The 144,179-nt window shown below is 39.8% G+C and overlaps 1 protein-coding gene across 3 annotated transcripts; it reads right to left on the reverse strand.

Moving 5' to 3' along the window:
- Nucleotides 1-8,193: 8,193 nt before the first annotated feature.
- phf14 (PHD finger protein 14) lies at nucleotides 8,194-92,237 on the reverse strand. 3 transcript variants are annotated; one of them, XM_037092654.1, is made up of 18 exons: nucleotides 92,127-92,237; nucleotides 90,223-90,333; nucleotides 85,191-85,942; nucleotides 83,717-83,849; nucleotides 73,766-73,925; nucleotides 72,863-72,974; nucleotides 71,797-71,934; nucleotides 69,023-69,169; nucleotides 68,429-68,699; nucleotides 66,380-66,486; nucleotides 64,133-64,228; nucleotides 58,300-58,406; nucleotides 57,919-58,050; nucleotides 53,008-53,158; nucleotides 46,557-46,619; nucleotides 43,239-43,360; nucleotides 27,938-28,055; nucleotides 8,194-9,660 (listed from the first exon to the last, which is right to left on the reverse strand). In XM_037092654.1, coding segments are annotated over exons 1-18 (2,796 nt in total). In that variant the 5' UTR covers nucleotides 92,128-92,237; the 3' UTR covers nucleotides 8,194-9,585. The 3 variants fall into 3 exon arrangements, with proteins under 3 accessions (XP_036948549.1, XP_036948548.1, XP_036948550.1); XM_037092653.1 differs by having other exon boundaries at nucleotides 52,996-53,158; XM_037092655.1 differs by lacking the exons at nucleotides 8,194-9,660; nucleotides 27,938-28,055 and adding an exon at nucleotides 38,971-41,243 and having other exon boundaries at nucleotides 52,996-53,158.
- Nucleotides 92,238-144,179: the final 51,942 nt, after the last annotated feature.

Genomic DNA, 144,179 nt, shown 5'->3' on the forward strand with positions numbered 1-144,179 from the left:
ACTGTATATGGGCTGATAATTTTCAGAAGGTAGACAATTCTCGGTTAAGGCTCACTGGTGGGTGATGTCTGTATGAATTACACCTTCCATAAAGCTGTAATAGGAAGGACAATCAGCAGCTTGTATCTGTGCAGCCTTGCAGGGTATTTACCTTTTTATGTGGGCGTAAATTTGACTTGTGTCAAGGACAAGCCTTGTTCCAGATGTCTTTCCTTTTTGTACCGGCTCATAGGGCCACATATAGTACAAACACAGAACAATGCCACAATAACCACAAAAATGTGGGTCAGTCAGGGTCATTCGTGATGGTCAACATCTTAAATACAACAGTTGAATTTAAGGATTTGGATCGGAAGCAGAATCTGCCTTTAAAGCCCAGATGGTATTTATGTTATTACACCATCAGATGCACACAATTAAAAACAGAATAAGAGCACCATAAAGAACCTTTAACTGGTTTTGAAACAATCTCAATTGAATACTGGTGCCCCTTTATGACCTACATGAACAAGACAAGACCATCAGTGAGAAGATTGGCTATTACTATATAACTATTATAGGCCTCAATTGCGCCCCAGTTGCATATGTATCGGGAAAAGAGTGAGTTAAGGGATGGTCAGGGTGGTTGCATTAGTCATACAATAGACGTTTTGTTTGTGCGTCAAGGGAATTTCTTTTTAAAGTTATGTTACCTACATAAGTTAACATACATAAAAAACACCCTGAGGTCACTAAATCACTAAGTGATACGAGTGTCGCTTCACATAACTGGTAGTAGTTTTGATGCCCAAACCACACCACACTGTGCGTTTTTACAATGTAGATAACAATCCAAAAGTTATTTACTTACGCTTATTTTCAAAGTGTAACCAGGCATTGTATATGACGTATTGTTGCAATAGAGGGGTAGGTAGAGTGTTTTATTTTGATTCTGAAGGCCAGTGACAAAACAGCTGTATAGTGTCTTTATGTCTGTCAGTCAGTCAGATTCTGAAAAAAGTAACTATTCTTTATGGTGTAGTGCTGAAGATGAACTGAGGAGTCTTACAGCCCTGGGAAAGAAGCTGTTCTGTAGTCTGGTGGTACAGCAGCTGATACTTCTGTATTTCCAGACAGCAGCAAAATAAATTGTATCAATGATTGACAGCATGTCAATTTTGAAATGGAGTTTCTGGCTTGAATGATAAGAGCTAAATATAGTTAAAGGTTGGAAAATATAAGATATTATAGTATGATAGTATAGTATAACATTTGTATTTGTGTAAACTCATGCACACGTAGGTGTTTTTTGTACAATTTCTGTGTGTGTTTATTGTCAAAAATGTGGAGCAGTTCAGAAAAGTGGATGTTGACTTGCCTCCAGATATTTTTCCCCGCAGTTAGACGTGTCTGACTTAATGCAGCAGTTGGTCGGTGTTGCTGTCATTGAAAAGCCCACCAAACTTAAAGTGTTGGTCCGATTGCTTCCGGAGGCACATTGTTAATACTTGTGTACTTGTTTTTCAAAATGTGTGAAATAGTGTGAAAATGTGGGATTTTTTAACATTCCATGCACATTCCAAAAAATGGCCTAAAAACTTGGACTGGAATTTATGAGCGATATCAGTGAGAAAAATAGAAGCAACCATCTCCCCACTCAGACAAAATTGTTGATGCTGGAATGGAGTGAACATGTTGGAAAATGTGGAGGGTGTTAGAGGATGAAAACTATGTAATGTAATTTGGTTAACTTTCAAAATACAAATTGTGCACAAACAGTTAACATGTTATGACTTTTTGCTCCAAATGTACTTGGTTAGGTGGAAGTAAAGTTCATAATTATACTACCACACAGCACGCAATGTAATGACAGAAGCTACGTGATTAATGTACACTAACTTACTTTCATAACATAAAAACCTCTTTCATCACAAACAGTATGCAAACCTCTGGAGAGAAAGTCAGACTTGGACTCTCTTTATACCACTGTATAGAGGGCCACTTCAAGTCCTGATGCACTATAGTGTCAGACTTATTAGTATATGGCCACTGACCAGGCTGCTCTAGACACGTGTAGATGACAATGGGCTGGTGAGGAAAGTGTTGAGGGATCATGTCCTTCAATTGAGAAACTGCCACATTAGTGACTCCTACTGGTTGGTTGGAGTGCCTGTGCAAAGGCGAGTGGGATATGGTGGTTGTTTGAACTTGTATCAGACCTTGAACACATGTTAGTATGAGCAGGTGAGGCAAGACTTTAAACATTTGAAAAGAAAAAAAAAGGAGCAAATTAAGCCCCATTTTGTGAATTGGTATTTCAGCAGTAAAAACAGCATCAAAAGCATTTGATTCCAATGGAACTAACACTACAGGCTCCTTTTAAAACGCATGATAGTAAGGACAATATACATGATGATATACAGCATAGATACATGGCTGGGTTCTGTGGGGTTACACTCTATGAACACACTGACATCCATGCACACACAGAAGAAGAAGAAGATACTGAAATCTCTTTGTAAATGTCACCATGAAATTAAATCTTACTGCACTGCTGATGTAACTGGCTGATGTCCCCTGGCACACGGTACACTGGCCTGACCTGTGGACGTCGGACTACACGCATGTGATGAGATGTAGCGGTGTGATCAGGCTGCAACATTCTCAGTTTTTTTTTACTGGTTAAACAAACTACCTCAAATTGGTCTCCATCATCAAAGCACTCGTTGATGTGGCGTTTGTGTGCTGCTCCAGTGTGTCAGTTCATACAGAACCCCAGCGTTGTGGAACCAAAAGATGCGTGGTTCTACACATCTTGATGCTGACACATAATCACTGCCATTCAACTGTGGGAGCGGCCTGGCTCTGAACCGGGGATAGACGCTGTTTTTCCAGCAAAAATGGGATGACAGACAGGATGACAGACAGGGTGACAGAGGCTTTACCAAGAACTGTGGTATTTCTTTCCACATGTAACTTGTCAAAGACACTATCACTTTCCACATAACTGTTTGGTATGATGACATCGCTTTGTGGGTTTAAGTGTGAGGCATTTTTCTTTAATTTGATGAGTGAAGGATCTGTTTATCTGTCAGATTGTGAACACCATCAGACCAACAGACCCCTGATCCGAGCCTCTGGCTTTTTCATTCACACAGACACCGTCTGTCCTCTGCTGCTGCTCTAATACTACCTCGGGAGGCGGATCAGAGCAGCAGCAACACTTTCCTCCTCTCTCCGCATTTGTAACTTTTCACACAGATGGCCAGGCGGAGTATCAGCACACAATTCCCGCACTGAAAGGGGCAGTGTGAATGGGGCCATTGTGAAGAAACAAATCTGTGTTGAAGTAAGCAGGAGGAGAGCCAGTTAGCTGTTAGCAGCTGGTCGGAGTCCTGCTGTGTGTTTAGCTAACAGAGCTAAACACACAGCATGACTGAATGTTTCTGAATTGCAGTTACATGTGACAACTGTTAACCCATATTAATTTGTTCGACAAAATGACAAATTACTTTGTAATGTTTCCTCAAATATATATATGTATATATATATATATATATATATATATATATATATATATATATATATATATATATATATATATATATATATATATATATATATCTATATATATATATATATATATCTATATATATATATTTATATAGTTGCGGAAATGGAATGGACTATAATGGACTAATCTTGGCAGATGTGGCATGAAGGACAAGTGTGAAAGTGGGCAGACGTTGTTGACGGAGCAGAGGAAAAGTTAAGCAGGGACTTTTTCTTGTACAGTCATAAATGTACAGTAAACCTTAGTTTCCCCATGAAGAAAGTCTGCAACTCCTCAAAATCCAAAAAGGATGTACATTTGAATGACCGCCATCACTATCCAGCCAACATCCATGCTAGTTAAATACATGCTAATGATGTTGATCTTGGCAGAACTGCAGTCTGGTTGCATCAGTAATGGATCGTGTCCAACCACCAGCTACACCTCTGTCTCTTTTTGAGACAGAATGTTATCTGTTGGACGGGAAGGAACACAGCAGCTGGAGCAGGACTTAGTTCAGTAAGCTAAGCAACACTTTGCCATCTGCCTCCATCATGTTTACAAAGCTACTGTGGAACGTGACGGGAACATGTTCAGTGAGAAGGGGCATCATAGAGCACAATCAATCATTGTTGCTTTTTTTAACATATCTTTTCTCTTATTAATTAATCGAAATGAATGCATTGTTTTGACAGCCCTAGTTTTATATCATTGAGTTCTGACATTTCCTTTCTTCATCAGACCTGCTGCAATCTATAAGTTCATGATGGACATTTTCAGTTTGTCACAGTGAGTGCGGAGTCCAGTAGGATGCACTGCACTGGAAGCATCAGAACCATGAGTGATTTCTGTGATGGGGAGGATGTAATGTGGACGTGAAGACACAATAAAGCAAGCAGCGTTTCCTCCGTTGCTGTGAGAGCTGGTTGTTAAGCACCGTTCCTGCTCTGTGTATTATTCTCAGGAGCTGTTTAGTATGCTACGGGTGTAAATGGGAGATCGACGGGGCACTGGGTGGCAGAGCGGGCCACTCTGTCATTAATGTGCCCATCGCTGTTATCATACGCCTAATGACATCGCGCTCAGATGGCATGCTGGGAGCTCGACCGCAGGGAGCCCGGCTCAAACGTCTGCGGGCGCTGACGCCTCCCTTCATCAATTCTACATGTCTCTTCACCAAAATCTGAGGCCTCCAGATAATGTCTTTCACGGTTCAGCAGTCTTACAGGGCTTCCCTCCTGCCTGGCCTTGAAATGGGCAAATTAATAGTTCCTTTGAAACAAATTGGAATTACACCCCTCGATGCCTTAATGTCAGAATGCTAGTGCGTTGATGTCCCGGATCTGACTGCTGATGGAATATGAAGATCTGAGAAACACACTGGAAGGGAGGATAGTGTTGGGGGGAGGCGTGTAAAAATATGCAGGACCCCCCTCACACACACATATTCCTCCCTCCCCGCTCAGCATGGACCTGTACAGTACTGTGTGGTCCGTGTGAATGGGACATCTGAAGTGTTTAATCCTCGGCACTGAGCGAGAAACTCCTCTGCCGTGTGAAACATTGTGAGACTGAATTATCACATCACATTACCGAGCACCGTCTGACTTTATATCATTTTCTTTTTTTATCGAGCTGTTTACATAGCAACAAACTAATTTAAATAATGTGGCATTACCTCTCAATCTCTTATTTTTATGTCTTAAACAGTGTTTTCATGCTTGTTTAATATGGACATCTTTGACACTCCTGTTGGGTTAAGGATTAATACCATTCAGCAAACTGTTGTTGCTGTTCTGTGTCTTCAATATGCATGTATGGTCTTGGTTGCTGTTGTCAGTTGTCATTGTAGCTGTTAAATTCTTACATATAGTGCATATATGTGTGTGTGTCTATATATATATATATATATATATATATATATATATATATATATATATATATATATATATATATATATATATATATATATATATATATATATATATGCACTATGCACATCCCTCTAAATAGTCCTTAAAACAAGAATTATGTAATAATGTAATAATACATAATACTATGGTTACACCTATCTCTGGCAGAAGTTATGATGTAAATAACCTTATATTAAATTAGAATTAAAACAAATCAAATGGCAAAAGTTCATATACAGCTCACATTATTCCAAAGCCTCCCCCAATCATGGTCCACTCTTATGACTCTTAAGAAGTTGGTTTCTCATGAAAAATTATCTCCTTATTTCAATAAAACAATATTTGTTATTCCATGATCATGACATGAACAAAGTGTTTTTTTCTCGAGATCTCAAAAAAATGATCCTATTATCTTTCGATAACAACATTAGCTCATTTGCGACAATGACAGTTACTCATAAATTTAACTTTATACCATGGGAAAACATAAGAGTTTATATTTCTTTCTCACATGACTGTTTCTTGCTTCATATGAAAAACAGAAGACATTAAACAGCTGTTTCAACAGGCACAATAGAACATGACGAGTAACTACATTTTTATGTGTCTAATCAGTGGAGCTCACCTTGAAAGCCCCGTCAGAGCAGTAGAAATTAGAACCATAATCAGCTGACTTTCATGCAGAGCTTTGTCTTCGAATTCTCTGTATCTAACTGAAAAACATCTTAGCAGTGCTGAACTTTGAAGCAATGGAGAGCTGGCAAGTTTCAAACATACAGGAGATATTATACTGGTCTACCTGTTCCCACCCAGGGTCTAAGATGTTCCGCCAAAAGCAAAAAAAATATTCAAAGTGATATTTTGAGTCTTTTGATGGGGGGTTGTATGAGGTACTTAGTACTTACTTACTTAGTACTTAGTACTTACCTAGAATGTGTGTTACCTGCAGTAACTGACCATCAGCTCTCCCCCAAGTGAGGAAGCAGTAAGTAGAACCAGCAGAGCATTGTAGTGCTGTAAACTGTACCAGCAGCAAGACGGATTTTAGCCACCTAAAAGAGGGCACCCCTAAAAACATATACATCAGTTTAAGTGTACGCTATGTTTTGAACATGGCTTAAATAGGCCTTGCTGCTGGTCCAGTCCTGCCGGCGCTACTCGCTACTTCTTCATTGAGTTGGAGAGCTGACGGTCATTACTGCAGGTAAAACACTGACTAGGGTTAAGTATCTGACTCCTGCATAAAAGGACCCGGACCATCCCTTTAAAAAAAAAAAAAAGCTGTGTTTGCTCGCTAGCTTTGAAACTGACACTTAGCAGGATTGGTGGGTGCCCTTGCGCCTAGCATGATACTAATTAGCTTTGCCGGTTGCAGTAGCTTACTAGTGAGAACTGCATTGGTCAGTAGTGGCCCATTCTGACAGGAATGATTAATATCAATTCAATCAAAGATGAGTGGTATATTACAGGAGCTAGATCTGTAATGAAAAATGGAAGGACCTTTTGTTAGTGGGCTATCAGATTGCATACTCCTCCCTCGTTTTCAAAATCTCTGTTTCTACAGGAAAAGACAACCTCAGAGCCAGCAGCCCACCAAGGATGTTACAATAAAATCCAGACACAGCGTTGGGAGTGGAGCCCCATTTGTTTCTATGAAAGCTGCTCAGAGACGTCTGACAACCGAGCCGGCGAACATCTGTTTTGGTGATGGCCATCTTGAATAGAAATAAAATTGTATAATTTTGTTGTTCCTCTAGACCCAATGGCTTATCTTGTGCATTCTGCGGGGTTTGTCACACACACACACTTATCCGTAGTTTCACAGATCCTTCAGTCAGGCAAAAGACCTCTGCACACTGTTCACTTAGAGTACTTAGACCTTCATCAGGTTATCTTACAAGACAATGGGGGAGGCTGTTGTGGACTTGTGTGGCCCAATCAGGTCACACTGCAGACAGATGTCCCTTAAAAAAGCAATCAAACACACCTGGACTAACAAATCTGCGACACTGAATGAAAAAAAAAACCTCCAAAAAAACCAACATAATAACATATAACAGTCAATGTGCATATATACAAAATAGATATAGTATAAGTGTATTACAAAAGTAGGTTGGAGCCTCAAAGAAATGCACCATGGGAACTGGCTAGAAAAACAGGCACACCTCAAAGGTTACGCGATAAGCCAGCTCATGATGCCACACTGCGAAATAACTCATGCAGACCACTAGAAAGCATGGTCTAATATTTCAAAAAAGGTACATTTCACAATAAAATTCACACAAAACAATAGCAATTGGATTCAGTTCTGCAAATTGATGATTGGGCCATTATCTTAACTGCAAGTGAAGTGGGCAGTGTGCAGGAGTCCCTTTCCTGATTTTGTCAGCCTTCGGTCTTCTCCTCATGCATCTGTCGACCCCAAGGTGTGCAAAAGCTGCACTCTACAGACCCCTCTGTCACAATGTTTGCCTATCAAAAAAAGTCTTTTTGGGCCACAGTTCATCCTGTGATGGTGTAATTACACCGTTTGGCCACTACAAACGTTGGCTTCAAAGCCCTGCAAACTTCCTGGGGGCTTGCAACCTACATGCCGAAAATGGAAACTGGTCTCATAAAATGTATCTTACTTTTGCCTTTATTGTAGGAGGACCAGCAAGTTCACTGAAAAGCAGCAGGTAACCAGGGCTGTAATGATTACTGAGGTCTGGGCTCACAAAACCACAAACATACATGCTCCGGACAGGATTCAAATCAGTCACAAGCATACATTTATTAATGGTGTTTATATAAAATACATAAATCAAACTTTGTGGCTGGATATAACAATTACTTAGTGTTAATGTGTCACTACAGTCAGACACAAAACAGGCCAAGAACTGCACTGATCAAGAGATTTCATACATTTAATGTGCACTGACTATCACTGATAGAGAGGCAAACATTTTTTTTTTTTGCAGTTCAGATTTATTGGCACTTGAAGGGATAATTTCCAGATTTGTTGTGAAAGTCCGATGTGCTTTGGCCTGACAGTAGTCTCTGGTCCAATCTAACGATCTGTTAGCTCTCTGGTAACGGTCACATAACATTAATGTAACCATTATTTCAAATCCACTTTACATTATTCCTAATTTGCAGTGAAGTCAGTCATATTTAATATCAAATTACATGTGAAAGTTGATTTTTGATAGTTAGACTACAAAGACTTGCGGCCTCTGTGCCTTCAATTAATTTTCATTTGCTAAACTTAACTGACAAGCGAGTGATGATTCCCAGGGAGCTTAGAGACCCAGTGTGGACCACATAGTACTAGCAGATCATAGAACCATCTGGCTTAAAAAAAATAATGAGAAATTAACAAAACTACAGTAATTCTACTTTACAAAGTATGCAAATAGAATCTAAGAGTAGCCACAACATGGAAGATTTTCATTACAAATCAGAGGACACTATCGATTGGTGTGTAGCGCTAAGAGATACTGTAAATCAAAGACGCAAAGTGTGAATAAGTAAGTGAGACAAATAGGTCAACGTAAGTAAATATGCATGACATATAAAAATAAAATCCTCCAGTCGAATGTCAAGTGAAATGCACTCAAAGATGGCGGAAAGCACTTCACAGCTGACATCGAACCGGTGTGAGCGTGCCCGGCGGGGGAAGAAGCGGTGGACTCACACCCACTCTGCTCGCTTCGTCTTGTAAACAGGACACTGAGGATACTCTGTGTGGACACTGTCTGATGATCGTTAGTGTATGAAAATAGATTACATGGAAAGTGTCATAAATTCATCAGGTGGCTGGGTGTTGACAAGTCAGACAGGATTCTCTGCTGTAGAGCAAGCACAGCGGCTTGTGCTGCCGTGTCTGAATGCTCTGACGCGCTGCTTCGTGAACATCCATCTGTCCGGCACCGTCCATTAAAAAGTACAAACTCTAACCCTTGAGGAGATATCATCGTTTAAATTTTTTCTAAAATACACCTCTGGTTGCTAAACTGTTTGGATTAGAAGCTAACTGCTGGCTGTCTAGAAACTTTGGGGAGGCTGGTAGAAAGTTATGTATGCTAGAGTCCGAACAGAAATGCTAAGACTGGAGGTGAAGCCGTGGAGCAGTCGTGTGTTCGCGTCCGGCCGTCAGGCTCAGTTCGGAATCTCCTGCTCTGCTGTTTCGTCTTTCACGGAGTCGCCTTCCTCCACCTGCTGCTCCTCTTCCTCCTGCAAACACATGACACATCATACCACAAGTTCAGAGTAGGGCTGCAGCTATCAATTATTTTGGTAATCGTGTATTCTACCGATAATTTACTAAGTCCCTGGATAAGGACTATTGTGTCATAGTAGCTCTGCATATTTTTTTTAGAAATAACTTTTACTTTGTTTAAGAGCAATAGTAAAATACTAAAGACTATGAATCACGGTAAGTTGCTTTGGACAAAAACTTTGCTAAATGTAGATGTAAGACAGCCACTCTGCTCTATGTGCATGTATGCAAAGGAGCTCAGCAGAAGAGAGGTGGTAAAAAAATATCAAAGACAAGCGTCAACATCGGAGTTTATGCTATTCAGTCATTTTGGAATCATTCCGTTCTCAGGCCTGTTTAACACCACAGGCGCAACAGAAATAATCATCCATGCCCAACAGAGTGCACTGTAAAGTTAACTTGGATTTAAAGAATGCATGAGGCAAATTATTTGCATCGATGGCTACTGAGGGTAATGTTTCAGAATGCAAGGCCAAGTTGTATAAACGTAAAGTAGTTTGTTTTCAGTAGAGCTTCTCGTAACTATCTAGATAACCTTCTACTAGCTTGTTTCTTTTTCACTACCAACGTTACAACTCAACGTTAATGGTTGTGAAAAGCTTAAGATATAGCCCTGGTTTTCAAGAAGAACCCCAAGCTAAATGGGTATCTAAAGCTGTAGGATTGTACAATTCAAACAGCTCGTTATTTTAGCCTTAGTTTGTTTTTAGCATGCAACAAAACATTTCCTGAGTCTTGACCCCCTCATGAAGCTTTGTGGAAGCTTGGATGAGAAACAGATTTAAGCTTTTCAGAAGGAAAAAAGAAACGGACTGTCAATGGGAAAAAAAAACAAAACAAAAAATGCTAGGTTACAAAAGCCAGCTAGCATGACTTCTGCTCTCTATGTGGCCTTCCATATGTTGTGATGTTAGACAGTCACATGTGTCAAAGTGTAAGGTGGAGCTGACAGAGGCTGCGACTGCAAGTCTGCTGGTGCTGTAAATTTACTGGGTGGCATTTAACGTCACTCCATATAATGTCAAGTTTCTCTGTTCACTTCCTGTTAATTTGTATGTATAGATGTTTAATGAACTGTGTCTGCTGAATGAACTGGTGTTACTTTAAAACTGTTGGGCCACACTATCGCGATGTGTTCCTTTTCATTCAAATTCCTCAAATGTATGTGCAAGTCTCAGAGCCAACAAAAAGGAGGTGACATGCAGAGAGCAGGAGTCACAGTGGGCCGACCAGGGAGCCAGCTGATTTAGTAAAGTGGACAAAGTGAAAGTGACAGTGGTGAGAGCTGCGGTGGTGATTAAACGACTTTGACAGATACAATTATCGCCCCTCCAGAGGTTAATGAACACATCTACACGGCAGAATGTGTGATCACCGGTCAGGATCTGCAGCCCATAACAGCACATTCCCTCCAGCGAGCTGAGAGCAGACATTAACTAGCTTCTTATTCTCTGTAGGCAGAGCATGTTTTCAATGGTGTGTCCTCACATCAATGTAAGTATGTTATGTTCTAACATATTGTGAGCCTCATCTGATACACAATCTGGTCCACGACAACATAACAATGTTGGTGCTTTAAAAGTACTTCCAAAAAAACGATACAGTGCTGTATGTGAACGTTGCTCCAAAGCAGCAAATCCCCATGGAGGCTGTTTTTTTAATACTCCAGCATGTCCTGACTGTGTGTAAAGAAAAAAAAGAAGAAGAAAAATGGGCTTTAAAAAGACACGCTTGGTTGTTTTAGTAACAGATTGTGATGAAGAGTTTTATCTGCAGATTCACTTAATAATCAGAATCAGAATTCCTTTACTTGTCCCACAAATGGGGACATTTCTTCATCACAGCAGCCAAAGGACAGTGGTATTATAATAAACAATAACAATATTAAAAGTAAAAAGTAAGAAATAGAAATACTCATATAAATTGTATATGAATAATGTTTTAGACTGTTAACATTTCCCATTAGGTTTTTTTTAGGGCAGATTTCATTTCATTGAAGCTGTTTGGGGAGTGCATATGTTTTTCTTAAGTTTGGCTCAATAATGCATTTATTATAGGTATTCTAAAAAAGTGACAATATCTAATCAAATTGAATGACCAACTCTGGCGATGTAGAAAAGTTGTTTGAATAAAATTTGCTTCGTAGCATGGCCTCTGAACTTCTTCTGAGTGATTCTGATTCATAACATCTGTTGGGTTTTCTGGGTGCATTTCAATAGGGCTTGTCTGACACAGCCATTAGACTCAGCCACAAACATTTAGTCACTCAAAGCCATGTCAAAGCAGTTACAGGATGATGTTGATCCCAAACAGCTGCCTGTAAGTAAAAAGTGCATGGCACAGTTGTGTCACTGCCACAATCAGGAAGAAAACACAAACAAACCACCAAAAAGCAGGTCTGTAATGAATCAGAAGCTACTGGAAGACAGGAGTCAGGAGTCTACAGTCAAGTGTGTTTTACACCAACATGAGCTGAGAAGCTGCTGTGTTAAAAATAAGCTCTTGATACAGACGGGGCACCTTAAAGCTGGACTGAAGTTTGCTGCTGATCACATGGACAAAGAAAAAACCTGGAGGAAAACTCTGCGGTCACATGAAACAAACTGAGCTGTTTGACCACAATGAGCATCGATATGTTTGGAGGAGGGAAGGTGAGGCCTTTAACCCCGAGAACACCAGACCTACTGTCCAGCATGGAGCTGCTAGTATTATGCTGTGGGGCTGCTTTGCTTCCAGTGGATCTGCTGCTCTAAAGTGAGTAAAATGAATAATGAAGAAGGACGATTATTTCCAAATTCTTTAGGAAAATCTAAAATCACTGACAGAAGATTGACGCTTGGGTGCAGTTGTTGGGTGCAGGTGTTCCAACAAGACAATGTTCCCAAACACACATCAGAAGCGGTAAAGGAATGGGTCTATCAGGCTAGAGGCCAACAAAATTTAGTTGAACTTCACCGATTTGGTCACAGTTTCAGAAGACCTATAAAACCTAATGAATGTTTTTGTGACAAAGTAGTTTGTGTTCCACTAACCCCCATCACAGAAACATGAGAGCTGGAACTGAAGACTGTCATGATGTACATGTTCTTTATGAGTGGATGGAAACTTTTGACTGTATTCAGTCAAAACAGTATGAAGACAAACTGAAGACAAAGAAAGTATTTAGACGATCTGAGGAGAGGCAGTGAGAGGACAGTAAATTTCACCAACCGGATCTGTTTGAAGGAGGGCCATGCTTCCACACACCTACAAAATATGTCCCAAAAAAGCTACTCTTGCCTTTTCCTGCCATTCACCTTTTCATGTTACGGATCAGGACTATGTAGATTAACAGCTGATGATATCTCCTTAGTTTTGTTTACATTTGTATAAAGTACATTTCTTACAGTCAGAGTAAAACTTTGGCATACCTGTGTACCTGTGTACCGACGTGTGTGGGGGAAGGCTCAACAAGATAGTATTTTTGTTTTCATGATTGCAAGTGACCAGGACAGAGGGGTGGACATTTTTCTCCTAACATTTCTGACGGAAAATTTTCGAAAGGTGCAATTCTTACGATTTATTAAATGAGCAACAGCAATATAAGGACTTATCCTCCTCAGTTAAGTTGTATGTAAAAATTTAAATAAACATAAACCCTGTTGCCTCACAGAAGGTCCTGATTTTCATTCCCTGTATGTATGAGGATATTTATTCTGTCATGGTTGGAGCTGTTCCCAAGGCGCCCATAGTGACTGCCTGCTGCTCCCTAGTGATGGGCTCAATGCAAAAGGTCAAATTTCACTACATTGCACCATGTGTATGAATGTTTGTGACAGTGAAAGCTGATTTTACATGATTTTTGAAAATATATCAAAGGAATGGTGTTGCTTTCTGTAATGAATAAAGACTGTTGTGGTTGCCATAGCACCGTCATGCCAGTTCACTGCCTGCTCTGATGTCCGAGCTTGCCCGATGTCACTAACTGATTGTAGCTAATCAAAGATACACTACTGGTGGTCATCATGAGAAGACATAACAACACTATCTACCCACTCTGTTTACAGAAGCAACGTGAGGTTTGAGTAACTGTGAGAAATATTTAAACTTGTCTGTCTCTCTCCTGTGTGGATGACATTTAGTAGAAAATCACTTGATAGTCTTGACTAGTGAAACCCCAAACTGCTCCTGATGTGCTGGTCAGCGCCTTGCATGGCAGCCCCCGCCATCCATGTACGAATGTATGAATTACTTTGGACAAAAGCGTCTGCTAAATGCACTAAATGTAAATCAAATGAAGATTCTTGGCAGCACCTTATTCTGAAGTTAAGTAAAAATACATGTTGGCTTTGTAATTTAATAACGAGATCGAAATTTAAAGTGTCGGATAACCTGGGATGAAGATGTACTGAACTCATGTATGGCCTCGATCTAAGTGTTAATAAATTAGAGAGGAAGAAGCGCGGAGCTATTTGCTGCAGTTGTTAAGGCACGTGTAGAAACAGTAAATTAAGGTGAGGGTTAATGCAGAGGATGGCTCATTTATCATCCCTTTACTAACAGGAGCTTTGTCGGCGCCGCTGTAGCGGTCTTGATATGCAGCCTCCCCCGGAGAAAAATGTGCTACTTTTTTCCTGAACTCTGGGTACTTTTCTGGTGCTGGTCCATAGGGCTGATATAAATCTAGCTGTGGGGCGACACCTCATGAACCCCACCATCGTATACATTCGTGCCATCCACCAAATCTCCCTGACAAGCCTGCCAATTTTCCAATTACCTGTGGCGCCATCCGTTATCGGAGGGCCAGTCAGCTCTTAAATGGGAAACAAGAGGGGAGGAGGGGCCAGCGCATGCTAACTATCTCATAAAGTAAGAGATGTGCCTTCCTCCGCTGATTTAGTGTGTGTCCCTGGGGAGAGGGGTGACACCAGTCCTCCTGGCCTCTCAGGACCTTCACAGGATTTCTTGTGTGCTCTTTATCCTCCCCACTCCAACCCCTCAGCCGCCTATCACTCATGTCTCTGCCCAAGGGAAGCAGATGGGTGTCGGTGCTCCACGGCTTCACTGTTGCTGGTATTATCCTGCTGTCTGCCTGCCTGCAGAGCCTCCTCCTCCAGTATGGGTAGGAGGGCGGCAGCAGCAGCAGGGAGGGACAAGGCCCAATCTTCATCTGTTTTCATGTTTCTTTTGAATTTCAGCTAAATGCCGACCTGCAAGTGATACTACAGCTGTAAATTGCCTTCTGCTGGGGCCCCACTCCTCATTTATCTGCCCTTATAGTCAGGCTTACGGAGAGAGTCTACAGAAATTGCCTGTGCAGCGTGCAATTTAAAGCGTCAGGGAGACGAAGAAGACGAGCTGTTAATCATATTTGAAATGCACAAATCGCCGGGGAGTATCCGACAAGTTGTTTGGGTGAGAGGTGTAAGTCCTGTTAAGAGTGCATACTGTATCACACAGCGGAGAGAAAGTCAGTCATTATAACTCTGTAAACCAGCGTCTTTATGTGTCATAGCATTATGAGCCGCAGTGAAAGATCTGTCCTGCAATTAGATGATCAGAACCTATTGGATTTGAAGTTGATTCATTGGCCACTTATGGCGTCAGAACAAGCTGTAAACACAACATATGGCGTTAACTCACCTTTATCAATCTGTGTGACAGGTATGTTACACACCCAACACACACAGAGTCACTTTGGAACTGTGTTTGCATCAACCTGCTTAATGTTACTCTGATATTCACTCTCTTTAAGCTCTGGTTTGGTGCGCACCGAGCTTCTGATGACGACTGCAGAGTTGATAGCTGGGTTTGTCACAATAAGTCAACCATTTCATCACACAGGTAATTATTTGATTCATTGTTACCATAAAAATATCTATCAGCAGATGCAAGAGACACATCAGTATAAAAGCTTGATGCTGATTTGAGTAATACCAAATTTGAAACACACTGCAACCAGAGAAGGTGCTGATCCAAACTGTTTTTTTTACACCCCTTGCCGCTACCAATCTCCATTTTGCACATTCAGGTCCCTAGACTCCCTGCAGAGTGTCCTGATTCTTGTTGGGATAGACGGGTAGGCTACATCGCCCTCCAAACACGTTTCTTCAGAGGCACACTTAAAACTGAGTGTTATGAGAACTCTGTTGTTTCAATGTATGATGGCACTTTAACTATAACAAGCATATACAACACAATCTGTACTATCTACCTAGCGAGCGCTATATTATTATTGATGAATCGTGCATGACAGTCCCGTATTTGGACGTATTTAAATGTTGCATTCCCCACTGATGCCACATGAAGCCTGAAAGTCCAGCAGAAAAGTTATGTCACTCGGTACCGCTCCTCTAATAACAGCGTAGATTGGCAGGTCAGCAGCCCTGGTTGCTAATGTTAGCCTATAAAGCACTGCTAGTAGCTGGGTAATGAAGCAGTATTTAAATGATTGATAGAGTGAAACTCTGAATAAATTGCGAGCGTCTATGCTTTCTGTCTCCATCAGACAAATGGCATTGCACGAATCAGAGTCTTGAAGGGTTATGCCGTGTCAGCAGGGGACAGCATACTAGTTTTTTTAACTGGGTACCTCAGATATAAGACACAAAGTGCATTGTACTTGAATTGCTATAAGGAAATGTATATTCAATAACATATGTTGAATTCAGAACTGTGTATTTCTGAATATTAAGAGTCAAATACGTAATCAACCAAACTGCTCTGTATCCATCACGTCAGTGGTGGATAACAAGACCCTAAACTACATTAAGCCATACGCTTAACTCCAAACTTGATATTATCTGTGTTTAAAAGACATCTGGGTCTCTTCTTGCTGTATTGAAATTTGTGCAGCTCTAGCCCCTGATCCAGAGAGAGGGGGAAGGAGAGGAGGCAGCGACTTTCTCTGCCTCCTGCCTGTCCTCTCACTGTGGACTACAGAGGTATGGAGCGTGTGTTATGCATCAGCGGCCCCTGCTAGAGACGTTTGCTTTGTGGAGAGTGGCGAGGCAGACGCTCTCCCCGCGACAAGCTCGCAGGGGCTGATGGGCTCTGGCATTGTGGGATGTCTCCATCAATTTCCTCTGGGGACGCGAGGGAAAGAGAGAGAGGGGAGGAGGCCGGGTTTGTTTCCGCCACTTGCTTCCCGCAGGCTGGCAGGCCCTATGGCACTAACATATACATATATGATAATCAAATGCCACATTTTTCACTCGAAGTTGAGGTCGTCGCTTTTAAAGGGCAGGAGCAGAGCGTCGTCTCTGTCGTGTGATGCAGAGAGAAGATGAGAGCTCCGACTGAGCCCTAGGTGGCAACAAAGACCAGTGGAGCTCTCGCAGTGCTCAGCCTCACATCTACTGCTGGCACCCCTAATTGCACCTCCTGAATGCACACATGCATACACACACACACACACACACAAAGAGATCTGCCGACCACACACCCCACACAATCGCCCTCATAAACTGGGATTAAATTTACACTATGAAGGAGTCATAATGTACAACACAGCATCCTTTTATCGAGCCTATACAGTCCTCAAAAGAATTAGCAGTTAATTAGCGTGACCTATTCTCCTATCATGTTTTCCGTGTTCACCCTATTTACTTATGAGTGTGTCTTACACTGCACTTTTTGCGTATGCAATCCATAGACGCCAGAGCCGCACAGAATATAGCACAGTCAGGCACATCTCTGCGTCCTGCTAAAAACATGAGGGGGCATCAAGCTTTCATGTAACTTAAAGTTCATTCAACAATGAGGCTATCGTAGGAAAAACTAAATCTAAAATAATCATTTCCAATACGACCTGAAAGTGCCATTACATCCTAATTTGTACATTTTTAAAACATTTCATTAATTTGTAATGCTAAAGTTTAAGATAGGCGTTTATGTTATTTGCCAGAATAATAACCCCAGGGCTAATACTGGTAACATGCTCAAGCAGTTACATCTGAGCTTATAATACAAGGAGTGCACAAAAAAAAGTTCACTCTTGTACACCTTTTGCCTCATTCTAAGAAGTAACTGTGTGAGAAAAATGATTTTGAATCCATTTACTAGTAATTTTCAACCACCTATAATGGTGTCTTAGTGTTAACAGCTGCCATGCTCCATGTCAAAACTATAAATTATTTCAAAGGTAGTTTTTGAAGGAATGCCACACTGTTTCCAAATGGGCCACCACAGAAAAATGTAAAAATAGTGAAACAAATAAAATATCATTAAATAATAAACTCTGTAGAGCGCACAACCATCACTTTAATTCATCCAGCCTAATCACCCATGCTACCTTTCTAAATCTCCATTATTTCGGCACATTGGTGATAGTTGTAGGTTTATATCCCTGTTTTTTTTTTTTTTTAATTGTATAACTGTTAAAAAGATAACCCTCTATGAAAACATATTTAATATGGTATATTTATTTGTATCAGCATCAAATTGCACTCACTCACAGATACCAGACACTTAAACAAGCTTGATTTATGCCATCAAGATCAATGAATTATTCTGAGGAATTAACAAAGATGTGGAAAAATGCCCCGTCTGCACCAATGGTTAATGTGGTCTACTCTTGGCTGGGACCCATCCTCCATCCAAGTTTCATGAAAATCCCCACAGTGTAATCCCTCTGACAAACCAACCAACCAACCAACTAAAAGACATGGTAATAAAGTAATAAAAAAAAAACAAAAGCAAATACTAGAATAAAACAGAAAAAAAACCCAACCACAAATCAACAACAAATAAACAAACAAAAAAATCGTAATAAATCGTAAATAAAATATTAACTGATCTCAAAGCTTTCCAAAGGGCAACACTATGTAACATGCTTTGTATAATGTACATATTTGACATGCTTTTTTCGCTTATTTTTTTCTGTTCTTGAACATTCTTTCAGTCATTATTCTGAATTGTTGTTGTCAGTCTGTTTTATTGTATTAGACTGTTGCATTGTGTGTTTTACTCTTCAAAAGCCTAGCTGGGAATGAGGTATGCAAATAAGCCACAGCTAGAAGCCCTACATACAAAGCATTGGCTGCACTTTAATTAGCTGTAACAATGCCTACATGTATCGATCATGTCAAATGAACTGATTAATAAATAAGTGTTCTTCTTTTTCTTATTAACAGACTTTTACAAACTGGATTCATATTTCTAAATGCTCAGTATTGTACTGATCAACACTCCCTCCCAATGCATCCATAACGTCAGCAAATACACTGAGGTCAATTGGTTTTCATATGAATATAAATTCCTTTAACAGTCATGCCTGTTAACAGGAAAGGTATCAGAACTCACACACACTTTTTTTCAGTAAATTCTTTGATCTAATACAGGCCATTTTGGTGATCTCTTGGTGATTTGATGAAAACTGGGAAGCCTGCATATATCTATAGGGACTACAACTGCAATTACACTGTTTTATGTGCCATTGTATTTGTTTATATTCCATTTTGTTCCTATTGGTTTGATTTATGTTTTTCCTTTGACTGATATTGTATAGTTATCTTAACTGACTATTACAACTTGACTGGTTGTTCTGTTGTACTTTAGATACTGTATGTGGCCTGAATTTTGGTTTGGCACATTCTTCCCTTTTTCACAAAAACATAAATTGACTAAAGATAATACCGTTTGTAAAGAAGAGCATATTCTGGACTGAGTGTGTATGTGTGTGTGTGAGTACGTGTGTAGGCGCTGCTCATTCGGTGTGTTTGAGTGGCTGTATGTGTGCGCTGGCATCTTGTTGCCATTCAAGAGATGACACAATTGTAGTGGGTCATAAACGGCGGCTTCATTAGCCTGTTCAGGCAGTGCGCTATGCGCTACATTTAACCACCTCTGCCCCCAGCACTTCTCCTGCGCCTCTGCTCCTCAGCACCCACAAACCAGTCACCAGAGAGCACAATTAAATTTCATGACTGCGCATATTTGAAATTCCCATTTCATTTATTACAAAGGGCATTCTTTAATGTCCATTTTTTTTCCCGAAGAAACGTATTTCCATTTTAGTGAGGCATATCTGATACTGAGGTGAAGTTACCAGGCAACACCTAATTTAATCAGAGGTAAAATTCACAAGCAGGTTTTTCTTTTTATTGCCTTGTCAGATAACTGCAGATGCTTCCTGGAAGAGAATATACAGTCGGGAAAAGGGGAGCTGCTTTCTCTCTGTTGCCAATTTAAAGCATTTAGAATAAAGCAGAGAAAATTAAATAGGTCTGAGCTCTTAGGCACTGTGGGAAAACTGGCTGTGTATCTGTGGTTTCTTTTTGAACAAGGCTGGGAACACGTCAAAGCAAAAATGTCTTGTAAAATGAAAACAAGGAGGAAAAGATTTCTCACTAAGTGGGGAATGTGTTTTACATGACATAATGAGTTCTACGCAGAATATTTGAGGCAGGTTCCCTTGAAACTTTAAAATACAAAAATGAAAATGACAGGGCCTCACATACAACAAACTTGTGGCATAGTTACAGTATGCTTACTGAACAACAGCCGCAGCAGCAGCAGTGGTTGCAACAATAACAGATTATATCAGCTGTAGACAATTAACTTCATTTTGCGAGAGAGAAGAAAAACAATTTTTGGCAGTCGCTGGTTAATGTGCTCGGTAAGTTTGTGTCTGTACTTGTCCAAGGTCATCAAGGAAAAAGAAATTGGTCTCACTGAAAATAAAAATTTGAAATTTGAAAAAAGAAAGCACCAACATATGACTGCATTGATCTAGTCTCACATCTGTTTATGCAAGGCATATGCTCATTGGTTGTCCTGGTATATCCATAGATCTTTACGTGCATCGTCAGCCTGTCCGCATCAGTAAAAATACCTTATAGGTTGCATTTAATTGCAGCTAATAGTTGCAAATAACAACACAGGACAAACCGGAGTTTTTTCAATCATTTAGCAACTCATTTAGAACTCCAATAAACCTTCATTTTCCAGGGTGACTTAATGTCCATCAGTAGACAAACTTTTATAGTGATTGCCGGGTTTATAGGGAACCATAAGTGTCTCTATGCTTGTTAAGTGGACCATGCAGGCCAGCTGTCTGCAGGGCAGCAGACCTCCGCCGGGCTGCCCTGCCGGTGCTGTGCCACAGGGCCTGTCTGCTTCACCTAACGAGCCCAGAGACACTGCAGCTGCGACATTGAAAGTGACGGTATGTTTCCCGAAATCTACGGCTCACAATCCACAGATGGCCACTGAACATACAGTTAGGAATTATATATTAGGTTAGTTTTGTTGACAAACATTTTTTTTGGCCCTGGTTGCCTACTGGAAAACAAGAGGGAGGGAGATTGGTGCGACGGTTGTCCAATGCCACGGCTCCCCTGGGTGCCCTGGTAGTCTTGCTGTACAACCACAGGGAGGGAAGGACTGCCACTAGCTATTGACTGCAGATCTGATATCAGTTGTACATAGTCCAGTCATTCATTGCCAAACACAATCCATGGTTACTTTTTGCACATGCAGGTCATGTCTGGCGACTTTTATTTAACTATAGAAAAAAGGCATAAGTATCTCAAGTATAAAGTAAAAAAAATGTATACGAATAATAAATGATGTGGAAATCAGATTTATTATTACGGACTATTTATGGTGAGGATATCATACTGTGAGTATCTTTACATCCCTATTCTATGTCAATACATCGTGCAATCAACATTTATGCCATAACGAGACGGCGAAGCAGAATACTACTACAGTCGAAATCAAAACAAGCTAATATGTATCCATGTACAGTGTTCTCTTCCTTAACACAAGTTTAGGCCAGATATCTATCTGAAGTTATAGTCAAATCTGGCGTGTTCACAAAGAGAAATGTTAAACTAAAGTTTAGTTTGTATGTTTATTGGAGGAAACTGTTGTGTCTCCATCCAGAATGCCATTAGAATACAGCATGCTTTCTGCCCACGCAGCAGGAGCCAGGGACTTGTGGGACTGTTATCTTAACGAAGGCTGGTGCTGCTGCTGCTCAGTGTCTGCTACACTATTTATGGCCATAAAATACTAAGGGGGGTCCGAAAAGTGGCCTCATGTACGCTCTCCACTAAGAGGGTTATTAGAATGAGCCAGGTCCAGAGAAATGGACTGTTAGGGCCACTGGGGATCCCGACAGCAATCACACACTCCTGTTTACTCCACAAATTGGCCCCTGAGAGGGGCATGGGCGTCTATAGCGTCTAGTTAAAGTGATTGAGGTGACTCCTAGCCATTGATTTTCTCTTCGTCTTTGGCGTCCCGCCTGGCCACCCTTGACCATGTCCTGTGCTCCCTGCAGGCTACTTTAGCTAGCTGCCCTTGTTTAGCTGCCACTGCCTGCCTCTAAATCGCATTAAACTGTGGTTAAACTTCAGCCACGTCTAAAAGACAACCATCATTGATGAGGTTATCATGCTTTAAGCACCTCATACGCCTGAGTAAAAGCCTCGACAGTAGGGCTTATTGATCGCACAGTCCTTATGGCATTAGGATTAAACTTGAATACAGATAAGACAATGAGAGCGACAAAAATTCAAATCACACTTAGGGATTTATATTCGTTCCATAAATGCACTAATGATATTGATTAACTCTAATGAAAAATAGCTCATTGAGAGAATAAAAACAGGCAAAGGTTACATTTTTCCACTGAGATAGAATGCCTCACTTGAAATAGCAGAGCATCAGCCTATTTTTCTTTCAATTTACTCACCACAGTTAAGTCAGCCAAGTGTGACACATCATTAAGTTAATTAGCTAACTTAATTAGAATATTTCACAGGTCAAGCGATGTAGCTTCTGATTGATGGCACAGCTTGTAAAGGTAATCTTCCTCGGAATTGGGAATGACATCAAAACGAACATTAACTGCTACAAGCCACCACAAATTACAAACACCTAACATACATTCAAACACCCCGATGTAGAAACGGGCGAACACTATCCTCAAACACATAACTGTAAAATATACACGGACAGAGCTGTATACTCTGAGGTCATAAAAGAACTTCAAATACAAACTGTTTGTTGAGTAGGAGTAGGCCTATGGCGGTGGAGGAAGTGAAGAAAATTAAACTTTTACGCACAGTAATTTCAACAGTTGCAATCCTTTTGATGACAACACGTCTGAGTGCAGCTAAAGTAGTGCATCCCACACAAGTTCACAGTTGAGTACTTTAAACACTGCCTGAGCAACTTTAAGAGCTTTTGGCATTTCAAACCTTTTATCCAAATCTTCTGGTCTGATTCACTGTGGAGCTCAGCATGCTAGGCAGAGCTGCAAGGGTGTAAATAAAGCATTAAACAAGCACTTCTTGGCACGGTAACAGGCTTGAATTAAAGGCCATCCGTATATTACGGCAAGACTGTCACTTTATTACTGAAATCAATTCAGAGAGGGCCTGGGGCAACAGCGGGAGGAATGTGGCCTTGGTCGTAGCGAGGTTTATCTAAGCCAAGCAGGCTGAGAGAAACACAGCATCTATAATGAACTCAAGCCTGTCTAATAAAGCCTTTTATTGGCCCTTTGCGCTACAGAAACATGTCGGAAATGGCATTTTCCTGCCACACTGTAAACCAGCTGCTCCTCTGTAATGACAACCTGTCTACAAACATCTCAATAATACAAGCAAATCACAGGGACAAATCATCATCAAAAAGATATTTGGTTTGTAATCAGGACCGCACACACAGAATCCCAGACAATAAGAGACACACAGGCGTAAACAAAAGAACTTGTGTCATTGGGCTTGGTAGAAACTATTGCAAGAAAACGTACTTTGTTGAACAGTTATATCTGGTTTGGTCAGACAATCAAAATACAATGGATCTGAAGGTCACAAACAAGATTCATAATGTTTTATTTAATGTTAATCCTTCTAAGGTAGGCCAAGAACTAATTTAATGACAGAACAAGTCTTACAATGTGTATGGCCAGACAGCAGAGCCAAAGCTGAGTGTTATTACATATTTTCTACATTTGATATTTTCCATACTTTGTCATGTTACTTATGATATAGCCTCCTTTCTCTAAAAATGCACTAGGTTGGGGTATATTTATAACTTTAAAATGTGATTAATGTTCTCTTGTGGGAACATGCCGCTAGACCCCCTAGAGTGAGGTCACCCCTCAAAGTCTCACAAAATCCTGTGGGAAACACTGTAATCTTACTGCATATGTTGTCACTGTTGTCACTCAAGTTGCTTATTTGATAATGTAGGCGCCAGGTTTTGAAAAGGAGAAAGACTAACTTCTTTAGAGGAGAGACTGTCCAAAAATGTGCAGAACTGTGCCTAAGTACAGCCTCACAAAGCTGTTAGCATCAACATCCTCATACCTCAAACACTCAATAGATCAGAATTTTGAGATGTTGGTGACAGCTCCCATTTCAATGTCACTAAGGCAAGACGGCCCTAGATGGTTCTTGATCCTGTTGTTGGGCTCAAAGCTAAGCTAATCACCCCTCGGAGCTACCAGGCCTGAGGAATTTCGGACAGCAGACTTTCAGTTGATGAGAAAATATTTTGACTATGGTCAGAAGTAAATTAACTTTGATGGCGGTGTGTCACTTTTTCCTGTGATATCAAACATGGCATTGAACCATGATATTTTTCAGGGTATTGTATTAAAGTTAGAAATTTCCGGTATTCCAACCCTAATTCTAACTCTAATCACGTGATGGTGACCTCAATCTTGGAAACCCTACCAGCAAAAACAGTATCCTGTTGGTGTTTTACTTATTCCAACCCCTGGAATCGTTTGCAATTAACAAACAGGCTGGCTTTCAAACAAGTTACTAAACCAAAGCTGAGGTCTGCATCACATACTGTAAGATACTTCCTGCGTACTTCTTCCTTCAGATGTCATACATCCTCCTCTCAGATAAGAGCAGTGGCTGTAGGGTGCTTTGACAAATCACTTCCTGTACCATTCTTCTGACTGTCAGGCAGAGGAGTTGACTGCAAGCTATCTCTGCCAGCAGCTGATTCTCAGTCGCAACGATCAGGTAATATTCTGCACTTAATGTTGGCATTTAAGAAACATTCTCCCCCCACAGGCAAAAATGGTGCATGGCTTGGCATTTAAAAGCAGATAATAAAACTTTCCTTAAATACAGCTCTCATCTCAGAGTGCTTTTTAGATGCCCTTAGTGGAGTCAATTATCTCCCCACACTTGCTATTACTGAGACACTCTGAGCACCTTGCGCCTTAAGAGGTCTGTACACCATGCTTTTTAAAAAATGTCACATTCTTAACTGCCTCTTAAAATGTAGACCCTGCAATATTGTAAATGGCATACACGTGTTAGTTTCTTTCATCCATTTGTTGCTTAAACATGCCTCTTCAATATGGCAGATTAACTCAGATCGAATAGTCAAAAATGCTTCAGAATCGGAAACCTTGGAGCACTCATGTATATCCATGAGGTACTTTATGAAGTACCACATAAACAGATTGTTGTAACCAAGGCTTTGAACAGCCTCCCAGTTACTGAACACAAGTGATCTTTGCTCGAAGAAGGAATGGAGAGAAAAATGTTCATACTCATTTGTCACATCAGTGCTGCCAATGTTATTCTCCTGTCACCAGATAAATGTCGCCCTGCTCTGGGGCACAGAGAGCCGAAGCCCAGAGGTTTTCCTATTTGATGTTAACAAGTGGGAGGGAGGAGGAGGATGGGAGCAACTTCATAGGGACAAGATACTCTAGAGGGGCTGATATGCGCAAGTGTAAGAAATGGCAGAACACGGGGAGATGACACACAGGGTTGCAAGTGAAAAACCACAGAGACTGACTAAATCCTCGCTGTTTGTCTTTACCGTTGAACATTTGCAGAATAAAAGTACATACGTATGGATGGATACATGCGGGTACACGTGTACTGTACGACAGTGAAATGAGTAACGGGGAAAATACAGTGTGGAACAGGTTTGAATTCAACAGTGAATTTTGGACTTGATAATGCCCACACCAGCAAAAAGCAGCATTGGCAAGCTATTCAAACACACACAAGATTCCCCTTACAATTAACATCTTGTGATGCTGAGAATAAGGTCTGTTCTATTTTAGAAGCAAGGGTCAAAGGAACTTTATGTAATGTAGTCCAGTAGTTGTATCAGCCACAAATCTGATACCAAGTTCTTTCAGTGGACTTAAGTAGATTTAGTAGCCAAAATTAAACTATACGCTAGCGGTGGGGGTGACAAATCAGAAAACGTTTCTGGCATTTCTGACTTGTAACAGGCATGGGGACAGTTTTGATAGGCTTGGCATGAATTGGAAGGTAATGTATTGATTCTGTATCTGTTTTGGATCTCAATTCAGTATATGACGACAACAGAGAGGCACTGCCCAGATCAGTGTGAACATGTTATTTCCTTGTACACACTGGGCAAATGGGATTTAACACAATGTTTCTTTTTTATTATTCTTAAGGACAGAATTACTTGATCTTTTGGAAAAAAGAAATGCTGTTGCAAGGAACACTGTTGACTGGAACCAGAATCAGATGCTACAAATGTCCAATAAAGTGATTTTTAACATAATTTAGTGACTGAATGGAGTCAATTCTAAACATTAACGGAGACTCAAGATAAAAATCCATCAAACATGCCCTGAAATTCAGTGCTTGTTTTTTTCTCAATTTAGACATAACAGTGGAAACCTAATGGTCTGGGATTAACCCTAACTCTTTTTATATATGACGACAGATGTTCATGTCTGATGCTCTGATGGCCGCCCAGGCTACTGCTCATATTCAGCTTGAAAACTGGAGGTCAGTTATGCCAAAAAGATCAAATACAACATCAGGTTAGCTTGAGGTAGGGTAGGTAAACAGTTAAATATGTGACTTACTATGGCACCAAGCGTTTATATTTGTACACTTACAGTACACACAATTTGAAGTGAAAACACACTATAGGAAAACAAACGATAGAATTTAGATTTATATCAGGACCACTTAACAATATAAGAGAGCTTTAACCTTTTGTTTTTTGTTGATGACTGAAAGTTAGATTTCTGCGATTCAGCATTTTCACCACTGCTTTTATAATGCGCCCCCTCTTCAGCTGCATCGATCATCCCTCATTTTCTGCACTGATAGAGCTAAGCAGACATACTGCTAGATTCTAGAGAACTAGAAATGGGGATACATTTATCAGTTAGGTTGAGAGGCGGCCAAATGTTAACCTTTACTGCAATATAAACAAATATAAACAAGCGAACAGAAAGAACAAAACAATAATTGTGCTAGTTTACGCAAGAAAACTCCTAGTGAACTCTTCCTGTAATCTAACATAGTCAGGCCTGTAGTCAGTGTTCTTCAACAGAACATATTGTGTGTACCCTTAGGGTGTATCAATCAGTTTCATGGATGTACATATTCAGAAAACATTTTAAAAGTCATGTGGAATATTTTCAGACTTGCACCCTTTACATCCACAGTTATCGGCTTGTTAGACTAGCTTGTTATTGGTAGCACTGAAGACATTATGCACATTACTGCAGAATTCTTGTCAAGCCTCTCTGCTCTGTGTTACATCACAAAAATAAAGTGTCTACTTAGCATTAGCAGTCTTTCTTTCAGGAGTCCTGTTTAGGTGAAAGCACTAGACCAGGCTGCCACAACTTGGGTTGCTCTATCTGTGACCTCAGCACTTTGTACATTCTTCTGAAACTTGTAAAGCCTTGATCAGGTTATATCTTTCAGACTGTTTTTATGGGCATCCAAGAGAAAACAAGATCATGTCATGTTCCCAGTTGTCATTAAGATTAAGATATAACAATAATTCCCATTTGTTTAAAGGAACTGTAGAAGTACCAACCAACCACGGGCGAAAATCACTGCAAAGCCACCATTGTTGGCAGTTACATTCAAATTAAATCCAACACTGATACTGATTCAGTTGGTTTTATTGATGTCAATACCTGTACTTATAGCTAAATGAGTCTATGGTTTTACAACAATATTTAATGCAGATGTCCATCTTAGAATAATAAACCGTGAGTGCCATCTGCCTAGCTACCACCCCAATTAGCAATTACCAATTAGAGCAGAAATAAACTAAATTTAAATATGGTCTTTTTTTGTAATTAAGAAATTCAACTAATAAGTACACAAGTCATTAAAAATGCCTCATTGATGTCTTAGCAAAATGCTCTCATGATGGAATATGTCAAAGCAGGTCAAACCCACCCCAACTAAGCCCCCCCACCCCCACTTTGTTGCTTTCATGCACACACACACAATGCACACTCACCTTGGAGGAGGATGTGTCACACTCCTGGCAGATCCAGCCATATCCCGTCTGCTTTGGGGATTTCTTCAACGGGGGGTCCAGACACCCAAAGTGATAGCAGAGCTGGCACTCGTCACACCTGAGACACAGTCAGGAAGGGCATGTGTTACTTCTCACATAAATAAATTGTCTGTCTTCCCACAATGATGAGGCCCGCTCAGGAGCTATGATGGATGATGACAAGCCAGCTTGTTGTCAGTCATGAGGCCCTGTTAATGCATTCCAACATCCCTCTAATCACTCTGCTCCCTTGACCATATACAGCCATTGACTGTCCAATGGTTCATATCAGCGGGCAGATAAATTCAGGCCTTGTTAGTGTCAGATAAATGGCTGTCAGTTCCCCTCAAGCTGGACTGACTCTGTCCTCGGGTGAGGTAACAGGGGTCAGACAATACAGGACACACACTGGAAAAAACATAAAGAAAATAGCCTTATAGGTAGAGGTAGTTTTGATTGAAGATATACCTCTATTTATTGAATTTGAAAAACACTGATGGAGAAGCCTAGATGCCATCTTTTTTGTATGGGTGAAAATAACTGCCATCGCTCGCATAATAAAATGATGGTTGAACAAATGAACAGATTGACGACACAATCAACAATCTGGTTTAGCAACTGCAGAAATAAACCAGCAAACAGGCAGCTAATCTATCCAGTTTAAAGCAGATATGAGTTTTGAAATGAGTAAGGAATCACAGTAGTTAATAATGCAAGTGGTTCAGAACTGAACAAGTCTTTTTTGTATCATATTATGTATGTAGGAGATGTTGCGATCCTTGGTCTAGGTAGCACTGGTGTCAGCAGCCCCCTACTATATGTTCTGTGTATGGTGAGGTACATGATATACAGTAGTGGTCCCCAACCACCAGGCCATGGACTGATACTGGTCTGTCGGTCGTTTGGTACCAGACTGCAGAGAAAGAATAAATACAATAATTTATTTCTGTTATTTTGACGATCATACTCGTACTGTTCCTCTTGTCGCGCTTGACACATACGTGTTTCAAGTCACGGTATGACCTGAAAAATAAGCCCTCAAGCTAGCTGAGATTAGTGGAAAACAAACGTCTTTGGAGAGCTACTTTGCAAAGAAAAAAGGTATTATGATGAGACGGAAGACGAGGGAGATGGACAACTGTATTCAAGTTGGCTGATAAAGCTTTACTTTAGAGACCCAGATGAAATAATGCAAGTGAGATGATTGTTGCTGGGGGAGTCATTTCAAAGCTGTTTTAAGATACCTCATGTACACATTCATTTGACGACTTGATGTTTCTTACAATCAAATCACCTTGTTTAATCAAACACAAGGTTTAGCACTACATGCTACCAATCCCAGTGGTAGTGACACTGGTACAGCTGTCCCTTTGTGAGACATGATGTATATCATTTTCAAACTAAACTATAATCTTTTATTGTGATTTTGGATGGAATTTTTTTTTTCTATTAAATGTCTTGTCTTTTATCTGGGCTGTGAGTTTGCAATACATTTTTGAACCGTAAACCAACCTGACTGCAGCAGTGATCCGCAGAGGTGACATCCGCTGTCGGGTGTTAATATGTTTTGTATGTACTGACTGCTGACTGGAGGTTGAGGGGAAATAAATGCAGTGGTGGGGGGCCAAATGAAATGCACCGTTACACTGAGTACACTTGTGGATTAATCTGGGTTTGAACATAGTAAATAATTGTGATAGTGTAAGTGCACAACATTTGATTGCTGTCTGGATGTTAAGAGATTTCATACAAACATGATAAAAAAATGCTTCTGAGCAGAATTACCATCCCCAGCTTTAATACAGAATTACTACATACTGTATCTTTAAAACAGCTGAACGAAGCTTCAGATAAGAAAAATAAGGAAATATAAATCAAGTTTCTTGGTTAATTTATTTGTGAGAATTTATTTTTATCTTCTCTGCAGTGCATGCCCACTCTTATTTTTAGAGGAGTGACTTTAACATCACCTGCACTGGTCAGTAAGATAGATACACTTGTCATTATTGTCTTGGCGTATTTCTCTCCCTGTCCTCAAACCGCTCATGCTTTCCTTCCCCCAGTAATGGAGACGAATAGAGAGGGTTCAGGTTGACCTCCCTGGCTGTTAAGCTGTTATCAGATTTTCATTGGAGAATGTGAATCTCCTTCATTGATTAGGACATAATTGGCTCTAATTGTGGACTGTGTGTGTGTGTGTGTGTGTGTGTGTGTGTTTACCAGGCAGGGGGCTTGTTGAAGGGCAGTCAGCCTCATAAATGTTTAAAAAGAAAAGTCTGCTCTCTTTGTGCAATAGTCACCTAATACTGACAACAGCCTTAGTCAATAAAATGGAGAGCATACATATAATGGAATCAGAGGATTATCACTGCTCCTCCACACTGATTCCGTTTCATTTTGTTGGGACTGTTCTGGTTTTTCATGCCCGGATTTCAGGAAGAATATCAACAATGAAGCCAGCTTTGTGCTGGACACGTGGGCTGAAAGGAATTCAGCATTTTGATGGTATCAGATCTAATGTCTCCACAGACAACGGCAATAAGTTAGATGGCAGCTGTGCCTCAGGCACTGACTGAGGTGAAATGTGAAGAGAGGCTGACATTCCACAGGAAGAGCTGAGAACACCTCCTGTCTGAACACGAAGGAGTTGAGAGCCTGAAGACAGTCATTCTGCTTCTTCTTGTTCAATTCATTCAAAACGTTACATCCATGAGAATAGTAACTGTGAGGAATCTTTCTTTCGTCTTGCCGCTGCCCATCAAACAGTCTGATGCACCACGGTCTGACAGCGTGAGACTAAAAATCAGATGCATTAAGGTGGCTGGTATCTATGAGTGAATACAGTTTGATGCAGACCCTAAGTCTGGTGTGCTTAAATTACAGCTGTTTTAAAACTTAGTGTGATACAGGGCTATTGAGTTCGATATTGGATTAGGCTCAAATGAATTAAAGAGTTTCAGCCTTGGCGGAGAACCTGCATGGGCTCTTCTGCGTGTCACTCTGGTTTTAAGCAATGATGAATGATGGATTTCTACAGTGCTTAGATTTGACAATATATGAGCCAATATGTTCATTTCAGTATTCTTTTGAGGATTAAAGAGTTTGTCATTATATTTTAAGACATTATAACTGTAATGCAAACGCATAATATGACCTTTTTTGTGATGACTTAATTTAATGTACAATAATGAGCCACATTTGAATTTTTTCCTCTGTGATTATATACAGTACATGTAATTCATGGTAGTGTTAAATAACCACCAGACCACCCCGTTAAAGCTTTGTAATTCTGGAGAGAGATAGTTGATAGCTGAGTCTCATTCACAAGTCATCAAATAAAAATGCTGACTTGGACCTGACCCGCCAACACACAGTGTTGGACAACCTGGGGAAGACACACTGAACAGTTTACTGTCTTTCTCCAGGATCACTAAACAGAAAAAGAATATGCGCGCACACACACACACACACACACACACACACACATATATATATATATACACACACATATATATATACATATATACATATATACATATATATATATATATACATATATATATATATATATATATATATATATATATATATATATATATACATATATATACATACATACATATATTGGCTGACCTGTGCTTTCCGTTTCCAACCCCTGCGATTGACAGACAATCTCACAGTGATCCCAGATGTCAGCAGTTATCTTGGACCCATATGCAACCAGTAGAACACGGCGGGGGGGGGGGACCTCATTTAGAGTGAGACGGGCCAAATAACAGGAAGCACAACGTTATGGAAGGTAGCCTTCTAGCACTGGATTAGGAAAAGCTGTGAAATAGGTCTCATAATGTACCTGTAGTGTTTACACATTAAGCATGGTAGATTTACTCAAATCAGGGTAGAAATTTAATTGGCATAGATAATTGGCATCTTATGAGTTGTAGGGGCATAAGCCAACAGCTGCTGCACATTAGCACAAATATGCCAAGACAGGTGGATCTCTTTCTCTTTATTTCTTTCTCTCCTTCTCTCTCTCTCTCTTTCTCACACACACACGTGCACGCTTGCACTCGTGCACACACACACGCATGCACACGCATACGCACACACACGCACACACACGCACACACACACACACACACACACACACACACACTCACACTCTTGGATGGGATGAGCAGGCATATCTGCCTAGGAAACGATGTGAATTTAAAGTGCCCTCTGGCCACCTAGTGAATAGAAGACAAATGACCAAAGTGTGTGTGCTCCACTAATGAGCACACTCCTTTTGTTGCACACAAACTGCCAATTGATTTCACATGAATCTCCAACTAAGGCAAAAAGGAAGGAGCAAACTCTTCAGCTTCTCGGCTGGAGACTCTTGAAGACCTTCCAAACTCACAGGAGGGCTCTTTTTATTTGGCAAGACTGTGACGACTGCACACACGATGCCCTAATTACTTTACCTTAATGAACCTTTTGTAATGATTGTTGTGTATCGTGGGGAAGATCTTTGAATTTAAGCAGTGCTCACTGATGCAGGGTTTTCTGTGCGTGTGTGTGATAATGTGCTTTTTAATCTTCATTTATCCATGGCAGGTGAGTTGAACTTTATCCCTTTTCAGCAAAATGGAGAGTTTAAATGGACAGTTCAACACATTCACAAAGAGAGCTGACCAGATTCTTTTCATTGTAATCAGATGAATTGGAACAGAGTCAAAATACATACACAGGAAGCTTTCATGTAGCAATCAATTTTGTGGAACTTTGGCACGATAGCTTGCGTTGACCAGTCGCAAAACATCTTGACATTGCTGACTTTAGAAGGGAAGGTGAGACCTACAATGACTGTTATTATACCAGTTCCATGTTAATTAATACCACAGGTGTTGATGGTGTATACATTTCTCTGTCCATAAACTGACAAACTGGCAGTTTACAAACCCACTATACAGCTCTATAAAGCCTGCGGGCGCCTCAGATTAATACTTTCATCTAGTACGCATCTTGCCCAAATCGGGAAGACAACCGCAACGTCAATCATCGTATTACTCAGAAAATCCAGGGTGACATCGCAGACACATATTTTCCTACAGTCTGTGGTTTTAGCCAGCGGGTTAACAGACCAGATGCTCGGAGCTGGTTTTTGATCCATAGAAGTTAAATATCGACAGCGCTGGGCCCTTGGAGGATGGTGAACTTAGGCCCTCACTGGCCGATATACGTAATGTAGCCAGTCTTCATTCTCTTCAGTCTCTGAGCCATCTGCTACCAGCAGCCTATCTGCTCCCACGACTGCCCTTACACACCCAGCCATAGCAAGGTCCTTGATGTTATCAAAGCAATTTGGCCCTGCTTTAATCATTGGGAAAATTGAGCAGCACCCCTCCCTCCCCTTGTACTTTGGAAGCAGACAAAATCCAATCACTCATAAGAGAGCTTATTGATTGATGTAATCTTATTGGAGGTGAGTGGTGGTGGAGGGGACATGATTGATTGCTTTTGTCTGCTACACGTGTTGCTCTCGGTTTGGTATTTGTGTCCACTTTCATCTTGCGTTTAATCTCTGTGTGAAGTTCTAATTTCCCCTCCAGTGTCACCCTTGGGACCAGTCCTCACCAAGCGGGGATGATGGTCCACAGTTCTAAGCTGGCTTCATTTGATCTCATCCACCTCCTCAAAATCGCTGTCACAGTTCTGTCATGGTCTCATAAAGTCAAAGAGATGTTACTTGAGGATCTGCAAATTGCGGCTATTCATCCACATGCAGAAAAGGCCTGCAGAAATATTCAGTGACTTATCACCACAACTTAATGAAATCACACTGATGACATCATGATGCTACAATAAACTGAGTCGCTTATATATCTTAATGTGTCACTCCATGGCCCGTGTGTCATGTGACATGTTGTGATCAGTTTGCTGAAAGAAGCTGCAATGTTGTCATGCAACAAGCATGCTGGTCCTACTAGTGATTGCATGAAAACACTGATGGATTAACAATAGTACACAACCAGTTTGTGAGGCAGACCATTACAGTATGTTGTAAACTGGGGCACAAGACCAAACCGAGTGATCACAAGTAAAACGTAGCATTAGACAAAGAAAATGCCCATTGTGTTCCCTCTGTAGTTTTTAGTGTACACAAACAATGTTCTCAGTGCTTGTGTTCATGTGTAGGGACCCTGGTGATACTATGTGCAAAATTTCATGTTGTGTCGAGCCTTCTTAGTGTTTCAAAAATAGCGATTTTGATGCTATCGCTAATTTGCCCCTAGCACTCCCATTTAAAATAAGTTTGACCCGATAACCAAAATACGGTAAATCTTAAAAGTGCCTCTTTTGTCATAATTATGCTTTTACACAAAGGTTTGACTCATATACATTCATAAAAAAAGTTGCATGTTGGCAAGAGTTTCACTTTAATGCTTAAGGTTTTCGTTTACATGTCTGACAGAATAACCCTATTGACCCTATATACGGACACACTTTTATATGAATAAAGTTTACAAATTATGTATGATAAACAACCTAATTTCTATATTCATTATTATTATCAGTGTGTAATTGTCAGGGCAGTAGGGCAGCACGAACCATGCTGTGTTCTGTACATAACACTATAAAGATACCAACACAATAGCAATTAAATCAAGTCTACTCAACTCCTGCGAGGGTTACATATAAATTTTTCAGATTGGTTGCACTAGGTAGGTGCACCAGCACATATTATACTTTAGGTGCACCCAGCAATATTTTTTCACTTAATTCCTTAACAATTGAATGACTGTAAACAGGAAAAGGGGTGGCAATACATGTTTTTCTTCATTTATTTTATTTTTTGTTTTCATATAAATCACAACTAATGAAAATGTTTAGCTGCACTTGGCAGATTTTTCAGTGCATGTGTGACCAAAATAGTCACACCCTCAAAAAGGCAGTAGAAACCCTGACCATGACAGCTATGAGATACAGCAGTGGTAAGTGGTAAAAATCAGTGAAACAGGAGCACAAGCTGAGTGGAGACAGACGTTGGCAAAATGGTTAAAAATAAAGTACTGCTCACATCAGACCAAGTCTCAGTATGTTTTAAAGGAAGTGCTTGTTGGATTGTAAACAGCTGAATCGACTTGCGCCAAGCTTTTGAAACTTGAAAATAAGAGTCCAAAAATCAATCTGGCCACTTCCAGTCGTGATGGGCCAGGTGCAAGGGAGTTCATTTTCAAACTATTTCGCTGTTCAACTGAGTGCGAGACCATAAATGTCTGTTAAGGACAGTCTCAAAGTCTGTACCTTTACCCCCCATTTGCAGGATTATCACATCTCAACCCTGTCTCCAAGGACAGGCAATAAAAAAAAAACAGTTTAGCCTTCAGAGATGTTTGACCACAGGTGATAACGTCTTGAGCCAGATCGATACTGGATTTTAAACAATTATTTTAAGAAGGTGCAAGTTTTTGTTGTTTTAAAATCCGCTTAACAATTGTGTTATAGTCCTGCTTTAGGTGTTAAAATATCGGTCAAATGTGAGGAACTTGTTAAGAGCATTATCATTTTGTCCATTTTGATGAGTTTCTCTGTGACTAAACCCCTTGAGAAGCAACTCTCTTGAAAGGCATCAGCTCCCATGTCATATTTCCTTATCAAAACCAAACCAGACGACAAAAACTGTGACAAAAATCAAACACAGAAATGAAGCGCTGAGCTAAAAAACTTTAATGATGAGACACAGAACCCGGGGGGAGGGGGTGTTATTGATGCTTGTTGCTTCTCAGCTGCTTTGTATCCACAGTCTTGGGTCTATGTATTGACAGTGGGGTTGTAGGCTCAAAAACTTCTTTTCTTTTCAGCAGCCCTGGTGTCTGAGCCCAAGTGACTGAAACAAGGCAGTGAATTTATCACAAGTGGGCAATGCAATTATCTTGGGAGTGGCCAGGTGACAGAAATCAATATGACACAAAGCGCTCAGCCATTGACTCTCATCCATGACAAAGTGTGCTGGTGTCTTTCCATAGAAAGGACTGGATTATTGGACTTCGTGAACCTCCAACTTTTTTTTGATTTACTGTTGGGTCACTGCATCATTATAAAAGACCCATTGTTTTACAAGACGGGGAAGTAATGAATAGACTGCTGAAGTCGCACCTATGGAGAAGGCCAAGTCAGAGCGGCTGCCTTTATTAGCTCATCTAGACACAACTCATTCACAGCCGGGATGGAAGGGTTGGGGGAGTGATCTCTACACCCCTCACCTGGTGCTTTGTATGAGTCTGAAGTTTCTCTTTTTTCCAGCAGGGGGCCCCAGTGAACTGGGTGCAACCACGGAGAAGAGCTGATTTCAGGAGCAGGTTTCTGTGCTCACCTCTGCAGGACAAACTGGAGCTTTGGAGAATCTGTCCCAGCCAGAATCTCAAGTCTACTCAAGCGCCACCCTCGCTACGTAAAATTCCAAACAGCTTGTAGCACACTGCAACTCCATTAAAAACAAGTATGTGACGAGGTAATCAATTAAGATATAAGGCACCCACAGGGCTCTACAGCTTATGTTCGGTATGTAATGATGAAAAAATGGGCTAGGAGGCAACACAGTGCGGTTTAAAGATGATAAGACAGAAAGCGGTTAAGGAGGAGAGCGTGTACCTCAGGAAGCATTTGAGCGCACCCACACTGTGGCAGAATCAGTTGGATAAAGAGACGGGGGAAGAAGCTGAAGAGTAATAGATTTTAGCTGCTTGGCCACACTTCCCACACAGCCCCAGTCCCAGCTCTTGTGTTTTCTGTTTTAATAGGGGGGAAAAAGGGTGAAGTCAGCAAAAACAAAATGCCGCCATTAAATCATCTCTCCGGATCCGGTGTCAGAGCAGTAATGGGAAAAGCACTCATCATCGGAAAGGTTACTGCTTTCCAGAAGCTCCCTGCTAGCTTTTCTCTCTCTTTATCCCTCGGCCCATCCCCATCCCGTGGCTACCGGCCTCAGTCTCATCCTCCTAAAGAGAAACCAGCTGTAGCAGAGCTCATCTCTGGTTTGTCGGCTGCTGGTTGGTCCCAAAAGACCCCGGGGTCGAGGATGAGGGATTGGGGCAGCTACAGTTCGCCACGGTGAGGTGGTTCTATTTCACAGAGATGCAACCATTTTGAAAAAACAAAAATGTCTCTCTTTCAGTCTGTCTACCACATTTTTTTTTAAAGAACAAAGGCCATCAATCAACCTGCAGACAATGTTTTGTTTAAGTGTGTTACAATTTTTTTGTTGGCTTTTGACATGACCGGGGACAGCAGGATCAGCTTCATTTCCCCAAAACACTGCTCCGAAACAAAAATCCTTTATAACAAATGGTACATTTATCACTGATTAAACTTTAGTTTATTGTTATTTCACTGTAAACCATCAATGAAATGCTGTATAAACCATTTACAATTATTCATTGTAAAGTTACAATTGATATTTATAGTACTTGGGTTAATGTAAATGGGTTAATAAATACTGTGCAGTGCTTATACAAACATTATATGGAGCAATTATAGTTGCAATTGCCAAATAAATGGTTTATAGAAAAATTCATTGTTTAGCAACAGTGAAATAACAATTAACTTAAGTTTAACTATAAATGTACTGTTCATTAATGATGGAAATTATACAGTGTTACCAAAAATTCTTGAGCATGACCCAGAAAATTCCTGGAAATTTCCCAAGGGTTTTCAGCCATACCTTCCAGCCTCCATCAGCAGATTGTTCACTCTTTGTTCTCTGTGATAACTGAGGAAACTATGTAGTACTTTTTTTTTTGTCAAATTGTGTTTCTGAAGTCAGTAATGAGGCTAAAAACCCAAGTACTGCCAATGATGTGGGTCTAATGTGGATGATTTATAATGCTTCCAGTGGCCCTCCTTACTTTTTATCTCACCCCACCATCAAGCCCCAAGTTAATACCAGACCAACAAATATTAGCTAACAATTGGTGTATTGACATATATGATGTTTGAGTCTTCAGCAACATTGTTCACCACCCAGAAAGCACTGATAAGTTTATATCTATACTAATTCTTCAAGAACCAAATTTAAAGGATTTTTTCATCAAAAATGTGTTTATGTTACGTAATAAATATAATTTCGATTGAGACATCCTTCGATCAACATCTAGTTTCCAGGCTTTGATTAAATTCACTGAGCAAAGTCTTGCTCTCAAGAGGGTGAGCCATTTACATTTTGGACAATATATGACATTTTGTCTAGCGCTGACCTCAGGCCAAGATGTACATTTCAGACACATATTATTAAATGACATTAAGTCACAAACTGCAATGAAATTGTCTGACCAGATTCATGCTCCTGAGAAGATTAACCCCACCCTATTTGTGCTCAGTGGCCAGTGACACATCAGTTGGTTTGTCAGTAGGATTCCATAAATGTTATTGGACTGAACAATGCAACAACCTGATTTTTTTTTCCCTTTTCGTTTGTTTATCGTTGACCATTGGTATTTTCTGATGAACTCTGGAATTGATATGTCCGGAGAATATAATTTGAACTTGACTAATTACGAGGACATTAAACCAATTATCTGTTGATCTTTACAGATCCAAATGCTTACAGATCCAAAAGGTCGAACAATGCCATAGCCAGTCGGTGCTGGAAAAATACTGCTGAATTAAATTGTGGATTTGGATTATTGTGACATCCTCATATGGCATGGAAATGTAGAATAGATTGCAGCTTCAGTACTGTGCACAGACATTTAGCTGTTTTTTAAAAGGTTGACGCTGATCAAACCTTGTCAGTTACTGCAGTATAAGAATTCAACAGATCAGTGTCGACTCTACTGTATGTGGGCTGAGAAGCAACATTTCGTCTGAGCCCACCACCCCCCAACAAGAAGGCCACTTCCCAGGTGATAAATCACAGATGACAGAGGGCATTACACGCACAAACGGACCGCCGCTGCCGTACCTTTACAACAATTAATTAGCTAGCTGACACTCATTTATCACTGCGTCAATAAGGTGAAAAAGTCAAGAGTTTATTAAAGCTCTGCTGAATTTTCAAGAGCTATGGGCTAGAGGCTGAGACACTTCACATACATAACAGCAGCCACATTCACATTCTTACTCCATACAGTACCACAGTAATACACTATACACTAGACAATTAATCAGAAATAGTCCCTTTAAAAGCATGTCTGTAAACAAATGTTTGGCAACTCAAAGAAAATATGGTAGTCACTGTAAGACTACATCACAAATCAGAGCTAAACTCTGTTCACAACACAAGCTTATGCTATATAATCAAGTATGTAGGCACAAAAAGTAAAGACATGTATGTTTGACCTCTGCAATAAATACTGTACACACTGTCACACTACATAGTTACCTGGCATTCAAATTCTACAAGACCACATCACTTATTTTCAGTTTTAAATTACTGTACAGATCTAAAAGTAAGTAGATATAGCCATGCATTGTTGAAGTGACATGCTGTCTTTAAGACTGAGTATGAGCGATAGGAAAGGACTGGTCAAGGGTCACCAAGTCATATTACACTGAGATCTCCCTTCTCAAGACAAACCCAACATGGCGTACACTGTAGGGAGACAAAAAGCAAGGAACTGCATGGGCTTGACTGCTCCCAAAAGCATGCATATAGGACCCTGGATAGGCAACAGAGTGACATATGAGGGCAGAGTGTGACACTTGTCATGAGCCCTGACAGAACAGCAAGCAGCTGTTGTTTTGACAGCACTGACTATGGTCCTTTGGGGACACGGAGACAAAACCGGGCTTCTTTCTGAGGACGTGGCAGTTTCACTGTCACTTCAAGATATGACAGACGAAGACTTCCAAATGCTTTGAAACACTAGAGAAGACTGGACAAATATTTAAGTGCTATTACTGCTAACTACACTAGATTGTTTCTACTACAGATGCTTTATGGTAGCATCACTTAACTGCTACACTTGATACATATGAAACAGTTGGGTCTTCTATTTACAACACTAATTTTTTCTTACTTCTGGTCCTCCATTTACTTAGAAAAAGCAACACTCACATCTGGGAAGTGCAAGTGCTTTCTAAATGAACAGAATTCACACTGGTAGATAACTTCAGTCAATAATACTGATTGGTACTGATGGGGAAGTCTAATGGGGACAAAAAAGCAGAGCACCAGCCCAGTACCAATGAAAAAAAAATAGTTCATCTACAAGATTTAAAATACATGTTGGATGCAGGTGAGCCCCTGCAGGCATGGAGAGGAATTATTTGAGATAGCGTCCAAAGTCAGAGGGAGTAAAAATCAACTGAGCACGGCAGTTTTCTGTCTTTTATAGCAGCTTGAGTGTTTCGTGTGTTTAAACACTGCAACCAACGAGCACAGAGTCTTACACTCATTTATTACAGAGGGAAGCTCAGCTACCATGTGAGCAGTCAAGAGGCTTTGGGCAAACTTATTATATACAACAGCCACATTTGAACACAATCTTAAAGATTCCATGGGTGCTTGAGCTATTTAGGAAGTTTCCTTTCATAGAAATCTACAGTGGTCTTCATGTTTCAATAGTGGGTATACTGTCCTATCAAAACAGTTTGATTTGATTTACTTCATAGTTGATAGATCCATCCCTGTCCAACATCTTGTTTCTAAAGGAAATACATTACATTAAACAATGCTATCTCTAACCCTATTACATTACTAACCTTAATCCTAAGTTAACCAAATCATGGGATCCTCAAAGATATCAGGACTCAATTTCCTGGAACAGTTGCATCCATCATCTGGCTTGACGGTAAGCTCTCCAGTCATTCTCTTCTTGTTTGTGTTTAATGCTACCTAATGAGTGCAACAGAGGTGTTGTGTTAATGGGCCAAAATAGTTTAATACTCAATAATAATTAATCAGTAATTGTATAATGACACATCTTTTTCTTTCTTGGTCAAAACTTTGTAGATGCAGGCAATTGCATAGGTGCAACTGGTGCCACAATTGGTAAATTGTGGAGTGTTAAGACAGCTAAGAGCAAAGGGTTCAACATTAAATAAAAAAAAAAAGGGCTCCAACAACACTCAGATTTAGACAGCTCCACCCAATTTTCGTTGGACAGTTGTTGGTCCAGTTTGGTTCAGAGGTGGTTGCGGGGCAGCATGGCGGTCTCGTTCTTCAGCCTGACCCCAGCGCCTTTCTTCAAACGCCTCAATCTGCCTCTCTCTGTCTCTAAGCCAATGGTCATCTGGCCCGAGTTTTTATGGGAGGTGAGGTGGCTGCCCCGGCTCTCAAAACCTGTGCAATGCAAAGATAGAAAGAGTCAGGGCAGCACACCTCATACCCCGACCAGCATCCCTTACAACGTCAACACTTAAAAACGCATAACAAATAAAACACAAATGCTTTGGTTTTTCAAGTGTTGGGCTTTTCCTTTGATCTATTTCCATGATACTGCTCTTACCATGGACACAGTATCATTTTTTTAAGAGCAGCACAGGATGTCTCTGCATACACGTAAATGTAAAATGATGAAGTTTCTTGATTAAGTTTCTCGATACTTCCTGTCAAGTCTAGACAAACTGCGCTGTAATGTTGTAAATAAAGCCAAAACCCTAAGAGGGTGGTGGGTGATGACCTTCCTGATCTTATTTTCAGTATTTTACCCATTTTGACTAGTCTTATCAGTACAACAACATGGTCATGCCATAATCACTTCTCTGCTGGTTTAAGTTCTACGCAGTCATTTTAAATCTACTTGATGTTTTTATATATAAATGTCGAAGGATAAAAAGTTAATGGAATGCAACATTTTCTGTACGTGTATTGCATTAAATGTCAACAAAGAAAGGGAGCGAATTAGGGTTGCAAGAACTATGTTCTTCTCTGATTAAATGACGGGTTATTATTTGATGTATTGATTAAAACATTAGAAAATAAATTGGTTGGCTCACAGTGGGCTACAAGATAGAGTTTAGTTTGGCACAAAAAATAATGTTAAGAAAATTCAAATATGAATTATTGTCTAATTACAATTTTTTCATAATCTGAGCACAGTCAGTTGAGTAACAATTTGTGTAGGAAGTCAGTCAATTAAGAGAATGTGAAAAAAACAAACGAAAAAACAAAAAAAAATTAAGGAACATCAAAAAATCATCCAAATAAACAAAAACATTTAGCCTGTGGTCCACCATTTATTTTGAATTTTGGCCAATGTTCGGGCACCCCTGGAATAATTGTTCAAATGAGGAAGGTTTATGTTCTTCTATTTAGGGAATTAAAAAAACATCTGTGCAGGAGCTGCTGACTTCTATTGACAGCAGTTTAAGAGCTATTGAAGAAAACAGCAAAACCATAGCTGGTGGAATAAAGAAGTGAATGACCAATGTATTTCTTGCCTTACTCAACAGAGTGGCAAGACTCTGTTGTTATAGTAATGGAATCAGTGCTGTAGAATGTGCATTAGTCAGAACGTATCAAGACTACAGGTAAAGATGAACCAAGTGTTGAATCAAAAGCAAATAAAAGCAGGAGCAGATGTGAAGGAGAGAAAGGAATGAGAGATGTCATGTTAAAATGATAAAACATTCAAGGCTTCCTTCCAGTATTTGAGAATGAAGGCTTCTGTAGATAATTGGTAGAATGTGAAAAGATGCAGAACGGTGTCATGCTCAAAACACTGAACTGTTTTAACATAACAATTCAAAAAGCCACAAACTGGTTTAGGTTACAATATGCTAATGTTTTGGAGGGCCAATATTAAATTCATGAAGGAAATTCTGGTGAGAATGGAAAATTCCTTTTACAGTCATCACATGACAATGTGCTGACATGGTGGCTGCTGTGATCTAGGTTTATATTTTCTCACAGAATACCAATGTCAAAGAAGAATCCTGCTGATTAGGAGCCTGACACCTGAAATCCCATGAAAGGAGCAGAATAAATTGTGCTATTCATTATGCCTTAATGAACTGTGCAAATGTATGTGGCAGGTCAATATAGGGGGCCTATGGAGAAGATACCCTCAGCCCCCTGATTCTGCAGAGCCGAGGCGGCCAGGCCCTAATGAAGACTGAACTTTAATCATCAGGAGGATATGGCTTCCTCACGAGACCAGCGCGCACACACACACGCACATACACGCGGACACATACACACACGCCTGCACACAAATGCACACATACACACAAACACACCCATACATACACACAGAGCATGTTTAATAACCCCCCTGTTCTCTCTCTGAGCCACACATAGACACACACACACACACACACACACAGGTTCCCTCACCTCACAAGGTTTTCGTTGTCACCCGGTCCTTTGCAGGTTGTACACTCAGTCCTTGTGTCATCTGCTTTGGGTTTTTTCTGCATTGCAGACTGCCGTTGTCGGCGTTCCCGTGGCAGTGGTTCCTATGGAAACACAGCTGATTAGAATCAGGAGCTGTATGGGCACTTGGTGGTGGTTGGATTGTATAAAGGAACGAAATGCTAAACTGTAGAGGGGGAGAAAACATTACAGCAAATCTTTGTCTGAATACAATTCATGAAAGTGACTGTCTTCTGACGACATTTCTGAACTTAGAGCAAATGAAAATGCAAATTTGTTTGCATGTTTCAGTTTTCATGACCTTAATCTTTGTTAATAGAAATTCAATTAAAAAAGGCACTCCCAAAGAGAATTTACACATTTGGAAATTAGTTCACACGGTCAGCAGGATGTGCACGCCCTATGGGCCACACAACGCGGAAGCTATTCAGCTGGAGGTTGAGCATTTTTGGGTTCATGCGCTACTGAGCAGCTTTCAAGGTAATAAATGGGGATCTGCCTCCAAGGTTCTGTCCAGTAGTAATAGGTCCATGCATAAAGCATGCACATAAGAGACTTAGACTGACCGAGTGAGCTAACTTCCAATTAAGCACCCAGCTAGCTTGAATGGGGATCGAATTACTGATAGTGAAATGAGTAATTTCCTGGTGATTGGAACACTCAAAACAAATTATCAGCCACTTTACAGAGCATTCTTTCACACAAACACAACAAATCTTTTAAATCACTTTGCCATAAAAGTGTACTGAAGGGATACGGAGCGGCAGCAGCTAGCTTTACCACACTAAAAAAGATGGATTCTCCACTGCCCACACTAGTGTCTAATCAACAGGCATTTGAAATGTGCAGGAGGTTTTCTAAAAGACAATATTAAGGCTAAAGCAATAACAGACAAAATCACAGAATTTATTGCACTTGAGGCCCAGCCCTTTTCCATGGTTGAAAACCAAGGCTCTGCTGGCTAATGGCACATTAAGCAGCCGTGGGCTTTCCGTGTATTTAATACAAGTGACAGGTGTCATTTGACGGTTTTTATCAAAGCATTTATTTTAAAAAACAAAATGGTCTTTAGAAGTCAAAGTATATTTTACATTTTTCAATGTACTGCACTATAGTCCAAATGACATCAAATTTCACTGGCATGTCATTGTCAGTTGACGGTACAAATCTCTAATAAACAAGCTTCATTTAATATAAATCCTTAACAACAAAAGCCCCCCATGATTGTGTTATCTGAGACCTTTTATCATAAAGTTGTAAAACCAGGAAATTATGGCTTTTTACCATCCTGAAATAAAGGAGAGGAAAAAAAAGCATCTTTCTGAAAGTACAAACAGGGACGCAGGAGAGAAATTAAACTTCAGAACACAGAGATTCAGTGGACAAGTGGACTTTTGAAAATTCTTTTCTCTCTGGTCTGAGTATCAGTATTAAAACACGGGATTGTTTGAGGGGGTTCGCAACCCCGCTCAAAGTTGGGTCCAGAGCACTCCACTCTGCTCTGGAGATAGTCCATCTCAGCCATGGCTAAGCACAATTTGGCACAGTTAAACTGGTAATGCAACCGCACATCAACACTGCTCAGTTTGACTCAGGGCCAAAAGTGCCATAGATAAGCCCCATTAGTTGTCCTGGATCAGATCTCTTGTCAAGTCTTTCAAGAGATAAAGAGTTGACAAGAGTGAGTGATCAATCTCATATTCATGTGTTAACTACAGAGCTGGAGTCATGACATGGTCAACCTAGCATACAGACTAGTAGCAGAGAGAAACAGCTAGTCTGGATCACTCCAAAACTCCAAACTACATTCCTGTCTCTACAGGTCAGCAATTAACTCATTATCTGTGTTTTCCATCTAATTGTCAGGCAATGGACACAGACTCTGACCCATGGGACTACGAAGGACATGAAACAAAAGAACCAAGTTTCTAATGCAAAGGTGAGGGATCTATTAATTGATACGTTTTCAATCAATAAACAGGGAGTATGGCCTTCTCCAGGAGCCACCAGTGTAAGAATGTGTATGAAAGCGTGCATACTTGCTTGTGCTGTAAAGTGTTTTGAGTAGTCAGAAAAAATGGAAAAGTGCTGCATAAATGCAGAGCATATTCCAATTAAAGCATCAGGTCTCATCAATAACAAATCACATACTGCTTCATCTGGTATACAGTGGTCCACCACTGTATTCATGGTTGCACACATACATTTGGATGTTTAGTAATTATAGGTTGTGGGTGTAGTCATATATGATGGAGTTGACTACTGAATGAAGTAATACGGTCACTGATAAAATGTCAAGAAATGTAGCAACCTCAAGAATCATTTTCCTTTTTTTAAGAGTGGTGCCCAGGGCTACATTTAATGCAAGTTAGATTCTGTTACTCAGTACTCAGTAAGTCTAATTATTTCTGACAGCTAAAGTTGACTGACATCATTCTACTTCATCATTGCATCAATTTGTGTTAACAATGCAGTTTTTGGTAGCACGTGGGAAGAGCTTAAACATCTTATTCCTTACACAGAGCTTGCTGCCCCGCATGAGGCTTATTAACTAAGTTATGTCAAAAATGACAAGGTGAAGTCCAGTCTAAGCTATACTAACACTTTGTGGCTCCAGCTCTGTAGTCAACATAAAACTATCTTTTCATCTTGTAAAGAATGCAAAAAAAAAAAAAAAAAAGCATGTTTTTTTTCTCTGCTGGAGCCAGTCAGCAGTGAAATGATCAGTGAATCAGTGAATCCACTGACATAAAGTAATCAAGTGTCTCTTAGTAAATACACCAAACATTGCTTTGCATAGCTTCATTTCAAAAGCAAAATTTGTGTGCATTCTCAATACATGTAACACTTCAACCATCTTGAAACTGAATCAAGGATTAATGATTAACCAAAGAAAATAAGTGAACACAACATTTATGACTGCCCTTCTACTAAAACATTCTTAAAAACATGAATAATAATGCCCCAAGTTACCAGGCCTTAGGAGGCAGGTTTCTTTTTGAATTTCATATTCTGATTATTACATCACTCCCCCACAATACTGTAATGACCTCTCTGACTTGGTATTTAACAAAACACATCTACTAAGATGTCTGAGGTTGATGAAATGAATTTATTGATATCTTTTTTTTTTTTCCATAAAATGGACAGTATATATACACAATATAGTAAGCTGGTAAGAGCAGAGCTGAACCGGTGCTATCAAGAGTTGGAATATGACAGTAGCATGTAGGCTAGAACAACAGCAGTAGCATTCTGTAGAATAATTATGTGACAAACCTCGATTTTATCCTCTCGATCTTCACAGATGGGAACTCTCTTCCTCTTCTGCCCCCTGGTTCTCTGCAAAACAAAAATATTTCACGCTAAAGCAAATAGTTACATATAACTTTGAGGGTTCTCCCCAGACAGTGGAACAACCGCGCTGCGCCGCTATACTGCTAGCTCAGCGCCACTATACTCTGTTTCAATATTAGCTGCTTTAAAGCGGGTGTTTGTGGGCTGCCGTGGTCTTCTCGCAAAAAAAGCATCCGTCCGTCCGTCTGCCCCCCAACGGTGCACCACTACACTAAAAATTTCTTGGGAGAACCCTGACTTTGTAAATTTCAAAAACTCAAATTCAGCAAACAACAATTTATATTTGCATTGTAAGTAATAAAAATGGTTCGTTAATCATGGTTGTGGTTTTCACAGTAAAAAATCTTAACTTTTTCCTATTTGGATTTTATTGTCTTTGTGATTTTAGGTCCATTGTGTCAATACAGTATGTCAAAATGAAAAAAAATAACTGTACAGTCACACATGTGAGGTTGTACTGAAAATAATGACACCAAAAAAGGCAAGGTAAATAGTGTATATGGTGAAATATAATGGTAAAATCAAAAGTAGTTGAAACCGGCCAATTATATCCCTGACGCCCCACCTTCAAACACAGCCTCATTTGGCCATCCATCCATCGATCCATCCAAAAAGCTACTTCACCCATTCCTATTCCTATTCTATAGGAATACATACTTCCTACAGGCAATGCATTAGTATCATCTGATGCAGTACAGTTAGAAGTATATAACTGTTCAAAGAGACTTCTTAAATAGTTATCTAGAACTTGGTTAAGATTTCGCCTGATGAAGACTTGATTTTGAAAATAGACCTAATTCCTGTGCACCCTGCAACAGTGTGGCCAACAACTTTTCCTGGCTTGTCATTCACTCCAAATTGCTTTAGTCCCAGCTTAATTATTTGCTTATTGACCTTTATTGACTTTTATTGACCTTTCATGGTTCTTTTCACGTTTGTTCAAAGCTCCATCTGCGATCATTTTGCCTCTTACTACAGCTTTAATAGATTCCCACAAGAATCTGAAACAGCACCATCATTATTGACTGCCAAAAAATCATCCATAGCTGCTTTCATATAATCCTGAAGGGACCAGCCCTTAGCTATGGTTGAGAATGTGGATTGACAAAATGATGAAAACCAATTTGAACGGAGTCCGACAATAAAAGGATAGTGTCCCAGTCTTAGAGCTATTCCTAACTGCTCCTGCCGTTGCAAACACGTAGGTCATGTATATAACAAAAAAACAGGCTTGAAAACTACCCCTTTGTTACCATAATCAAAATGCACCATTACCGTCAGTAGAATTTTCTAGGTTTGAATATTGTTGGTAAAATTTGGGATAATGTACACAACTCAACAAATATATAACATAGGTCTCATCATTTTTAGACATTTTAATGTAAAAATCTTGTATATCTTTAAGAACCCCAGACCATCCCACCCCCGAGACCAAAGCAACATCTTTGGTGAAAGAAATAGAAGGGAAAAGCTGAATTAACTTTTGTACACAAGAAAGTTGACTGAACAACTCAGATACATTGAAGATGTAGTTAAGATTATGATGGTTCAAAGCTGATGAATTAAGTGTCCCATCTGTGTCTGAGCTAACAGCACTACCTGCTAGCCACCTCCAGAACTAGTCATGCTGTGGCAATAAATATGTCTGCTGTACATGCCAAGACACTGGTCACGTTCCTTCACATTCTGTCTATGGAAGTCAAAAAAGGCTGGATAGATGTTTAGCAACACTCCCATATACTAAACTGCTCTGAAGTGTGTTTTGTCTTTGCAGAAGACTGAACCAAGCATGAAAGAAAGAGAAAAACAAACATCTTCTTGTTTCTAGCAAGCGAGCGTCGGAGCTGCCGGGGAGGGTTTAAAAGGGGAAGAAAAATCGACAACATATTTAAACAGATTGTGAAAACAATTCCATCTGTCGCCTTTGGCTCGCTACCACTTGCCAGATGGAGCACTTATCATTAAGAATGCTAACTGCAAGAAGCTGCCAATTGGCTCATATAGACCTTCACTATCTCTCCTGTGACTGCTCTTGCCAAACAAAAGGCCTGACATTATTTAGTTATTTTTGCATTAAAGCAGTGTCTCGTTAAGTAATCTATAAGGCCAGGGGGAGCAGAGTGCAGTTCAGTAGCTGGTTCAGCTAAAAACACTCAGCCACACAGCATAGCTAATCTAGGGCTCTGCTCAGGTGAGGAAATTAAAACTGCAGGCAGTTTATAAGTCCCAGGCAAAATCAATCTTTTAATTAAGTACATCAGTGCATCTTTAACAAGCATGAATCATTTCACACAGGATTAGAGAAATTAACAGAGCATAGGAAGTGGTAGTAACCAGATATATTAACTTAATTCTCATAATTTCCAACTGATTAATGGCATATGTTCATATGAGACATTTTAGTATTAACACTGTGGTGATAGGGGGCTGCAATAAATCATAACCCGATATTTTTGTAGCACCACCTGCAGTTAGCCTCTCCAACAATGAATGTCCCCTTAAATATTAATACAAAGTGCATAACATCATCCATCTATCCATCTATCCATCTATCTATCCATCCATCCATCCATCCATCTATCCATCTATCCATCGATAATGTCCATGACTTTGCATGACTTTGCACAGCCCATCTCAAACACTCTTGTATCCAGACCGAGTATGCTATGGAGCATTAATTTTACAGCTGCCACATTACATACATGTTAAATCAAATGGAGTTCACAGGTTGACTTTAAAGGTTTTCCTCCAGTCGGCACCACCAACTACAAGCCATGAATAACAACCACAAGACGCTCAGCTTCATCAAGTGGCACTGGTCCATGTTAGCCCTTTTGGCCATAGAAATGTGTGCATGTGCACACATATGCTCCATCCCTACATAAGAACTACCCAAAACCCACATACTCTCTGCAGCCTCAGAGGCCAGCATGAGGTCGATTAGCCAGTCCTGATAAATTGAAACATGGCTTTAGAGAAGTGCCAGTGCCTGGGTGCCCTGGTAAAAGCATTAAAAATGCAAAGCAGGGTCCTTTTAGCGTCTGCCATTGCAGGCCTTGCATTTGAAGATAAATGCTGCACTGAAGTGCCTTGGCCTAGTGGCTGTGAGAAAAATCAGAAAGCTGCTTAATCCCTGAGAGCTCCAGCAGGGTCTTCGGCACATGTCTGGGCCCTGGTTTCCAACTTGAACAGAAAAACACATTAACCCAGACTGCCACTGTGCTCTAACACTCCAGTATTTCCCCTCTAAAACAGATGCAGCGCAGGGAGGGGACAAGCGGTTGAGACGCTGCTCCTTTCCTTTGTTCATTTCTCTATTTGTAACAGAGACTGCAGTCATGAGCAGCTTCGGTGGAATTGACTCTGCTGTGAGCATCCACAGTCACAAGAGGAAAGTTCCCTCCAGTCCCAGGTGAGTGCCACAGGATCACATATTGACAGTGGAGGAAAAAAAGGGAAGTGAAAGACAAGCCCAGCCTCCCCCGCCCTTCTTCACCACCGAGCTGTCAGATATCAATCTGGAGTGCTTCTTGAGGGAGCAGGGAAGCTGCTCTGTATCGCAGGATCAGAGCATGGTCGGTACAGATAAGTCAGATCCAGTGAGGGATGGAGAGGGGGTTCTGTCCCCTCTCACAGCTGACACTAAATGTTACACTGCCGTTCTTCTGTGGTCACAGAAAGAAGTCGAAGGGAAACAGCCAGAAGATTTGTGGCAACACTGACACAAAACTGACTTCACCAACTGTGTGAACATCAATCTCGGCTGTTAATAGTAATAATATACACGTCAGCTGTTTTTAGTGTTCTCATCATCGTGCTGTATCAAGTCATATCTGGGGTTTTGCCCACTACTGAAGACATTCTGGGGCAAAATCAAAGAAAAGAGGTATCATTCAAAGCCTCTTGTATTTGTATGGATGATCTTGCTTGGTAAACGTCTTGTAATTAGAAACGGAAATGAGGGTAACTTTACGTTGGGAGTTAAGTCAGAAGGAGGCAGAGAGCAGTGAGTGATTACACTTTTTTTTTTTTAAAAAAGCCTTGTATTTTGAAAGTTGACAACTCCGGGCACATATCTGATTTTATGAACTTGCTGGAAAACATGAACGAGATAAGACAAAGGCTCTGTGTAACTTCTGCCTCTTCTGCCTGAACCTTTTTCATCTGAAGCTAATTTTTGCAACTATAAAGAATACACAGAGCCTAGAACTGATGAGGCACTGTAGATTTCACTGTTCAACTCTACGAAAGGTTATGTGCAGCAGAGTCATTTTTGTGATGTTTTTCACATTTAGTTAGTGCCCTGTATTAGAGCTGCTATGTGAAAATAATATGATTACATTGTAATCACTGTAAATACATTACTTTGTAGTTTTTGTAATATTAATGTTGCAAAGTGGGTCACACAGATCCTGGTATCAGAAGACACAGAATTCATACTGTAGACTGTTTTAGCATGTTTTTTTTTTTTTTTAAGACTCTCTAAATAAATGGGTATTTTTAATATTAAAAGAGTAGCCATGTGCAGCAATGTTGAAAATTGAGAATGCCATGCATTGGGTTGCATCAAGATGCATCAAGCATTGCTTGAATTCAAATCATTGACAGCTGAATCGTGAAGCAAGTGAAGATTAAAACGTTTACTGGAAAGGATGTGGAAATAATTTCACCTAAGTGTACATTAAAGAAAATGTTTTAGTTAGCTTTGGACATAACCAGTTATCCATGCTAATGGCAAGTACAAAGGACATTTTTGAATTTGGCTCTGCCCAGGTCCTCAAGCCCTTGGCTTTTCATTTTTTTTATTCTGACTTGGAAAGTGCTTATAATACACAGCAGAGTGCTGAGATTAAAAAAGGCTCTGAACGTGGGTTTACACTGAGATCAGCTAGATAGCTAACTTAACACTACGTTAGCTGAGAGTTGGCTTGATAGCTATTGACAAGGGTAAAACGTGTAGAGTGATAAAAGGACAACAGTCACCGACGTCATTCAGTGTCTGGCTGATCTGCTCCAACGAACAAACATTTCTGCCTGTACTATGATAGTGTCTGTCCTTAACAGATGCTTCCCCCAGTTGGATGAACAGTTACATTTTCTGAATCACATTCTCTTGATCAATATTTTAACATAACTTGATAGTATCAGAAGGTATGCCTCACCCCTTCTCATCACAGGGCTTATCAGCATCAGCGTTTTTATTATCAAGGAAGGAAACTATCAGTAAATCCATACATTCTTTTCTGTCAATGTTCTCTTTTGGACGGAATATATAGTGACATTGGCAAGGCATAAGCCTGTGTATACAGTGTAGAAGTGCATAGTGCATACTGATAATAATAAATGAATGAATAAATAAATAAATAAATAAATAAATAAAGCCATTTGAGTTTAATTGAAATATAATTCAATATTAAAAATAACAAGGAATGAAAACTGAACAGGATTATAGATCAAGATTGTCAGCACTAGACCTGTCCTTTAACTTCTTAATAAGTCTGGACTGACATTTAAATGCACTTGCCTGAAATCACCTCTCTATCTTCTGGAGATTTCATCTTAATGAAAAGTGCGCAAATCAATAATTTTTTTTCATGAAACTACTCTGGGTTCGAAAACCCACATCACATTGTGCACCGAATGCAGACATCAATGCTTTAATTCTGTGGAGGCCTGATGCTTCATTACCTGATTGAGCTGGAGGCCGAGACTCTAGCCTGTTGAGTTGAACTTCTGCTTCCTCATACTTCTATAGGCATACATATATATTTCTTTTACCTGTAAAGTACTAGACTGCCCTGAAGATTCAATGCAAACAAAATTTTAAGTGTTGCTTTTTTACACTCATTTGTCAGAAGATTCATTTTAAGACTAGGAAGCCTTTTGTTTCAATCATTTCCGCAGGCTATTTCCCTCTTGCTCTTGTTTCTTGCTTCTTATCAAATGAAGTGATGATACAACAAACAATAACAATTATTTTCTCATTTGTATAGTCTGGATGCACCCTGCCTCTGTCCCATCAAGAGGAAGTCCACATCTGTTTATTGTTCCACTAACTTTGGTATTTTAACAAAAATGCTTTTGATTATATTTTTTTTAATTTTGTGCTCCTGGGAACACTAACATTATCACCTCGTGAAGCCTTAAAGAGAGCATGAGATTAATGAGAACAATTTAATTATTTGAGATCAATACAGATGAACCAATAAGCCAACACTGAAATGAGTTACACTCTAATTAGAGAGGAGAACGAGTTGAGCATACAAATTTGTCATTATAACCGCAACAAGAGAAGTTTTTGTTTTCGGAATGAAAATACATTTCTCATCACATTTTACATTTCCAGTGTGCTGATACACACCGTGCCTCTCACTTGATGTTTCTTGGGCTCTGGCGACATCTCCTGTGGGATAAATTTGATTGGTCCCTTGATCTGCCTTCTGGACCTCTTGGTGCCGTCCGGTAGCGTCTCCATGGCAATATCAGCCTCATCGCTGCTGGCCTGATCACACTCGGAGCATTGCCTGAGGAGACACAAGACAGCTCTTCTCAGTGAACTGTATTGATTTTATTATCGCAGGCCCAAATCCTTAATTTACCCTGAAAAAAGAAAAACAGGACCTGACAGCTGCTTATGATCAAAAGGTAGAAAACACGAGCAGTACTGCTTGTGACATAAAAGAGAAACAAGGAAGAAACCACCATAGCAGCTTGTTGGACTTCTTTCTGATGAAGAACTATTTTTGTAAATTCTAACATTGTTACATTTCAGCTTATATTTAAAGCATTTATACAGTTTATACATTTATACATTTTGATACAGTTTGCCCTTAAACAGAATATGGTAATCTGTAACTTTTATTGGTGATGATGCAGCAATTTAAAACATCTACACAAATACATCTTCCCATTTCTTAACTTTGGACAGACAGGTTAGCTGTTTCCAGTGGTTTCCAGCCTTTAAGTTAAGCTAGTCACAAATGTTTCCAGCCTTTATGTTAAGCTAGTCACCAATGTCCATTTGTCCAACCTGAGATATCCTTACAAATATTCTACTGAATACTGACTTTCCAGTAGATCTGATAAACACCTGAAAAACTAAGGACAGTCCTATTATCCTCAGGCGCACTTTTATTATGCTAACGAGCTACTGTCTGCATGCTAACAGGCTGAACTAAGATGATGAGCATGGTCGAATCTATACCCACTCAACATCATTATCATTATGAGTATGGTAGCATGCCAGTATTAGAAATGAGGACTACTGTGTAAAGTCTCACATCTATTGTAGCATGGCTGCAGAATCTTGTTGAGAGAAAATTAGTAGTTTGTATGTCATTGCAGTGGCTGTAGTTTATGAATGCATCATATCACAAAGTGTTCTGGTAAATATAATGGTATGTTGTGGAATTCTTTCACTGATAAGTATCAGGAACTAAACTCAACTTAATCTCAGTATGGTTGGCCATGACAGTGCATGGCTTAAAACACGTTAGTGGGAAATACTGCAGTTCATTTTCAGTTGGATTTTATTTGCACTTTATTTTGAGATTTGTTTGAATGAGAGTGAGAGAAGTTCCTGTAACCTGTGCAGTAGGGTAAAATGTAATGTTTACTGGCCTTGTTTAATCGTTTATTTTTTTATCATGAATATATAATTGAATTTTCCGTTCAAAAATGTTTGTGTGTGTTGTTAAGTCTAGTACTCCGAAAGAAAGTTGGAATCAGCAACAACAAAATCAGAATCAGCAGCTCAAACTTGCCATCAGCGCATTTCTAATTGAAATAATATCAAAAAAGTTTTACTTTAAAAATAGCAGCCGTAACCAAATAAATTGGACACTGGGCGTGTATCATTTCAAATTCATACCCTAAATCTATGCAGAAAACTGCAGTATATATACTGAGTGGAGACAACAGTGATGACACTGTGTTTTAGACTGGATGATTGAGAACACACACACTGTACATTAATGGATGACCAGTACCGAACTCACTATTTCAATTCCTGGAAATGTTTCAGCATTTGAAAAAGTCTGCACCTTATCAGCAGTTGAAGCCAACAACAACCCATTTAGATAATGCTGAAATTTACTGCAGCAAGTCAAAGTTAGATGTGGAATGGATACTGCTATACAATCAGTAATGTGGTTTTGATAAACAAGCAGCTTCTGCCTCCTCTGTTTGTTGTACAAAGGAACGGTACCCTGGAGTCTCTGTTGCTTTCTGTATACGCACAACTCTGTAATTAGTCATGACTCTCAACCCACACACTTGAATCATTCAACAGTTTCTAATTTTCACCCAATAAACCAAAAGAGCTTCATGCCAATAATGAATGCAAAATGAATTACTCCTTTCACAAACAGATTGTTTTACACCAACACAAAAAACATTCTGCACCTCTTCAGTTCTTTCAGCTACTATAGAAAGAGAAGCTTCTCTCCATTTCACACAACAAGAAAATATCTTAGAACTATCACATGTGGGAGAACAGATGCACTACATCTCCTCTCTAGATAAGGAACTGCAGTAGTTGAGGGAAGTGACTGTGACATTTCCACCATCTTAGCATCCTTCATCTGATAATCCAGCTGCCACCGACTGGCCTCAAATGTCAGGACTAATATGAATAAACAAACTGTGGATACCAACAGTGCTCATAGTACACAAAAAATGAATAGGAAAAGCAATTCCAGTTCATACGCTCAGGGTGGAGATGTTTTATGATGTTAACATCAACTATTATTGCCAAAGTTATTATTCTCTAGATATGGAATAATCGATATTAGGCCAGTATGGCCCAACAGTATCCTAACCCCTATCCATCCCCACTGTGGCCTAAACAGAACCATTTGATTGGTGGACCTTGTTGGCCATTTTAGCCTCTGTTTCTGGGATGTAACATCCCATTCATTTTTCTCATAGACAATATGTGTGAGTCACATTTGGAATACTTGGATTGGATTGTAACACAAAATATATGGGGCTGAGTTAGAAAATATCTGGCTAAAAAGTCAAAGATATAAGTCTAGGTGCAAAAAACACTTTGAAAAAGGCATTAACCACAACTCATCAGGAGACAAACATCCAATCACTGAGCTTATTCTTATTCTCTAATTCTGTGATAGGTGCTACTGACACCAGGTGGAAGCTAAGGATTATAGTGTTGAGAAAACTGAAAACACAATCTGGAATTTTTCAATAATTCAGCAAGTAGTGAACAGAGCAAGTGTTTTGAATTTGTGTGTCCAGCTTTCTCTTTCTTTGTTTGACTAGTTCAATATTAAACTCACCTGTCACATGGTACCTTATCACACACCACATTGTCAGACTCAGCCATGTGACACGCTGCAGCCACAGCCCCTTGTCCCCTGCTGTACAAGCACACAATCTCTTTCTCTCTCACGCACGCACATGCGCACGTGCATGCATGCGCACACACGCGCACTCTCTCTCTCTCACACACACAAGTACACACACTGCAGTTTGAGGCCCCATGAATAACATTGCCTCTCCTTTGTATCAAATGGGTGTCATTGTTTATAGCCGCAATGAGGTGGAACTATGGGATAGGATAAGTTCACACTACAAGTTTTAAGACCAGATCTTTTATGTCCCCAACGGTTTTTGGAGCTTGGTTAAAAAAAACAAAAAAAAACCAAACAAAAAAAAAACCAAACAGATCAGGGGCAGATCGGTGTGCACTCTTGCCACCAGCAGTCGATATGTGTGCGAACTGTTCAAAGACACAATTCAGGACAGCTCAGGGAGAATTTTCTCTACAGCACAACCATGGTAACAATCACCACAAATTGATTAAGCTCACAAAACTTTACACTCAGCAGAGGAACCAGACAAAGATTTCTGCGTTCGCAATCACTGTTCACTGTATTCATTGAACTGTTAGCTCCAACAATACATCACAGCAGTGATGAAATTATTATTCCTCCAAAACTCACACAAATTGCTCAGTGAAGTCAAGTCATCAATTCTAGCTCTGTGTCAGCATAACTGGAACATAAGTAAGGGATAATGTATAGAACGGCGGTCATTACCAGGAAAATAAGTCCCGACAGGATGAACTGATCCACTGATCTGATCCGTCCTTTGCGAAACAAAGATTTTAGAGCGCGGAGTGATACGAAATACGTGAATCAGAGGCAAAAAGGCCACTTTCCTTGACAACGGTCAGATATGCTGAGCAGCGGTCTGTTATACGAAAATAACTGACCGCCAAACGTTGGGAAGCCCCATTCAAGTGAATGGAGCATTCTACAGCATTAAGAAGAGCCATGTAATAAGACACAAGAACACCCAGCCCTACAAAGAAACTGGCAGCAACAGTTCAAGGAAAAACATTCCAAATTTTTAAATGTACACACACACACACACAGATGTGTGTACATACATACATACATACATAAGCATAAATGTAAATATACATACATATGCAGATACGCAAATACACATAGATGTACACACACATGTACACGTGTGTGTATATATAAACATAAATATAAATACACATATATGTATTTTATAGATCATATATATGTCTTATATAGATACAGCTACTAATCAACAACTTGTCAATTTATCAAGGAAATGAGATTAAACAACAACAAAAATAGCCAATAATAGCATCCCAAATTTGGGGTAATGACTGTATGTAGAAATGCAGTCCTCATATTTTATGATAGGAGCATGGACCTGTTTCAATATGGTATGGCCAATGGATGAACGTGTTATACCTTCAGAAATAGAGGCATCAGTTTTCTCTTACGTAAATCATTTTTTTCTGCACCTGCATATTTCCTGTACCGACGTTTCCATCATCTTGTTAAAGAAAGGTAACATACAGTGGCCCCAACTCTGTGTTGTTCCTAAAATATTCTCTGCACTTTATTTACTGTTATGTTGAGTCATGTGATGAAGCAAAGAGGCATGTACAGTGGAGGTTCAGCAGCCAGCGGACAGTTAGGACTGACAGAGCAGCACACTAATACGGAAGTGTGCCATCTGTGGAATCTTGAACTGTGTAACTTTGAATAATGCTTTCCAGCAGTCTGGGTTTGTGTCCATTTGCTTCAAGTTCAGTGATTCTGTGGCCTTACACTGTTTAAACTTCATTGTAACATCTCGGCTACAGACATTTATCTATTCTGCATAGTGTTTGGTGGAAAACGTCAAGGTCATGTGCCTTAAATAAAACGATCTTATGTGTCCTTACACCGTATTCCCATCTCCTCCCCACCCCCCCTCACATTTCCATGTCTCTCACCAATAGCTGTTCTTGGTCTTCTTGGGCATGCGTGTTAATGGTGGCTCCAGGCAGCCCAGGTGATAGTAAAGCTTGCAAGTGTCACACAACACCAGCAGATGTTGGTCCTGGTTTTTCTTACAGATGCCACAGCTGCAGGAAAATGTGACATTATGTGTGAGAAAAGGCTGGTAATTGTTATTTGTAGTCATGATTTGTCAATGTAAAAACACTGGAACACAACTGCGTGACAGATGAATTCACACACTCAACCCCAAAAAATGATGGACACATGCAAGTAAGGCACACTCTTTCTGCCTCCAGCGTTTGATGATATTTAAAACAAATGCACCCTAGTTTCAATATCACCCCATTCTTCTCCCGTAGGCACTGTGTGTTTACCTGTAGAGGATTGCTGGCAGGCTGGATGACTTCCCTGGGGATCCTCCCTCCTTCTTGCTGGGTTTCCTCTCTTTTGGGGCTTTCAGAACAGCTGGGGTGTTTAGTTTCTGCCAAAACAAGGTCCACAAATGTTTTTGTTTTCCAGCTATGAGCAGTAGCATTGCTTTGACACCCGCGTAGGTCAACAATGAAATTGGTGAATCTTTAAGAATGAAGTCAGAAGGAAGTTGATAACAAGGAACTAAAAAGATACTACAGTTTAATATTGTAGCGTTTAAAAAGTAGTACTAGTAGTACGAGTACCAAGGTAATATATGAGATTTTGCATTTGTTATTATTATAATTTTTTGCTTGCATATATCAGAGTTTATGAAAAATATCCCCAAAACAAAATCCCACGCCCTCCCTACAGGAATTCCTCCAGAGCCTGACTACACTGACACGGACTGCCCCACAGCTCTCGCCGCGCATCTTGGAGACATGAGTTCACTAGTTCACTATATGCAACAAGCTCTGTCAGCTTTTAGAGTCAAATAAATACATAAATGAAAGACTGTGTTAAATATTGCAATCATAAATATCAATCAAATCAATCAAAAGCACAACAGCCATCACATACATGCCTCTGTCCAGAAAGGTGACCCAGGGCAATGACTGCACCTTACTGCAGAGGTGTGCGTTTTGTGCTTACATTACCTGCTAAAGCAGTGTGTTGCTTCCCCAGTGGCTCTTTTATTGGGCTTGGGGGCTAAGTGCTTTGTGCGACTTTGTTCATAGCCAACTACTAAATAACTGACTCAGAAGCTGTATACTGTGAGCAAAGTGCATCATTGACATCACTAACCATATCCAACTACCTAATGTCTCACTTGCATCTTACATGTGCTGTCAGGCTAGCATGTAACTATTTGTACATTATGGCTGAAGTTTCTCTGAAGTTTCTAATAGCTTTAACCATAGATGTGCACAGCCTTGTGGAGGGCTCCAGTCATATGTAATGAGTGCAAGGGTAGTTTACGGGCATTCACTCAGTGCAGGCAGGCTGGTACTTTGGTAGACAGACAGGTAACCTGTGCAATCTTTTCATATGATTTTAAATTTGTATTTGTCAGAGCATTTTGCTTCATTGATTGCTGTCAGGATGATAAGAAAATAATTCCATAACAACTCTAAAATAACCCTGGCGTTAAACTTGGTGCCAAAGATACAACAACATGTGATTCTGCTGTCTTTTAATGCATAATAATATTTGCTTCACAATGTCAAACTCACTTTGGTGGATAGTTTAGGAAAAACATTTTAGTTTGTAAAGTATAGACCAATGTTAGTCAAGCAAGTGGATTGTTCATACAATCAGGTTTATGAAGAGAACATGTTGTTGTTAAGAGTAATCTGTAAATCATCTATGTGCATCCCAGTTAAATATTTTGTCTCTGGGCAAATTCATCCAGGTCAATGGTCCCCAGGGCACCTCAGAGAGAAGAGTGCAATTGTAGGCTGGAGTTGTTAGACTTAATAACCTGTGACACTTTATTGAACATCTGCTTTGTGTTTTAGAGTTTAGACTGTCCAAATAAAGTGTCAGCCAAAGCAGAGCTGTAAAAGTTCCCTCACAGTGGAGCTGTGAGGAGAGACGAAGTAAAGCTATTGAACGTGGCAGGTGAAAAGAAGCAGCAGACTGCAGAAGCCAGTTTATTTGCCCCAGCATCTCAGGTGCATTGCTGCCACACAGGTTAATTAGAAAACTTATCTCGTAGGGACCAAGTCTGTCACTTAACAGACAAGGTTTTCCCTGAGGAAGTTCTAATCTGGGCATGCTTGCTCTGCCGGCAGCACCAAGGGAGCGTCCCTGCAGGGAGGCCTGATAGATGGAGGGATGGGGTGACCAGAGCACACGGGGCTGCTGGGGCTATCTCCTCAACCTGGACTGCAGTCCCACCACAAGGAAGCATCTTTACTGCTGATATGGAGCAGTATCAACATTGTTAACATGCTTTATCAGACAGATGAAGAAGTTTAAAAGTAGAGATTATAAATAGCGGAGGAGTGGAAACAGGTACGCAGACAAGCTTTAAGCTGTTCTGTCCTCTGGGAAAACTCATCAAAACATTACAGTGCAACAGCAAACCGGGCACTTACTGTTGCTGAGAGCATTTTCACCAATGCAGTAAAATAATGAATATAAAGCCTCGTCTGCAAGTGCAAGTTATGTGCTTCAGCTCTAAAACTAATCCACCCATCTCTGGGCCCTAAAGCCTCTTCTATCTGAAGCTCTCTGATCTAATATCAGATTGTGTATTGCTTAAATCTCTCCATTACCTCCTGAGGATACATGTGGCCAGCAGCAAGAATGGAAGCCACTCTTAAAATCTGTACATAACCAAGTGGAGCTGTTGTGCTGAAGTTCATTTTTCATCCTTCTTCTCATGCTACTTTGGAACTTAATTTTGAACTCATACAGTCTTTGCTCTTGACCATGTCTGATTTTTATTTATTTTATTTTTTTTTTTTGCTTTTACATTTAAGGCATTTAGCTGATGCTTTTGTCCAAAGCGATTTACAATAAGTACATTTGTCGCAAGAAAGAAACCACAACATATCACCACTGATATGGAGTGAGTCTTTTGCAGAAGATGGCAAGTGATTCTGCTGCTCTCTGCTTGGGAGTTCAATCCAGCACTGAGGTGCCAGAACAGAGTGTTGTGCAGAACAGACTGTGGCGTTGCTGTTTTATTATTAAAGATCGCCTCCCAACATGTATCATGATATACATACAAATTGTTTTTTCCTCACTAAGGTATAATTTCCACATTTAAAGACTTTTGAAGGGCATCTACTCCTCCTCTTTCGAGCCAGTCCAATTTATGAATATGAAGAGCTTGACTACTGAATACAAGATGTCTCCTATACTTCACTGTCAAGTACATTCTCAGTGTATGCGCACTGGAGGCTTAAATTTTCCACATCACCCTTGTGAACTATTTGTGCTGTCAAAAAAATTATGCTTGCAGGCATCTGTCTTATTATCAGATTTTCAATAAACACAAAGAAAATTCTACAATTCCATCATTCAACACAGTGGAACATTCAGCTGCAGGAACGAGAAGAAAAACATTGTTTTACCTGTAACTTTAAGTACACGTCAGACCTTTCAAGTTTTCAACAAACATCATCCTCTTCTTCGCAAACAGATCTGACAACTCAACCTCAAAGGGCTAAGGCTTACAACTACATAGGCAACACACTGTTGTTGGGTCATAAACAATAATTGGTACCCGCCACCCTATTTGAGTTTGGAGTTTTATTATTCGTTGTTACTATATGATCTTTTGATTTGAATTTTAAACTCAGTTATTGATGTCACTCAGCTTCAACTTCATTCATACATTGGTACCTATTCCTTTCAGTTTCCTTCAATTGTAAATTTTGTAAGATGCTGGACCTCAAAATATCAGGTTGCAGGTCTAGATGGAACTTCCTGTTGATCAACACTAAACTGGACTGCACTGTAGCACTTCTCACTGTTTTGCCACCTCATAGCTGTTACAGCCTGATGCCATTTTATTGAGGCTGGTGGGATACGTCTTCTGAGTGCTTTCTTGCGAAGTTGCCAGGAGTGCTAAACTTCAAGGAGCATCAGGAACAAAAGCACTGACTGTGTACTGGAAGAGAGATGAGAGTCTCAGTTGGGGACATCAATAATTTCTGCAAATGCACAGGCAGGATGACAAATAGGAGATGAAAATGTGGCAGATAGATGACACAAAAGCATGCAGTGCTGTGACTGATGTTGCTACTTAAGCAGCTCGTGTTCATAATTAGGTGATTTATGGTGGTCATTGCAGACTCACTGCCAGTTTTCTTTCTAATCCCTGTCCATTCTGCTGCCTCGCCACCACATTAATATCATTTGACCATTTATCTACACGGCTCATTCTCACAAGGGCCATACTTGTAATAAGTCTTTTTTATAGATTTAGCTGCTACTTTTATACATAACACTAGGGCTTTCAATGTAACGCAATAATTTCAATTAATTATAGAAAAAGTAATGTGATAATTCTGCTTAGTTTTAAAAAACCCTGCAGAGTGATGGCACTCTATGATGCCGCTCTATCAGCAGCTTTGTAAACATGATGGAGGAAGAAGACTAAAACACTGCTCTGGCCAGAGTTTCTAACTATTAACGTTCTTTCTCAAACAAAGAATGCAATGTGGTTAATTGCTGAAACGGCACCGTACCCACGGCGTAGCCTGATACACAGACCTCCCCAAAAATGTAATTACACGTCACAGGCCGCAGGGGATGTGATTGGACTGCTTGGAATCATCTCATTTTATGGCTTCTCCTCCGGTTCTTAGTGGTGGTGCTAATAACTTGGATTGCCTCCCCAACAAACACTGAACTCTTCGGCTGTTGCAATCTTTCCTGACAGGCTGGCTGCTACTCTTCTTGGACTATACTCGTCTCATAGACATATACATGTAGACACCGCATTAACTTGCTGGACCATACATCGTCGTCACAGTTTTCACATCTACTTGGATTTGATGCGCTAATGAACTGTGGCAACAGGCCAACACAGTCAATAAAGCATCTATGTAATAAGTCCATGCTTGGCTAAATCCTCTATTAACCACCTTGGATTTCGATGGTCAAGATCGTGACATCATTTTGATCAGTATCCAACTTACAATCAAGATCGTGACACCTCTACTAACTATCGCCACTGAATTTCTCCTAAAGAGGATCAATAATGGTATATCTTATCTCACCTTAGCCTCAAGGAGTAAAATGGCTTGGCAACGCTGTGAGCTCCTCCTGGATATCTCTCATTGGCTATTATGAAAGCACATACGTAATAAGAATCCTGGTTGTCCAGATTTTAAATCCCAAATATCAAAATGTTTGATACTAATTGGAGCTGCTCAGATTGGTCTTAGAGCAGTTTAGAAGGTTCAAGACAGGATCTATACACTCCTTACATTAACAGATAATCTATGCCAGCCTTCAGGTATGGCCAAGCTCATGGACCAGATACTTGCTAATTAATTGAGTAATAACCATATAAAAGCTTGATGTGATTGCTTCTCTGCAGTTGGCACAACTATTATTTTTTTCGCACATTTTCACCTTGGGGTAACCTTGGGTGACATCTGAGATCTTACACATTTAAGACTTGTTGAACATCTCATTGGTCCAAAGGTTTGAAACATCGAATTGTTCAAAAGATGAAATAGGCTTGAATCCACTGAACCAGAAACAATAATATTGTTTCCAGGACTATGTAAACAGTTAAATTGGAATCGCTAATCAAAATGATTTCATACAAGATATATTGTCCATTTCACCTCAGCTACTTACCTTGTGTGTTAATTCAAGTTTTAGCTTGCTGCAAGAATAAGACTACTGATCTCAGTCTATTTCTGTATACTGCAGTTCACATACTTTAATAACCCATCAACCACAGTGGCACATTTTGGCAATTGGTTGCCATAGGAACTAGAAGTGGGAGACAGCTTTGACTTCCCAATGGTCAGGTCTGACTTCATGGCATATGACAGGTCAATCAGTTAGTGCAAAATGAAAAGATTTTTGTAAACAGTAGGGTTATTACAGACTGCAGTATCACCCCCTGTTGGCCATATGAGCAGCTACTCACAATCCGGATAACTCTCCTTCACAAATTACTGCTTCGCTAAAAAGGGAAATCAATCAACAAGAGTCTTACACAGACTTTCTTAACAACTAATCTGCATGTGGAAAGTAGGATGGCTGAGGGAGCAAAGAAAGGGGAGACGGTGTGTGAAGAGGCAGATATGGAGTTTGTACCTGGCCGAGGATGTCCCCCAGTAGTGTCCACATGGCCTGGCCTTCACTTCGTAGCTCTCCATTGACATTCAGTAGCTCCTCCAGGGATTCACAAAGCTGCGAAACAGGAGAAGAGACAGCATGGGGAACACCACAGGACACCACATTTTCACAGATATCACACAGATATGCTGCAACTGACGGTTATGTTCATCATCTGTATATCTGTATATTATTTTCCTGTTTAATCAATTAGTTGTTTGGTTGCTCTATAAAATGTTAGAAAATGGTGAAAAATGTTGATCAGTGTTCCAGAAACCAGAAATACTGAGAAGCTGAAGTTTTGCCTTCATCAATGCAGCTCTGGGTCAAAATTAAAAAAACATCACTGATGATAACCTACCCATTTAAATGACATATTGTGCACAGCTGCAGGTGAGTGTTTGATTCTGCGCTCACTGTAATTGTTTCATATTAACACTTTGATTATTTCAATGATTATAATTTGCAAGTTGTTGAGCCTTGTGTAATGACTACTACTTATCCATCAAAGTTAGACTTGTAATGGCACTCACCCACTGCCATGTTCTCCAAGGCCAAAGCCATGTGAGAACAACTCATGCAGTGCAATTAGCAACACACACTCCATTAATAATGTTTAACATACGCGGCCCAAGACTGAACGCAACATTAACTCTTGTGACTTTTACTCTGCCGGTGTGTTCCTTTCCTCATCGTGACAGATAGAGTGGCACCCTCTTCACAGAGGTCACATGTTTGAGAGATGGGAAAAAACCAAGCTCCGGTTTCAGTTTTTATCACATAGCAAAGTGAAGCCTTATCTATTGTGATGACATAGTTGTACATGCCAGGCTGAACACTGTCCATAAGAAAATAAGGTAGGATGGCCACCTGATGGTAATAAAACAAAGTAAGACAATACTACATACCACTTGAAATTCATACATTGATTTTCTTTCATCTGAAAAACACTTTCGCTCACTATATTATTTGCCACCACTGCAGACATCACTAGAACATGGTGCAAAGGTCAACAAAACTACACATAATATTAACACTGCAAGAGACGTGATATATTTACAGACCACTGCTTCCCTGTCTTCAGACGCGCAGCTCCAAAAACAGTAAATCAATATGTGATGGCCAATGTTAACATTGTGGCAGACCGCCTTAAATAAATGAGTGTGTGGGAAACACTAGACTGACATGGCATCTGCCAACATGAAGACATGCATCTTCAACTTCTTTAAGTTTTAACTATTTTTGACAATTAAATACCAAACCACTAATCAGTTAATTAAAATCAATTATTAGAATTAACAGATTAATCAAGAATGAAAATAATTGCTTAAATTGCGTAAACATGTGGCGTGACGTGAAACACAAAGTTGGACGTGAACAGTGAAGCAGGTCAAATTTGTAAGAGCTTTACATTGCACCCCACTGGAGTTTAGAACTAGGTTCTTAGTGGGGGGCTTTTAATTTGAAAGTAGCAACCGTTAGCAGCTTGCCGCTACAGCAACAAGTTGACAACGAAGACAGCTACAGAGACCGAAGAGACGCTAGCATCTCCCGGATCTCATCAGCTGTCCAGTTGCTCATCTGGACGTCCGCGGATGAAGTGTTGGACTGACTGCTGTGAACAGTTGTTTCCTGGTTTTAAAACTCCCCGGCTGTGGGTCACACAACAGTGCACGTCATCGACACCTCTGCCCATCTCACATACTTGCTGGCACATCGACAGCTCAGAATTACATAGAAATGGAGGTGGAAAAAAGTGTACCCTCCGAGGTGTCAAACTGGTGACTTGAACAGACCCCCAATTTACCGCCTTCTGTCTAAATAGGATGACCTAGCTGCAAAAAAGTACAGCCAAATTGGCGGCTTGCTGCCCTGCATAAAAACGGCTATGTATGTCAAACTGGAACAACTGAACGGAGGAAGTAGCCTACAACGTTACTTATCACCCACCTACAATGCAGTCCTGTCTGTATTGCGTTGTTCACTCCCTATATGGTGTGAATGGTTGTTAAAACCCAGACAGCTTAACAACCATTCACATCTGGGCTCACCTAGCCCCAACCTTCCACACCGATCATACATTTTTATTTACTTTGTGAATGTCAAGTTAACAGAATAAAGTTATATTTGTTATCAAAACATTTGACCTCTCACTACCTGCAACTCTCTTCCAGTTAGTCGGGAAAAAAAACCTTTTTTCTGTGGGTTTGGATTGATGATGCTCACCTTGTTGTACTCCACGTGCAGTTTTTCTTGCTCGCTCTCCAGCTTGTCTTTCAAGTTCTTCTGCTCAGAGATGTTGTCCTGGATCTGGATCATTCGCATGTTCCGCTCTGAATATCAATGGGACAAAAATCAATAGCAAGATCACAATCTATATACAGGAAAAAGCACATGAGAGAGTGTACTGATGGCAGATAGGCCCTCTGCTGCAGGCCTAGTATGCTCTCAAGGTGACCGGTGTGGTGTCTCACACATCTGGTATCACAATCATTTATTTGGAGAGGACATGTATTTACACAGTATTAGACACAATAACTTAACCACCTTATATTAGATATATAGAGTATGGAGAGAATAATGATTTAACTATTTCAACTTGGTTAAAATGTAAATACAGGTCAAAAGTATATGCACTGCTAAAAAAAAGTTAAGATGGCATTTTAATCCTTATCAGGTCCTGATGAGCAAATTATTCAAGTTGAAAATATTTACAGGTGCACATTGTATAATTTGGTGGGAACCAAAAGACAAAATAATAGTAAATTATCAACACAAAATCATCAACCCACTGAGGGCTGGATTCAAAATCAGACCGCAAATCAGAGTAGAGGATTTACTGGCAGCTTTGGATGCACAGCTACATAAGATAACATACATAACAACGGCATCAATGTCAGGAATTGCCTACACACTCAGGCCACTTGAGGCCAGGCATTGTCCTGCACCAAGAGGAACCCAGGGCCAACTGCACCAGCGCAAGGTCTGACAATCGCTCTCAGGATTACATCCCAGTACCTTACTGAAGTCATACCATTGAATATGACAGGGAGGTCTGTACGACCCTCCAAGCATATGCCTCCTCAGACCATCTCTGAACCACTGCGAAACTAGTCATAAGCGGGATAAGGAGAGAACAATTGTCTGTGGCCAACACATGCAAAACCATGCGCTTTTAAGGGGCTGTCTTTCAGTTGACTCTCCATTGCACCGGTTTTCACTTCCATTTGCACAAAAACAGGGTAAGCCAATTCACAATCATTTGTTCTTCCTAAATGAACACATTGATATCCCTGAAGTTTAACTGACATATATTTAATGTGAGTGCCTGAAGTAGAATACGACCATTGGAGTAGGAGTTGCAAACATATAGATAAGCATCGAGTTTTAAGCTCAGTGTTCTTCCTAGGTTTGCCCTCCAACTAGTGTCAGTGCTGCTTTCTGACTAAATCAAAGAAATATTTCATGTGCATTATTTGCTAAAGCTGCATGAGAATAGCATCTGAACACATGTTTTATTCTTTAACAAAAGAGTGACTTTGTTTCCAAAGAAAAGTGCAAAGGTAATGCAGGCTTTCCCATAGAAATTGGTTAGTGGAGATGTGGGGGTTCCTAAATAAGCCTCATATTATGAAATTATGTCCTTTAATGTTGTGTGCATATGCTCTCTGAAGCAAGGCAGGGTTCTTCCATTACAAAACAATGTGGGAAACCATCAAACATGTATTTCTAAGTGATGTACCATATGCAACTGGATGTGTTGCAGTTGCTTGAAGACGTTTCACCTCTCATACAGGAGGCTTCTTCAGTTTTAACTAGAAAGGGGTTGCAGGCTCTCCAGTTAGTTAGAACTAAAGAAGCTTCTGTGCCAACTAATCATGTTGAATTAAATATTGAATACTGCATCACATTACTTCTTAACTATCCATTTACGTAGTTCATTCACCTTTTTGCCCATCTGTGCACATGCATTTTCATGCTATGTTTTTCTTTTATACCAGTTATCCGTGATGAGCTCAATTTGGTCTACCTCTTAAATAATAATAGCTTCATACACAGAGGTGTCTCCATCTTTTTTTCCATCGTTTTTTTGAGCTTTGTAGTTTTATGTAGGCTAAAGGTTTTCATCTTACTGTAAAATTGAGATCAGATCAGTTGTATCTGGAAATACATAGTTGCAAGTTGTTTTTATTGAGTATATAGTTCTGCTATCTGAAAGAAGAGAGCATTTCTCAGCTAGCTGAATATCATTTAGCCCAGGTAGTATATCCTCACCTAGGTAGTAGTTGACAAAATCTGCTGTGAGGGCAGGTTGCTTGTGTTTCCTGCGTCCGTCCAAGCTCGCATTGGCATCAGATGTGTCTACAGGGAAAATGTCTGTGCTGATGCCCATCAGCTCTGCCTTCCTCATCAGCTTCCTGATGGCTGAGGCACTAGAGGTCAGAGGTCGCGGCAACTTCTCCCGGGGCACCCATGCCTGAGGCCGAGTGTTCCTGGAAAGCTCTGCTTTTGCCCTGTACTGCTGCAGGCGGGTAGTGATTCGGGCCTGCAGATGGGACACACACATAATTCCACAGTCTTGATGTAATATACCATCACTGAGTTGCCACTGTATACACATGATTTGTGATGTTTTCCCCAAGTAAAACAATAAAAAAAAAAGTAGCCAGTGAAATAAAAGAGATCCAAATAAATCAAATTTAACATGTAACATAATTTTCAAGAAGTAAACGTCTAAACATTGGAATCACCCTCATTGTCTTCTCCTTCTAAAATTATATGGGCTTATTTGTATAAAAGTAGAAAAACACATGCCTGTGTTGTTCTGACATTCGGTTGCTGCAGCTGACATAAATAAAGGAATCTTACCTGAGCTTCAGGAGTAAGCTGTTTCTCTCTCTCCTGCAGAGAGACCTTACAGTAAGACTGTAAGGCCAGATAATTCTTCCTTTTCCACTTCCTGTCAAAGCGGTCTGCATGCTGTTTGCAGTATGCAAAAAATGGATCAGCAATATCCTGAGGACATAAAAACATATATCACCACTGGTAAAGAAAGGGAACATTATCTCTTGGAACATTGACTACACTGACATTTGACAACCTTGTTCCCTCCCGCCACATGAAGTCAAATAAAAAAAATCTGAAACAGTTAGTTGAGCTGCTGGCCTTCTAGATATCATTTGAGCCTAACTTGTTGCGATAGATGCCATCAGCACTTTGACTTATTGATGGAAGCTTTTTCATGTGACTGACTGAATTCAAAGGTTTGCAACTGACAGGATGTTTACATTGTGAAGAAGTAGAGGATGTATGGTGCATCCTGCCTTGTAGCATGGACAGTGATTATTAATACTACTGTTCTTGTTGAAAATACTGTATAAAAATAGCTATCACTAGTAAAAATTTAAAACTGAGGGGCAAATATTGTATATACTTATAAAATGTATAATGACATGAACTATGCTATTTAGTATTCATAACTGAATAATAGCATTCAGTTATAAATGTGGTGTAAATGTTACGCAGTTGTTAATTGAAAAATTAAAGAGGAATATATTGAAAACTTTCAAGGATAGGCTGGATTTTACACAAGCCAATGGCCTGCGAGAAAACAACAAACAGTGCTAACGGAGTGAAGCTAAAAGAAATATTATAAAATAACAACATAAAAAGTACTTTTATCCAGTGCTGCACGGATTTGAAGGAAAGTGAACTTCTGTGTTTTGGACTTTCTCAAGTCTAACAGGCTTGACACACTGGATGCCTGTGTAGTGTATGGCAGCTGTGTTGCTGAGCTACTGCTGCTCACTTGCGTGTTTGTATTCACATAGGCTGCGTTGTTGCTCCTACCTGCCCTATCTGTTTTACATGGAGTCTGCATTTGCCGAGAAAGCCAGAGGGGGAACGAGAGGGAGCGAGGGAGAGAAAGTGAAAGTGAGTGAAAGTGTGCAAAAGAAAGAAACTGTCCCCTATCTGTGACAAAGTATACATGTAGATATTAAAACTGTAGTTACTGGGACCAGGACATTGGGACCTCAGTGAGTGTTGGGATCGAATATTTACCCGCATTGACGCTTCCTCCATATGCACAAGGCAGGGCCTGCTGCAATGTAAAATTTTGCAGTCCATCTCACCAACACTAGGCTTTCTAAAATCTATCCTGACAGAACAGATGAGTGTAATAAATGTAAAGGCTCCCCTGCTTATTACATTCATATGTTTCTGACCTGTCCACGACTATCGGAATACTGGTCTGCAATATTCAAAACAATTAGTGAAGTTATGGGCTGAACCATAAACCCCAAGCCCCTTGTGGTCCTCTTTGGCATCTCCCCCACACATGGCCTGTCCAAATCCTCACAGTACATTATTGCCTTTTCTTCCTTACTTGCTCGAAGGCTTATCCTCCTTAAATGGACTCATGCCTCCCCCTCTTGCTCACAATAAATGGATCCATGAAATGCTACAATGTATCATCCTGGAGAAGATAAGGTTCTCCCTTAAGGGTTCCTCATGTACATTCTATGAGACGTGGAAACCTTTTGTAAGCCACGTAGACTCCCTAACTATTGATGCTGAAAATGTTTAACTGAGCACTGTACTCCAACGCTTTTCTTTTTTCTTTCCCTCTTTCCCTTTTTCCCTCTCCCTATTGAGTACTTACTTGTGTTTACCTTATTTCAACTGTTAACCGGCTTATTTACTCTTTGTTTGCTGTGACTGTTTGCATGTCCCTTGATGTGCCTGGGTTTGAGTGTGTAGTCTTTTGATGGGCTCTTTTTCTGTTTTGGATGGGTGAATTTAGGGTGTTCTGGCAGGCGGGAATGAAGCTGGAACCTTCCTGCAGTACATTGTTGCTGCTGATGAACCTCAATTAAGCACCTGAATGTATTATGGGACCACTCCAGTGTTAAAATCAATAAAGACATTTTTGAAAGAAAACTGTAGTTAAACACATGAAATCCATATGACTGTCTACAGGTTGTTTTCAGGTAGATTTTTACTGAGAACTGTGTGCATATCACGGCAGAAATAGGTTAGACTGTGTATCTCTAGATTGCGTGACACAGCAGCCACGCTTGACATGCACATGAGAAGCCTCTATGCATCCAGTGCAAATGGTCTAACTTGTTAACATGGATGCGGAAATTAAACATGGGAGGTAATGCTACATAGCAGTGCTGTACATGCACCCAGTGTGCTCAGTCTTTAAAAAAATGGCCATGTTTCATAGGGGGCATGGGTTTGAAAAGTCTGGCACACAACACCATAAGAGATAATAAGAGAGGACACAGAGGAGCCAGGCAAGGCTAGTCTCTAAATCATAATTTTTCTTTACATTGTACATGTTTTCTATTACTTGTAAAGCACTTCCATTTGTATTTGACTTGTTTTAACGAGGTATAAAATGTGGTATCACAAAGGAAGGAAGGCCAGGAAGGAAAATGTGCTAAGTGTGTCTGAAAAAAAAAAAAAAAATATATATATACATATAAATAAAAATATACCATGAAGTCAAATGTAAATCTACCAATTTGACTGGATGTGATAGAAGATTTGTTATGGAACCTTACAACCCATTTAAGGGGTATTTGAGGCACTATATCTTCGAAAGGGTCTTAAATGTCCACATTTTTTCTCACCTCCTCCGCTGCAGCCTCAGACAGGAGTCCCTCCCTCTGAGCACAGGTGACATGGAAATAAGAGCGACACATCCCTGCATCACAGCTGATGCACACACCTGTCCTGGCAAAGCGCGCGTCCTCACAGAAACTGCACTCCTAAGTGCGACAGAACACAACAAGTAGACTTCAAGTTGAAGCTGCAACAAGGAGGAATAGAACATTAGTTTCTGTGAGCCCACAGACACATGCCTAGTTTTTCCAATGGTGTGGATGCAGAAGACATTATCTACTGCACAACAGTGCATTTTATCTTATGATTACTGGAGGCTTCACTTTTGGCAATTGCACACTATATGTTAAATGTAAAACAGGGTGGCGTTAAAATACCCTCCGTTTTTCCTTGGAGCCAGATTTTATGAGGCATTTTCATGGATGTTCAAAGTCTTCAAACAGATGTACAGTGCTGTGGTGTTTAGCAGATTCAAGTGTCAAAAATGATGACTCTATTAACTGCTCTCAATTCTGTTTGTGTTTTAATTTATATCTATTCTATTTATATCAAATGATATTCCAACAGTGTACACAGCAACTGTCTTTTTCTCCTTAACTCAGAGTTACTGCTGGTGTTGTGATGATGCAGAATTTTTTTCACCACTGTGAAAAAGCAACATATCCCTATAGTTCAGCAGTTTAGTGCCAAATAAAATAAGAAAAGAAAAAAAAAAAAATACGGTGATGACATTAACCAGCTCAACCCTACCATCACATCATCACAGTATTGTGGTGATTAAATTTCAACAACTTTTTCAGTACTTCAGTTCTTTAACTCTTATCGCAGACATTGCCAAAAAGAATTAACATTTTTAAACATTCTTTGACAAGTTTGAAATGTTTGAAATGTTTTCAGAGAATCAAAGCATGCTATGTTTTCATCAACGATAACTACACAGGAATGCTGATGAACCAACAATATATTTGGATATACATTCACGATACACTAATCAAAAACATCATCTAATAAGTGGAGCCTGCAGTGTGTTAAACATGTCAGTAAAACCAAAATCAGCATGCACAGAGTACTCGCCTTGGCCCCATATTTTGAATAATTCATCTCTGTCAGCGTCACTGGTCGTAGTTTATCAATGTCTCCAAATGCTACTCCAGGAACATAAAGTGCACAAACCACATGCACCCATCTGAAAGTGAAAAACATCAAACTGGCTGATAAAACAGTTTTTTTTTTATTTATTTATGTTTTTTTTAAGAGAAACATAACAAACTCCAGCACATCAGTATGCAAATCATGACCTGAAAATGTTTCAAGATGTAAAGTTGTATTAAAAAAGGTGACATTTATCTATGGCTGTGGTTATTTTTGCATTTAGGGTGGTGAATTACAGCAGACAATAAAAACTCAATATCATGAAATTGGCTGCAGTGAGTTGCTCAGACACTTCAAAAAGAAATGGATTCATAGATTTATGTAGCCCAAGACTCAGCTACAGTTTGGTGGGACACAATTCAAATGCGGACTTTAGGGAAGAGAATCCGAAGTCCAATATAAAGATATCCATCTCTAGCAAGCAACAGCTTCACAGTTTAATTTGCTGTGTTTTTCATGCTCTAGTGAAGTAGTAAATTCGGGTGCAGCCTGGCTGAGGAGCACTATCAGCGATAACGTGGCTGAAGTCTCCACGCCTCACATAACACACTCTTTTCTCTCACTCCTTTTCTTCCTCTATCTCGTCTCTTCCCTCCATCCCCTTATTTCACTCCTCTACCAGTTCTCTCTCTCTCCTCCTTAATCCAACCTCCTCTCTTTCCACCACTGAATATATGTACAATTTAGCTTGTACACATTATTGCCTTCAGCCTTTCAACCAGCTATGGTCATTAACTAAGGCGTTATTTGTTTCCGAACACGTTCTACATGCTGCCTCTAGTAAATGGCAGCTGACCACCGTGTCAATGTGCAACTGTGTCCCACCTCCCGGCATCCGTCTCTTTGAAGATGCCATCCTGGTTGGGGCACAGCTCACAGCTGGGAGTCACTCCATTCTTACAGGCATCACAGAACCAGGGCTCCGTTGAATTCTCTGATGCGGAGCTCATGATAGAGTCACTCTCACCATCCACGCCATAACATCCTGGGAACACAGAAAAGGATTGCCAATATTAATGAGATTATCAAACACAACAGTCCAAATAATAATAAACAACTTATTGTTTACTGTTTATCTTTTGTGTTAATAGAGTTGGGCAGTAATACAGTAAGATGGTATTCCTGCATATTCAAAAATTGGTGTCCATGTCCGTTTCATTACTGTGATGAAAAAATACCACTAACACACCACGGTCTGTGTGTTTGAAGTTGTTGTAAAAGCAGTGTTTCCCATACATAGCATGATTTTTTTATAGCGATGTGGTTTTTAGGCCAACTTTCACAATTGCAAAACTGTGTAATTGCATTGTCACGTGATACACTAGGGCCCAAAAAGACTTTTTCCCATAAGTTAACATTGTGAAAGAATAATCTGTACAATAGTGGATAATTGTTTTCTAAAGAAACAGAGGCTAAGCTATCCTGACATCCTTACTAGTAAACACCTATGATTTTCATACTTCACAGTCTCATGCCCAAACAGAGATAACTCTGGTGACATGAATATAAAATCTCCACTCATGCCTTCTGGGTGACACAGCTAGACTGCGGTTGCAATTCCAGACATTTATACTGTAAATTGTCACATGTAGATAAACGACAGACTGGTACTCTGGTAACTCTGACAGCATCTGAGATGTTTTTGGTTTATTTTCTTTCTCAGAGATCCTTAATTGAATTGTTTGGTCAGAGGCTTTGCTCTAGACAGAAACCAAACATTGTAACAGGCTGAATTTCTGTATATTGTTGTTATACTGGGCCACTGTCTGACTCTAACCTGCAAAAAGCCACCAGGATAAAGTCAAAGTGTTGTAAAGAATCCCAACAATCAGCAACCGGAGACATACTGGCATTGTCATACTTTATGCTTTATGTACTGTATTCAACTAATTAAAATCAGTAGCCAATGTACCACAGTGTCATTATTGGTAACTGTACTATTTGTGTTATTCTAATACTCTAGGAACCAAGAAGAAGACAAAAGGTTGAAAACAAACCTTGTCTGCTCTGGTCCACAGCTATCAATGTACTGTGACACTGCAGCACCACAAACTGAACATTTCATCTAAAACATTTTTTTTTAGAATAACACAAAGTAAGAAGAAGCCAAGGGAAAGAATTTTAATGTTGTCCTCTTAATTTTCTGAGGTTGCATAAACAATTACTTAGCTGATGTGGTTTCTATGGCAGCTATTACACCAGGCAGACGTGCTCTTCACTACCAATGAGGGCAGCAATCAGTACTCAGCCTCCGTTGGGGAGATAACACTCTAACTTCTAATTCAGTCAACCAGCCTTCAGGCTTTTGAGCAATGGGAGAGACTCACAAATCAAAAAGCTGCAAATGTTCTGCATGCATGTCACTGTGTGCCACACTGGGGCCGACTCCCCATCGAAAGCAAACACTGGGGCAGATGGAGTTGTTTATTCAGCTCTACACTTTGTTTGGTAGGTGCATGTCCTTTTCTGATTGAGAGACCATTTGCTGTTTGTCATGGTGAATCACTGATTTTGAACTCTCTCTGCTTTTCAGAGGCTGGTGGGTTATATCTACAGTTTTTACAGGCCACTCTATTGTGTATTTTTTTATTTTTTTTTTAGATGAAATCAAAGGCAGGATACACCAATCAAGCTGCTGATTATAGCAAAGGGTCTATGAAGTCACAGCTGGACTCCGTCTTGACCTTCAAAATGGAATAACTACTTAGAATCTAACTACCTAGATGTGAACCAAACTACTGCCCATTTCTACCTCACTTTCCCTCACAGTATGTGGCAAGGGTAAGAGGTCAAGTCCTGCTCGCTCCAAAATAGCTCCAATATAGGTATTACTGGAATACCTCTGGCATCATTGGGCATTCATCTTTACGGACTGGGCTTTGAACCGTGAAACTGGGAGTTGTGAATGACCACCACGTTGGTTTAACTGACTTGAGAAACTTGAAACGTTGCACAGATCTTCGGTGTTCCTTTTGAACTGAGATACAAAGCTCAGACCGTTAAGCCACGGGTTGCTGGCTAATATGAGCTAAGCTGACAAAAAGTGATGACTACTGGATAGCTTCATAATCCCTGAAGGAAAGATTATCCTTGTCAGAAATGACGAGCTTGGCAGGAAAAAATAGAAGGGGCAAGGTAGAGTTGACTGAACCAAGTGCTTTTGACTGAATTGAGATTTAATAGAGAAATGTCTGCCTGCCTCCAACAAAGACTAACCAACTAGGTGTGGATGCATCCAGCAGTGAGAATATAAAATCGTGCTGTATGAAGACATAGGATTAAGTTAAGGTAGGAGGGTTCCCATGGGTTGTTTAACCATATGATGAAAAGAAAACTCATAAGCATCTCACATTACTGAACCAGCCATCTGGTATCCTGACAGAATGTTGATGCCTCACATTTTCCTCTGCTAATCATCCACCTACAGTTATCTACATACCAAGGAGTACAAATGGTTGACAAATTTAAAGAAGAATATGAACTAATGATTGAAAAATCATTAGAATGTGGATCCCTCTAAACAGGACAAAATGATTAGTGAATGATTTGATGAGTGTGAAAATGTTATGAATCATGCGGTATGGCCTTTACAATCACAAGGTCTCAACCCAACTAAAAAAGTTTAAGGCACCCTAATACATAACAACCATCATCGAAAAACTGAATGAGAGAATTTCTTTCATCTTCATTGCCCATCCAGTAGATCTCCACACATTTGGAGAAACCAGGAGCACTGAAGTTGTTCTGGATGCTTGTGGTGGAAAAACGTCTTAATAAGTCCCTTGAGGCAAATCATGATTTGTGAATCTGGGCCTTGTAAATAAAACTAAATGACTTCAGTAATGACACGCTTTATAGAAATCAGCCACTAGAAAATTTCAGTATTACATTTTTGGGTGGTAAATCTCCTGACTTGTCAGATGTTCTTATTTCTACCTACCTAACAGACGTAAAATATCACAAATGGTTCTTGAAAAATGTTGTTTTTGGGGGCAGGACGATATGTCCAAATTTGATATCACCCAATTTGATACTGTCAGGACATTTGGGCGTCAATTAGATATGTATTGCAATTCTTTAGTATTGTGATTCAACAAGTATTGCAAATCAAAATAATGACTGATTGCACTTGACCATGGGATAAAGTTGAATCATACACCTCTAGGGACTGTATAGCATGAGTCATATTTCAAACAATTCAAATCCTTGACATTTAAGCCTAAACTCCACTCACATTTGCTTTATCAGCGAAGGATGATATTCTATGGTGACATGTTACTAACATTTACCTTCACCATCAAAGCTTAATACATGAACATATACAATGAAAAACAGGCCTTCTTTGACATTTACTCTCAGAGACAAATAAAGCAGAAGGAGAACTTGTAGCATGTAATGATATCTGCCTGTATGACTGGTGGCAGTCTGATATGGGCAGGCTGGTAAAAACAGGTCTCCTCTATGTGCTCTGTGTAGACAGTTGCTTTGTGGACTTTGGCCCATTCCATCTTCGATCTCTCACCCAGGTCTTGTGTGTCTACCTTTCATGTCAGCCTCTCTTCTCATGTGAGTGGGAGTGATGGTGTCCGAACAGTGGTGTGAACACAAGAACAAAGAGAAGCACTGAAGTCAAGCAGCCAGACTAACTCGTATGAGCTCTAGATACTGACAGCTCATCTCTCATCTCTGCTTCAAAGTCCTTTTCTGTTTGACCTTACCTTAACCTTGAGCAAGGTGCTTTGTGATCTCTTTAAAGAAGCTAACATGTTATGAATACACCTTTTTAAGAGAGGTGCACGACAGTATCTCCTCTATCAGAACTAAGACGTATATAGCTCTTGAGTAAACAAATAAGCAAAATACATTTTACAGTAGTAAAGGATTATTTTTGATTATTTCCGGTTGATCCATTAATCATCTAGTCCAAAGACTGACTGGGAATAGTATGTAATGCGTTTTAAGTTCTCCCAGACTGCACAGGGATGTCTCCAAATTGCTGATTTGGTCTAATCAACAGTAAAAATCCCAGTTACATATTTTAATGACATCAATTCGTCAGTCTTATTTTGAGCACAGCATCAGAAAGATCAGTGCCTTATTCAGAATATCACCGATTAAGCCTTATAAAATAAGTTTAATATGTTCTGATGTACTCTGATGAGGTGTATGATCTGCTACTTCCAACCATTGCCTGATTTTCAGGCGCATTCATGATGACAGATTTCAAACATGCCTCCTGGCAATGTGAAATGAGTCAATCACCTATTTTGAGCGGGTTTATCCACATAGAAAATATGTACACACTAATTTTGGTTAAAACAAAATTAAACAAGATTGACCAGTGGGAGCATATACATTTATCTTAATACATTTAATATTTGCTGTTGAATTTCGTTTTTCAGTCACTGGATTTATTCTTCAACTACGAAGAGTATGCACTGTATGTGCACTGTGAAACTTTTCCAATTCCTGCACATTTAGAAAACATTCAAAAGTGCGTGAAAGTGCAGACTGTTAGAACATCTGCATTTATGTTCAAACATAACACTATAACAGGATAATAACACAGAAACTGGTTCCTTTTTAACGTTTGCCAGAACAAAATGGCATTTTCTTGAGATGGGAATTATCATAAGCATCAACTGCTAGTATAGTAACAAGGAGCAGTCATGGCAGCATTGAGAAACTGTCTAAAGCATGACTTGATTTCACAAAGAAAGTTGAAAACTGCACTAGTTGTAATGTCTTTCAAAATTATCATTTCATTTAAGGGTGGAAACATCAATATGCTAAAACATCTTTGTATGCAACATGAGTTTAAATTCAGGAATACCATGTATTTGACATTCATAAGTGTCATTGCTTTCCATCCAGCAGCATGTCTGTTACCATGGGTAAATTTTACGTTACTGTATAAGGACATAGCAGCAAACTGGCAAATTTAGTGGATTATTTTCTTTGTCAAAGAAAACCTAAATCAAAGTACATGCAGTACAAATATGCTCCCTTTCATCCACTTTAAATGATAACAGACAGACTGTAGCTACAGCTAGCTCTCAGCCTACAACCTGCTTGACCATATTTGATCAGGAATCAGTGAGAGAACCAGAAAGAATCAGGCTGATAAGCAGAATCAATATGGTACTGGTATTGAAATTCCTGCAAGAAACTTGTTCTAAAAATGGTGCAACATTATCAGTTTACACAGGGAATTTACTTTTATTGGGAAACCTACAGTCATCCATTATATCAGCACACAGACTGTTTATTAACATCTACCCAAGCATTTTCCTATCATTTTATATACTGTAGTGCTGTGCTGTAGTAGTACTGTAGTGTGTACTAAAATCATGAAATGAGATTTATTTCTGATAAAACATGTGTTGTTAAGGGAGGAAAGAATATACTGTCATTGCCAAGTCAAAGTAGCCTGCCTCAGCATGGTGGTTCTCCATAATCAAATACGTAGCTTTACAGCTCTGCTCTCCTCAGATTAAGTGCATGAATGGAAAGGCCTGTGTTCATTTATGCTAGCAACATCTAAGATCACAGTGTAGTACATAAAAATGACTGGATTACAACTACACAATTCAACAGCTGGGAGAAATATGCTTCCCTATCCAACATGTTAACATACTTCATGCAATCAATAGCTTTTACCCTTAATCTCAACAGAAATTTTCCTTAGGTGACATGAGACTGCTAATGCCCATGACAAGATAGCTATCCCAGGAGTTGTATTTAAATTGTGGGGGGGATAATCTAACAAGGGTTCTCTCCTAAAAATGTTTCCCCATTCATTTCTTGTATTGTTGTTCCTTTGAAAAGGTGAATTGATGGTTTTATCTGGATAAACTATTTTGAGAAAAGTTACTCATGACATCTGAAGATTTTAAAAAGCTAAAAGTACAGAAATGTAATCAATGAGTAATTTATAACAGCTTTCTGGCATAGGTTCCTGACATATACTTTTTGGGCTGAAAACACATGTTTGCAAATTGCAAATATTTAAAATCCAAGACAAAAAATCTAATAAATTATCTAGATGAATGTGACAAACATAATGACTTAAAGGGGCTGGTGCTTTTTGCTGTTCTTTCTTGAACACAAGTCAGAATATAATTTAGTTTCCTATCAGACTTTAATATTCAATTAAGAATCCAAAATGAGAAAATGAAAAAAAAAATACAGTTATTTCATTATCTTTTTTAATAATGTGTAACAAGAAAAACTTTTTTATTTTTGTTCTTTTGATGTAATGCTCGGATAAAGGGAAAATAAAAAATGGGACACGTGACATATTTGATTTTGATATTTCGTTTGTCGTATTTGTGTGTCCCGGATATTTCTTATGGTTTTATGATTAACACAGTTGGTCTGTCTTATAAAATGCTCTGTTTACAGCAGCATCTCTGGCCTCATTAGTTAGTACAGTGAACATGCCAGATGGCAGAGGTGGGCTGCCCTGCCGCTGCTCTGCCACTCAGCCTGTTCGCTGTGATCAGCTCTGCCACTGGCTACTTGTTTTTACATACCAACCACAGGGAAAAAAAAAAACAATATTTAAACACTGAACATACAATTAGGAAATAATAATAGCATTTTCTTGCATGGCCCTGTTGACTTTTGATTAGTGGGATTTCAGCACTGGACAACGAGAGAGAGAGGGAGGTCAGTTGGTCAAGGTATTCTTCCACAAAAGAGACAAGAATTAATATTAATAACTGGATATGAGACAGCTCATATTCATTTCTTGTATACTGCTAAATAGCTTAATCTATAACAGCAAATCAATGTATTGGCTGATTTAAAAACAATTTTTATCAATAATCTGAAATATACAGTATCAGAAATTGCAAATTCTCAACTGAAGTAACATTCAAGTACCTCAAAATTGTACTTGTACAGTAGCCTACTCAAAGGATGATTTTTGCAACTGGGATTGAGACACCTTAGATACAGATTCATTACTTATGTCTCAAGTGTCTAACTGCAGTATCCTCCAGAACTGCACCTCTCTAGGGTTACAAGAAAAAGTCAGGCAGCTTCAGGACTCCTCAGTAACGTTGCTGCAGTTAACTTATTGAGACTTATGACTTATGAGAATATGAATGACCCAGGTATGTGCAACTTTATAGCCTATCATTCTTTTGCAAATCAACAGGCTAAATAGTGGACCAGTTAATGAACCTGGCATTAACTAATGCATTCAAATTATCTCTAAAAGAGTTTATATTAGTATATGTTATCATTATGTAGGCAGGACATTAAGTGAGCATTAATCTGAATCTGAAAAATAAAACACAGATATGCCAGATATCAGAGCTTATAAGTGGTGAAGCCCTGGGGATGGACTGCCTTGCCGCTGCTCCACGACCCAGCCCGTTCGCATTAACCAATGAGCCCAGAGACACTGCAGTTGCAGCAAACAGCGGCTCCCGAGAATGAGTGACCCAGAAAGGAGCATCAGAGGACCTCCAGAAGGCCTTCTCCCTTCCTATGTACCCTTCATCCAATTTGTTTATTTCATTCATGATCCATCTCTTTCTTTCCATTTTAGTCACGTTTGTCATCTTTTCGATCCATTGGCGGTGTGTTTGTGTATCTGTGTGCAGGCTTTGTCTTAATCTGCCTGAGTGCAAAGTAGCAATAAAAGAGTGGTATGGAATTTAACTGATTTGGGAATGTTCCATATAAGAGAGCGGAATGGATTCGATAATGAAGCACAGACACAGAAAACAGTGCAGAGTTAATAGATTGAGGCATTTTCAGTATGGTAAAAGTGGGTGTGATTTGTCCAGCCTTAGTATAATGGCTGCAATGCCACAAACCCATTTACCAATTTAAACCAAGTAGTATAAAAAGAAATCTTTAGAAATGACATTTCATGTTGTAAATCGCAAGGATAAGATTATACCATGACAATTAAATCTTCATTAGCACATTAGATCCAACCACTTTGGGAAGAAGTGCATCGGAACTCAAAACATATTGCAAGAAGCAAGTTCCATATTTTACTGTCCCAGAAAAAAAGGAACACCATTTGTGTCCTTGGAAGGGAAGATTGGAACTTGCCACAAGTGCTGCCACTGTCTCTTCACTCTAAAGCCTCCACTGCAAACCACTTAGTCTCCCTTCTGTGTCTTCTCAAGGAGATTAGACATGTCTCAAAGGAAGAAAATATCAACCAACTAAAGGAACAAGATAAATTTAAGACCTGCTACTAATATCTGGAGTCTGCTATGGAGAATCAGTGATTAGAACTGTGTGTGTGTGTGTGTGTGTGTGTGTGTGTGTGTGTGTGTGTGTGTGTGTGTGTGTGTGATAATCTCACAAGTCCTGCTTGCATCTCAAAGGTGTTTCAATCACAGTGATTTGGACTGTGTCAGTGCAGTGCAAGTTGAGTGTTCAAATGTTGAGTTCATGTTACGTGTGATAAGGGCATATGGGAACTAGCTGATTATGTAACTCTATATTTGTGTGTTAACTGTTGATGTTTTCTGTGCTGTCAGTGTTGTCCTGTTCTATCCATTAGGAAGGCACTTTGAACTGAGGCTCTAAATGAAATGTCGTAGGAAAAAAACAAAACCTTATTTCAACTATGTCAGGGTCAGACTGGACTGGATCATTGTGATGCAGTTTAAAGAGTGACACACACCAACAACATATGATGCAAATCATCTTTGGAAAAAAAAAAAAAAAAAAAACTTTCCGAGGTTCTTTCCTCTTTCACAGTACAAAAATAAAACCAAATCTAATTCAGACACGAGCCAGACTGAATCTTAAGTTTCAGTAGAATCAAATGAATTATGGTAGTTTTCCCACCTCAATTCTTGTTAGAGGTATGGAATATTAAATCATCAATCTTTGCTCACTACATTTTAGCCTCTTTATCCTCAGGTGTACAAGTTGATGAACTTCTTTTTAAAAACACAAAAATAAATGAAATAAAGTGGAGTGGAATGCAGCCATTTTTAAACATACTGTGCTTTTGCCCTTTGATATCTAAAATGTCTGCTGTGATAAAGCTGTGTTATCCCAAATAGTCATACTCAAAGACAGGAACAAAAACTTGTGGTCACAGCCTTCAACTTGGTACGTCTGACAACATTTACTTGTGCATCTTTGTGGTCTCAAAATAATGAGTCACAGATGCACACTTAGAATCACAGTGTTAACAATTACAGTACTGAACTTGGTTGGACTCATGAAAAATAACTAAAGTGGACATGAAGAATGAAAACCGAAAGCTTGAGAAAGAAAGGTCAAACCCTTCTCTCACACCCCCACTTAGTTGACCAAGAGAATTAATCATGAAATGAGTCTGTTTTGGAAAGTTACACAAATCATTTGCATGTTTGTCTCTATTCCAGTATAGGAAAAAGATGTGACATAGAAGATGAGCATTTCATTTGCTCTGAAATTGTCAGTGAGAAGTATCTGAAACATAAAATGATTGTGTAATCACCTTTGAACCTGTACTGGTAGTAAAGTAATTATGTGTGTTACATTTAAAATATTCAATTACTTTAATCTGACATTTGCTGGTAGTGATAATCAGTCTAGGAGCACATGCTCCTAACTTCAGGGGAAAGTAAGTCCATCAAGCAAAAAATTACTAGCAGAGAAGGTGAGTGTTTGAGGTCAAAGTTCCAGTTTAAGTAGTCAAATAACTTTATTCCTTTTTATGACTTAACTCATTTTTTCTAAGCATGAGTATTTAGCTGCTCTGCATATACCTACATAGTTACATATTGGACTAACTCCACAGCTTACCTTCGTGCACGGTCACCCCACAGTTGTCACACTGGATAATCTCATCGGCGTCCTCGCTGTTGTCACCCAGACACACACAGCAGATGAGGATGTGCTGAGTGCTCCAGGTCTGGGACCGGTCCAGCAAGGCATCCTGTGGAATCAGGAAACAGAGCCACAGTAAAGCCCCTTATCCCCTCTCCCTCTGATCTGACCACAGATCCAGTAACTGGCAGTTAGTAAATCCCATATACAATGCTCATGGACACTGTGCTAAGTCGATAACAACAAAGGCAGAAATTCTCCTGGAATTACCCTGATACCATCTAAACCTCTCAATGGGTTATATGGTGACTTTGTGACTCCTATTGTTGTTTGGTATTATTTTCGAAACGAAATGAAATACAAAAATGGCTAATGTGTAGACCAAACACCTAAATCATCTGCAGTGGTTTACGTAACTAGGACAAGGTGGAAGAGTGCATTTGAAAGGATAATATGTATCTCTAAGTATGTGTTTAACTGACAGTTGAACCAGTAGGGGTGGACCTGAGTGCTGTGACACAGAAGGTTAGCATTTCCTCTCACTGAAAGTGTCACGGAAACTTAAAATGAGTCTAAATGCAATCACTTTTGAACATGAACTGATGGTTAAGTACATTACATTTAAAAAAATGTTTTCAAGTACCTTAATCTGGCGTTTGCTGGTAGTAATAATCAGTCAAGGAAAACATGCTCCTAACTTGAGGGGAAAGTAAGCCCATCAAGCAAAAATGTACTGGCAGAGAAGTTGGTTGTTTGAGGTCAAAATTCACTTTTTAGTAGTCATGATAAGTAACTGGACTACTGCTGTGCTGATTTTAAGCATTATCCTTTAGCTGCTCTTTATATGTAGGGGTAAGAATCTAAGAGTTACTCCCAATATGATACCAATCAGGATTATTTTCAGGGATAGTGTTAGTAGCACGATACAGCAATTCTGCCTTGATGGATATTATTAATTCTCCACTGAGGTTGACCTTTGAGCCCGTGCGTAAAAAAAAAAACTTCATTACATCATTACTTTATCTGGTTGGACAAATGTGTGAAAGCTTGCTGAACCTAATGTATGAAGTCTTGGGTTTTGGCCTAAAACCCGTTTTGAAATTTCGTACAGCCAGTGATGGAATAGACCTAAATACAATTTACTCAAGTACTGTTCTTTAGTACTAATTTCTAGTACTTGACCTGAGTAATTCCTTTGACTGCTACTTTATACTCCCTCTCCACTATCTATTTGATACACCAAGTAACCAGTTAAATTGCAGATTCAGATCATCATTATTAGAAAAATGCTGAATATTGGTCAGGGCCAATAATAGATGTACTCTTTTTAACAACAGTATCTAGATAATCAAAAAAACAGGTTAATACACATTCTTTTTAATCTAATTTACATGTAATTTACTTTGAGCTTAACTAAAGTCAGGTCTTGTGAGAACAGAGTTGCACTCACCTCGTTGCCCTTTCCTTGGGACATGCTGTCATTAGTCAGCTCTTCATCAAATGCACTGGTGCTTTTGGCCTTCTTCTTGGGCTTCTTCACCTCTTTCTCACTATCACTGCTACTGTTGTTGTTGTCATTACCATCTTCCTTGTCATCGTCCTCGTCATCCTCATCGTCGTCATCATCATCGTCGTCGTCATCATTATCATCATCATCATCGTCACTAGCACTGCCTCCCTCCTCCTCCTCAGTCCCTCCTTTCTGAGCTGTTGCTTTGCCTTTCTTCTTCCCTCCTGTCGGTCTCCAGTCATTATCGTCCTCACTGTCGTAGTCGTCCATCTCATTCAGCTCTTCCATGGTGGTGAAGTCCAGCAGTGGGCGGTTCCTGCGGAAATTCCATTTCTTGGGCTCAGACTGAGACTCATCCGTGTTAGCGCTGGCAGCCTCCAATGCTGAGGTAGATTCAGTGGCAGCAGCTGCAACAGGTTCAGGTTCAGGCTCTGGCTCTGGTGTCTTCTTGCTCTTGCGTCGGCTTTTGGGTGGGGTGACAGCAGGGGTGTCTTTGGTGGAGCTGTCTGAGGAAGGCTGCTGTTTGGTCTTGTCTTCATCTTCCGTTAAGTTGTCCTCAGCGGCCAGATCTTTGGCCTCCTCTTCATCTATTCCATCGTCTGCAGAACCAGCTTTCTCCGAATCACTTTCTGACCCAGCAGCACTTGCTTTAGACCCTTCCTCATCACTGCCATTGCCTGTGCCATCTGATCCTATCAGCACACAAAGCAATGACAACACAATCAATAGAGAGAAGAATTAGGTCATTCTAAAAGGCATGGTTGGTGCACTAGAATCTGTAAAAACGTTGTGTAGGCAGGTGTGTTTACAGCACAACAGTTGTATCGCTGCATGTTTTGTGGAGCCTTGCTGAAGCTAAAAAGCCATTCACTGATGTAGAGTTGACTAAAACATGCGCAATTGATAGTTTTATGTAGGTCAGGGCAGTATAACAAGAGCAGTATCAATCGGCAAGACACGTCATCAATGGTAATAAAAAAATAATAATAATAATAATAATACATTTAAAGTAAACAATATAAATTAAATGATTGATGGCTTCACGTGTACATGACAACACATAACGACAACTCTCTGGACTATAAACAGCCTATCATATCCCCTGATAATGGAGCATGCCACGAGTGACACGAAAACAGCCACTCATTTATTTGGTGTGTAGTTAGGTTGCACCATCGCCATGTGACTGATAACAACAGAAGAGGAAGTCAGAGTCATTACTATGGACTGCAGTTCTCACAAGACCAGCCATGCTCTGCCTGTAAAACTACCAACTCACACAGTAGTAGTAACTACAATGCAAGGAGTTATTATTGTTTTTATTCTTTCTTTCTTTCTTTCTTTCTTTGCCAAAGAAAATCATGTTTTTGAGGGACTAAACATACTCAAAAATTCATGAAACTTTGCACAATATTCAAAGGTCATGGAAATTGAAGTCCTTGTCTTGGCCAGAGAAGACAGATGGTTTGAAAGAGGAGTAAAAGAATCGATCTATATTTAATTGGAATGACAGTCTTTGACTAGAGGAGGTGGCCTACACTATTACTTATTAACTACCTACAATGCAGTACTGAGTTCCCTCTCCAGACGGCTTAACAACCATTCACACCTGGGCTCACCTAGCCCTAGCAACCCGCATGAAGGCTGGTTGGGTCAACAACCCACGAGTGGCCCTGCCGACTCCAAAATTCAGAGCTCACAAGTGTCCTTAACAACTCTGTAAGGACACTCCCACACAGAGTTTAAAAGTCTGCAACTCCCCTCCAGTTAGTTAGAATTGGAGAAGCCTCTTGGATGAGAGGTGAAACATCTTCAAGATACTGAAACAAGTCCAGTTGCTTTGATACAGCAGTGAGAATCAAACAAATCCCAAATCATTTCAAACAATTGAAGTCATTGCCATCATATGTATGCTATATGCTGAGAAACCAGGCAAGTGGAAAACAGCAGTGATGTCCAAAGCAGGTTCTCTTGGTCCCGAACCCAGACAGTCCATTGAAGCAGGTATATACTAATACAGAGTCCAGCCCCATTCTCATGTTTAATTAAATGCTGAGTAGAGTGCCTTATCAGCGGAATGATTACTGTACATTCTTCATCACCACATGGTTGCAACTGTCACCGGTCTGATTCTAGCCGCTGGCTTTTTGTATGTCATACCCCTCTCCCATCCAATGTCTTCTCAGCCTCTACATCTGTCACTATCAAATAAATAAAAAACGCAGCCAGCTGTAGCAAATAAATTGGCACAGGCTCAACTTTTGGTGAAACACGGCCCAAAATCACAAAGCAGTGGCCAATCATGTTAGCTGCCAATCAGACTTGCAGCATGAAAGGGTACAACCACAGTGTAGTGTAACAACTCGCATCATGTGTATTCACTCAGTTTGGCATTGTGTACTAGTTTAAAACACACGTGGATGTCGACAATCACTGTAGAACCAGCCTGTTTCACCTACTCTGGCATGACTACAAATCATAAGCAGAGTAGAACAGGTCAGAAGCAGGACATGCTATGTACCATGGCTAAATGCTACAGAGGGACATAGCGCACATTTCCCCTTTTATTGTGATGTTTCACTTCTGATCAATCGGTTTCGTCTTGTGTCCCAGACACATGGTAATGTTGTGCTAGACATCTCTGGTTGTTTACTTTTATTGTTAATCCATCAAAGACAACTAACAATTAGTAGCACTAGCTTGCTAGTAGCATATCAACATAGCGGCTTCTCGTCTCTGCAAACTGATCAGTGGGGGCTTCACAACACACCACAAACACAGCCCATGGATTGGGCATACCACTGCACCACCCTGCCACACTTAGCCTTAACATCAGGTTGTCAATGTTTACACCAAGGCTGTTTAAAAGGCACAATATGCAATTTCTGCCACCATGAGATAGGGCTTGAGCCGTATATATCTAGATTCTAAGATATATCGATATATTCTAAAATGAGATATACAACAATATGTTGTTTATATCAATATATAGTTGCAGCCACCTTGATTCTCTCACAAAAAACAAGCAGGACACATACCCTTTAAACCTAAACCTTATTCTTCTAATCTATTAAAAACCTTTAAAAGTTTAGTTTAGTTAGTATTAGCCCTACTGGTTACTTTAGTTAATTTACATGTTACACAAATAATCTAAAGTTATAGCTAGGTTATTTTATTAAAGGTTAAGTGACCCAGCAATATAGAATGTTATTAAAATGAGTAAGTCGAGAAAGTTGCAGTTTTTGTACAATAATGTTGTTTGCTGACTGGAGATGGAGGGGAAATGTTATGTAGAGAGGAAAAGAAGAGAGAGAACATGAGTCTCTGGTGAGTACCTTGTTCTGACTCCAAACACACACAAACTCATTGCATGCCATTGCTCGCCATCTTACGGCTCATGTCGAGTTAAGTAATCTGGCTGTTTTAAGCAAATAAACATTTGCACAAATAACACTCATAAACACACAGATGATCCTGTGGTCAAATTTACTTTGTTTGAGGTGATCACTAGGAGTGGGAAAATTTTCCGATTCTTCGATGCATCATGAGTCTCTCTAGAATGATTATGTCTCAATGCAGATATGTTAATAATCGGAATTTTAAAACTGAAATTAGTTTGTCCACTGCAACATTCAGTTCGGCCGCTGCAGAGCGCAACAGAAAGCGCCTGCCAATTCTCTGCTATGCATGCATGCGCACCGAACACACATGTGTGAGTTGTTTATGTTTGAGCAGCGACAAAATGGCTGCAATGGCTAACACCAAGCCTGTAAGACAACTTAAAAACTTCGGCAACACAGCTAATTTGAGAAACCACCTTGCGCGATACCCAGCGACCTGTTGCAGATGCCAGCAAGAGAACAATCAAGCAGGCAGTGGCACAGCTTCAACCAAACTCAGAGAGCAATGCAGATTACCAAATCCATTGTAACTTTTATTGTATTGGATTCAAGACCATATGATGTTGTTGAGAACGTAGGTTTTTGGATGATGGCGTTCACTCTAAAGCCGAGATACAAAATACCATCTCAGCATTACTTCACTGACACAGCCATACCGACGCTCTACAGTGAAACTAAAACAGAAGTTTTAGACACTTTGAAAGCGGGTAGGTAATTAGCCATGTTTTAGTATGAGAGCTTATACATGTGCCATAATCCATAATGTGTTGTGTTGAAACCCAAGCTGCATTGAAAGCTTTTTTTTTCATTTTTATATAGGCTACACTATACTGTTTTTGTGACAAAGAAAAGCCTTTTCCTTAATAAAATATCAGAGAAGGTAATGTTGATTCTGTTGATTTCTGTTAATGATCATCAAAAAGTAGGAAGTGATTTGCAGACTCTGAGAAGCAAACCCAGATTTAATTATCATTATTAATATTTTTTTAAATCATGCATGGAAATATACACCAAAAAATTGCTGTATCAAGATGCATCGATAATCACTTTGGAATCCAATAGTTGACCTCAGAATCAGAATCGAATTAATTAGAATAGAATCGAATTGTGAGGTGCCAAGAGATTCCCACCCCTCTTGACCACACCATTAAACAATCACCACTGAAAATCTAACATGACTCAGGCAAAAATGTTCACAGATAATGTCTAGTTTCATTCACCTTACGTTTTGACTCATTCACCAAATGTCATCCTCTCTCAGAGGGTATAGCGGCAAATCCCAAATGAAATGCACAGTTCCACTTTCTCTGGGTGTGAACATTATTGGAGACCTTTACAGATAATTTGCAAACTCAACATATAACAAAGGTCTAGATGCTTTTAGACATTTTAATGCTGAATTCTTACATATCTTAAAGGGTCACAAGCCAAAAGGTTTCATACTGGGGGTTGTACACAGTAAGCCTAAATAGTACTGCACTGATTTTTATGGATATTTTCTTTAATTGTTTAATTAGGATGTAAAATAATGGTTCAAACAGAGTTTTGAGCCTGCTAGACACTGTTCTTACCTGAGGCATCTCCTACTTCAAAGTCACTGTCATCTGAGCTGTCATAGTCCAAGGCATCCAAGAGAGAGGCAGCAAGTGGTTTCACCTGCCGGCGCTTTAAACTGCGGTCCACTGAAAAGGTACAGGTACAAAAGAAAACATAGTTTGAGTAAGATGTAATGTCCATGCAGCAAGATGACAGATCTGGATTTAGGAGAGTAGTGACAAGCTGTATGAAACTATTAAAAAACACCACTAATACAAAGCATGTAATCAGTGAAATCTTAATCTGTGCCATGTAAAACCTGTAATTTCATTTTTGCCCAACGATGATTACTCCCACTCATTGATATTACAGGCAGACCAAAACGCAACACATCAGATTGATGACAGCATATAAATCAGATTAATCAAAAGACTATTAATTCTGTCATCCTCTATAAATAAAAATGTATACAGTGCCTCATCAAAAACTAGAAAAACTCACTAAGTACTAGAAGTATGACGTTTGAGCTCAGGTTGGCTGTGTTTGGGGAAAGGTACTTTAGATGTAAATCTTTCAAATTATGAGTTAACTTTTCTTGCATCACTGATTGTAAATTCAACAGGATATGCGTATGTGTATGTATATTACATTTAGGGCATCTAGCAGATGCTTTTGTCCAAAGTGACTTACAGTAATATATATATATATATATATATATATATATATATATATATATATATATATATATATATATATATATATATATATATACACACATTCATACACTGATGGCAAGGGCTGCCATGCAAGGCACATCAAGAGCAGTGTGGGGTTCAGCATCATGCCCAAGGACACTTTGACAGTCAGACCAGGGGAATCAAACCAGTGACCTCCCGATAACAAGAAACCGGCAAGCCACTTGCAGAGATTTAACCTTGGTTAGTCTGCTACCAGAACTTCATTGTTAAGCTAAAAGCATCCTACATATTTGAAAACGCTCAACTGCTCCAGGTTGTGTGTTGGGATAGATTAAAAAAAAAGTTTCCTATAGAGCTTTTCTGCTGTCCATGCAGTTTAACTGAGCTTAATCGTTAGCCATTGCTCTGCTGAGTAAAACCAAGAACAGCTGGTGAAGAACGCTGCCTCAGTTTTGGTTTAGGTTTTGTTCATCCTCCTTTAGAAAAGGATCACCGCCATTGATGATTGTTTACATTTTCCAATTGCACTCATAACCAGAGAATGAATTTAGCAGCAACGTCAGTGATGTGAAGTACGCGTTTATTGGGATTTAGCCCAAATGCTCACATAACACGCCACTTTGATGCAGAACCTTGGACAAATGTTAGAAACATGAGCGCTCCTCACCTGCACACCGCATTTGATGTTAGCAACTGTGCGACGCTGCACTTCTGCAGCTAGCAACAGCTTAAACGTTAGTTAAGCATTGCTCTTTCGGTCACTAGTTAGACTCTCCTACACATAACTTAACATTTAAGTATGTACAGTAATTCACCCAAAATACCTCACATTTACTGCAGTTGTGTCTCCACATCACATTCCTGTCTGCCAAGCAAAGTAGCTGTTAGCTAACTGTGGCTAGCATTAGCTGCAATGTTTCGCGTTTAATTACGGCACTTGTATAAAAATCCCAAAGCCTGCTTCACATAGGTATATGGTCGGAATTAAATGATGAGTTTCCAGAGGGATTGATAATGACAGAATTAGCAAGTATCAAACGGCAACAGCCAGCATTAGCATTATTAGCAACGCCAAGTGCTAGTCACAAAGCTCAGCTAGGCTAGCGCAGCCGACTAGCTATTGATTAGCAGCAGTTGTCAGTCCGCAAATAGTGTCAATAAATCGGTTCGCCGCTGAACGCAGTCTAACAAAATCGTGCTGTATGTAAGTAAAAAGTGACAACATGGAAAGCAGCACTCACTCTGTAGTTCGTGTTTACTACAAGGAACGAGGCAGCTCTCCCCTTAGCTGCATGTTCGGTGGACAATGGACAACAGCGGTGACGTAAAAACGAGTGGATGTTGTTGCCATGGGGACAATTGAGGATACGGCATAGTTCGACAAAATTGATAATAAAGAAAGGAGGGGATAGATGTAACCAAAATGTTTCATTTAAACAGTTCCTTCACACACATTATTTTATGAATTACACACTACTTTGGTATCTGATTGATTTGATCTGACTCTCTGTAGCCTGTGACAGAGAGCTAAACCAAGTTGTTTCTACCTGGGTCCATTTGTTGGTTGGTCTGTCAGCAGGACTACACAAAAACCACTGAATGGATTTACATGGTAAATTTCATGCATTGTCATTTTTCATGTCACAAGGGTTTGAAAAACGAAACAATGTTTGATTCCTTTGAGTCCTGCTACATACGTATTGAGGAGTCTTATGGCCTGGGGAATTCATTTGCTCCGGAATCTGGTGGTATGGCAGCGGATGTTTCTGTGTCTATTGCCAAACGGTAAAATTATGTTGTTTTTTTTAAAATGCACAGCTAGGCCAGCTCATAAACATGACCTGATGTCAGGATTTTGTACCCAGTGTTTTATAATGCAGTCAAATAGTCAAATTATTAATTATTGTTTAAATTATACTAACAAACCAATCACAGTATCTGGATATATTCATGAAAGTAGATTAGAATTACATTCACAGCTGTCTCACAAAGTCCCTTGGTTCGATAAAGGATCTTACAAATGCACATACTGTATATTCAAATATAAAAAAAAAGTTTGATAGAAAATAAAACACTGAGTGGGTTGGAATTACTTGTAGCCAACATCGGCTCGTATGACACATTTTAAAATAAAAGCAGGTCACTGAAGTTAAGGAGAGTGACCAAAAACATTCAAGAACATGAACATAAAACCAAGTTTAATTTGTACTTTTTACACACTGCTCGACGGCTATTTTGAAGAATCTAAAATATAAAACATGTTTTGAGTTGTTTCACACTTTTTTGTTTACTACATAATTCCATATGTGTTCATTCATAGTTTTGATGCCTTCAGTGAGAATCTACAATGTAAATAGTCATGAAAACAAAGGAAAAACATTAAACGAGAAGGTGTGTCCAAACTCTTAACTGGCAGTATGACAAAGGGCGCAGCAAATCATGGACACGTTTGTGGAATGACTCCCTGGTAAACATAAATTAGACGATGAATCTACACCAAAAGCTACCAAAACTACCAAAACAAAGGCAAGAAAATATGACGAGGCATAGCTCGTCCTTGGCTTCACCAGTACAACAGCGGTTAATGAGGAGAGACCACAGTGTGTTGTGTGTATCAAAATATTAGCTTCTCGCAGTTTGAAGCCAAAGAAGTTAAGACACCACTTGGAGACTTAACATCCCGAGCACAAAGAGAAGCCTGCTGATTTCTTCAGAAAAAAAAAAAAAAAAACCTACTCAGCTGTCAACACAACAGAGTCAACTTCACTAAAGCAGCATCTGTGCCTTCAAATGCTCAGCTCGCCTTGTCCATGAGTCAATGCTGCTCAGTGTAAAAAAGCCTTGCACAATAGCGGAGGAATTAATACGACCTTCCGCTACTGGTATGGCTTCAACTGTGATTGATGAAGCAACAGCCAGCAAACTAAAGGCTATTCCACTTTCAGACAACACTGCCGCGAGGTGCATTTATGACACGTCAAAAGACACAGAGGAGCAGGTTAACGAGAAGACACGACACAACAGTTTTGCTCTGCAGACGGATGAAGCGACTGACAGTAACGAAGACTTGTTATTAACAGCATACGTCAGACTCAATGACCGTGAAGATTTGAGGGAGGATTTGCTTTTCTGCAAACGTGTAACTGCCAGAGCCACTGCAGACAAGCTGTTCCAAATCACTTGACACTGGACTTGACTTTTTTTTTTTTAACCTACAAAGGGGGGCCCTGCACAAAAAAGTTGGGGAACCACTGACTTATGTCATTTGTTGTCTTGGATCTATCAACATTTTGATTCTTTTCTAGTTTTTATAAATGACCGAGCTGATATTGAACTGAAGTTAACAAGCGCTGTTAGTAATAACGTACACCTGATACCTGAAAAACGGAAACATCTTCACACTAAAATGTAATCCTTGTAATGCATGACCTTAACAGAAGTACTACATTCATGAAGCTTTTATGGAGGAGCCCAATATTAAAAACAAAACACTTTCAATACAAATCCAAGGTTTTCCCTAGGATTCTGGATGGTCCTAGGTTCTATGGTGGCCGTGTGTTGGTTTGGCCTGGAGTCATTCCACACAATTTTTGGACCACTAACATTACAACATTTATCAAGAAAACAACACAGGTTGTACTTTTTACAATGGACTCAGACATCAACTAGAAAATAGCAAAACTCCATAATCAAAGTATTGATTAAACAACCATCATAGTGAGGGGATTCGAACAGAAAATTCCCCATTCAGCTGCAGCCAGGATGAAGTTACTAACCAGCTGTAGAAATAGTTAGAATTTTAATAAAATCAGGATTGAGAATGAATGGAAGACATGGTTAGAATAGATTCATATTTTACTATGTTAAAATAGAGCATATACTATAGATTCTGTAGATTGATACATAACACCCGGTACAAATCACTCTTTTGGGACATGATATAGAGTGATATATAATTGTTGACATGCCACTTGGTAAAGTTAGCAGAACTACTCAAAGTTAATCACATTTCCACGTCTTGCTTGTTCCGTTCAGTAGCACATCACAGCGTTCGCTACATGAACCACAGATGAAGCCTCCGACTGAACCTCACAGATAACGTTCCCTTGACAATCTCTCTGATTTAACTCGTCTCAACAGATGTTTAAACACATCTGTTGAGACGAGTTATGCACAGGAATAAACTTCACAGATAAATTGCATGATGGTAGTGTTGATTCATACCGAAGACATCAGAACCATTTTAACATTTTCTAAGTAATATGTGTTTATTATTTTGGGAACAAGAGTACAAAACAATTGACATGGAAAAAAGGAGCAAAAGGAGAAAAATAACCACACACACACATATACACAGAAGATATCAGTATCAGTAACCACAGTCACGACTACATTAAATTCATAGAGGTTTGTTTTTCTCCTCAAAGCAAAAAAAGGAAACGATGCAAAGGTATATAAAGAGTAGTATGTACAGCAAGCTGCTCCACAATAGACACAGCACATTAGTGTTGGCCCTGAAAAGAATTTTCGACGTATCGAACGCACCTCCTCTGTCTTCATCACCAAAATCTCTGTCTTTCCAGAGCTAATGTATTTGACACTGAGGGAACAGCTTCCATTTTCCACACACACACAGAATTAACGCGTTTGCAATCAACATTCCAATCAAAACAGACATTTTTTTCATACTTATTTGCCCGAGACAAGGAACTAGTAGCTCCAAGAATAGCAATGAGTGGTTCAGGCTGCATAACTTCCCAAAAGGCTTCTGAAAAAAACAATGAAATATATTTTTCTAGTATACATACAGTGTACTGCATAACCAAAGAGAGGGCATTACATCACTGGTTACAGACATTGGTTGCAAATGTGCGAGACGTCATTAAAAAAGCGACTAATAGAGTCTGTGTCTTTGTCCATATGTATATATATTCTAAACTACATAAGATTATGTCTCACATTTACTGAGCAACCATATGCATACTCTTCAGACGCTCATCCCAAACATCATCTTTTAGCTCTACATTTAGCTTCTCTTTGCATTTCTGTCTGAATCTAGTTGTGTTTGACAAAGTTTAGTTTTGTAGGCTGCAATAAAAATAGTTCACATCCTCACGTCTTGAGGGATCAGATTTATTTATCGCCTCCAGGGGCTCATGCTTATGCAGGGTTTCAAAGTAATGCACATGCTTTCTGAGGTGTTTTTGATTTTGTAAATATCTGAGGGAGCTTGAGGCAGAGATATTGTAAGCTGTGCGTAACCGCGATGTAGGTGATTTATTTACTAATTCAGATACCTCCGTTTCCAGGTAGAAAAAACAATGTCATTCAGGCCAGACGTAAAGCAGTAATTTTCACAAATTAATGTGTATATGTAGATTCCTAGAGCTTTAATGTCTAGTTTTATCAATTTCCAGATTCTTAAAGTACTGCAATCGCTGTATATTTTCCTGTTTTCTTTTGAAGTTTTGCCATCGTGTCGTATGTTGCTTTTCAGTTCCTCCATTTGTGTGAATTTCCCGCCCTTTTCCTGTGTCACCCTTTCAATTAGGGTTTGTCAGCCACCAGCCTGTTAGCCTCCCGAAGGCTCTGGTGTCTTCTAGCCACCAGCTAGGTAGCCTTCTGTCAACTCCAGTGACTGCTAGCCACCAACCTGCTAGCCTCTCTTTAGCTCCAATGTCAGCTAGCCACCTGGTTGCTAGTCTTCTGTCAGCTACAGTGTATGATAGCCTCCAGCTAGCTAGCATCCCGTCAGCTCCAGTGTTTGCTTGCTCAGAAGACCTTTAATAAATTCATTACTGAACCAAGCTTGAAAAATTCTTACTGATTTCCAGGTTTTAGGATGACAAACTCTATTCATTGAAATTTTTATAAAACTATCAAAATTGTGATGATATGACATGCAGTGTGTATGATGTGTTATGAATCTATGACTGTATTATGATGAAAAAACTTATTGTACATCATAATGTCTTTACAGCAAATCATTGTGTTATGTAAGTTATACATTGCTCATTATTTTTTTAAGAGTACATTATTGGGTATTGTGAGTGTTTTTACAATACACTGTTGGTTACTGCGGTTTTCTACAATGAATTGTTGGTTAGCGTTATTAAATACAGTACATTGTTTCTTTACTGTGATTTGATACAGGATGTTATTGGTTATTGGTTATTGCGATTTTCTTACCGTACATTGTTGGTCACTGTGGTTTCTTACAGGAAATTGTGGGTTACTGTAACAGCACAGTTTGTTTCTGTGATTTAGTACAAAATATTGTTGGCTACTTAGCTTTAATACAGTATGTTGTTGGTTACTTTGATGTTTCATTATTTTACAGGGCACAGACACAGTCTTCTTTTTTATTTCATTTGTTTATTTATAGTGGCCTCTCAAAAGAAACAACCACATGCCTCCTTCACCACATTCTTGATGAGGCCTTAAAATTACCGATAGATATGTGTCTAATTCTCTCTGCAAGTTATCGAATTAACAGTTTTCCCTAAATGTGTGAAACTGTTGTTTCAACCCCAAACAACGTATATTAGTTATGATTCATGTTTTCTAGTGTGTCCAAACAAACATGCCGTTGATGATCGGAATGGAATGGATTTTTTCAATTCTGTTAAAATGTTTGGAACAGTTTGGTACCAAAAATTGCCAAAATTAGTCAGATTGGCTTCTGGAGGACTGCTGAAGATGACCCTACTTATCTTTTCTCTGAATCTTAAGTTGTTTGTAATTCTCCACAAATGTTCTTGAAAACATTTTCATCATGTAATTACTGTATTCAGACTTTATTTTGTGTTTATGAGGAAATGATCAAGTTCCTTTGAAAGGGTGCAGTTGCCTAAAAATATGCTTTGGCTCATTTTCAAAAATGAGCTTTGTTTTCTATTGTCCTACTTTGACTTTGCCAGTTTAGCAAATAAGTGATGATTAAAATAAATGAGCCTAGATTGATCCTGATACATGGAAGGGGGAAGACTGATGGGGCAGGCAAGCAAAAGGGATGATTACAACTGTCCTTGCTTGATGACAAATGGCCCTGTATTGTGCTGGCAAGAGGTAGTTTTTTTTTTGTTTTTTTTTCCAGCTTGCATCAAAAGACTTTGGGGGATATCACAGTAGCCATCACTGTCATCATCACTATCAGCATTTTCATCATTTTCTGCCCTGCCCTGCTTTGATCAACATGGAGCCTCTGATGCAGCCAGATAGCACTGATAACGTTTGTGAGGCCAAGCGTACACTCAACAGAATTACACTCACTGAATTTATTTTTCCGAGAAGAACATTTACACAACTCCTGTGAAATACAAATGGGTACAGGGCGGTAAAGATAGTCTGCACTGTTGACCATTAGCTGAGATGAGACATTTAGTTCCACAATGTGACCTCCACTGGGCCTCCTGAGGATACAATTAGCAAAAAAAAAAAAAGCATGTGGATGTCAAGAATTGCATTATAAAAGTTTCATTTAAAAAAATAATTGAATCAAGCCACTTTATCAGAGAGAGCTCACTAGAAGTTCAGTTTAATGTCATAGTGCTGTTCTTCTCTTGTGTCCTTTGATATGAAAAACATGACTGGATGTACAACATAGGCTGGATAATACTGTATAAGATTATTGTGGGTACTAATAAATAAATACAAAAACAACAGAGCACTGGTCAATTATGAAATTTTGGGCCATTTTGCTTCCATAACATTTGAGTCCTCCTTTCAGACTAATGGAAAGAAAATCTACAAAGTGCACATTTAGTTATCCGGCAAATTACTGCATATTTAAATAGACAGCTCCATTTGCATAAAGTTTTACAAAACTTTTAATACACAGAATAATTTGCTTGTCCAAGTCCTAAAGGAGCTTCATGGTGACTTTTAAAATAATCTAATAAACTTTTTAAAATACTGAAGAATTTGCTGCATCTATCACAGATTACTGCATGTGTAAACCCATGCCTCCATTTTTTTAGAAACTATTTACTCTCTCTCTCTCTGTCTCTCTCTCTCTCTCTCTCTCTCTCTCTCTTTATATATATATATATATATATATATATATATATATATATATATATATATATATATATATATATATATATATATATATCTCACTGTCACCCCGGGATCTGTAGTAAATCTGTAGTAACCTTTTAATGGCAGGTTTATTCTTAGCAACAGTTATATCTATTTTATTTTCTTAATATTATCTCTCATCTGTATTCTCTATTACACAGCACAGGGAGATGCTTCTCTGTTAATTTTCTCATACTCCAAGCCAGATATATTCCTAAGGGTTTTACAGAGGGGTTTTTTATAAATCACTCATAATCTGATTTTTATAACATTTTATATAAAATGTCAATCTTTTTTTTAATTATTATTTATGAAATGATTCATTCAAAATTCCCCATCAAATCTTTTCCCACTCATATGTCATGAAAATGAAGCTAGGTGTAATGTCGATCAGAAAGACTATTTTTTAACACACCTTTCTCCCTGCTCCCTCCATTCACCTCACATGAGTTTTTTCATGCACTCTCTCTCCATTTAACCAACCAGATTCTGACCTCTGATTCTGACAGCCAACTGTGTCTCTGCTGTCAAACTTAAAACTGCTCTACTCTTAAAGCCATCAGCTGTCATTTCAGGCATTTGTATGTTGTTCTTAACCCGTGTTGAACCTTGTCGTTGACCTCAAAGCTGATGTCTGACTCCGGACATGATCTTCTTCTGGAAGATCTGGATTCCTGCACCGATATGATGCTGGAGATTGCATTCATTTTTCCCACCCGCCCTCAGCCTACCTCTGATAGGCAAGGTGCAGGTACATCTTTTCAACAATGCATGCCACATGCAATAATGTCAACTTTTGCTCATACCACAACTGCATTTTCTCCACATCTGTAGCTACTGGAATTGGCTGGAAGATGCCCTTCCCCTGGTATCTTACCCTGTTAACCTGTCTCCCCTTATTAATGTGTTGCCTTTACTGCACAGCCAGGGATGTCGGAATGACTTCTGACTGAGGTGGGGTGCTGTGGAGTAGCACTGCTTAAACTGAGCCTTTCTGAAAATGTACTTTCAAATAATTTGCGAGGTATACCACTGATTAAAGAAAAAAAAGAAGTTGAGAATATGTGTGATACAAAGTAAGAATTTAAGTCGGATTATCCAAATTAAATGTGTGAGACATTATTCTACACTTAATGATGTGTTTGATTTCAGTTAATTATAGATCCACATTATTACAAACATTTAAACCAGCAGTGTTATTTGCACTGGCGCTTCCCTGGAGCACAGCAGTGTGTTTTGTTACTAATGGGTGAAATTATCATTGACGACTGTAGAAATCAGCGACAACATCCAATTAATACTGTGCATATATCACATATACAATTATAGTTTAATATAGTGTGTAGGATCACTGCAGTGACAGTAACATGACTGCTGACATAAGGGCAAACTGGAGACAATGTGGTCTTCACATATTCACATATCAAGCTTCCATTTTCAAATAACATCACATGGTGGGGGAGACCACTGATCGTCGGTCGGTGCCACTCGTGCTCAATGCTGCACGCGCACACTTCACTGTCTCGGCACTGCGAGAGGACGACATTAACGAAAGAATTCACGGTGTGGTTGTCAAGAAGGCGGCACATGTGGATCAACTCATTTTCAAGTTGATTTGGAATTCTCTCGATTTTTTGTTACTGCAAATATATTCAGAAATGAAATTTAGACAGAGCAGCAATTCTTTATTTTAAAATAAAATATTTGGAGAAGTAAAAAGGATGCAGTTGGTAGGGGGAAGGGGCACCCCCACTCCCAATGTCTATGTGCACAGCAGATCTTTACTTATTGTGTCATATCATAAACAAGAACAACGACATAAACCACATATTTCGATTTTGATAACTGATCTCATTAAATCTGATTAAAAAGTCAGATAAAAGTGTGTCAGTAGCCTAAACCTAGTAGGGGTGAGAAGTCTGGTCTCCAGTGTCAAAGACAAAACAATTAGCAAATCAAAATGAACATCAAACAGACAATTGAAATGACAAATGAAATGCATAACTCTGTGGGTTGTTCTTAAGATTGGAGTGAGTAAATTTAAACAAATCTCTGGATCAAATGGAAGAACAAGTGAATGGGGGAGGGGCTCACATTCCTGCTGCCTAAAACCCTGAAATGTAGCGCGTATCTGGGATAATTGTGGAAATGTTCCCTCAGAATATTAAATTGCACCAATCTGTAGTGTATATAGAGTTTAAAAGGTGACTGTGAGGTGAATTGAGAGAATTCCAACCAAAATGTCTTAATTCTTGGATGAAAAGCAGCCCATGCTATCCTCACACTGAGTGACGTTGTAATTTGATGGACAATTCAAACAACATGCTTTTGGAAGTACTATCAAACGGCGGATAGTTTGAGCCTTTCAGCCTTAAGTAGTGGCAATAAAATTGGCTGGTTGAAATGATGCAGCGTCCGTGAGTCTCTGTGGAGCTGTCATGAAGTTAAAGATGTGTCTGGTCAGACAATAATCACAAACGGTGATAAATGTTTTCATCAGACGTACCGTTGGAGGTATGAATTACTAATATGTTCAGTTTAATAAGAGAGTAATTTCCTGAGTGATAGCAGATAGGTTCAACTGTTTATTCAGTGTACTGCGATCCAAGAGCACTCGAGTCATTTAAAAAGGGACAAATGAAGTGTAGAAACACACTGTATACATTGGAAATTACCCTTAGCCCATTAATCCGAGTTTGCATGAAACGCGGCGGACATTATAACTAGATGGCGGTGACTTTAGTGAAGTTTGATTTAAGAGGAGTGGTAGTGCGGGCTCTGCAGGCTCGGCGCGGAGAGCTGAGATCTTGAGAAAGTGTCCTACCACAGATATCAGTCAGCCTGATGAGCCACGGGACAGAAGCTATTACACTGAGAGCAAGAATAACACAGGGTTTAGGAAATAAAAACATTACTATAAGGACACAGCACGACAAGTAAGGTTTAAAACCTCATTTGAAGAGGAGTAATTGCATTGGATGTTATTTATGAAACCTGAGGTAAAATGTGCCAAAGTGTCGGCGCTGATCTACGGCCTCGCTCCCCCCCAAGATTTTGCATTTAAATTGGAATATTTGTCCGTTCATATGGTGTAAATCATGTGACACCGCGTGCTGCATTTATCTCTCATGTGGCTGCCTTTACATTTCATTCTATATCTGGAGAGAGTGAATTGTATTATTACCCGACTGGCAGTGCTCAACGATGTCTGGCAATAAAAATGTTCACCAGTAACCAATTACATCTGAAGCATGCGGAACAAATTATATTTAAAGTTGTGTAATTCTCAGCTCCCTCCAAAAAAAAAGTCTGATAATGCAATTTGATGAACATAGAATTAAATGCTTTACTATTTAATTCAGTGGTTGTCAGACAGGGGCCTTCAGGAGTTCCAGGAGCCCTTATGGAGAAGACGCAAATCAATTTACTGTGGATTCATTGGCCCTGCAAATGTAATCAAAGTTATTCTGACAAAGATCATTCGGAATCAAGAGAAGTTTGATAACTTTCATCTCTATGTGAATGCATTGATAGGTGCGCCTAGTGTTTAGCCTAGGTAAAATCCTGATGACAGGATGTATAAATTCTGCCAAGGGGGTCTCTGAGTCAAATCAATGAAGACAAGTTTGGTGACATTGAAAAGGTGCACGAATCAATGCTGGAAAAAAAAAAAAAAGAGAGTTGATTGATGAGCTTCATTCACAGGTAGTCAAATAACAGTGCTTTCGGGTCCAAGTCACCAACCAAAGCATATGTATGTGACAACCTGTAAATGAGACTTAACAATTGTCCATTTTTCTCCATGATGTTGTACAGGCTGGACTCTCTGGTTGCCTGTGTAGTGCAACTCCTTCGTGCCCTTTATATGGCGTTTTGCCTTGGATAATTATCGATAAATAATAGAAAGCACAAGGGGGAAAGAGAGAGACAGGGGGAGATAGTGACAATGAAAGAAAGATAGTGCAAAGGAAAAGAAACCACTACGAAATGTGTAAACGTTTTAATGCATGTTGACATGACCGAACATACGCAGAAATCGATGAATTATGAGTGTGCGTGTCACACTGGCAGAGAAAACAACCAGGCGGGTGATATTCAATCAAAATGAAATTACAGTGGCATATAACCCACAGAAAGGGGGACTGAGAAGAGGAGCCATTACACGCATGATCTGTAGCCCTAAATTCCATATTGATGAATGAACCATAATCAAACATTGTGGCTCCTTGTGATAGACCAGATAGGACTGTAGGGAGGTGGCTGACAGACCTGTTCTCTGTGGTTTTGTGGGTCTGGCCTGAGACCTCTCCGACTTTTGAGTCCCCCCTGCAGAGCTCAAGTGTTTACCCAAGATGATATGCTGCAGCTGAAGGATGTAGCTGTTGCCCAACTTTTACTGTGTGGACACAGCAACGTTTCGACTTCTTGCTGTGCCCTCTCTTTTTATCCCGATCAAGGCTTACTTGTTCTGCCACTGATTCGAGTGGATGACAGAAGTTGTTTGGGATGGATCTCCCTGCTTCATTTTTTTTTTTTTTTTATGTAGCCTAAGACCACTTTTGAGTCAGTCCTCAGCGTCAGTGGAGCCAAAGTCCTCTTTGAGCATGTTGTTTATCTTCACGGACACCACTGCAGCAATCACTTCCAATCTTGGAAGAGTTGTGACTTGTAATTTTTTGTATTCTTGTACGGAACTTGCTAGACATAGTTGGAGTCCTGTTTTCCACCAAAGAAAGCAGTAGTTGCAAACAACATTTTTCCAGTGTCACACATCAAACTAACAGGGACCTGCTGAACGCGGATGAGAACTCCACTCAAGCTGTTCAACGCATCCAGAGAGGCTGAGCAACTGAACACTACATGACGGTTATGTGGCTTCTAAGGTGACAAACGCTGTGTATCATCTCCTACCTTTACTCCCATCATCTATGATCTGCTCTGCATCTCTTCTTTTGATGACTTCATCCACTGACTTGATGTACTGCTCCTTGTACAGTTACCTTTTGAGGGGATTTGGGCAGATCCAGGCTGGGCTTTTGTTGTCTGGCAGGCTGGGTCTGTCTTTAAAGGGCAGAGGCATTTTGTAGTGGCCATTTATATTTTTCCATATGCCCTACACAGCCATCCTTAGAGTCACAGGCAACCTGCACTTAGTGAATCATGGCCTTGAAAAGAGCAGCTGACAAAACTCCATCCCAAAACCGTCCCTACAGCATATGGCTCCTCATCTCCTCCATGTATGACTTCCCTTAGTGCCATGGCTCACAGAGAGTGATTACCTTAACAATAGAAGTACCATTTACAAACTTCCTGAGAGTCCTTTCCTGCAGTATACAAAATGAATGGCTCCCGTTTAAAAGTGTGGTATCAAGACAGCTGTGATACAAAACGGAACTTCGCTGTCGTCTTCCAGCCATCTGCGACTCCATATTTGACTCTTTTTCTCCGACTCAGATGCCGTTCGTGATCGAATAGCAAAAACCAGGCTCAGCATTCATTTTTTTCAGGGACATGTCATTACGAGTAACTACACCTTTCACATGTCCACGCAGAAAAAGTCACTGTGACTTGCAGTTTACTTTTTTCGGTTACAGTTTGCAAAAATGATGAGGACCCACATGCCAGACACAGAGGCAGGCAGGAAGATGTGACGTAAGCTCTAATGGTAAGCTGTTTCAAATTCCAAACTGCAAACATAAAAAAGGCAGGCGAAGGGAAATCAGGAAAAAGAACTAAAACCGACGACAAACGAGAAGCCATGGAGAACAAAACAAGAACGTAGAGGACACACAAGCCCTTTTCACACAGACATTCTGCAATAGTGCTACCATGAAGGCTCACCCTTACCACCCGCTTTGTGTTTTCAGACTGGTGGGCCAAGCAGCACCGGCATAACGTCACTCCAGTGTGTCATTTCATACAGCATGCCGGCATCGTGGAACCAAGAGAGACGTGACAGTGCACATCATTACAATGTGTTGTGTAGGTTTTTCTCTCCTTGCATGTTTGTACCAAAAACAAAACAGTTATGACTTTAGTTTATGATCATATGGACACTGACGACTCGCAGTGACTTTACCTCACTAAATTTCATGATTTCTAGAGGAATTTTCCAACAGTATCTACCACAACGAAATAGTGCAGGATGACAAAGTCATCGTGAGTTAAAGCTTTTTGCTTGAAATAAGCTTACGTGACCACGGCTGTTTAAACAGTGGGAGCTGCTTAGCTCTCGCTGACTGACAGACGGGCAGAAGTGTCACAGCATGACAGTGACATTTCCATACATAATTATATATATAAATATAAATATATATGTGTGTATATATATAGATATAAGTTGCCAAAAATGCTACCTGCTACCACATTGCTGTGCCACCAGACCACCACACCCATGTCCCATCCTGCTGACTTACACTTTCAAACATATGTCGATTAACTCATTGTTTCCCATGAATGAATGAGACTCTGGTGGCCTGCCATAGTCTTGATGTGCCGCACCACAGTCTCATACTGATCCAAAAAATGTTTTTTTTTTTACCTCTCATAATACCAATGAAGATCTCTAACGTTTTCTGCCGTTGCTTCAGCAAAGCGTCTTTCGGTCCAAGTCACCCTAGGATTCCACCCGGGTGTATGTGAGTTGCGGAATGGCTCCACTACGGTTTTTGCTCAGTGTTCCCTCGTCCGCCAGCATCCACTGGGTCTGTTTTCCCACGGTAATTACAGAATCATGCCCGATCACAATTATACATTCCTGCGCTATAAACACAACAACAAACGGACGAAGAAATGTGTGTTGCCAGCTGAAGGGTGGACTTGGTGCTGGTGTCAACAGGGAACATTTTTTTTCTTAAAATTAACCGGATGTTTTCATGTTGGTTTGGCGTGTGACTTCCTGTCTGCTTTGTGCTGAATTCGGCTTAATGCCGCGGAGGGGTCTGGACCACCAGAACTGCAACGGTGTAGATACACAGCGGAGCCTGTGCGAGTACACACATGGTCTAGAGCGAAACCTATCTATACCCTTGGCAGATCAGAGACAGAGCGAACATGAATCTGGGGGAATTTGGGGGTTAGTCGACCACCCCGCCTCCTGATGTACGAGCACACGAGCTCTCTCGCTCTCTCTCTCTCTCTCTCTCTCTTACACACACACACAAACACACACATAAACACTCTTGTCCGAGGCCCCGCAAAATGAGCTGTCTAACCCTCGTATCAAAGCAGAACTAGCTCCTCTGGTCATGGTAGGAAAAAAGAAGAAAGACTTACAGGAACCGCTCTCAGGTTTCCCCCATGTTTGAGACAAGTCAGTGATCATCTGGTCTGTCAGTCAAGGTTTAGTTACAAGTCTGGACTAACAGGCTACAAGATGAACAGCAATAGATACATACTGACTACAGCTAATAGGCTTGTGTTAACACTGTACGGTGGGATCTGTGTAGTAGAGGACTGGACTAATCACCAGGCTGCAGAACCAAAGCTTAGTGTTATATTTGTTTACTTTCTACATTTTCTATTTTCCATAATTTCTCATTTATGGTATAATTTACGAGATTGCCTCTTAATCTCTCCCTCAGAATGCACCAGATTGATGCATCTAGCTATAAAATGTGCAGACTCTTCTTCTGGGGGAAGTCCATGCACCATAGCCTCATGAAATCCTGTGGGAAACACTTTCACCTCTGATGCAGCTCTGTTACTATTTTAATTAATTATTAATTATTAATTAATTAACCTGTCTCCCCCATTTCACCTCTGTAACCTTTATACAGATGAGGCAGAATAAAACAACAAAATTCCGGCCTTGAAAACGCAGCTCGGAAGGGGCTACAGATGAACCCACAAAGAGTGAAGTAAAAACACAGACTTAAATGCACAATAATAATGTGCAATAATGTGTAGTTTCAAAACACAGTAGTCTTAATGTATTCATTGAACTGCACTGAAGGTTTGCTACAATGTTAAGGTCCCAATCTTAAACTGTCCACTTTCACAGAACAAGAATCACAGTGGATGTTCATGCGCTGTCCTAATATAAATAGATGTTTGCAAAACACAGTGACACACACAATCAGTCACACGAGCACATACACAGCATATGTAAAGGCAAGGTTAATAGATGTCATGGAAACTCGATTCATTAGCCCTGGCACCTTGACACCACGTTACCCCGGCTGTGAATAGACTCCTCTCAGTGCAGCAGGCGATCCAATCGCTTTCCGATAAGCTCTCAGCTCTGCCACTTTGTATGTTATGATGTTTCAGTCATGTTCAAATAGTGCCTCTATTGGAGACGTTCTCAAAAAAAAAAAAATAAATAAATAAAAAAAATAAAGATGCAGATGGCATGTCTCTGACAAGTTCCAATTTCCTTTAAAAGGCACAACTATTTATAAAACTTCCCGGCACTCTCTCCTCGCCGCTTTAGACACAGCCTCCATTTCTCTGATGGATTGGCTGTCATATTCCGACAGTGCGGCGCTTCTTTCACTTTATAGACGTCTCTGTGCTCCTGACTGTGCATCGCATGCTGTAGTTTTTCTGCCCTTATCGTCACACCGCTGTTCCCGGGCCTCCTTTTGTAAACAGACAAGCAGGGCTAACTGAATAATCATGACTTCGAGATCGTTTAACTCTTAAGGTGATGGAGCTGCCATGCACGGTAATCACCGTGATTCACCACCTCATCAGAAATGCTACGCTCACGTTCATGACGTCACAGAAGAGATATGCATAGATGTTCTGTAGGTTAGTGTGCAAGCATGCCTTTAACTTATGTTCTATTATTAGTGTTGATGTTTAGTCAGGTTTAGGCGCCAAAACACTGTATGTTGGTTAGGTTTAGTGAAAGATCACGGTTAAGGTTAATGTAAGTGCCTATAAAATACGGTTAGTGGACGACTGTTGTCAGGGTTACAATAAAAAAAACATTGGATTAAGGTTAAGGATAGATCATGGTCATGTGCAAAGTCATTGTGACAGTCCAATTCTGTTGAATTGCATCCACCCTTCTTCCTCCCTTCATACTGCTTTATATTATTGCTTTATACCCTCATGTTACTTCCTCCTTTGCTTCTGTCAGGATTCTTAGTGTTGGTAGTGGGCACCGACACTAAATACATGAAATGAAATATCAGTGAACAAAATCCTTATCTGAAGAGAGGGTTGGTATGAACCAGGAGAATCAATGTGCTTCTAAATACTGTACCAACTGCAACACATATTTTAGCCACCTGAAAAATACATGTTGGTTTAAAATTGCTTTTTGTAGGAAAAGTTGAATAAGGAGGGTATTCTATTATACAGTGCTGGGGAAAAAGGAAACAGAGTTCTTCCTACAAATGTGATTTCAAAGAAAAATGTTATGTTGGTTTGCAATAAATGTTTTGTGGGATCTGTCTATCAACATGGCAATATTATGTCACAGGCTTCTCAGAGCTTTGTGAAGGCAGAAAATAATCACAAGTAGGATAGTAGGAGCAGGATAAAAGCACAAGCTGGATCGTGAGCCGTTGAGTTAAATGACCCCCAAGTAAACGCAATCAGTCTGTTTACTTTTTGTTTCCGAAAAAGTTGTGCGTTCTGCACATTGAACCAGAGTCCCTGCGCTGGGCATCGACCCGGAAGTCATCCATGGCATGAATCCATAGCAGGAAGAAGGGAAAAACAACAAAAGAAGAAGATGACACAGTTTCCAAATAATACTAGCAAACATATCATTGGAATATATATATATATATATATATATATATATATATATATATATATATATATATATATATATATATATATATATATATATATATATATATATACAGACTAAATATTAGCCTAATTTTGTGGTGCCTCGTTTCTCTCAATCTGCTGTTTCAGTATTCCAGTCATTCAGAAAACATACACTCTCTCCAGCTGCTGAGTTAACTGTTGTTTCTTATCCAAGAAAACCACTGGAATATTTGATCTGGCAAGAGAGGTGAGAGGTTGTGGTAGAAATGTAGCTGATGTCCTCACAGGAATAGTCACACAGGCAAGCGTGTATGTGTGCTTTTCACACGTGAGCGTCTGACCTCGTGGACATTGTCTTCCTGGTAAATCTGGTCCCTCCAGCAGGACTGCGTGCGAGGAGCAGCTTATCAGCTCCGACCAGAGTTGCCCTCACTCCCAACCACCTCCATTGCCTGAGAGGAAAATAAATTGCACCCATGCAGTTAATAAGAATAAAAAAATATATTGCGACGGAGTCTCACACAGCCATTACAAACACTACATAGAGACTTATCCGGTGGGGTTTGTATGTGCGCTCGCGACAGGAACTCATTGGCATGGTGAGACATCTCCCGGTGTCAGAAGGGGGTTCGACCTGCTTCTCATGATGAACAGCCGAGGAGGTTCTCGCCCTCACCCACAAAGCCAAACAAACATTTATTTCCTTCGCGTTACACCGCCAGTGTCATGGGTGCATATAGAATTCCTGACAACACTGTGACGATGTCTATGGAAGGTAATTACATATCGAATGTTCTCTTTCTTCATTCAGCTCCTGGAGGGGAAAATCCATCTGTTGCGCCCACAGATTGCATGGAGAAATCATGTTTCCTCAAGACCTCAAACACAACCATTTACGTCGACATCAAAACAGGTAGAGCAGCACGGGATATCTGCGCCATGGTAAATTAACTCCTGGCAGTGCTGCACGTGATACATTTCCTGTGAAATAAGGAAGGTATTCTATTATACGGTGCTGGGAAAAAAAAGGAAACAGAGTTCTTCCTATAAATAAGATTTTATAGAAGGATGTTATATTGGTTTACAGTAAATGTTTTATGGGAACTGCCTAGCAACATGGTGATAGGCTTCTCAGAGCTTTGAGAAGGCACAAAATAATCACAAGAGCAGAATGAAAATATGACAGGAGCTGGATTTTGAGTGGTTGAGTTAAAGGACACCCAAGTGAACCCAATCAGTCCGATGTAGGTTTTCATGGTACACCGTGCAGCCCGTTTGCCATTTTGGAACTTGTTTGGAATGTGACGTAACAGGTCAACCGGATGAAAGTCCAATAGCAACTAGCTGAAGCAGTGCATATCGCCATGGTGTAGTCCGACATACTTCTGACTCCAACAATCGATTGGTGCCTGTTTACTTGGACAATAGCACTAGTATAATTAAATGGCCTAATCAAGCTATGATCGTTTAGCTCGACATAAGTGTACGTTGAAACGTACTGACTGCCGATGTTTCCCACTATGCAAAATGGAAAAAAATGCATCAAATCTTATAAAAAGGAGGCTGACACCTTTACTCTGTAGCCATTAAAAGAAATGCTTTTTTGCCACTATTACTTTCTTCTTTTTTTTCTAAGCAATTTGGTGTTTTCTGACAAATAAAGGTTTTGCATGACAACTATGATGTCATTGATATATAAGTTAGCATGGGACACACATTCAGCAGCTTATTGAGCGGGTTAATTCTTGCAAAGTTGCTGCATCAGGTTGTTCAGTGAGAAACGCTTCCTGCATACCACTTGCAAACACTGTTGATTCTAAATTTAGAGGTGTTGGTAGGGGGATTATGAATACTGGCAAGAGCCAGGCTAGCTACTTCCCCCTGTTTCCTATCTTTATGCTAAGCTAGGCTAAACACATCCTGACTCCGGCTCCTTGCTTAACGCAGAGATACGAGGCTAGCAGTGATCCTCCCATTGAATTCTTGCAATGAGAGAAATTTGTTGCACAATTTTTTTCCACAAAAAGTTTATTCATTTAAACCAACAGTCTCATATTTGGTTGAATATACTTACACCCAGAAAGTGAAGTCACTGATACTCCTTTCACCTCTCTGCATCAAGCACAGCAGTAGGATGGGCTACACATTGCCCAGCAAAAGACTGGGAAGCAGGGGAAAAATACTAGCACTCCATAAAAAAACAGTGACAAATCCTTTAGTGTGTTTAGTGTGTTTGAGTTGTATCGATAGACTGTATATATTCATATGCTTTGAATTGTTTACCAACAGCCACGGTGACATAATTGTCAACAGAACCCAGCTGACCAGTTTGCTAGCTAATATAGAACATGTCAATAACCTTCTGCAGTTGTTGACAGGAGGACTTTTCATTTTGGATGAATTCTAGCATTTTCCTGTTTCCAAACTCTAGGCAAAGCTAGGCAAAACACATCTTCACTATCTTTGAGTGTTTTTCGTCTAGTTTTTCTCATTTCCCTCGTCATGGGAGTTCATAAAAGGTAGGCATATGTGCGGTGGGTCTTTTCATTTATTGCTTAATATTGTGGCTTCTTGAAAGGACTATAACAAACAGACCTGTGTCTATGCCTCTGTCTGACTATGGAAACAGAGCTTTTGTTCTCCTATGAAAGATCCCCAGCCCCAGCCTGTGGGATTAGCAGTGGTTATTCACTGCCTTGGCAGGGGATGGCTTTGGTTTGCACAAGTCTCATAGAGGCTGCACACACACTGCTTTGGTTGTGGGAGGGGGCCCACAGTGGAGGTACATCCTGGCAGTGCTTCCTGGCAAATAACACTGAAGCTACTATTACAACCAGGGACTTGGCTACAATTGAAGACGCTGAAGACATGTCCTCAGCACTGTTTCAGTGACTTTGGAGGTTTGAATGGCCTGAGGTGCAGCCTGCATTCTGTAATTTCATACAAAGTACAAACGGTGGCTTTTTTTTTCATGCAAATGTCCTAATTAATATTGTTTTTGGCCAAAGAGAAATTCCTCAACCAAGAGTTACATTACTGGCATTGTCTGGATGACAGTTCCCACAGTTCAGCGCACATGTAAACCACATTTTTAATTGCAAAATTTGACCATAGTTATGTGACATATGGTTTAACTTCCACTGCTAATTTTGGAAGTAATCGCTCCCTGAACCTCATTGTAGATCGGTGCTGTTTTGCTCTGACACACTATGAGTGACTGATTCTGAAGCTGTCAATCTGCCAATCGAGCTGCATGGAGCTGGGCTGCGAGCGCAGGTCCCACTAGAGGACGTTGGGCCCTCGTGCCCACCTCATGGAGAAACATGCACCCCAGTAACCTGCTCTGGCAGTGCTCCCCTTGTTCCTCCTCGCACAAAGGATCAGATATCAGTGCTGCTGCTGGGTTGATGTCCTTCTACAACCCTGTCCAGCTCTCCTAGTGCAACGGTCATAAATATAGATATTTATATATCATATATCATGAAATTATATATCATAATGCATCCATGAATAAAAATGTTGATACAATCTGAATTTAAGTTTTGAGAAATGTTTTTTATTTATTTATTTATTTAAATTACGGACAAAGGACAATGTAGATATGATATTAAAGTGATCTAATTACGTTGCATTCTTCACAATATTTACTGTGCAGCGTGGTCAAAGACATTCATGGGGGCAAACTCATCTGCTTGGAATGAACTATGAAACACTCAATTATGTATATGAGCCTAGTTTAAATGGTTTCAAATTTAAAGTCATGAATATTTAAAAGAATTAATTGGGCCAGTGCATTTGATTTTAAGGTTTTTCCACAAGAATTGAATGCTTCTTTTCTTAACCCAGAGAATCCAAACATCTTACAGATCAATAATGAAATTATTCTCTCTGTCTGTTACTGTTTTCAGGCTTCCATGTCATAAATTAAAACCAGTTGAAGCATATGTATACACTGATCCGTGGGTCTGATTACAGATTCAACAGGATGTGAGTGTGGCTGTGACTTCCTGCACACACTGGAGGCAGCTGGAACACTGTCTGTACACTGCACATTTGTCTCTGCCAGCGCTGTGGCTGCCTGCTCTCATCTGCTTTCCAGGCAAGGTGAAACTCATCCATGAATTTTCAATCCTTCAAAATTATTATTAATCTATGTGTTAGTTGGAATCAGCCTAATCCATGGCCCATGATCTGGTGTCTCCCCCCCCCCAGAGGTCTAGAGCCCTTCCATTGTGGCAACTTGATATACAGCTTGTTTCTATTGAATGTCTTTTCAGGGTTTGTGTGTTTTTGACTTTGCATTGTTTCTGTGTTTTACTTCTTCCTATTCATGGTATTTTGAGCCGTTGCAGTGCATTTGTGTATTTGGCTGTGTTTTGGGTATTTGTGTCATAAATGGTGCACATGTGTTGTCAAATTGAAGAAGATGTTTTATTAATGTGCCCGTGTTTTGTTCACTTGCATGTGTTTGAGGATTTAAAACTAGTTTTGACATGTAAAATGAAAAATGATACATTTTAAGACCCTGAACTACTTTTCTGTCAGCAAAAAAGTGGGCAACTCTGAGGTCACATATCGAGCTTAAATCTCAGAGAGATACGACAGCAACTTACAGCAGCAACTAACAAAACACAGACACAGAATTAGCTAAATAGAGAGCACAAGACTCCGATCAGCAAAAGTGCTATCGGAAAGAGGCTGTCATGTAGTGGTCTCAGAGGACGAGCAGTTTGTAAACCTGTCCTCAAGAGGGGAACAAAAGGAACATGTATCATTAAAAGATATTCTCAAATTCATGTAGATTTTTGAGAGATTCTACTTTTCACTCAGACTGTTTAGCTGGTTTTATGATTTGCAACAAAAAATAGTATTACATTTGAAACAAATGCTAAATATAGGTATCTTGACCAATGGCACAGTTGGCTTTTTGAAAATGCTACTCAAAAAACATTGCATCGCCACCAGTGATATTATTACTACTTAAATGAACACAAATGTATACATCTAACATGTAATAGTTGTTTCTGCCTGTAAACATGAAGGGCACATTTGCAGATTATAACAACTGTTGTTGGTAACCAGTGTGTGTTGGCTAATTGAAATGTGGTATAATGATGCCCTTCAAGTTCATTCACTGAATCGCCGTTCAGTAGCAACCAATTCAATAGAGCTCCCCTCTCTTATAAATAACACTTCATTCAGCATTGTGATTGCTCTTTTAGAAATGGATGAACACTTTTCATATCCTTGTCAGTCATTCGCTCTTCGAACAGCATTTTTTTTTTCTCATGGAGCACAAATGGCAGGGGCCACATGTTTTCTCCGCTGCCAGACACCACACATTTGTATCCCACACCTTCAGACCTCTCCAACACACAGCGCCGAGTGTCAAAGTGTGCCGCGGCTATGCTCATATTCATTTCCTCCTGATTATGTCTTTCTGGTGTCTGTGATTACTCCCAGACAGTGCGCTGGGCCTGCTCATTTCAGAATACATCATAAACAATTTACACGTCATTAGTTTTGTTTTGATCATATTTGTTTGACAAAATGTCTCCCTGCATGGTGAGTGCTGGGGTTATTTACCCCATTTAGAGACCCAAGGAACACCATGCAGGGTGCGCTATGTTGCATTGTTTGATTAATTGTCATGGCTCTCTGCAGAACTTTGAACGAGACTAACAATGAGAGGAAAAAAAAGTGTGTTGAGTTGAGTGTTTAGTGTGTGTGTGTGACATTAATAGAATATGGGAGGGTTGTATGTGTTGACTGGTTTATCAATCTGTGTCGGTAAGAGGATCGGCAGTGTGTTGTTATGTACAAATGCAGGTGATTTAATGTATTTTAATCTGTCATCCAACCACAAATAGCCTGCAGAGGATGTGCACCTACTGCTTCACTGGCAAGAGGTATAAGGGCACACGTGTTTGTTGTGTGTGTGTGTGTGTGTGTGTGTGTGTGTGTGTGTGTGTGTGTGTGTGTGTGTGTGTGTGTGTGTTTATGTGTGCTGTGCCTTGTACTGATGGCCTGCAGGGGGCAGTAAGAGTAACAGCAAACACAGAGGCTGATGTAAGCCAGAGCAAATAAACAGCAAAGTCCTCTCATATTATCATGCAAAAACATGCAAACAGAGCATGAAATATCATATACGGTCCACATTGTGTCATTCTCCCTGTGATCTCTGGCTCAAATTGCTTTTCTCATGTACTCTAGGTAATGTTCATACCTCTGTATAAAGTCTTTTCAGTTCCTTAAGCAGAACTTTATTTGGCCCCCATACACCTTAAAGATGCATGATGTATACTATGATCTTCTTTGACTGATTTTTTTTTTTTCTAACCAAACCGAATAAAAAAAATCTCTTCAATTTCATGACTGACAGCACTGAATAAACAAATTCTAGTACCTCAGTTTTTGTTGGCTGCCTGCTAGATTTGTGTTCAAGGTAAGAGTTAAGCACAGGTGCCAGGTTGTTGATTGTTGATTGATTGATTTGTCATGTTTTTGCTTTGGGATCCTCAGTGCTATGTGCATGTGTGTTGCTGCTCTTTGTAAATTCACTTGATAGACATGACCTGAGCGTAATGTTATAGTTAGTCTGAAAAAGACAGCATCAAACTGCAGGAATGAGTTTGCTCAGAAACAACAAAACTTCACTGTTAGTGCTGATATGCTTTGAACATATGAGGATGCCAAAATATTTTAGTAGCAACCCTAATTGAAATATTACAGAAGCCGAGAACAGCCATGTTTTTTAAAAATTTTTATTTTTTATATACACTGTTATGTCATGATAACAACATATTATCTCGTTATTTTGATATACCAAAGATTATTTTCTGGTGATAACGAATTAATTATTAATGTGTTTTTCTTGATTTCAACCTACAAGAGCTGCCATGAAAGGCTTCCGTAGCCGGCTGTAGCTGTAGCTAATGGCAAGTTACACTTCACATTAATTTGTTTACTTGACTGGGTTTGTTTAGGGGTTACCAGTTAGCAGATGAGAGGCTGACAAACTCCCATCTATCTGGCTGCTTCAGCTAAAGTAATGTAAATGTAGGCTAACGTTAACTTAGCAACATAATACGAAATGTACTTAAACGTTTACTAATTCATTTAATATTAAAGAACACATTAATTAATTTTGTTATCATGAAAAAGCAATCTTTGTTATATGGAGATAACAAAATAAATTAATTCGTTATCGCGAGAAAAACAACGTTTGTTATATTGAGATAACCAGATAATAAGTTGTTATCTTGAGATAATAGTGCATAAAAAAAAAAAGAAAAGAAAAATCCATGGCTGTTCTCGGCTTCCGTAAAATATGAACCTGAAAATGAACAACATAAACGTCTCCTTCAAGGAAGTCGTGCTCAGCTAGGAAAAGCTACACTGCACCAATCAGGACTGGGCAACATCTTAATCAATCTCTGATAAAGCCACACCCACACATTCTTGATGAAGCAGATCCGCGTGCATAATATAAACTGATTGTTTCCCATCATAAATATCTAACATCATAGTTTTTCTGGGGCTTTAAAGACACTTGTTGTAGTTAATTGTAATCTGAACTGATATGGAAATTAAAATACTTGACCTTAGCAAAATGTAAATGTACGGCGCAACAACTGATTGTTGTAATGAGAAAATCAATTTAAAGCTGCGGTTGGGTTGAAGTCACAATTTCAGAAATATTGAGGTCTTGGCTCCTTTTTACATCTTCTGTAAATTGTATCTCCACATTTTATGATGTAAATTAGTGTTTTTTTTTAATTTTACAAATCTTAGGGTTCTAAAGAATATGAAAGCGATAACCAGAATGGCAGTAAGTAGAATGAGACCTCTGCCAATGGCCAACAGCCCTTTTTAATTCAATCAGTCTAATCACTGGTGGTTCCTCTCTGAATTTCCATTCTCTCAGCTGCAAATTGTAGCATTTGTATGATTGTATGCTTATCTGTTACTGTATGGCAGCTGAGAAAAGATTACTCTCTATGAAAACATTCCACTAGTATGACAGCTTTATCAGAATCTGCATCAAAATCGTACACACTCACCCCAAAAAAAGAAAAAAAAAAAAGATTACAGACGTATTCAGGTGTAATTATTTGTGCATGTGTATATTTACAAAACATATATGATGTGCTTCTATTTTTATCTTTATCAATGAGTATTTTATATTATTTGTATATTTGTTTATCTATTTACGTTACTTGCAATGTAAGTTGTATAACCTCTAATTGTCAGAATGGGTGGGGGGATGGGAGTATTTTGTTAGCTCAGACATGTTAATGCAGGGAGCTGAGCACACAGCCCTGCGTGGCTCCGGTGTTTAGCATTAATGAAGAAAAGTTGTGACTGCCAATCCAAACTCTCTGGGGTCTGCTTGTAAGGAAGTCCAATATCCAGTTGCAGAGTGTTGTACTCAAGCCCAGAGTGTTTGGTTTCCCAATCAGCTTCATGGGTGAGATTGTGCTGAATGCCGTACTCAAGTCAACAAACAGCATCCGGATGTAGTAGTTCTCATTCTCCGGGTGTGTGAAGACTGAGTTAAGGGCAGTAGATATGGCACCCTCTGTGGACATGTTGGCTCTGAAAGCATACTGGTGAGGGTCCAGGCTGGCAGGGATGTTGTCATTAAAGCTAGACACAACAGATTTTTTAGGTACAGGAATGATGACGGCTATTGTGAGGAAGGAGGGAATTTGTTTTCATGTTGCTCCGCTGCCCCTGGGTAGCCAAAAAATATCAGCAAATGCAGCTTTAAAGAATTGCTTGAAGGCATGCTGTTAATTGTTGTTGTAAACACTCATGTTAACAGTCAGCGTTTCTCAACAAAACACATTGTGTATAGAATGCTGCAGGAATGAGTCCTAAAAGCTGGACAAACATTTGCATTTTTGCCCTTCGGTTCCCTCGCCTCAAAGTCAGTGCTTTTTTTGGATAGGTTTTCAGTGATATGCCTGAAATAAGGTCTGTGGTTAAAAAAAAAAAAAAAGATTATGAGGTATTTGCAGTAAGTTATTAAGCATGAAATACATAAGTAAATACTCCATGTTTGAAATATAAAGAGTTTATGTGTTGCAGGTGAGACTAAGAAGTTGTTGGGGACATTAAACATTATCATGCTCAACACCAAGACTCATCTACCCACTTGACTGTGTTTACACAAGGAGTTTAGCTGTAAACTCTTCTAACTCTTAACTTTCTAACTGCTAGATTGTTTCATTTATAAAGTGTGTATAGTGTATTAAGCTCCTTAGTGGTGGTGACGTAGAAGTCATGTGACCACAATGGAGTTCATGTATAGCCTAATATTCGGTCAACATAAACTTGTGCTTGCCAGATAGTATATTTTATGCAAATGCATGAAACATTAGCAAAAGTTTTAGATTATTTTTTTTTTAATATCAAAAGTAGAATTTTTCTGCTTGCGTACCATGAAGTTTTGTGGTATTTTGATCGTGAACTGTGTTGTGGAAATTTTGAGATTCGGACCCTATTATGCACACTGGAAATTCACACTTCACAGATCATTTATGACCTAAGTGGCCTCTTAATTGGTAAGTCTCCTGGGTTGGTGAGGTCTGATAAATATTTAACATGCTGAAGAAAAATATGAGCATTCCCCTTCTGATATATTTAGAAACCCTTGTTTAAACATATAGGGATAAATAAAACAAAATGGCTCATGTATTCTATGTGCTTGTCTGCTGGTGAGTCATGGATTGGGTATGCTTGGGTATGTCATTTTAACTTCTTAACAGTATCTACATGCCCCAAAAGAAAAAGGCAAAATAGGGTTGAAGTTGACTATTTTCATGTATTTACAGAATCTAACATGGAAGAGGTGGAAGGGGTTGTGGGTGCCAGCTGCTGCTGATCACTTGGCCACAATCAGTTAATTGGCAGGTTGAGTAAAGCTGGGTGCTGGCAGCAGGTTTAGCCTCAGCTTTGTTTTCTCTCTTTATCTGTTTACTGCTGGACAGCTCTTCCGAAGGAAGTTGATTCCCTTGTTTCTCAGCCTTGGCATCAAATCAAGGTAAATGACTGGGAAGCCACTGTCCGCCCTCTGGATTCACTTCGACATGAGAAATACTGATGAAAAAACATCATGAACTAGAGAAAGTCGTTTCTTATTCGCTCCACAGGATATTGTACCTAAACCTTTTTTTTTTTTTTTGGGTTAATGTTCCAAGCGTTCAACAGTTACTTTCTTGAATTACAATGTTCCATCCATAGTCTACAATCAACATCCACCCCACCTCCAAGGTGAGTTGAAATGTTGGTGCACACCAAATTGTGCTTTGTTTATGTCATTTGCATTGACGGGTAGTGATGGGAATAATTCTTATGGCTGCCACTTGCAAGACAGCTCTAGATAGTGGTTGGCAGTGTTATTAAAAAACAGTGTAATTAGCGCACAGAATGAACAATTATCTGGGATTGAGATACTGCGCAGATGTAAGTGTGGGGGTAAAAAACAGTGTCAATGATCAAAGCTGCAGCTAATCAAATCAATATTGGGAAGATTTTATTAAGCCGTGCCACTGCCAAGCACTGCCAAATAATACTGACTATTGTTAATACAGGCTCATTAGCTTCCCTAAATCAAACCTGTCCATTATAGATGTGTATCAGTTGCTGATGGTCTACATGTTAATCCAGCTTCACGTGCTGCCTCCTCTCAGACAGGAAGTCTGTGATCCACTTGCGGGTGGAGTCAGGCATGCTCAGCAGGGAGAGCTTTTCCTGATGGTACTGAAAGCAGAACAAACAGGATCCTGGCATAGGTTCCTGGGGATTCCAGATGCTGGACGATGCACTGGAGGGCCGTGTACCGTTCACAGCATTGTGTACAGACTTGTTGTCTCCGTAGGCAAACTGCAGGGGGTCCAGTAGTGGGTCAGTGATGGCTCTGAGATGGGGCAGAACCATGTACTCCAAGGACTTCATCAGCACAGAGGTCAGGGCCAAGGGTCTGTACTCATTAAATCCTGTAGTCCTTGTTTTTTGGGGGACAGGGATGATGTCGGAGGACTTGGTGCAGGCTGACACTTCCAAGTGAATTATAAAGAAAAAACTGACCTGTTAAAGTGGTATTCCAATATATTTACTGGAGCCATTTGTTTACATGTTTTGGTGTGTAAATGATAATAGGTACAAAAAATTTTGGAATCATTCCAGCAGAACGCCTTGGTGGCAGCCGTGACAAAGCTACAATGGATAAATATCATTCTTGGGGGCAACTTCTACCTGTAAAGTAGTACTCAGTAGTACTTCACTCTCAGAATTCTGACTTTATTCTCAGAATTCTGACTTTAATCTCAGAATGCAAAAGTGCTTATTCTGAGAGTAAAGGCAGAATTCTGCACATGTGAATATTTTCTGACATGAAGTCAGAATTCTGAGAATAAAGTCAGAATTCTGACTTTGATGTGAGAACTCAAAACAATGTTCACATGTGCAGATTTCTGACTTTAATCTCACAATTCTGACTCTTCTCAGAATTCTGAGATTAAAGTCAGAATTCTGACTTTAATGTCAGAATGCAAAAAAATGTTCACAAGTGCAGAATTCTGACTTCACTCTCAGAATACTGACTTTTCTAGTCAGAATTCTGACAGTAGAATCAGAACTCAAAAGAATTTTCATGCGCAGTATTCTGACCATTTTCTCAGAATTCTGACTTTAATTTCAGAATTCTGACTTTTATCTCAGAATTCTGACTTTATTCTCAGAATTCTGACTTTAAAGTCAGGACTGGCCCTAATCCTCTTCCATATAATTCCCCTTAGCAGGAGTAAAAATATTCTGGCTATCAGCTTTTTGGTGAGAGCAACATAATGGTTGTTTCTAGTTAGGGTAATTAAATTACTCTTCATAAAAAATGGTCCATCTCTGTTGGGATTTCTGTAATGCAGTGTTGCAGTTGGGTGATTCCTGACCTTTTTGCCAGATGCCTCCTTTTTACTTTCAGGTCAAACAGCATAAGAAAAATCTAAACTTAATCAAAAGATAATAGCATGCATGCCGTTAGCTAGACTGCCTTAATCCTGAGCGGGTCTGGACTTGTTGCCACTTGCTTTGACTGTATAAACAACTTTGGAGGGACAGTTTGTGATTTGCAGGGGGAGGCTGTAGCACAAACTGATACCACAGCATCAAAATGAGCTGCCAGTGGCAGGGCTTTTCATGCTGAGGGATTATGTAGGACTCTCCAACTGTACCACCGCTTTACCTGACTGCCAGCATCATTACCATGCACCCAGCAGCAGCAGCAGCAGCAGCAGCAGCATTCCACCAGATTCACACACAGCTGCATGCAAAGGTTGCTGTTTTTATTTTTAAATCATCATTTAGCCCATGCAGAAAAAAAAACAAAACATGAACCGCATCATCATCTGTGTGTTAAACAGTGTGTATGTCTGTGTGTTTATACATTACTATTAGTCTTTGCTGCAATCAAAAGCTGAGGAGCACAGTACACAGTAGTGTGTTTAATTCTGCTCTCCTCTGACCGGGGAACTGAAAGTGTCATTCATGTCATATGATGTAAGTTTTTGTTGGCAGTGAGTTAAGAGATGTTGTTGGTATTCTGTGGTCATACCTGGGGCTGGAGTGGTAATGGTGCACTGGAATGAATAACTGCATAACTACTAACTGAATGACTGGTAAATCAGTAAATACACAGTGTGTAAATAAAATCATGAACAGAAGCATAATCTACTGAATGATTGCACAAAATGATGCACATAATGAGTAAAAGAAAATAAACGAAGTAAATATGTTGACAATAAATTAATATTCAGCATGTTGTAGTGCAGCGAGTTAAGGCCCCCACACGCTGCCCAGACGTCCAACTGCCTTATCCGACCACTCTCCGACCACTCCGTTGCCTCCTGTCTGACCCATTCGGCAGAAAAGTTGCATTTAAACACACCGCTTCGACGTGCTGCCTACTCCACAGTAGCGTGTACGTTCTGCATTTGCGCGAGATGCAAAACTTAACCATTTCAGATAAAAATGGCTGCATACTATACATGCAACGAGGCAGAGACGAACACAAATTAATTTGTCCTGAACAGACATAACAACTAGTCTCGTGCCAGTACAGCAAAACATGAAAACGGGGAATGACGGAAGGCAGTGCATAGAAAAACAAAGCGCACACAGTATTCCGCCCCTTCCACACACCGCGCTGATTCGCTAGACAATCAGAACGGCCATTCAGCTGGCACACAACCAATCAGAGAATCCGGTGGCTCAGATGTCTGACATCCCTCCTCCTCAGACTTCGCATGTTGAATCGGAGCAGACAACGTTCGCGTGACTCCGAAAGCCTCCGACGCAGCTGAACACACCAAACATATTTGTTCCTGACCTCGTCCGAGTCTCCCCAAACGCTTCAGACGACCAACGGTTGGGCCGGTGTGTTCCTGCCTTTAAAGTTACCTTCTTTTACCTGAGGCTGCAACCTATTAAAAAACACCATGACAACACCATAGGAGAAACATCAACTGAACTCCCACCCCATCCTGCTTCTTTTAAATCAGTGGTGTGGTGTGGAGTTCCCAGTGAGTTAGGTCAACAGCTTTCACATTGTTGACAAGAAAACCACAGTATGTATGTTAGAGCTTAGAGCTGAAGAGAATTCAACTTGTGCTAAAGCAATAACTAGCTACTGAGGTATTTGTAGGATCAGACATGGAACCTTATTCAGTGGTGGAAAACCTTTGATTTCACCATTTAATTAAAGTACTGGAACCATGTTACAAAATGCCAGGCAGATCCCTTCTTACCACAAAGGTGTTGCCCCCCATGTATGATAATGTGAAGGAAAAAGTAATTGGATGTCTGAACAGTGCAGATTTAGTGGCTTTAACAACAGATTGCTGGACCTCCAGAGCAACACAGAGCTACACGACCATCACAACGCCATAAAGTGTGCACTCTACTTACTTACAGTTTGAGTTGACTTTTGAAACAACTTGCTGTTACATTTATATTTCTAATAAATTATTAAAATTTGACAATCAGACCATAGTGTGGTACACTGCAAATGAATAACAGAGATTTTATCACTTACTACACCACAAAGACCATGTTTTGACATAAGAATGAAAAAATGGACTGAATTATCATTGCATAAAACCAATGATACTAGACTAGACTAGTCAGCTAACATCTGTGCTAAAAGAAAAGAGCACAAAAAGATCACAAACCGAATCGAATCGCGAAAATTGAAAATCAAATTGAACCGAGGATTTGGAGAATCGTCACACCTCTAGTAAAATACCCAGGCACAGAGCAGACAATTTGCTGTAAAGGGCATGTAGGGTTTATTGGCATCTGTTGGTGTGCTCCTACTGGCATATGAATGCACAGCGTACATGACTGGTCAAGTAATATATGTTTTAGGCATTAGTATGAACAATAGACTACTACCTCTGAAATGTAGCTAAAACCCTTGATTGTTTTCATTTGAAAATGAAAACGTGTCAGTGTGGACACACACTAACACACACTCACATTTATGTCATGCCTGTTTGTAGGTTTTTAGGTTTCATGTGTGTTTGAAAGAACTGTCACAGCTCTTGTTTTAGTATCTTTTTACAGGACAATAGAACAAAACATGCTATGGTATCACATAACAGACCGCCTTCCTATACATTATCCCTTATGTATTTAACAATATGCAAATTGATCAATTATCAAAAATACTTACAAATTAATACATTTCTACAACAAAAACTCAAAGCAACAAACAGGCATATATGTGGAATGTGTGTGTGTGTGTGTGAAGATAGGTCACGCAAGAGCTCAAGCTGGTGGTCAGGTCAGGTCTGGTCAGCGGAGGTGAAGTAAAACAGTGCCTGCCGACCTAACACGTGCCTTTAATTGTGGTGTGTTTTGGACAGAGCTGGACTCTGTTCCGAATTTCACGCGACTACCACGTTACCACTGCATGAACTTGACATGTGTCAAAGCTTTTAGCGATCAGTTCACCAGAGGTGTGCCTTCAAGGCCGTATGTGCATGTACACGTTGGTTGGTGGAGAGGAGAAAGAGAGGTAGGGAAAAGAACTAATGCTGGGAGCACAGCAAGGAGAATGAAAGGACCAACGGAGAGACACAATACTCGCCATTTCTATCACTCACTTGATAGAAATGCGGCTATTTGTACGCTTACACAGTGGTAAAACTAACACTTAAGGCTACAAAATGGAAAACTCTCAAATAGCTCGTCATGAGCATGAAGAAAAAAGGCAAACGGCAAACAACAATGTCTGAGGAAAGTCCTCCTTCTGCAGAAACCAGAGGCTGGATTGTGCAGCCTATACTCTGGATCTGCGACATGTTCGGTGAACACGAAGCAGCCTTTAGCTCCTCCAGCGAGACTGAAGACTGTGGCCTTAGTGAAGGTAAATCCAAATGTTTGGTTGCTCCCTTTTCCCGTCACAGCTGCACAGGTGAAGGCTACAGCATTCCTGCAACTTGTTACTCGTTAAGGTGTGCTTCCAGCCAATGGGGACAAATTGTAGCATTTGTTTTCATAGCTGAATCCATGCTAGAAAACCACATAGGGTAGACAATTTCCAACATCTGACTCTTTTTTTTTTCAGAATGAATAAAAGAATAAAATACCATTCCGTCAGTCCACAATCAGATGTCTTTTTTGGCAGTCAGTTAATGGGACAATGGCAACAATACAGTTTTTTTCAATGGTTTCAAATCAGTGTCTTGGCTGAACAGATACTGGTAACAGATAATCCCTCAATATGTCTTTTACTGCTCTTAACTGAAGTAAGAATGATACTTAAATTGTATTTTTTTTCAGATAACTGAGGTTTATCCAAATTCTCCCATGTGACCTCCTCCTCCGTGACCTCAGCTGGCTTTACGTTGCGGCCCACATCCAATTCAAGACGATGGTGCTGGCCTTAAAGGCTGTCAACGGAACTGCACCTATCTACCTCCAAACACTGGGGAGACCACACGCCCCAGCGGGAGCACACGCTCATCTACAGCAGCTGGCCAACTGGTACCGCTATCAATAAGAGCAAACAAATCCCACTCAGATAACTCTTCACAGACTCTTCTCTGCATTGGCACCTCACTGGTAGAACAAACCCCCAGCCAATGTCAGGGCACCGGAATCACTCTCCATCTTCCACAAAAGACTCAAGATTTTTTAAAAGTTTTTTTTTTTTTTTTTTACAAAACACACTTCTATATAATAACTATGTAAGTGCATTTAGGCTTTTCAAACACAAAGACTCAGCCAGTCAGTGTTCTATTCTGCCTAGTTTACTTTCATGAAAAAATAAATAAGGGATTACTTGAATTGCAGGACTAATGTGTTATGTTACTTGTGATGACAGAAAAGTAACAAGTACAAATTACTTAGTAACAAGTTATGCCCAGCACTGCACTCTCTGAACAGTTAAAACTGACTTGCTAAATTTGGCTGTAACTTTGGTAAATTCTGCGACTAGGTGTCTCCAGATGATAATAAATGTGTGTAGTAAGGTGGGATCACGGGAGTCGTTATATTCATTGTTAAACAGCCACCACTAGTGATTGTAATCTCCCTACCATGATTTAGGCAGGAATGTTCTGAGATTAGGTAATGAGGTAAAGTTCAATTCATGTTATGTTTGGTCTAGTTAGAGTGAAACTCTCGCCAAAAAGCAACATAGGCTTTATTTGTGAATGTATACGAGTCAAACCTTCGTGTAAAAGCATAATTACGACGAAAGAGGCACTTTTAAGATTTACCATAATTTTGTTTCCGGGCAAGCTAATTTTTAATGGAGTGCTGGGGCAACATGAAACTTTGCTCATAGTATCACCAGGGTCACATTAACATGAGCATTGAGAACATTGTTTGTGTACACAGTGTTTACTAAAAAGAAGGTTTTTGAATAACTCACGTTAGCAACTGTATCTTCGGCACGCTGCCGTCGTGGCAGACAAAAAGTGTCGATCCTTAAGTGCGACCTAAGAGGAAGGCTTCAGGAATGGTCCACCATTATTCTTCTACCTGTTAGATTGCACTCGGGTATCGATACTTTTTCTCTGCCGGCGCGCTGAGGATACAGCTGCTAACGTGAGTTGTTGATGCTAGCGTATGAGTGCCCCAGCACGCCAAAATTACCTTGCCCAAAAACGAAACTACGGTAAATCTTAAAAGTGCCTCTTTCGTCGTAATTATGCTTTTACACGAAGGTTTGACTCATATACATTCACAAATAAATCCTAGGCTGCTTTTTGGCGAGAGTTTCATTTTAACTGATTTCCTATTTATTGTAGTTATGGTGACAGGTGACAAATACACATAGTGTTACCTTAAACAAAATGATGCTTTTCCCTGGGTTTGAGCATTGTTGGAATTGTTAAAGACAATGTGTGTACACATAGGTCAATATGTTTTTAGACAACTGATGCAGAAATGTTATATATTATACCTTTAGGTGAGCCCACATAATATTTTTTTAATCTGGCCCTGCTGTTAGCAAGGTCCTATTATTAATGTCCATCTATAGGCAAAGATTAGGATTAGGTTGGATCACACATTTCTTATAAGGTGTATATGTTAGTGGTTATACAATAAAAAAAAACAAAAAAACACCCATCTCTTCCACAGTAGATTTCCTATATAAAACACATACTCCCATGTTTAGCAGCAGCTCTTTATCTCTGCTGGCATGCCCCTACTACTGAACCATGTTTATGTTGGTCTGATGCCCCTCCAAATGAATGCTAACTGCACTGACCGGCTATCTGCAGCCTATCAGTTATTACTTCAAAGCTGGGGTGTGAGCTCATGCAGCAGGCTGAAGGTCTCTGCTCTAGTGTCTGATTTAGGAGATCAACCCAAACAGCCTAGAGTCTATTATCAGGCTTAGCTGGGATACGAACTAAAATTGCTAAGATTTCCGACCAACATACGGGAAAAAGAAAGGCTGAGAGAGTGAAGGGAGGAGAGAAAGTAAGAGGAAAAATATAAGGGAGAGAGAAACCTTGGAGGCCATTTCAATAAATTTATCTCTCTTGACTCCCCTCCCCTGCCTCCTTTCAATTGCCTGCAGGTACAGAACAGACTTCCACTGAGCGGTTTTATTTGAATAATTCCTTCCTGTTTAATATATATATATATATATAAAACCAACCAAAATCAGGGGAGATCAGAGAAAAGGGATAATGCTTGAGTTCTAATTTGTCTCTAGCTACTGTTTTTTTTTTTTTTTTTTTTTAAATGGTTGTGTATGAACACAGAGAAAGGCTGTAATAGCTTTAAACACTCAGGTCACTAGTACAAATCAGGCACATTTACAAAACAATTTCAAGTTTAATGTGATATATTACCAATTAATCCTGCATGTAACTTGTATACAAATGCATATGTGGACAGAAAACAAGGTTAGCAACTTGGTGGTCCCATGGTGGTGGAAGTGCCAGTTTGTAGCCCTCAAAACATTTTTCTGGAGCCTCACAGCAAAACAGCATCGCAGCAAATTCAGTACACGTGTACCACATTCACAAAAAAGCCTCTTGCCTAAGCCCAACAGGTCGGCCATTTTGAATTCTGTTAATATTTTTTTGCCATTTACAGGTGTTGCACTTCATTGAACTCCATAATGGTCTTATAGCAACCTTAACACACTTCAAATGCGATGAAAACTGCTTTGCATTTGGTTGCGGTAACGCAGTGAATTTTTTGCCATTACACAAGCATTTGAATGTACATAGTCTTTCTGCCCCAAACTTCACACATTTGATAAGAGTCCCTGCCTGGAGACATATCATGCTAACAACTAGAGCTGCACGACATATCGTTTGTGCATTGTCATTGCGATGTATGTGTGCGCAATAGTCACATCGCAGGGCCTGCCATGTAGGAGGCAAATGAGCTCATTTAATTTCTAAGGAACCTGACACACGCTGTGCATGCAGACTCAGCATGCGCTGCGATCCACCAATCACATTAGTTCTAATTCAGTCAAACAATCAACAAACAAGAGAAAATCGGGAAAACAAAGACTTGGTGCCAAAAAGAAAAGCAATGTCAGTTATCTGGAATTATTTTGGCTAAAAGAACGATGATATTGACCCAACACGTGTTCTGTGCCACAATGAGACGTAACACAACTAATTTATTTGACCATTTACGTCGATACCACACAGCAGAGTCCTGCACGGGTCTTAGTTTGCAAACCTGCACCCGCCGTACCCGCCATACTTAAACCTGCAGCCGACACGTTCGCCGACAGTAGCACAAATTACATTCCGCACCCGAGCCGACATGCTATAAATTGATACTGACGCCCGACCTGCACCAGAAAAAAAAAAAAAAAAAATGAAAGCAAGCCAGCGTGGGGAATAGGAGTTCTGGGAGGGTGCAAGCAAGCATGAATGAGCTCATATGAAATATAAATACTTATCATTTTAAAATGACTCATTGTTACTTAGCTAGAATGTTCCATTTTAAGATGGAGAGCGCAAAAGGTTCAAAGGTTTGTTTATAATCATTCAATTCATGTTTGCACACGATATATGAAACGTGTACTCAGGTCCCAGCACAATAAAAGCAAGCAATAAAAGATAACAATAAGAATATCTCTAAAACACAGACAGAATCCGTACTCATAACATTGACAAAAAGAGGTAAGATCAGTGCAGGTTAATTGTCCACAAGTTAGCAGCAGTGCAGCATAACATAAAGTGCTATTCAGGTCACCTGATGAAAATTCCTGTATTTTTTCACATTGCAATATATATCGCAGGGTTAAAAAAATCCCAAGGTAAGTTTTGTCTCTCCTGTTTGTCAGGATGGACTAGAATGAGGACTCAGATGCAGAGCGGAATCAGATCAACAGACTTTATTTCTGAAATTTCAGTTGCTCTAGAGAGAGTAGAAATAAATAGGCTAAGAAATATTACCTTGCTGACCTAGAGCAGAGTGAAAGAAAAAAAGGAAACAAAATTCCTAAAAGAAAACCCACTCCAATGAAGGGAACTCATACTAGAGAAAACAAAACAAAATTCACTCCACAGGAGAAAAACAAAAGACTACAATCTGATTATTCTGATAAAGCTAGGCTATGAAAAGCTAGGCTACAACAAAAAAAATCTCTCCAAAGGAGGAAGGCACAAAGGCTATGAAACAAAAGGCTAAACTGAGAAAAAAAAAACAACAACAGAAAATTGCTGCAACGGAGGAAAGCAAACGACTATGAAACAAGGCTATACTATAAAATTCACAAACAGAAAATCACTCCTATGGAAGAAAGACAAGACAAACTAAACCTGTGAGACTAAGCTGCGCTAAAAAATTATTAACAAAAAAATCACTCTTCAAGAACACTCAAACAAGGCTTGGACAGGATGAGGGCTGTGACGAAGGGCTGGGGTGCACAAAGGAACGAGACACTCAGGCACAAGACAAAGACTATAAAACACATGAGGGTAAAGGGGAACAGGTGAAAACAATGAGGGATCAGGGGAGACGATCAGACCGATGACACATGAGGAAGGGCAAGTGACCTGAAACGAGAGGAGAGTTAATTTTTCAAAATAAAACAGGAAGTTCACCAGACAAAAACCCAGACGAGACAAACCTCACAGCTGACACTGTTCTTCTTTGGCTGGGACAGAATATAGGCACTTATGTTGATTTTTACAACCTACAACAGAGCAAGTTGTGTGTCTAGCTCTGAGCGACGACATTGCGAAACACTGCTATCTTACCGCTGGACACACCGAACTTCACCTCGGGGATGAACACCCCCCCCTTGGATATCTCCTATCACCATACAGAGGAGGCATGTCTATGTAAATGACTCCTTTCGTTACGTAACGGAAGGAACTGAATCTGAACAGCCTGTAGGAGCGCCGTTTTACCAGTGGATGGGCTGTAGAGACCATGCAGGAATCGTTTGTTTTCCTCATTCTGGGAGTTGGCAGGCTCAGGGAGGACCAGCTTATGTAGAGACCAGCGAAAACGTGTTTTTCATAATATGGGACCTTTAAAGGAATTTTCATTTTCAGCTCTAAGTAAGGATCAAAGAAAAGCAGGATTGTCGGTATGAGATCACTTCTGTATAATAGAGAGAAATTAACTTTGTATTCAGTATTTTGGAGTGAAACAGTTTGGTTTTCCTTGTGAATGTTGGGGGAAAAAAAAAACACGAGACAACAGGTGTTACAGGTAAAGACAACAAATAAAGCTGAAAGATTGTACAACGTGCGATAGGTTGAACTTAGATGTTACAGACATTTCATGAAAAAAGTAAGAATATATCTATTTAACCAAGCGAGATGATAAACATGTTGAGAGTGATTGATGGTTCATGTCATAGCACACTCAGTTTTACCACTGACTCCTTTAATTCTTGAAGCAATTTAGCCCAGAATCTCTGACTTGCTGAGTAGGAGCAGGACCAGAGCACTTGTTCAAGATCATAAAACCTCAGATTTATCTGGGAGGGTCAGATTGATCTATTAGAGGCCCTCTGTTGACATCACATCCACCATGTCCTGTGCTTATGCTTGCTAAACGCCTGCTCTCTGCTGAAGCTTTCTGCTGAAATAAGCAGAGCTCGAGCTCCTCGGGGTGGGACAACCTTCACTGCATCGTGCTCGGATCATCCATAACCATGGAACTGCGGCACTGATAAACATTCCCCCTACAGTGGAGGAAAAAGGGGGATGGGGTGCAGGGGACTTTGGCAAACAATGTGTGTTTCTTTGGCGCTGGGTAATACATTCATTCAATCAGCCTTGTCAGAAGCGGTGCAGCCTCAAGATGGTATTGTATTTGATTTTCAAACTGGCCTTTGATTGTAAAATGGAATGGCACCCATGTGACACTGAAAACAAGTAATGCAATTACTCTACTACCCTGTGTTCTTCAAGCAATTAATTAATTTTGATTTGCTGTGTATTTCCTGGGCCTCCTTCCTCATTAGCAATGATTAATCATGGAGTATCCTACTCGAGTCATGGGGTTTGGTCTCTTATTTTTAACCAGTGTTGGAGTAATGTGAAACAACACACAGTCATCTTCACTCTCTCAGGTTAGGTGTCACATTTTTGCAGTGCTGTGAAATCAATAGGCCAGATTAAAGGCATTGACAAATTTCTCAGGTGTGACGGCCAGACATATTTTCTAATTTAGCCTCCGAATCATTTTGGGCTGACAGATTGTCTGAGGCAAATTTTTAATTAAAATTTAAAGTGCGTGATCAGAAAGCAAGCTCTGAAACAGTCGTAATGTAAAATAAAAACATATTCCCATCCCTATGATAACTGGCGGGGCGGACCTGATCTGGGAAAAAGATTGTCCAAGCTTTCCAGCGGCATCAGCCCTCCCTCCTCCTCCCCTCCCGCCCACCAGGGGTTTCTTCCAAATGGAAGGCACAGGGTAGTAGGGTGGTAGGTAGGAGGAGGAGGCGGGAGGGAGAGTGCAGAGAAGAGGAAGTTATCACCAAATTGCCATATCTACAAAGCTCTCCCTGCACGCCACAGATTTCCCCTCTTTAATCTGACACATACAGCCTCATGCCTGCTAAAACCCTGCAAGGCTCTGTGAAGCTCAGCATCCTGGGCTGAAAGAACACTGCAGCCAAGAGAGAGGGGAGTCAGAGGGGTAGATGGAGAAACAGGAAAAGAAAAGATAGCTTATTTGTGTGTGTGTGTGTGAGAGAGAGAGGGAGAGAGAGAAGGAGAGAGAGAGAGAGAGAGACAGCGAGAGAGAAGGGGACCATTTTATTTGTTCTTTGGAGCAAACATGCGCTCGGCTCTATGAAGGGAGTTAAATCGTGGAGGTTAATTGAAAAATGAGATAAACAACGGCTGTGAAAAGCAGAGGGAAAGATTGTGGCTGGCAGCGCAGGCGGGCCACCACTGAACCTCCTTCAGACTGTGCAACCCTGATAAAAAAGCACAGTTAATTGTCTCGCAATTTCTTCCACTTAATTTCAGTCCAATTAGAGAAAAAAATAGCGAGGAACTGTCTCCTTCCTTTCATTGCTATGCACGTACTGTACCTCCATAGAAAATAACTTTAATGGGTGGATCTTTCTGTAGACAAGCTTTCATTTTGTCATGAAGTCATGCTCAGCAAAGATGTTCCACTGTCTCAGAATATGAACATTATGTCCTCAACAATCTTCCTTTTAGTTCTTACATTTTCTCAGCGCGGTTAGCAGTGAATTTCCCAAGTCCCACTGAATGAAGTTCAGCTCATTTGGTGACTAATAACTCCCTTGTGAATAAATGAGGCAGTGTGTGAAGCCACAATCCTCATATATCAAACTTTCACTGAAGAGATGTCTGAGAGGATCAAAAGCAGTCCATTTGGTTGAAGACCCCTATTTGAGGTAAGAGGCATACTGAAATGTCAACGCACTTAAAGGTGAGCGAGTGACCCGTGAAATCACAGCAGTGAGTCTTCTGCATGGATTAGCTTTAAGCAAATTTTCTAAATAACAATATGTGGTATGGTGTGTGTGAGGAAGCAGACCTGCATAACCACAGCATCTTTGTTTTTTTTGTTTTTTTTTTTATACAATTTAATTAATTAATTGGGTTACCAAGAAAACCTCATATCACATCAACATCTGGACTAACGCAAATGAAGAATCCAGCCTTTGAACATGACACTGTCTCCTAACTGTAGGTGTGACCTGATATCGGACATTCGCTGTTCACATTAAATCAGGTGAATATGACTTCTGTTACGTCATGTACACAAACATGAGATGAAACATGTGCTTGAGATCAGATTGGAGGCAGCCACTCAGGTAAAAGATGAGTGACTTCAAAATAGAAAGTAGTACTTCAAATAGAAAATGCATGTTTAATAGTGTAATATTTAGATTTAGTTTCTGTTTGACAAAGACATATAACATAACTTTACCATTTCACGATTAATCAACGGCTGAAAAGATTATGGATAATAGGGACGTCATGCCAACATATATGGACACCCATTGGCTAACATTTGCATTCAACCACTTCCTAGTATTAATTCATACCTCTCCTGAAGTGAAATGCTATAAAAGACTGCAAAGAGTAATGTTAGCTAGGAAGTGGCAGAATGCTAACGGTAGATACCATCCAACAGAAGTCAGTGGGCATCTAAATGTGTTAAATGATAAATAGATGGACTTGAGCTTTTCCAGTCTACTGACCACGCAAAGCACTTTACAGTACTTGCCACATTCACCCATTCACACACACACACACACACACACACACACACACACACACACACACACACACACACACACACACACACTGATGGCAGAGGATGCCATGCAAAGTGCCAACTGCACATCAGGAGCAGTATGGGGTTCAGTAACAAGCCGTGTACCCAACACTGTAATATTAGCACCTTATGAACTTGATACGCTGAACCTGTTAGCAAGCAATTTTTTGTGCACACATCCAGCAGACAAAGAGAAAATGTGTATTTGGAATCATATTTCTGGCTATTTACTTTTGTTCAGCGATTCCAGTGGCTCCCAAACCTTTTCTGCAGCATCTTCCTTTTGTAGATAATATTTTAAAGTCCCCCCCATCCACATCCACATATTTTTATGTAAAAACATCTAAAATAGACGAATTTCAAAGGAAAAGACGACTATGAAATTAGACAGTGAACCCTTTCTCCTTCTCCACCTTGGCTTTTCCAGAGAGACAAGACGCTAAACAAAAATGAAAATATCTAAATTTTAGATTTGTAGCTGACTTTGAAGACTCATGCCTCACGGATAATAAGGCGTGATTAGCATATGTTTCCAGCATACAGAATGAATCTGAGGGGGGATATACATACATTAGGAGTTGTCCCATTAGCAGCCGGGCAGACGGGCTGATTTATGTTTTCTGTTGGCATCCCCTGACAGGGACATTAGTGTTACAGATTGGGACAGGTGACGTTGTCAGGATCATCAGTCTCCAGGTGACGCACTGCCAAAATGATGTGAGAGGAGCAGGCAGCAAGGATTATGGGAAGCGTCAGAGTTGGAAAAAAAAGCTTTTGCGGCTGCTTCACTGGCTTTCAGAGCACCTAGTAGAAGATTACCTTGTCAGCATCAGCGGAAAAACACTTCTGCAACAAGACAAATGACAATTCAATAATTTTGAATGCCTTGAAAGTGTCTCTCTCTTGCAGAGCTCAATTACAGTGATAAAGGCAACTAATATAAGTTCACTGGGTACATGCTCAGATGCTGACAAGATTTATCGCATTATGTGAGCTTATGACTTATTCATGGCCTATTATACTTTATGACTGCTATCATGTTGGCACTAAATACAGTTGACACCATACAGCACAGTACTGTATAAAAGGCCTGTTTAAAAGATCAAGGGGAGTACGTTTCAATGGAAAACCATTCCTGTCGAGGAGAGATCGCAAGTAATGATTCACAAATCACTACAAGTGGACAAAAAAAAAAAAAAAAGACTTGCTAGTCCCACCTGTCTAAGTTTCAAAACTTTACCATCTAAACATGTACATGCTGAAACAATAACAAGTCTAAAAAATAAAAGTATTCAAAGACAGCAACAAAGACACGGAGCACTGGCCATAAGTAGGGTGAGTTCCAACAAATAAAGAGGTCTGAGATCTATGCTGCCAAACAGTGTTATGCCGCTTTTCTACCAAAATGAGAGGGTCTACACAGGTTTTTATGTAATTACGCGTATTTAGCCCATTCCCACTTTCCGCAGGCAAGGCAGCCCATCTGTAATTTTTTTCTGAAGCATTACATTGTATGTCACTAATGTCACATTTTCACGTCACAAATGTGCCGGAAACAGTTGTAACACAAGAGAAAACAACAATAGACCCTTTGTGAAAGAAGTGGCCTTTAAATGGTGGATACATTATTTGTGTTATTTGACTTTTTTGGCCACCAAGAAAATCTATGTCATTTTATCACTTTTTAGAGTTGATATGATATTGGCTGCCAGGTAAGTCTTTTTAGACTAACAATAAAAGCTACGTGGTCAACAACATGTAATACACAACTTGACGCTTTACATACATTTAAAACACTGATCAGGCAGTATCTGACCCTCAGTGAGTAAGAACAGGCTTTAGCAAACAGTTGTCTGTAAACACATTCGGCGGACACTGAGCAATACTAGAAATCATTCGGAGTTGCTTTTGTGCACAACTGATAAGGTCTGTCTGATAAGGTCAGTCAAATAATCAGTCTCCTTTCTGCTCTGCTTGGTCTCCACCAACTCCTGAGAAATCTTTTTTTTTTTTTACTCTTTTGTACCAAAACATCTTCAGCCAAAGACCAAGGATTAAGTTTGTGGTCATATCATTGGATCTGTGGCTATATGTCTTAGGTCCTAGTACGAAGAGCAGAGCAGGGATGTTAACCCTTCACTACCTGGTGGTGAGTTGGATCAAATAGCTGGGGAGCCAGCTGGAAAGACCTGGCACATCTAAACTAGTGGTGAAGACGAACCAGGAACATTGCACAAAGGCCACCATCTGTGAGGTCTTCATCTCCCACCTTTGAAAGAATCTGCTGTGTGTTCTGTTATGTGGGAAGTTGGAAACATGGAATCTGAGTGGGCAATTTTCAAAGATTATTTTTGAAAGTGGTCGACAGCAATTTAAGGACTGACCTGAAGGAAGCATTTAACATTAAAAGGACACTTTTTGGGCTTGGTTGGTACAGGGTTAGACTTAAGCAGTGGTCACTGGGATGTCCGATGTGCTGCGACTTCGGTGGTAGCCTAAGCTGTGGGAGGATGTAGGAGTTAAAGGTGCACTATGTAGTTTTGGTTGAGAGATTCTAATCCGAATAAAAAAAAAAAATACAGATTGTCATGCCCCATCCGGCCTGCCGGTCTCCTGTTTGTGGCCCCCAAACTGTTATTCCTTCACTAATGTGTTTCGGTAGGGTCAGCACGTGCAAACCGGGAATTGACTCCATGCCAGAGACAGCTGGGTCACTCACTTCTGCGAGCGAAAATTTTAACTTTCACTTTTGTTTTCGGAGCAGTTTGTGTATTCACATGTTCTAAGAGATTGAAAATTGTGTGGTCAAAGTAAATTGTACATTGGAGATCTGCAATTGAAATTTGCATTCATTCTCTCACTAACCAGAACAACACCCACTTTCCTGATATCACAGCAATAACAAAAGCCTGACCTGATATAGTTTTGAAAGTTTTACCAAGATTTGTCATGAATTAGAACAACTGCAATTTGCTTAACAGATGGGGAGTCTCTCCCAGCAAACACCCTTTCACTTGCGGTGCCCAAATTTTTATCATCCTTGATAAAACTCAACATCATTTAATCACAGAACAAACGGCGTGAATGAATCCACAACCATCTTACATATCATCTTATTCACAAGCACTCTCACGAACCATAATTGCACTAACACCAACACAATACCCAAGAGTCATCGCGCCACAGTCCACAAGGGGCGTCACAATATGCCAGGAGAAGTTGTGATGAAGATTTCCAATTTGAAACGGCATTATGAAATGAAACAGAGAAATTTTGAAGAGACATTTCTTCAAAACTCAGAGATAAGCACAACACAAAGAAATGCACAGAAATCGTCACATCAAGCTGCAAGCAGGATTCTTGTCACATCTATGACACAATGAAATTAAATAATGCATGACCGAATTGATGGACACAATGTTTGAAGGCAAACAGAAAGATGAAATATTCAATTATGTATTCTAATTTATATTAAAATGGAAATAACATTTTATTTTAGCTTGTATTTTGTTGTTTTCAATGAAAAGGACATTTTGTTTTGAATATTACAGTATTATTGCATGTGGCCTGACCAACCTCAAAACATGGACCTCTGAGTCATTGAAAAAAATCTTCGTGGCCCTTTAAGATTTGTATTTGAGTACCGCTGACATAGACTGTCTGAATAAACTGAATATCAAATTGACGTAGTGTTTTACTCTGTTTAAATTTGGGGGACCTCCCACCTTTCTAGTTGAAAGCAGTGTTCTAGGAACCTTATTGTCCTCTGAGGATGGCTTGTTTTTCAGTTATGGAAAAAAACATATGAGTTTGTATTATTATACCTTGTCAGTATCTTACTGTACTAAATTTGTGAGTTTACGTTTTGTTTCAAAAACTACATAGTGCTCCTTTAAGGGACCCCATGGAGAAGGACTTTGGGTTAGCCTCAAGGAAATTCTCGAAAACCATTTTAGGAAGAGAAAGCAGGGCTTGGCTCAGGCTGTGTTCAATGGGTTTTGAACTTGAAGAAGTCCTACCACCACTTCCTGCAAGTGGTCCTGCAGGACAGTCCTTATATAACCAAAGTGAGAACTGTCTTCATATTCTCTTTGCAGTGTATTGTAGCTTCCCTCATGGTTGCCCCTTGTTACTGACTCTGTAATATCAAATCTGCTGTTTTAGCCAATATCCTGTCCATTTTGTGTTGGATGTCCACTCCCTCCTTTCTACATCACCATGACATGAACACACAGCGTGGTTACCCACAGAGCTAGCAGCAAAAATTGAGGATCCTGCTCTCTATGTTCAAGACCAGACAGGGATACCAGAACATTTTTAACTCTTTCACTGCATAAGCAAGTGGAGGAGAGATGTTAGTTATTGACCAATGAACAGGTGTCAGCAGTAATACGGGAGTTGTACTGTACTGTTAAGGTAAAAAATAGAGCCTGAGCCGGAAGACAAAGTTTTCACATCAGGAGAGGATCTTTGTGACCCAACCCTCGCCTATGTGCATGAGCTCGTGACAGTGACCGAAAGAAGTAAAGACTGCAGATTGCAGATGCAGGCAGCCAAATTAGTCTCCAAGTAGATGGGCTGGAAATTGTTGCTGAGAAGAGGGATTTCTGGACAACCTTGCTTGGCCTACTATTATATAGGGAGTGCCAAAAGCTTGGTCCTGGCTGCATTACTTTTCAGCGTTTACATGTTTTATCTTTCTTTTTTATTTGGATAGTACATTTTACTGTTCTTACCAGCAATTTATTTTCTCTGTCTCTTAGAATGCTGTTAGTCACCACTCCAGTCGAGTTACACAGGCTCTGATACTGGTACCGGTATGGGTCATTATAAGCGCTTCTGCTTAATTTCAGAACTTTCCAATTTTTATCGTACGGTTTAATATTATTTCAACTTCCCACATTTTTGTGGATACATTCTAAAATTAGCTTTGTTACTCGTATACTCTTTAAACATTCAAAGGCAAATTTTCTGTATGGAAAGTGCTATTTAAATGTAAAATATTGTGTTTTAGTTTTTTTTTTATTTTAATTGAAATTGTAAAATTATTTTACATATCATTTTGTTGACATGATACTTACCTTGTCTTTTTGGCTGCATTTTACTAAATTTAAATACTCTTATCTTTCCTTGAGTTTGCTTTACTTTGAAAGCAAAGATTTGCTTTACATACGACTTTGCATAGAAATCTATCTATCTATCTATCTATCTATCTATCTATCTATCTATCTATCTATCTATCTATCTATCTGTCTGTCTGTCTGTCTGTCTGTCTGTCTGTCATCTACCTACCTATCTATCTACATGTGTATTTATTTCATCACACACTGCAATGATAAACTCTCAACTCACACATATGCTGAGAGAGATAGACAAAGGGAAAATGAAGAGTAGGGGGTGTAGTGGGGTATAGGGGGAGGGGTGGATGAGAGAGAGAGAGAGAGAGAGAGAGAGAGAGAGAGAGAGAGAGAGAGAGAGAGAGAGAGAGAGAGAGAGAGAGAGAATCAAACGCTGGCTGAATTGGGCCCAAATATCCAAGGTTAATTTTGTGAGAAAGCTGCAGCGCCCAGATAAGACCATCCCTGCAAATGAGTTCTGCCTGCCTGGATTACAGCTAAATTTATGCAGCTTTCCTTATCCTTTCACAAGCTCCTCTGAAGTGGCATAATTAACTTGCGCACATAAAATGTGCACATTTTCTGCATGGTGGTAACATTCCTCATTTTACTGCTTTGATTTTTTTTCTTGCCCTATTCATGGAGGTACTTTAAATTTTGCTTTTCCCTCAAGTTGAGAGATTTGTCATTGTAATGGCACAAGATGAGTCTTTCACTACTTAATCATTCTAATTACTCAATGGCTAAATCTCTGCCGTCATTATATTCTGCATAGATATGGCAAATAAACAAACACAGCGTTCCAATTATCCTCAAGTGTACATGGTGTGTGACTATATAGAGTAAAAACAAAAGGTGAGAGATGATTATGCAAAGCAGGTTTAACTACTGACTCATCATTTAGACTTTACATATCACAGTGTGTACATATACAGCACAGTACATGCATGCACAGAGCAGGTAAATATGTACATATTAGACGGTCTGACAGCAAAGGAACAGAAATCCCTGATACATGTCCAGACCCAGAGAAATCCTTGAATCTTCAAAGCACATGCAGTTGAAATGCAAATATGGTAAGCTGCACTTGAGGACAGGAGGATATGCTCTGCTATTACAAAGCATTTTTTTCCCTCTCCCATCATGCCCCAGGCTGCTCTGTTTATCTGCCCACACCCCCCAAAAAAGCTGTCCGAGGAGGGTTTCCTTGGTAGTAGCAGTGCTCCCAAAAACCAGCTTCACCATTTCAATTTCTGTTTCCACTCCCTCATCAGCATGTTTAACTGGCAGCCATGAGCCCTTTAACCTTAAAGCTAGTGTCGGTAAGATGGAGAAACCCTCAAGTCCAGGCTAGATTTTGAATGTGCCCAAACCATGACACTGTCTGATGACTGCCGAACACTGCCGATGGAGTGGGGAGTCCTCACGAGCAGTGGAAAGTCAGTGCATTTTTTCATCACAGCATCCGACTACAAGAAGCGACCTCATGTCTCATTACCTGTAAGTAAACACCTAGTATTATCATATTGAACCTAAACAACCAACATAATCAATACTAGTACTGATAGCTGTTTGTTCTAAGTTTACAGAAAATATTTCAACACTTCCATGTTCAGGAATATTAACATTATGTTCTTTATGTAGGATGTTTATGAGGAAGGGAAGTTTACAAGTCAGGACAAAGGGGAGCGTGGAGAAGATGAGGGTGATACTTTAATGATCCCAGACTTGGAAATTATTTGTTGAGGTTGGAGAGAACAGAAAAGAAGAGGGAGAGAACGCAAGAGAAGAGTGGGAGAACACAAAAGAAGGAGAAGGGGAGAACATGAGAGAAGAGGGAGATAACAGAAGAGGGAGGGAACACAGCGTTCTTGCCAGTTTCACTCACTCACACTTGTTCTTTAATAAAACATATGAATGAATGAGTGTTGTGCTGTATTGTACATTTTAAATGCAGTATTATTCGAACATCCTAGTGAAGAAAATCTAGAAATGCATTGCATTAGTTTTGGAGACTGAAACAGGGGCCAAAGGTAGTTGCGGTGCTCATGTGCTACCCATAGAACCCCCCCACATTTAAAGTGCCCTAATCAGAATCCAATTTCTTGCCAAGTACTTTTTTCACAATTTGAATTTGTGTTTTGGTGCATAATAATGAACATGGTAAGTTGAAAAATGTAAAGAAAGGTATCACATCTAATCATGTTGCTCATCAAGTGCTGGAATTCTGCCTGACACACACTTATTTCTCATGTTAAACATTGCTGACACAAAACTACATGTAGAACTATTAATTGTTAAATTTCATGTTCATTTCTGTTCATTAAATTAAGGCTCACAAGCCTGCATAGTACAGTTTTGGATACAACTTATTTGAGCTGTGTGTGTGGATGTGTGTTTGTGTGTAATTAAGATGAGCTAGTGACAATTTTATTTTTTGTTAAATTAGACTGTAGTCTACAATCAAATATATATTATTGTATATTATATTGTATTTAATGTATAACAGTTAATCACTAGTCACAGGTAAATTGGCAGACTACAGCAACAAATATTACAGGGTCAGTCTCACCATGCAGTAGTCGGGACAAAATTAGAACAAAGTGCAAAATTATTTTTGATATTAGAATATATGCCTTTTTGCATTGTGTTGTTAAAGGTCCCATCTTATACTGTTTTTCATCAATTTCACACAGCTGTCAGAGGTCCAACAGTCCTGTATTCGATGTGCATCACCCCAAACCCATCCGTGGTCCTGAATTTCAGCTGTCAAAAAGTCGCTCTACAGAGTCTGTTTCTGTGCCTGCACCTTTAAATGCTAATGAGCTCCGTCTGTCAGCGCCTACTTGGAGAGCCCTGCCTGCTACATCACTCTCAGGGAGGGAAAGCCCCTTGCGTTAGCAGTAACATGCGATGTTTATGGTGGATGTATATATGTATCGCTATGGCTCGCAGAGATTTTTTCGTTCAACTATACCAGTTTGACCCAGAATCGGACCCAGAAGAGGAGGCTCCTGAAGAGGTACAGACTCTGTGGCTGCAGCAGGATGTTTCAGAATGGTTAGTGTGTCTGTATAATGTTAGTTTATTTGTATGTGTTGTTACGTTTACCACCATGAAACTAATGGCTAACAGCCAGCAAAAGCTGTCTCCAAACTCTTGGACACTGTTAGCATCGTCTCTGTCTCCAATCTGCACATGTTTACAGACGTTTTACTGCGACAACCAAGCTCCATTGTAATATTACTAACATTAAACTTGCTTCAAACTCCATTGCATAGCGGACCGAAGTGGAGCTAACTAGTTAGCCAGTCTCCAGCTGACTTCACCATGCTCGTAGGCAACTGTAAATACTATTAAACCGTGGCGACACTTACCTGTGGCTCGGGTGAAGTTGCTGGGTCGGGTACGGTTGGGACTGATCCTTTTACAAGGGTCAGTGTCGAGGCAAAGCCAGCTTTGTACTGACCCTCGTTACTGCTGGACACACTGAACTTCAACTCAGGGATATGTAGAGACCAGAGAAAACGTGCTTTTTTATGATATGGGAACTTTAAACTTTCTGTATGTCAGAGTACCTACCAATGCTCTGTCTTTCAGATAAAGACAATTGTCAACGATGCTGTCCTGCCCCTTTTTATTTACACGTAGTTCACAGCGAAGTGGGTATAGACCAAACTCCAAGTAGAAGTGACCGGTGAATGAAGAAAGAGAATATTATGGGATGCATTCAGGTAGTTTATATGATAAGAATGATATGTGATTATAAATGTGATTAGGGGATTGGAATTTATAGTTGTGCTTTCATAAAAAAAAAAAAAATACTTATGACAGTGAATAGTTAAAGTAGCATTAAGTATAGGAATGGGGGCTGTGTGTGGGCTGCCCACCTAATACCAGTTTTAAATGCAGGGCACATGTGTGCCCAGTTTGGACCCCTTTGGACTTCCTGCATTCAGCCCAGTGAAGTATACTGTATACTATACTATACTCCACAAAACACAACATTCCTTAAAACACAACATTTAAAAAACACAACATTTCACCAAAAATGCCAATTCACAATACACGCCAATTCACCAAACATGACATTTCAGAAAACATGCCAATTCACAAAACACGACAATTCACCAAACACGACAATTCACCAAACACGACAATTCACGAAACATGACATTGAGACATTGACATGAGAGCGTAGATGGATATATCAGCTTCAGTTTCTAGTTGGCAGGATTGTCTGATGATATGGTAAAGTAGTTAAAATACTCTAAACACAGCATACCCTTGAACTGATTTCTTTTGGGGTATAACAACGTTGCCATTCCTGTTTCCAGCAGCACGTATCCGCAGCGTTACATCTCCACCATGCCAGCGGAGTTGATAGGTTTCACTGTATTCTATGTGTTAACTTCCACCATGTCGGCTGTGCTGCTCCATCCTAGCTCTGGCAGTCCAAAGCCCTCCGGTACAAATATGCAGGACTTCTTTTTCTGGCGGATGCTGGAGCACAATGCAGCAATTGCGCTGAATTTAGCGCAAAGCAGACCGGAGGTCAAGCACCATAACAACAATATGGCATCCGGTTACTTTTCCAAATAAAACACTCCGCGTTGACACCGGCATACAAATCTCAAAAAAAGAAACAAAAATACAAGCGCTTTTGCTAATTCTTCAGTTGGGAACACTTCCTGTTGTTGCTTTTGTGATACATAACTATAACTGCGGTTGCAAGTGATCATGTGATTATCGCGGGAACTCCTCAGCTTTTTGATTCCAGCTGTCTAACGTATTGCCATGGCAGACTCAAATCACAACTGGCAGGGGCTGCCGAATGGTGGAGCAAAACCAGATCCGAGCCGTAACGCAGTGGACATGTATCTGGTGGAATCTCAGGGTAAGGCTGTGAGTAGTACACAGTAAATGGCATTTGAATTGTTTTTAGGAACTTGGGTTCTGTCCAATCATAAACAAGAGTGTTATCCATCTGAAATGTCATTGTGTTTTCTTAAATGGGGATGAGAGTCTGATTTTTAAAATGTGGTGTTTTTGCATGAAACATTACTTAAGAGATGAATCTAAAAAGAGTTGTAATTTTTTTGTCAGTCGATTAATAAATAAATCTTGATGTTTAGACACGAATGTTGCTTGAATTGTATAATATTTTATGTCTGCATCAAAATGTGTCAGTCAAGTTATTTTTGTACATATTACCCTAAATACATTTTGGTGATTTCTTGTATGCGTATTCTAAAACTTGCTAACTGCTTATTTTCACTGGATTGGTTTGAAAATTGCCCCAGAGGTCTTAAGGAAACTTGGCAACAACATTTCATTTGAATAGCTGATCCTGAATGGTTGCAGTAATCAAAACAGTTTTTACCTGAAAGAAGAATATGTAATTTTTAAAAATGTGCATGTCCATCAGTTTTTGCTTTCTTGCAACTTGGGTCTGTTTTGTATTAATGTAGTTCTGTCACATCTAGATGTAAACTGGGCCTGCATAAAAAGTGCCACAGATCTTGGTAAGTGTAGCTTCAGAGATGAAAATCCCACTTTTTGGCTTATTTTGACAGTAGATTTTAAAATAAAGTATTAGTTTAATTTCCTTGAAACTTGAATATGTCATGTAAGTGTTGATATTCATTGCATATATATAAATAGGCAAACATGTTTTATTAATACATCATCATTTTTTTTTTTTTTTAAGCTAGTTATTTTTGTTTAACGTTTCACTGGCTTTAATATTACATTTTGTAGTTTTATTTCATTGGTAGATCTATGTACTGTGTTGACACTGAGGTTCTCTTGAAACCTACTGACCTTGTTTTTCACTAAATTCTGGGAATTTGCAACTTACAGATGCCTTGGTTTGCTGAATACAGGTGATGTCATCCTGTTCTGTATCCCGACAAAATATTCATCTTTTCTTTCAAGACAGGATGTACAAATTTGTTGAAATCACTCTAAATTACCTCAAAAAATAATAAGGATACTAAACCAATCATCTAATAAGTTTGGCTCATTAATTAAGGATGCACGTTTGTCATCAAGATGAAAATCTCTCTTATTTTATTTAGCATT

This window comes from Acanthopagrus latus, chromosome 3, assembly GCF_904848185.1.
Source record: "Acanthopagrus latus isolate v.2019 chromosome 3, fAcaLat1.1, whole genome shotgun sequence".
Lineage (NCBI taxonomy): Eukaryota > Metazoa > Chordata > Actinopteri > Spariformes > Sparidae > Acanthopagrus > Acanthopagrus latus.

Excerpts from the sequence above, each read along its gene's own strand:
- phf14 (XM_037092653.1), bottom strand. Across the intron at positions 73,926-83,716 it reads TGGGGTGACCGTGCACGAAG|GATGTTATGGCGTGGATGGT; the intron begins GTAAGCTGTGGA and ends CTGTGTTCCCAG. Across the intron at positions 28,056-43,238 it reads GACAACGAAAACCTTGTGAG|GTGTGACGAGTGCCAGCTCT; the intron begins GTGAGGGAACCT and ends ACTGTGTCTCAG.